Source organism: Coffea arabica, chromosome 3c, assembly GCF_036785885.1.
Source record: "Coffea arabica cultivar ET-39 chromosome 3c, Coffea Arabica ET-39 HiFi, whole genome shotgun sequence".
In the NCBI taxonomy this organism is placed as follows: Eukaryota; Viridiplantae; Streptophyta; class Magnoliopsida; order Gentianales; family Rubiaceae; genus Coffea; species Coffea arabica.
Window position 1 is genome coordinate 1,696,337 of NC_092314.1, and position 103,663 is coordinate 1,799,999.

Consider the following 103,663-nt stretch of genomic DNA (forward strand, 5'->3'; position numbering starts at 1 on the left):
CATGGCCACGGCCACGGGAAGTCTAAGATGGAGACATCAGCAGGCGCAAAGCACACTTTTCTGATTCATATTCCACAATTGTCAAACTTGTTATGGTCGTAACCCGGTAAAGGAAAAGGAAGGCAGCAGGGTAGGGCTAGCTAGCTTTTGAGGGCCACACCCTGCAGCAGGGAGGAGCCACAAGCATAGGTTGCAGCACTAGCACCCTTTGGAAAATGGTTCCCACCAGCCAAAGTTTTCTCAAATATGTCGGTCCAATGATAATCCTAAATAAGCATTTGAATATGACAGACAGACTGATCCAACTTCCAGACGATGGACACAAATAGAGAGAAGAACAAAGACTCCAAATTTGAGAACTCTCACCTCATTCAAACCCGTTGGAAGCACACAAGCAAATTTTATCTACACCAGTGACTGCTTAGCAAGAACTAAACAGCAGCACAAATCAAAAGCAAAAACTTCTATCAAAATTGCGTGCAAATGGAGGCTATGTTACATAGGACAGGATCACATAATCTCAGGGGACGTATTCATGACCAGTAGTCCAGTACTCGCTAAATTCTAACAACAATCGACCTAAGACAAATTATCACCCAGTAGTTCATGTATGCCATTATAATCGCATTGAACAGAAAGTAAAGGAGTAGAGCAGGTCAGGCAGAAAGGGGAAGTAAGTAGTGACCAGCGAATCAAACATGGCCAGGAGGTCAAGGGCCTAATCTCCTCGTTGTACCTCAACATTTGTTTTCAAGTTTTATTGCATATGCCACTGCTTAAAACCCATATATAAACCAACTTCCCCATATCCAGTGCAACAGTACTAAGCACTCAACAAGTATTGTAAGCTTTTATGATAAGCTTCAAAGCAAAGAGAGACAAGCACATCCATTTGTACCTGGGTTTACTTCCATCTCAATAAAAGCAGCAGAAGAAAAGTACAATTAGTTAAGTAACAAGTAACATCCATGATAAGAGAGACAACAAAAATAAAACAAACATCAATAATAAGAGAAAGACAATTAGTTCTAAGAAAGCAACAAAATTTTCACTCTTCACAGATTGACATGAAGATATATACTATGTTGTATTCATCAGCACCATTGAGCAGAGACTGCTAAAATTACAACTGTACCAGACAGCCTCCACAAAGACGGTCCTTGTATCACATTTAAAATCGAAAATATAGGCATAATGTCCATAATTAGACTGGACAGGACAGGTCATAGTTATATCTGTAAAAAGCCTCCGCATTTCACTAACTGTTCTCAATCTCTAAACAACTGCCTTCCTCTTACACATGTCAAAATTGCACTCTAGCTTTTCCTTGAAGCAACTACAAGTTATACATTTCTACTTCCCAACCCCACTAATTCAAGGGTGAGCATGCTTGTGCCCTTATCTTGTTGAAAATTTTTTTTAAAAAAATTAATAAAAAGAAAACTGAGAAGTCAAAATCTTATATCATGGAATAAACAAAATAATCCCACTTTTTACACATGTACAGGATGGTAAACAGGCTGACGATTCCGTCTCTTCACCAAAATGCAAGTGCAGGACGCTACACATGCTTCTCGTTCCCAAAGGCATGCCTGTGCGACACTGGAAGTGCCAAAATATGTCATGTACAATGTTTGACTCAATCTCTACTGCGAATGAAACCTTGCCGACTAATGGCCCGAATTGCTATCTGCACTAAGTGTAGAAGTTCCTCTACATCCTGGAAGCTGAAGTCAATAACCCTCTTAACAGCAGCAATGCCCTCCTTGTTTTGAGATTCTTCAAGTATCACACTTGCAGCTGAAAAGGCATTTTGGGATTTTCTGGTAGCTTCCATAGCAGAATTCACGTCTTTTGCCTGCACAAACAAAATGTTGTTAGCTGCTGACCACCTACAGCGTCCTCCAGTTGAACAACTACGGCATGGTCTAACCCCATAACAACAATTAAAGCCAATACCCTAAAAGCAAAAGCTTCTATACTTGCAGATATCTGAGAAATCAACCCTAAGTTCAAAATCATGTTCAATTCATCAGTCATTTTAAACCATCAAATCATATGCAATCCCAAAGACCTAACGAAGCATTAATTCATGTCAGAATGGTCACTGAAAATATCAGAATAAGCCTTTTTTCCAAATTTACTATGTTGGCTGCCCTGTCCAGAAAAGGAACTTTTCAGCTAAATTAAGTATTTCAAGTTCAATAAGTTAGATGTAACCTCGCAGATTGCAATCAATTAAACATTAATAAATGAGGCATTAAGATGGATGCACGAATGCAGAAGATAATATATGAGCATGAATAGACTTACGAAATCAAGCAGCCGGAAAAAGCCTGGGTGGTTTCGAGGAGCAATAACGTGATTCCCAGAATGAGAACCATTGCTTTTAGCCAAGGAAGCCTTTTCCACCAATGCTTGATTGTTCAAGTTGTCAATATCAGATGCAGAAGATGAAGGAGATTCACCTAAGCACAAGATCAGAAAATCACAAAATCAATTAGTAACATAAACCTGAGTATAACTGAGGCAAGTTTGCATGAAAGGATTAGTCCACATATATGATACTAGAATTATATGCAAAATATTGAGGATGGCAGTTTCTATGCAGTGAGAGGCCACAGAATGGCAGAGAAAATTACTTCTTAAGAATGCATCAAATGTTGCGAATGGCGAAACACAGAAACAGGCTCAGGTGTTCAAAGCTTTCCAGAAACCAGAAGATACAACAAGCTACAGAGTATATTTTAGGAAACCATGGAGTACAGAACTGCCCAACACAATCACACTTGGAAAGGGAAGAAGAAGAAAGGAAGATCCTAGTTGCTGAGGATGCATGGTCCACTCTAATTAGAGTGAAAGCACCAAACAAATTCTGCAAACAAGAGACTAGATGGAACATCCCACCTCGTGAATATCCAACATTGTTAAGCCAAGCAATAAGATACAACAAATGGCCACCGAATGCCAGAAGATCTCAGCAGGGTCTATATTTTCTAACATGCAGATGATACAAACATGGCAAAATGATTCAATGTTCACAGGAGGCCTATAACATGAGAGGTTTCAGAACAGTCACCGTACCTTGGGGAACAATCTGCAAACTAGCTTGTAAATCACGACACAGCCGATTCGTACTAGTATTTTTGCAGTAAACCACCCTCATATTAGCAACCTCCATGCATTTATAAGCTAAAGCAGCAGCAGCCATTTCCTGCTGTCTCTCATATTCATGGGCACAGGTTCTGTAGGTTTTGAGAAATTATATCAACTATCAAGCCACAAATGAGGGTAATGATCATGCATGACATGTTTAACAAAACAGTCCAAGATTCCTTCATATTAAAGATATCATGATTGCAGAATTCCTCCATCGAACACAAGTAATAGTCAGTAAACAAAATTCTGCATTTTACCAGGACAATTGTTCAATAACTAGTCATCTAAGCCCACTCATTGAGGGTAAATAGGTGCAAATCACTGAAAAAAATTATCAGTATTTAATAATTGGAGTAGATTATATACTGTTTAATAACATGATGTAAATTTTCTTCAATGTGTATGTACCAGGGTAACTATGTAGGTCAGTCTTCAGACTTGCACTCATTTTGGAGGGAAGAAAAAGGAAAAGGCATAACAAGACTACAAGGATTCTCACACATGACATGTAGCAAGATGATGTTGATTTGGGATAGAACAACATACCAGTCAATCAAACAACTCTAGAAGTATTAGTAGTACTACATCTACCCAAGAACAACCAGAGTAAAACAACATCATGAAAACACAAGACCCATGACACACTAGATCAGGGAGTAAACCATCAATCAGCTTGAACACTGACTTACTCGCAAAGTTTTGCAGCACTACCATAAATCTGCATTTGATTCATCTCTCCAGGTTTGCTATTCTCAAAGTTGCTCTCCAAAAGAGAAGCAGCATGAAGAAATTTTAAGGCTGCTTGGAAGTATAGCTCATTACATTCAAAACTAAATCCTGAGTCCTGCAATTATCAACCAATAAGACAAGTTGATGTGCTACTCATGAACTAGCAATACAGAGTTCCACAGAAATTTTACGAAATCATGCAGGTCACAAGGACCAGATATAAACCTTGATATTATCCGCATCATTTCTAAGGCCTTCGGCTTCTTTTAGCACATCTAAAGGTGCGGTCAACCTAGCGGCATCCTTTCTTTCCAGACTCGGGCCACTGAGATCCCATGCTACAGATCGACCAGAAGCAGTACTGCCCATGGCCTGATGAGGTTCATTATGGTGAATGATATTGCGATGATCTTTTGAAACCTCTGATGCATAAGTGCGGATGGAAACATCATGACCTGGTACTTGCAATAGACTTCCATTCTGGGTTCCCGGAGCAGGTTTGCTAGCAAAAGGTAGCACCTCATGTTCATCTTCAGGATGATGGTCAATCAGCGACTTCGCATCACTACGAGCTTTCAAAGCTGAATTGCTCCTCAATGCATCAGAACCCTTGATTAGGTCTTGTTGCATGAGGTTATTTGCATCCTTGCTGCAAGGATCACCTAAATTGACACCTGATCTCCTGTGCCCTTTAGGTTGCAATAGGTTCTCTAGACTGCCATCAAGCAATTTTCTTGACTCTCTCTTGCTAATACTCTTGTTACTTTTAACAGATTGAACTCCAGACTGATCAACAAAAGGTTGTTTCACATCACCCAGCAAGACACCTTCAGCTGCAACGTGATTTTGATCAATACCTGTGTCTACACTTGAACTTGTCTTTGGGTTTAAGTCTCCCCGATCATTTGGTAGATCAGAGACATTCTCTACTGCATCTTCAGAATCCAAACCAAAATTCCTGCCTTTGTCCTTGGGCAGCAGAGAGGAAGCCTTTCGAGATTTCTTTTGGGGTAAGACAGTATTATGCTGGTCCTTGCCAATCCTGTCTTTGACAGAAAAAGGTTCTGAAGCATGCCTATCAGTCAGATATGTGCTATGACTCTCCAAGATGTCAAGATGATCATTATCTAGATAACCATTTCCAAAAAGTGAAGGTGGTCTACCACCAAGTTCACATTCCTCACCCAATTTGCCTCTAGCATCAGTTTTCCGAAAGTCGAGCATATGGTTTTCAGCTAACTCAGGATTGAGAACATCAGGATTTTTCCGCTTCTTAGCTATCCCAGATCTCTTGGTCACATTATTAACATCCCCATCCACAGCTTTTCTGGGGCTTCCTTTTATGGGAAAACCACCTACTTTGACATCATCCAGCTCAAAACCATCCAATTTTTCTGGAGACAATTTGTTCAGACTGGACATCCTCATGGGAGATGAAGAAACTGATTCAACTGGTGAACCATTCACTCCTTGATAACTGTTTCTCTTTTTACGGGAATCAGAAACCTTTGATGAGCTTGATGTGGCAGCTGTTAACACTGGTTCACATCCCAAATCCTTTTTCAACGACTCCAAATCCTCCATGGTCAGTTGAGATGTAATTTTTACTCTGCATTTGTTTAACTGCTTTGGCTTATCAAAATTTCTGTCAATTGTATTATTACAAGCCGATGGAACCATTCTGGTGTTCATGTCTTTTCTTTTCAATTCAGCACTAGACTTACTTCTACTGGACTCCTTCCCATCAATCTGAGACACCCGAAGTTTCTTGTCCCTCCTGAATCCACTGTCACTGCTCTCCTCCTTCGCAGGCAAATTTCTGTCAGGGAGTTGACTTCCATCATTTTGAAGTGTCTCTGCATTATTTTGAGAACTTTGCCAATCCCTCAGTTTTCTCTTCTTTAAGGATATCTCCCCACTATTGGATTTCCCCATCATATCCACATATCCATTACCCAATAAACCTGATGCACGTTCACTTGGTTTCCTGAGAGAAGTTTGTAAACCATTCCTCTCCTCCTCTTTTGGATAATCACATTCACTGGGATTTCGGTTTTCTGTAGGTGCCAATGTTGGCAAAATAGTTTTTGACTTGATGCCTGACCTGCCGAGGCATGCAGCAGAAGCCTGGATGTTCTTCGCTGCAGAAGCAGTTTTACTCTTCTTTGAAGGCTCAATTTCATGCCTATCAGTCTCTCTTTTGCTTTTCTTCTTTAGCTTTACATCACCTACCGAATAAGTCTGATGAAAAAAACAAAAACATACTAAAGCACAGAAAACAACATTAAGATATAAGATGATGACAAACCTCCAGTTACATGCTTCTGTTTCTGTCTATTCGAATGCTTTTCCACTGCAATTTCTGACACAGTAATGGATCTATTAACTGGTTTAACTCCCAAAGAAGACTGCTTCATATCTTTTGAACTTCCCCTTTTCACCAGATCCTGTTCAAAGTTTTTTCCCTTGCTGCCAGTAAAAGATGTTTCTTTTATTTTATGAGCCTTCTTTCTTCCACTAGCCTTGTAATCAAAACCAACATTCTGGTGGCTCTGATTTAGGAGCTGTACGTCAACTGCATGTGCTCCAGTTGCAGGCCTATCAGCATGATTTTGAATCCAATGTTGGTTCTCTAAAACAGGAAACTGATATGAAGCATAGAGAGCCTTCGTTGTCTCCTCCTCACTAATGTCACAATGGTTCATTCCAGGCCTATATATTAATGAAAATAAACTGGTTAATATCAGGCCTAAAGATTAATTTAATTAGATTGTTACTCAGGCTTTAGTAGGTTCTTGTATATCTACCATATACACACACATTGCAGAATTTTGAAGCAAAACACATTATTTGCACATTCAGGAGAAAATTACAGAAAACAGACAAAAAATAGTGGTTTTTCTAATCCGTAGTTCCTCATGCGCAATATGTGACTTCAAGAAAAACTAAATTGATTTGACAATACAAACCGCAAAATGCAACAGAAAAGAACTTACAGCCAGTTCAGCATGCTGCACAGCCACTTCTCCGGCAGATCTTCAGGCTTTGTACCATAAGGCAGGAGACGCCAGGCCTGACATTGGTCACATTGGACCCAATTTTCCTCTATGAGAGCCATTGTAGCCTGTTCTGTGACCAGTGTCGGCCCATTATTTATAGGAAGACTGTCAATTGGAGGATCATTCAGTAATGTTTCAGATATCACCTGGTCATCAAATTTACTACCCCTTGGCTTCCCTTTTGGTCTATCACCATATGGCTGCTTTTCTTTCAGAGTCTCAACATTTGAGTCCTTCAATCTGTTGACAGATGAATTCTCCAACACATCCACTCGTGCTGAGTTTGTCTCAAACAAATCTTTATAGGTATCACGAACCTTATTTGCATCCCTCTTAGTAGCCTTTTGTCTCGCCACAGCAGAAATACCAGCCCTTGTACTTTCTTCTGCTGAATCCACAAACTGCTTTCCTCTAACTTGAGCTCCCTTTAACTTCTTTTTACTTTCTGATGAAAACTTCTTTGCAGATACAGGCATCCTTGATTGATCTTCTTCATGGGTAGTTCTAGCACTTAATTTCTGTATCGAGTGATCAATACCCCCTTTAGTATCTCTTTCACTTTGAGATGTATCAGAATCAGCTTTGAGTGAAGCAGGAACCTGGTTAGCTTTGTTCCCTATGCCTTCAAGTTTATCAACTGGAACATCCTTCTGGGAACTTTTTACGTGGTTTTTCGTAATCCAGTCCAATGAGCAGCTTTTATCTTCTTGATGCTCAATCTTACTATCACTTAGGCCAGACATTGATCCAAAGGACTCATCCTTGACCAGCTCAGTCACCGACAATCTGCCCTTGGCTTTGTCCTTGGTATCCTTCCTCTTCTTTAAGGTGGCACCATTTTCATGCTCCCCAAAAGCTTCAAGCGCCTTAGCTGAGTCCTTAAATGAGTCCTTGATTTGCGGCACCTCGGCTCCAGGGTTTTCCTTTAAGCGGGAGAGCATATGATCCTCAAAAGCCATTTGATTCCTGCATTTTGATTCATTATATTTTTTACTCTTCCCAACAGCTTTGCTTTGCTTCCTTGTCAGTAGAACCTCATTGCTTAACCTGGAGGTGGAATCATCCACAGATGTGGTAGAATGGTTATGCTTTAACTTGATCGTGGCCTCAGGCTTATTACTTTCCATTGGTATGTTACTTATTAAATTAATAAAAGTGGTATGAAGAGGTGAAAGAAGCAGGCCCCCAGCAATGGTCAAGGAAGTCAGCATCTGTCCATGTTATGCAAGCAAACAACCAATTGAAAGGACAGAAAATGAGATCGACACTGTAAGAACATACAAAATATACAAAAATTTAAAAAAAAAAATTGTGGCTTCTGGAAGTACCTTAAGAATGCAGGACGAAGATTCATCAGAAGTCTCTTGAGATTCCAATAGATTTCCTCCACTTCCTCCAGGACTGTTACCCGTCGAAGAAGATGGAGATGTTAAACCAAGACCACTGTAGATTGCAGCATTCTTTTGTGGGACTTTGATCCGAAATTTCAGTGGTTTTTGATCACTTGGATTAAGTGACTTATTTGTGGATGGTTGACGTCTTGTGGGAAATTTATCAGTAACTTGGACAGAAGACAAGCAGGAATCTTGTCTCGATCCGTCTCCTGACTGGACCACCTTTTCGTGTGACAAATGGACTCCACGGCTAGCAGCTGTTCCATTTCTCTGAGACAAAGGCAGATCAGGGGGAGCAGTTGCATTTTGTACAGCAACCTGTTTTGCAACACAATTCAAGGTGCTAAATGGAAAGAGAACTACCAAAAATTTAGTAATTCATATTTCAGCCATATGCCTCATTCCCCAGCAAATAATTAGAAAGGGAAAGAACAAAACTTGCCAATGTACCTCCCTACACATAGGAGATTTTGTTGTGGTGTGAATTTGAACTCTTTGAGGACTCTTTGGCTGTGACCAAATTGAAGGTGAGCGTTGGTATGTAGGCAGGAAAGAACCATAACCACCAAACTTCGCCCCTGATAAAGTAATTGAATCAATCTCATCACTTTTAGAACAGAAAGAAGAACCTTAAACTTCTTCTTTGTCATATAAAGTTCCAATTCTGCTATACTCACCTAAGTTTTCAGCAGAAACTCCTCCTTCAAAATATTTCTGAAAATGGCCTAGCACACTTTGGACCTTCTCATCCTTCAGAAAAAGGAATGAAAGGATCAGGACAGGAAATGCATTTTTGGGAAAAATATCAGAAGTGCAGCAGAAAGAACACAAAAAAACTGTGATAACACTCCTGACAAAAATAATCAATGCTCCATGACAACGAATGACACCCACACACACGAAAAAAAAGAGAAAAAAAAAAAAGACAATCTGAAACTTGTGAATTGTGTCCCGAAGGAAAAATATGCGACACGCATCATATATTAGATTTTGAAGACCAGTGATGACAAACAATAATGGTACCTAGGAGCAGGTAGAAGTTGGCATGGAGAGAATCACGAAATTAGATTGATTAATAACGTGGCAAACAATCAGTATGAAAGTTACAAACATGAACCTCACCCCAAAATTCTAATCAATTGTAAACTTTATAATTAGAAAGCAAAACAACACACATTAGAATATTAATGAAACCATAGCAGCACATCATAATGTCTGAAGCCCCAATGTAGAAACTAAAATTTCCTCAATCCATGGAACTTTGCACAATTTCCAATTAAAATGCTATAAAGCACATGCCTTGAGGTAAATGTGCAATGAAACTCCATCAAAATTTTGTCTTTTTTCAAAATTCCCCCTTATACTTGCTACATTTCATTTGGAAATAAATGATCAACCATACTTGCTGTACAGCAGAATCCATCTATGCTCTAAGACAAACAGATGTTACTTAATCTTCTAGCATTTTGTATCACAATTCTAGTTATCATTATCAATTACTCGTCCAATCCAATAACTAAATTGTTAATTGAGCTTCCAGCGATAAAACTCAATGCCACCATGTTGTTTTTCTCCTTGCTAGTCAAGTCTGCAAATGTTGAGTTATATATGTTTTTTATTTACCTATGAAGCTAAAAACAATAACTTCAGTACAAATTAATCCACAAAATCTGATTTACACAGAGTAAAGAACAGAACAGAGCTCTTACAAGGTAAGAAAAAGCTATCTCAGGATCGATGCTTGTATCATCATCATAAGCCTCCCCTTCTTCAAGCTCAGCCTCCATTTTTGGAGACCCACCTCCCCAAACCATCCCTTCTCCACACACCCTACCTCTACCCCCGACCTATGAGGAACCTACCTTTACAGCTTTACTCCCGTATTCCCAAAACCCTAACCCTAAATTCACCCGTTATCCTGAAGTCTAGCATAATCAGTAAACAATCCAAAATTAAAAAATACAACTCTAGCCCACAAAAATTCTCCAAAAACCCACAAAATCCCTCCAAGGAATTGCTCTATAGCTTCCGGGATTTGCCACCAGGACAAACCCCACCAAACCTACCTGATCATATTTATATAAATGTATATAAACTACTATGTATATTCCTGCGAAGAGCAAATGTATACAGAAAGTAACAGAAAATGCGTGAATTGAAATCACTGCTAATAATCAGAAGACTGAGTGCTTTGAAGCATCAATCGCTGCAGCGACGGAATTGATTCTGAATTTATAAATATTTTTCTTTTTCTTTTTTTTCCCCCCCTGCCTTGGTTATGTCTGATGTGTATATGTTGTGTGTATGGAGACACAGCACGGAGAGAGAAAGGAGGCCGTGTTGTTGTATTCTGTTTTCTTTTTCTTGTCTTCTCTTTTCTTTCTTTCTTCCGCATGTGTTATAATATGGGCTTTTATTTTCCTAACTCCCCTTTGTTTACTTTTCCATTTAGCAATATTGCTTATTTTACAAATATTCTTTTGCCTTTGGCCCAAAGTAATTAAACATGTTTTCCCTTTTTTTTTTATCTTTATTTTTCTTATTAGTTTCCGCGCTTATTTGTACTCAAAGTTTCCCAAAATTAGCAGCTACATCGTCACAAATTACGTAAAAAAGCTAAAAGCTCGTAAATTTGGATGAATATCTATAACAAAAAGAACTCGTTGATATACCTAAATACTTCTAGTATTAAGTTGTCCCTCAGAAATTATCAAAATTAGCAAACATGCAATCGCAAATTAAAATTTGAATGAGTTTTGAATCAGTAGTATCTCAAAATAAAAGAGCTCGTGAATATAGTTAAACATGAATTGTCATTGCGACAAAAAAAAAATGTTAGGTACAGTAATTATACTACATCAAAACCATGTTCATAACTATTTAACAAGATTGAGCAAATATTAGGGGGGATTGTAAAAATTTTATTGAACTTTAATCTCTTTATACATGATTTCTTGTGGAATATATGGTTCTGTCTGGTTCGTGGAGGGAGAATATGTTGGTTTTGACTGGTGAGCGTATAGTAGTGTATCATGCATATGATAGCTAAAATCCAATAAGAATGGGAATGGCAGGCATCTTCAGAGTCTCTCCTAGAAAAATAACAATACTGATCTGATGCTGATTTTTTTTTTTTACTCCACCAGGGTTAGGGTTGGATTCATTTTGAAACTGTAACACGACCAGTTACTGTTAGGCCCATAATTGAAAATCTACATTCAGCTCAAATATCCCACACCAAACCTCCATCAAAACCTCAATAAATCAAAGCCCAAGCAGTTAACTTGTTTGGAGCTCACAAGACTAAGTAGAGAGCAAAAGAAGCCTCTCTCGCCCTTCGCCAGAACTCTCAAGACAATTGTTTTAAAATTTTCTGCTAAATGTTGCATTTGGATTTTGTTTGTCTATTTGAAGAGAACAACATTTGGAGTAACTAAATTCCCATATTTGATTGTTTTCTTTTATAAAAAAAAAACCAAACATTTTCCCTCTCTCTCTATCTCTCCGAGCAGCAAAAAGAAAAACAAATATCAATATATTCTATTAACTACAAAAATATATTCCAAAAAACCAAAGAAATTAACCTTGAGCAAATAAATTATGATGTGACAAGGACGCCATAAATTAAGAAGAGTCCATTTACCATTTACGAAAAAATCACGAGATTTATAGGCGGGCGATAAATACAAATATAAAATTCTTAGAATCAAGAGCGTTGACTGTCCTTTTATTTTTTTTTTTGTCGTTAAGTTGTTTAGTACATAATTTTCCATAAATCAATACACTATTTTTTCATAATCAAACTAGCATGATCATTGACTGTAAGCTATCTTATAGTAGATTCCTACACTAATTGTTAGGCAAGTATTGATACCTAAAAATACTTGTACTTATAAGGCAACCACTAATTTCTACTGTAATTGCAAAAGTACGGCCTTAATTTTTTTTTTGTAAAAAAGTTTTTTAGGTTTCTATAAGAATTTTTTTGTTACACTGTTTCTAAGCATCTTTTCGTTTTCACGTATATCACATCTTAAAAAAGTGCTATATTATATTTTTTTTAATAGAAAAAAAAGAGCCGAAATATTACAATCTATTGCAGAATATTGCAGAAAAAAGAGTGTAACAAGGAAAAATACTTTATCAGCACCATCCAATTTGTTTTTTCTCACAACAACAAAAGCAATTAACAGAAACTATATATATAGTTTGATTATTCCTCTGACGTGTACTTTAAACACTTTCCTCAATTAAAACAAGTTTCCGGCTAAAACCAATGCTTAGTCTGACTTGAAGCTCGACTTGAAGCTCTTAAGATACAAGAGGACCAAATTCTGTCCCAATTTTTATTGCTGAGATTTTGCTACTTACCAAATTTGGACACTTTTGCCTACTCATTGTTGATCTCATATTAAGCAGTAGAATCGCAATACTACGTGACTTTACAGCAAAGTACTCAAAAATGGGTTTTATTTACAGAAACTCCATTGGTTGTATCCTATGGTACAACTTCCTCTTTCCTTTCCAAAAATAATCATCTTTCAAATCCCCTAAATTTCTAGGGTTAATTTAGTACTCAACTAAAACTTTCCATTTCCTCATCCTTCCCTCTCTCATTTAAAGAACCACTCCTCCTTACACCATATATTGTTTTTCCTCTTCAAAGTTTCAATCTTTTTTGGTCGGGTTTGGAATTCTGTGGAGATCCAAGTTTTAATTTTTTTTAGTATTAGTTTTTTTGCTTTGCAAAATTTAGTCTTTTTGGTTATTTGAGTTGTGGCTGAATTGTAGGTTTTTTTTTTTGAAGCAATGATTTTTCATTAATGTCAATATGTGAATTCAGTTTTCAAGTGTATAAGCCGGTAGGGGAATTGAATTGGGCTAATGGTGAAGTGGGTTGTGATTTAGGTGCTTAATTTTTGAGAGGGTTGTCTTTTTGGTGAAAGTTTCTGCTCTTTACGTTGGGAAAATTATTCAAACAATCGGAGGAAGTGGATGATGTACCATTCTTCTGGTATGGATTACTCGCGGGAACCTGGCATGCCCACGAGGTTTGTGTGGCCTTATGGTGGAAGAAGTGTGTATATCTGTGGTTCATTTACTGGGTGAGACTTCAAAATGTCCACCTTTTAGAATTTTATCATGTTTACATTATGGTTCAGTCCTCTTTGTTTTTTTTTTTCCAATTCTGGTTAGTTCTATTATAGTGGCAACTGGTTAGTTTCATTATATCCCTATTCAGCACTTGACATTAGCGTGTAATATTGTTATATTGATTCTAGTTAGTTGTAGCACTAATAATGGTGGCAACTGGTCATTTTGTTAAGGTGGGCACAACATCCGATGACTCCAGTGGAGGGATGCCCAACGGTCTTTCAGACAGTTTGCAACTTACCTCCAGGCTTCCACCAGGTTTCTGTTACATACGTTGTGCTTTTGGTGAAAAGTTATTGCCTTTTATTAATCTGTATACTTATTGTGTAACTTATCTGGGGCAAAATGGGATGCTTAAAATGATAACTTCACTTGTGAAATTTAGTCATACCATTCGTTTTCTGGTTTCATCGTCTGCATTATTATAATACTAGGAGATGCAAGTTTCCTTTTAAAAAGAAGGGATAAGAAAAAGAAAAAGAGGAGATAGTTACCATGTTATCATTTGATCTTTTGGTAAATGCTACATTAGGTCTTTAGAATGTTTGGTTTTGGTGGCAGCAGTAAATATAATGAGATCTAAGTTTGTGCTATGTTTGAGAGAAACTTTTTGCGTGAGCATGAAAGTTTTGCTCCTTTTTACATAGTTTATACAGTTTAATACAAAATAGATTTTCTTGAAATTTTTTGGTCCATTTAAAAGTTCCATCAGATATTGCTGTTTCTTGGATGAATCTTGAATTCTAATCTGTTGGCCTCTTCTGTGACCAGGTTCACTTTGGATTGTAACCTAGTCATAGCAACAAAGGCATACAAGAGTATGCACAAAATCTGGCAGATCTGTGAATTAACACTCTTATATCTTGTATCTGTAAATGCAGTACAAGTTTGTCGTTGATGGTGAATGGCGGCATGATGAGCACCAGCCACACGTCTCCAGTAACTATGGGACTGTCAACACTGTCCTTTTAGCAAGGGAATCTGACTACCTGCCGCCAATGCTTAATCCTCAATTTCCTGCTGGTTCTAATATGGATGTTGATAATGAGGCCTTTCAGCGTCTGGTATGAGAGTATTTTACTGCATCACACATTATAAATACTTTTGGTGATATTACAGTTTTTGCTTCTGTGATTTTTTCATAAATAGCTGGATGATTTGAGATTCTCAACCTAATTTCATCTCTCTAATTATTTGAATGCAAATTGGCTTTGAGTAGACAAAATAATGTGCATCAACTAGCCATAAGAAGTTGGATTTCCATCTGTGAGTTGGGAGCCTTGTAGACAAGCATCCAATAGAGTAATTTTGTATTGCTAATCTGTTCCTTTCTTGTTTCTTGCCTTGCATCACAACAGCATAAAAGGTTGTATCAAAAGTTTTGGTGGTCTCTACAAATGCATTGATGGAACTCCTGATTGTTGAATAGATAATTTGATTTCTGAATTTTATAATGACTTTATATAGTCTATTGATGATTTTCTTCTTGTCCTATATGATCTCCTTTTCGTGCCTATGTGTTAGAGTATTAATGTTTGCTGGTGCTTTACATCTGGTTATTAAGTTTCAGGTCAAAGTTTCAGATATTGGGTTATCAGAAGCAGACTTAGAGATCTCTCGCCACCGCATTTCTGTATTCTTGTCTGCACATACAGCTTATGAGTTGCTTCCTCGGTCAGGAAAGGTATGAGTTAGTTGACCTAGCAATAGTCACTAGGAATATATTGCAGCATATCTCTCTCTTGATTTAAATCAAATCTGGTGCCCAGGTTATTGCTTTAGATGTTGACTTACCTGTGAAGCAGGCTTTTCACATTCTTCACGAGCAGGTATGGTCAATTTCTTGCAGACTTGACTGGTTTCCTGTTCTTGAGAGGACTTCAAATTTGTAATACAAGTTGGGTTAAGTTTGGCTCTTGGTTGTTATAAGCCACCTAAATGTGAAAATACACTAGTGACATTATTCTATTGCAAGTATATTCACTTCTGGGGCTCTTGTGACCATTGAGTAGTTGACCATTGTACTGATCGGGATGTTGAGCAAATGTGATTTTTGTTCTTTTTTTTGGATGATATTTGTTCAGGTTTTGCAGATATGCATCTTATGTTTCCTATTGTCTGATCAACAAAAGAAGATCCCTTAGTTTGCTTCTCCTTTGTACAAATCAATACCATGTATTCAATAAGCAATGCACTTGGTTAATAATATTTGAGATAATGCAGTAAGTTCGTGATACCTTGTTAAATGCATCCAACTATCCAAGACCAAGATCTGATTAGTGATGCAGGGATCATATAACCTATTTGTTAATGGTCCCTTTATTCTTGGAAGATACTCTATCTTGTTTTCCATTTGTTCGTCTTCCAGTTGGGTATTTGAGTCTTTCTGATATTGCTGTATCCCTTTTCTAAGCCATGCTAATTACAGGGAATTCCTATGGCTCCTCTGTGGGATTTCTGCAAGGGCCAGTTTGTTGGAGTTCTGAGTGCACTGGATTTCATCTTGATTATGAAGGAGGTACCTGCTGTGATCTTTAATCTTAGGACAGAATTTCTATTTGCTTGTGATGGTTGTACTTTATATAAATTCAGGTTAGATTACATGGGCAGTGTTCGTCAGTAAGCTTAACCTGATATCCGCATTTGATATAACAGTCTTGTGATAATAGGCCTTTTTTTTTTACTTGAACTTGTGACTATCCCCAGCTCAAATAGTTGGGAGGTGGAATGACTTTGTATGTTCTGACAGAGTATTTTGTATTCCTCTATGATAACTTTCTGAAGTAATAGTTGTCCATTGACCAAATCTGATTGCACTAGCTCTTAGAAACTGGGATATTTGCAATTATGGTCTCAACTTTGCAGCTCAGAAATCATGGGTCCAATCTGACAGAGGAAGAGCTTGACTTGCACACTATATCTGCTTGGAAGGAAGCTAAGTCATTTATGAATAGACAAATCAATGATGGTGGAAGAACAGGTCCCAGGCAACTTGTCCATGTAAGTACTGATTTATTTTAATTGCAAACTAGTTGTGAGAAACTCTGTTGCCTTTTATAATAATGTTGATAGTTTGGGTCCTTAGATTCTAATGATAGACACACACCAAGTTTAGGCATAAGTTGTATTTAGTGTCTTCACTTTTTCTTTATTTTTTGTTTTACCTTGTTAATTCTGAACAAATTATTCAGTGTGCTTCTCTGGTTCCCTTTTGTCTGGAATGAATATTTGTGGGCATTGCCCTTCCAGAGGTTTTAATAGTTGATCAAGTCTCCTCTTGTTTCATGATATGTTAATTTACAATTATTCATGATCACATTTATTTTCATAGATACCATATAGAGGGAAGAGTGTTGTTATCAATGTTAGGGCAAAATGGTAAGATAAGCTTCCTTTTAATAAGGCTAATGGGGATGTCTATTTGACTATGACGAAATTTAAGGGGGTAGTTGTTATTGTCTTGTTATTTCACTCTACAAGTTCCGTTCATCTATTTCCTGCGACTATTGATGCTGTGGTTTTATGCAGTAAATTGGTTGACATAAAATATTGTTTTTTCTGAAGCTGTTCCTATTTTTTGGTTCCTAAATATTGGTCCATCCTGTGCTTAAGCATGTATTTTCTGCTTATTGCATTTTGTTTTTGCAGGCTGGGCCAGATGACAATTTGAAAGATGTTGCCTTGAAGATTCTACAAAATGGGGTGGCTACAGTTCCTATAATTCATTCCAGCACTGAGGAGGGATCATACCCACAGCTATTGCATCTTGCTTCACTTTCTGATATACTTCAAAGTACCGTGTTAATCAGTTCTGTAGACTTGTAATTTGTTTTCTTCCTTGTACTGATGCTTCTGCCAAATTCAGGCATTTGCAGATATTTCAGATATTCTTTAGGCTTATTGCCTGTACTCCAGCTCCCAGTTTGTGCAATCGGATTGGGAACTTGGGTTCCAAAAATTGGAGAGTCAAACCGGCAGCCGTTTGCAATGTTGAGACCAAGCGCTTCCCTTAGTGCAGCACTTAATTTATTAGTTCAAGGTATTTTTCCTACTCCTAAGGGATAGCTGTTGAATTGTTGTGCTGTTCAAGCTGTAGATCTCCTTTTTTTTGGCTTTAGTTATTTGCCCTTTTTGGAGAATGTTTGCTTCTGATCTTCTTTGTACCATGAGGATATTGGTAGATTAAGCGGGATGAAATAGAAATATTCACGAGTGTTAAGTGTATAAATCTATAACTCCTTGGAGAAGGTAACTAAAATCAAGTGCTTGCAAAGCATTTTGGACTTAACATGTGATGTCTCATCACTTGTAGAACTGGTGAGTTTTGAACCTGCAAAAGTTCCTTTTGCACCATGATTCTGGGTGGAAAGTCATGGTAGTTTCTCAGAAAAGTAAACTCAACTTGAGATTTTGCAGATAGATGTAAACAAATGTGATTTGGAGAAAGAATTATCTAATTCAGGCCTGAAATACCTCTGTACTTTTGTACTCAAGCATGTTGTCTGTTTCCTTTGCAGCTCAAGTTAGTTCAATTCCTATTGTTGATGACAACGACTCCTTACTGGATGTGTATTCTCGAAGGTAAGGATTTATTGTGTATATTATTGCATAATTTTAACAACAGACTTATATTATGTCGAATTGGACTCTACTTTCCCAACAGTTGAAGGCAAATGTTGATTGTGTCTTTGACAGCGATATTACTGCATTGGCCAAGGACAAATCTTATACAAATATTAATCTTGAGGAGATGACTGTTCATCGGGTAAGCATATTGCCTTAGTTTGGGAGTGTCCTTGCAAAGCCTAAGGCTTTGGCTACAAGTTCGAGTGTATGCATGACGTTAAATTTTCTGATGCACTGTCTTAGCTTCATTGTTCATCTCTTTTTCTTTTCTCCTTATGCTGGAATGCATCTTAGGCCTTGCAGCTAGGTGAAGAACCGTATTCCCCATATGGGATCAGCCAGCAAAGATGTCACATGTGTTTGCCAACTGATCCGCTACACAAGATTATGGAGAGATTGTCCAAACCAGGTTATTTATTGTGCCAAAATCTATCAGATTTTTTGTGCTAAAGTTCCAATGATTGGCAGTGTTTTCTTTGCTTGTGGAGGTTTAGGTTTTGTTTATTTTAATGGTAAGGTCATCACCCTATCACGAGATGCATGAAACTTGAAGTTATGATTGCAGGGGTGAGACGGCTTGTCATAGTGGAAGCTGGAAGCAAGCGGGTGGAAGGTATTGTAACATTAAGCGATATTTTCAGGTTCCTGCTTGGGTAGTAGACAAAAATGCATCAGATTGGGCGACGGCTTTTACAATCCGGTGGCTTTTAGTCTGTTTATGCTGACACCATTTCTGCACCAGCAAGGAGAAATCTTCTCTATGGTGATTTTATTTCAATTCTTTCATACATACAATTGGAATGGCCTGACATTTCAAGGCCTGGGTTTTAGGGTAGTAGGCTCAAAAATGTGGCTGCAAATTGTCGCAGTTGGGTTGTTCCATAAACTGCTAGCTCCCCTTTACAAAGTATTGTCCCCTAAGTTATGCGGCTAGGATGCTAGAGTTTTGTTGAAAGCATGGACCTGCAGTTTTCTGCTGCAGGGGACAGGAAAGTTGGGAAATAAAGTGTTATGATCATTAATGTCATTTTAGCATCCATCTTGATCTTGTGCTCTGGTTTTTATAGGCACAATGTCTTCTTATGATTGAACTTTCTGCTGGTTTGTTAATTTGTACTATCATTTTCATTTTCAAGTTAACGAGTTTTTATGTTATGATAAAATGCCGAGGACAAAGCCAGAAGAGAGGATAGAAAACTGATTGGTGTTATTCTCATGGTCGGAGGGAGACACTCTGTACACATCAAGTCTCTTACTTTGGTCGACACTTGATACACCCTAAAGTCAAACTGATTTTGATTGCATTGAATAAGAACCGAAAATTCCAAACCAAAAGAGCCTTGGATGATGCGGTCAAAGGTTTCAAACTGATTTTGATTGCACTTGATAAGAAACCAAAAATTCCAAACCAAAAGAACCTAGGATGATGCAGACAAAGGTTTTACATTTCCTTTTCGTCCTTACCATACATATGTACGTAAATACATACATATATATATATATATATTTATATATATATCCCCTCGAAATTGTGAGGCTAATACAAGAAATAACAACTATTTATATATAATCCACAACTATGATATACATGTATGTATATTTCCCCTCAAAATTGTGAGGCTAATACAAGAAATAACAATTGTTTATATAGCCCACAACTATAATATTAATACAAGAATCACAATTGGTTCAAACTTAGAAATTTTATTTTTACTTCGAATATTGACAAGAAGCCGTAAATTCGGCAACCGAATTTTCAACTTATTCATTTTTTGGACAAGTTTTCCACCAAAATACAAGAATTAGGACACTATTTCTAATACAAGAATTATTAGGTTCAGGACGTTGCTCTTGCACAGCCACTTGAATGCGAACTCCGTTTGAATTAACTGTTTTTTAGGGTGTTTTTGAAAAATTTTGCTGTAACAGAGTTTTTAGATTATATTTTAGAATATTTTCAAAACATATTTTGAGATATTTAAAAATAGAAGAATTTCTAGAATATATTTTGAGATATTTTTTAAAATTTTTAAAAAATTTAAATTAATTTTTAGATTACCTTTTAAATTACTTTTTAAAAATTTTTATTGTATTTGAAAAAATAGTTTTTCAAAAATACTCTCCCAATCCAAATTCCAAAAACAAATCAACAGTATAAGTGCAAGTTCAAAGTTCCCAACACCACCCTCCCCCGCCGTCCGCCGCCGAACGCAGCCATACGTAACTATACGTACATGGATAGATATACGCATAAAGATAGAGATATGGAAGGACTAACAGAAGAGGAGAAAAGGGCACTAAGAGGGAGTAAATTTGCACCGCTTCCATCTGCTCCTCAACCCCGCCATCAACCCAGGTAACCCACCCCACCCTACGGTGACCAAATTCTGTATATTTTATTAATTATGTACCAAAAAATGTGATTTTTTAATCTGGGTTGTGAGGCAAAAATGCAATTTATTAGTGATAACTGATGAATTTTGTCTGTGTGTGTGTGTGTGTGTGTTCGTGTTTTAGGCAAGCTCATCCAGGCGGGCCATTGAAGACTAATAAAGCAGCAGCATTAGCAAAATTCTTGCAGAGAAAATTGCAGGAACCAAATGGATTGGCCTCTGTTGATCCCAAACTTGTTGAATTGGCTGTTAAAAATGCCAAAGATGCCGTTAATCCAAGTAATCTTTCCTAGTCTATTCTTCATGTATATTAACTGTTTTGGGCCTTTTGACTACATGTTTATCAATCTTCTGGAGTTTTTCCGGCATATTTTGCTTGTTAGGTGTAATGATGCTAGTTTTTAGGATCTTGGGCATTGAGAATTATACCAAGCAAGTGGAAATATGTAGTATGTCTAGTAAGTTCTCAGTTGTTGAAAGCAAATTGCTGGTTGATAGGTTTTAATGGCCCGAGAAGTGGAACTGAAATCTGCAGTATATTCATTTATTTGGTTTTTAAAATATGGATGAGATTCGAACTTTTGGCTGACATTTTTCTGTTTGAATTAGTCGAGTTTTTCTGATTGTAATTGGATCTGGATGTGTTATTCTCGATCTTTTTATGAGATAAGATTGAAGGTCACAAATTTTTTTATCATCTTGGGAGATATGTTGATTTACAAGGTTGGGTTCTCCTGCTTATCCAGATTAAGGAATGTTTTTCAATCTTAACCATGAGTGAGATACAGGCTCTGACAAAGAATAGGACTTTTTGGCTCTCTTATTAGAATAAACTGTAAAGACTCCATGCTCTGCACATCTCATGAAAGTAATCCTTACATCTGAGCAAAATAGATCTTTAGAATGAGTAAGCTTGATGATTACTTGTCCAATATTTAACACTGACTACTTGGATCTTTGGCTGTGTTTCTTCATCACATATCAATATCCTGCTAACTTTAGAGTCATTTGGTTATCTTGGGTTGCTGCAGCTGGAATGTAACTCATAAAGCATAAGTTTTGTGTCAAACCTGAATCAGTATTTCTTGTTTCAAAATTGGTTTGTATTCTTCTTTACGGAAGTTGGGAAGATACTTGAGACTGGTTGTTACGTAGCATTTATCCTTTCACATCCTAATCAAATGGAATTTTCTTCAATCATCAAAAGAACAAAAGATAGCAAAATTTCTTGAAAGACAAAATTACTTTAGATTTTATTCGTGCTTAGAAAATGCATTGTTGTAAGTACATTCTTGGGCCTTGGTTTCCATCACTGGTTGGCTACTTTGGATTCTTTCTTGGATGTTCAGCTGCATATTCTATATATGGTATTTAAAGGGAAAAGCAGCAGTAGTAATAATTTTGTGACTATATAAGAACCATTTTTTGATGCATAAAACCTTGTAAGGATAGTTTTCTTGTATATTCTTGACATATTTTATGCTCATAATCTAGTGAAACTTTGTCATGTCAAAAATAAGATGAAAATGGGTTCTTTAATTGCCTAAAGTATTTGGTTGGGTCTAATTTTTCCTTTTTTGTTTGTGGATGAACATTGCAGGTGGGACCTCGAGTTATGGAAGAACAATTCATCATGTGGATTCTTTTGGTGATTCTGAGGTAATCCACAGTTGCATTCATACAAGCAATTTCCCATAAAGAACATACCAGGAAAGTTGAATTTTACTTTGGTCACTATGCTATAATCAGCTTCCTAACTTCTTGTACACACATGGGCAGGAGTCAGCTGAAGAGGAGGTTAAGATCTCTGTGTCAAAGAAGCGTAAGAAGAAGAGAAAGAAGTCAGATAGAAAGCAACAGAAAAAAATGAAGGTGGTGCCTCTGGGTGCTTAAATATTCAAGTTTCCCTATCATTTGTTAGTTCATTTTAACTTTGACTATTGTTATTCATACAGAACTTAAAGGACTCTACGGATGGAAAGAAGAAAAGACCTAAAAAAAAGATGAAACAATGACCTTGAGTGAATTCAGTGTTTGGTGATTCCTGGAGTCTATTAGAGGGGAACAATCAAGACTCGAGCCGCAGTACCGTCGCAAAGTGAGCTGATGCTTATGTTTCCCCTTTAAAAGTCATGCATAGATCGGGTGGCTGAGGAAGTCGGCCACCAAGCAGATGTTGTGTAGTTTCAGTGGCCTTGTTAACTGGGTTTTTAACCACGACGGGCTGCAGAAGAGAAATCTCCTAGCAAAATCTTTTCTCCTACAAATTGTCATTGTCAGCAAAATCACATTTCAACAACTTGTAACTTGTCTGTTGTCCTGCTAAGTTTTATTTTTTCCCCGTGGGATCCATTCTTTTTCATTTTGTGTTTAGTATTACATTCGGTTCAGTTTGTACTAACCTGTTGGTGACTGGAGTAAATACTTGCAATTGTGCTTTTGGGGTTTCAGATACAATCGAATCGACACCCTAATTTGAAAGGTCAAGTAGCTCGCTCATTTTAAGTATATAGACACTGATGAATAACTTGCGAATTCAATTTTGAAGTCATCTTTGTTTAACTTCTTTTGTCAAGAAGCAGAGGGTGATAGATGACGAGTATATTTGAAGCTTAACTGGAGCTTTATTCACAACATGGTGGTGAATCGGAACATTCTAAACTTTCCTTGTATGAGCTCAATTGCACGAGAGCTTCCTCCACCAACATTCTTCTGTCTATCTGGAGTTGGTGTGGGATCATCAACTAAACCGGAGGAGGTTTTATGGAGGGAATTGAATGAATACGAAATCGTTGGATTATGGGCAACACAGCTTTAGCTAGCCCATAGACGGCACAAATGCTCAAGAATTCCTACTGAACAGCCAAAACAAATAAGCCTCTTCAACCCTATGTTTCAGCATATACCGATAAGGACAGATGTGGAATAAACCTTTTATCTAATTTCCGTTCACTCGAGCAATATCTTGCAACATCAACAGCTTTTCTTACATGTGAATTTCTGTTGATGGCACATCAACTTTCAAACCAACCATGCCAAGGAGGGAAGAAATAGTCCAAATTGGTCTATGCGCACCCCGTTCTCGTCTTGCTTTAAGCATGAAGTATCATGTAGACAAGGACAGAAGTTACGGGCATAAGTTGACAAATCAAATGCCCTGTTACTCTCTCTTCTCGAATGCAACCAAAAAAAATGCCACAAGCAGCAACAAAGATGATATGTGAATATTCTGCGAAACAGTATGGGCAATGAATCGAGCAGATTGAGCAGTGCATATTGTATATGCTCTGTCATTCGACTGGTTTCAGCAAGTTCTCTTCAGTTCCTATTGGACAACAACATTAGCACTAGCAAAGACCAACAGGAAATCCACCCTCCTATAGAATCCAACAGGTCTAAGCCTGAAAAGAGCATTTCTAGCACATACTACATGAAGCCTTGCCAACTAGAGCAAAGCTCTTGCTACATTTTCATGGACATTATATGCATACAATACAGACATACATTTAAGCACGTATACACATGACACACCGACATCCTGACACAGACCAGTGAATAATATGTATCAGCCGTAATGAAACCTCCACGATTGTTATTGTTGTGCAAACATTTCACAATGCTGTCAAAACAAAGAAAGTGATATTAGACTCAGCATCCTGCCTTTGATTATCTTTGATGATATGTCTCACATGTGATTTGGGATTGATGAACCAATTACTAGGCAAAATATGCAGTGTCTAACTTGTCTTCCTCAAAGCAAACTATCCTTTTAGAATGTGAAAGATCGGATTATTTGTTTTATCAAGTTTCTGATCATTACATGCACAAAGTTGGGACTAATGACCAACTAAAGAAACCTATTGAGAATACCACTTCACTATCAGCAGAAGCATCTCCTCTGCATCACAAAAGTCAGGGGCCTTGGGGCTAAATCCCAAGGGGACAATGTTCTCAAAGTTTCAATTGGATTCATGCTCCATATCATTTGGCAGTACTTATCAACCCAGGAGAAAAAGTGATATACGGAGATTGAAAACCTAGCACATGAATTAGTGAAAAATCATCCAGCAGGAGCTACCATTTCATACCATCAGTTGATTCCAAATGAATACTGGGTGCAAGAGAGCAGCGAGAAATTAGAAAAAGAGAAAAGAAGAAAGGAAAAAGATTATCTGTAAGCAGTAAGCCAGGAACAGCCCAAGGAGGCAACAAGCTGACATTACAGGTGTTTCAGAAGCAGAAATAAACTGATATGAAAATCACTTAATATATCTCATTCATTTGTTGTCCCCTAGTGCCAGTCACTTTGAAAGTTGCATTTTTTCCTGATATAACTCTAAAAGCTCAGGAGCTTCCTCTTTGTATCGCTGAACAAACCTCTCCAGGAAAAACTTTTCTGGACAGGTCAGACACCTTGCCAAGCTAAGGTTCTTTCTAACCAAACCTTTCATGCGCAGAACATTGTAAACTGAACACCTTGGAGCAATTGTCTTGTTCAAGCTCAGCAAAATCAGTAGTGGGTTTTTGGCTAACTCTGAAATATGGCATCCCATTTTATGCACCAAAAGATCCACTACCCTAACAATCTTAGATTCGGAAGCCAGCATACAATGTGGCTGCCGCCTAAAAGCAGTCAGCACCTCTTCCTCAGACCAACCACACCTCTTATAAACGTCCATCTTGCGATCCCAACTCCTCGAAGCTGTTGCAGCCATCACTTTAACAGCCTGAAGAAACATTGTTGTTTGAGGATTGAAACCAATTTGCTTAACTCTTTCTACACTTTCTTTCAAATGTTCTGGAAGTCTAGCTAATAGCCTAGGCATATGTTTCAAACAATACCCAATTCCCGATTCAGTAACACCCGCCTCTCGCAAAATCTCAAGATTAGGTGCCACTTTATTCTCCAAATTTGTCACCAAAAGATCCGGGAATCGATTAACAGCAAATACAATATTTTCGTTCGAATGAAGTAAGTCTTGGAGTAGATTAAAAGCTGGGATAATTTGGTTTTTCAAGCTTCTACAAAGTATATTAGGTGATCTACATATTATCCTGGGAATGTCTAATCCTGAGACTCCTATAGATTGTAAAAATACAAGCTTTGGCAACAAAGTTTTCTCAGGACGGGATAAAAGGATAGATGGCCTTAGCCTAACGACAGTCGAGATCTGAGCATCAGTAAATGCATGATTCTTCAAAAACAGAAGCAGTGCATCAGCATTTCCCGGGATTTCGAAATGAACATACTTGGAAGCCGAAAGTGCTCTTTCTTGAGAGAACCCAAATGAATTCATGAAGTAAGACACTACCATGGGTTGCTGATTTGAGGAATTCGTAATAGATGACGTTGATGAGGAAAGGGGTCGATGCAATTCAAGAAAATGCAGTTTATGGTATAAAGAAGATGAAATAGCAGAGCACTCTCTGGCATGATGCACTGCCCTGCGGCATACACATTTGAACATAGCGGAGACAGCTGGATTTGATCAAAGGGCTGACCTGCTTATTTAGAATGCTCTTTGGGATGGCCAGAGAATCATCATTTGAACTCGAGAACTCAATGGCATGAAACCTTGCTGTTTTTTTTTTTTTTTTTTTTTTTTTTTTTTTGCCTGGTGCGCCTAAAACCCTACTGCTTTTGACTATTATTCTGACCTTCGAGGGATAAATCTCTTTTACTCGCGCATTGTTAATAATTCTCTTAATGGAGCTACGGTGTCAACTTCTTTTGTTATTATTATTATTTTTTTTTTGGTTTTCATTTTTTGCTTTATGTAGTACTAGACAGACTCGAAGCCTCAAAAGAACTACCCAAAAAAAAAAAAAAAAAAAGAGAGAGAGATAGAGATGAAGAAGAAGAAAGAAAGGAGGTGGTTGATAATTGACGGCCAGTGTGCAAAGGATTATTTTGTGTCTTACTTTACACTTTACTAATGTTCCTGGCAATTAAATTGAGTGCAAGGACAACCTCATTGTTGCTTCTAGCATATGGAACGATTTATTATTTTTTGGATTGTCCTCAAATCAATTTTCTCAAGTTTTGACGGTAGAAATTTTAATCTACAATTTTTCAATGAGGTCGAGTTCAAAGAAATTGAATTTTGGTCGAACTCGAGTTGAAACTTGATCAACGGGTAAATTCGATCTGATCTCAATGCAATGATTCGCTTGGTTAAGTTTGACAAGTTTATAAGCCTAGCACCAAAGCCAAATCGAGCTCAACTAGTTTGCCTAGCTCGATCGACTTGGGAGGACAAAGGTTGCGTTTTGATTGTATTTTTCATGGATTTTTCGTTGAAAAATTACTGTAGCGATTTGATGTATGTGAAGAAAAACGGTGATAGAGAAATGTGTTCACGAAAAATAATGCTATTTTTCGGTGAAAAATGGCTATCCAAACAAGCCCAAAGTCACCGGTTGTGATTGCAATTAGTAAACGGTCGGTTATCCCACTCTCGTCGGGAGCTGCAAAACAATAAACTGCCTTTCGACAGCTCTGGTTCGTTTACCTACCCGTTGAGGGCAAGGCATGAAATTTCTAGTTTTAGTACAAACGGATGCTTTTAAGTGCTTAATTCATTCTTACCCCTTGCTTATGATGAATTCATTTAGTCACCATTTGCAGAATGATGAGTTAATTTATCACCTTCTCTCCAGTTATATGGAGTTTGAAACACTTGGGAATTAGATCAGGAGCAACCTACTAAGTGCAGAAGCTTGAATGTGCTGTCATAACCCTCAACCTCCTCTTTTTAACAGTGCTTATAAAAAGATCAATCATCTCCCATAAAAGAAATATAACCAATTGTAAAAGCCAAAATTGTTATGAATACCCTTCTTCAAGTTGTTATGAAAGTACACTATAGATAATTTTCAAATAACTAACCAGTACATCTGATGCGAACTAACTATCAATCCATTTCAGGGATACAAAATGTAGCATATTCAAGAATGATCGATATAATGTAAAGAGAGAGTGGTGTAAACACATTGATTCGGATTTACTTGTATTTAAGCAATTATTTTAACCTAATTAGGTCAAACGAAATGCAACAAATTTCTCACTATCATTAAGTAGTTATTGAAAAATTGAGCAAATAAGAAGCAATTCTTTCCTCCCTTCTCTTTGAAAACAAAATTGATGCATTACAAGTGAAAAATGAATGAAATCCAACTTTTTCCTTGCTTTCTTTCCCTCTCTCTCATCCAAAACTGCAAGCAAGTAATAAGCATATGCAATTCTTTTTCCCATATTATCCATCTGTGTACATTTTCTTAATAACAACTGAGGGTATTTTTGCCATCAAAACCAAAAAAGTTAACAATAGTATGTGATTTTAGAAGAGGTACTTTTTGATACTTCGAAACTGAGGAGGGGGTAATGGTGACAATTTGGAAAGACAACAGGGATGCAAATGTAATTAATTCTCTTATATTCGTTGTGCTCAAACTCACGGTTTAAAGCGTTGTCTGTGTAGTAACTAGTTAGGGTTTATCGAGGAGGGAGGACCTTTTAGATGAGGAAATGGATTCAACCTACTGCGGAATCGGTTCAAGTAAAGGTAGGTAACTCGAAACCTCCATCAACTCCATTATGTTTAAGTTCGTAGGCAAAAGCAGCAAAATTCTTGCTTATGAGAAATATTGTAGTGGTATTAGAATTTCAACTACTCAGAAGTTCCATTTTATACAACTCAACCCATTATCATCCTCATCTACACAAGCTAGTAAAAATTCCATCTTGAATGGTAAAATTGACGTCCCACATTCATTTACTGTCGATTACCTTATAAAATTATGTGGGCTTTCTGAAAAAACAGCAATTTCAGCTGCCAAGAATGTGAATTTTAAAACCCCAGATAAACCAAATTCGGTTCTTGCAGTGTTTAAAAAGTACGGTTTTACTGATGCTCAAGTCTCAGATATCATCTCAAGCTATCCCAGTGTCCTTGTTTGCCGTCCCCAAAAGACCCTTTTGCCTAAGATTGAATTTTTTCAATCTGCGGGGTTCTCAACTGTTGACATCGCCAAGGTGCTAAGCTCCGGAGGAAGTTTACTAACTAGAAGTTTGGAAACCCAAATTGTTCCATCACTTAATGCCCTTCGAGATTTGTTTACCTCTTACCAAGATTTGGTATGCCCGATAAAGAGGTGTCCAGGTATTCTCACAAGAAGTTTTCAGAGTTTGATGTTAGCCAACATTGAGTTTTTGCGCAAGGTAGGAGTTCCTGAACCCAATATCCTAAATTTGCTGAAAAGTCAGCCAAGGTTATTAGTGAGACCTTCTGATGTGCTGAAAGAATCTGTGGAGGAGTTGGAGAAAATGGGGCTTAATCCTCAGGATGGATGTTTTGCAAGATGTTTATGGAGAATGGCATCAATTGATAAAAAAATTTGGAGGGAAAAGATGGCACTGTATGAGAGATGGGGTTGTTCCGAGAATGAGGTTCTAATTGCTTTTAAGAAGCACGCAAGCGTCATGGCCATATCAAGCGGTAAAATCGTGGATGTTATGGATTTTTTGGTCGTCAAAATGGGTTATGACCCTTCTGCTATACTGAAAGCACCATTCATAGTTACTCTGAGTTTGAAGAAAACTATTATTCCTAGGTGTTTGGTTCACCAAGCCCTTTTGAGTAAAGGTTTGTTGAAGAAGAATGTTAGGCTGGCAACTTTACTGGTATATCCGGAGAAGATCTTCCTTAAGAGGTTTGTGGAATGCTTCGAGAAGGAGGCTGCTGAGCTCCTAAAAGTGTATCAGGAAAAGCGTAAAGGTACAAAGTGATAAATGTTGGAGAGCTGACAAAACGAGGTTAAAATCCAAAAAATTGACAGTACATCCTCTTCTATCGATAGTTTATTTCTTCTTTTATCAGTTCAGGACAAAGTTGACTATTTAAGCCATTTTTCTGGTTGAGTACCAAGATTTGAACCATGTGTTCTGGTATGGTAACTGGGACTGCTTCTTGAGATTGTGTTGAATTGATTTACTTGTGATGTTTTTCAATGCCTATATGGCCTATTTGTCCAGAAGGTCGATGGATGCAGAATGTAATCAAGTTAGTGAAATTGATTTTCGCTGTTTTGAGGATACCTCCCAATTGCTGATGCTCTCTGTTGGTTGTGCTGTAATACATGCAGCGATGTCATATCATGATCACGTATTAGTTGGTTATTTGATCAACAGCTGAATCTTCTTAAAACGAATCACAGTCCTTGGTTTAGTTGGGATAAGGCCAAGATGAGTTGTGTCTGTCACTTGTGTTGCGATTGCGTGGTCCGATGTTGTTCTTTATGTTTCATTATCTTTTTTTCTGTTTCTTCTGTATAGAGAGGGCGACTCTGGAAGGGCAGAGGACCAAGAAGGAGTGGTGAAGTTGAAGCGCAGAATTTAGGTAGCTTTTGTAGAACCATTCTAACTGATAAATGATAAATCCTTTGAAAGCCTGAACAGGGCCTTGGGAGTCCATGATTCCACTATAAGTCTGGTGTCCTCTCTTCTCTTCTTTCAGCTTTCCCTGCTAAGCAGTTGAGGAGATCATCAATTCTTTCACAGCCGTGTCGAAACGTTTCTGTACCAACTTAAAAAACGGAAATACAGAGTGAAGAAAGGCAAAGCAAATTGTAATTTTGGACTTGGCTCCGGCAAAATAGACACTACCATCTGAAGGGTTTCCCGAAATTTATTGATGATCAACTCAACTGTAGGTGTGGTGGGCCAATCCTGCAGCGTCATGCAACATATTATAAACACATTTTCCAATCCACTTTTTTTACATTTTTAATTATTTTTTTATCACACATACATGACATCACAAAAAGTGTTACAGTAATTATTTCAAATAATACCCTATCCAAATAATAGTGTGTGAATTTACAGAAATGGTCCTTACTCCGTAGCATTAAATTTTGAAGTCATGTTTCATGGTTCAACCAACTTCCACACAGCATTTTGTAAGTGTGTTTGAATCGGAGTTTTGCTATTCAATCGGAATCCCGCAATTTGACTTCTCGATTTGGTTTGCTTCCTCCATAATTACTATAGAATTGAGGATGGATAGTAAAATTGTCGGATAATATAAAAAAGTTTTTCAGCTCAATCCAATTCCCTGTATTTTTCAATCAAATTTCCTCCTAGTCCTAGTCCTAGGATTGGAAGAGTATAATTGCAAAGCAAAACAGCCGACACAGGCCTGATAAGACTCTCATCACCGCTCACTCAAGTGCAGCCAAAAGACTTTTGCGATGCAGCAAATCTTAGAAACGAAAAAAGTTCCAATCCTGTGGCCCTCTGCCTGTCTCAGTCAACCTCCCAGGAATTCTCTATCCGCCTGCTCGTGGTGTTCTTATTTATTGCTGCTGCAAGCTTCAAACTCCCAAGAATAATTTCTGCTTGGCAGACCAAAATGCATTTGGATCTTGAGAGTGAAAAAAAAAAAAGTGTTGGTCCTGTGTATTTTCACTTTAGGGCATCAGATGTAATTTTCGTATTTCAACGACCTGAATTGAACTCGGTCGATTCGAATTGAGTTTCGATTTTGATCAAGTAAGCTCTTGAACCATTCAGACTGAATTCGACCCCGTCCGCACTCCCACTCCCTCCTAATTTAATTAAGTAGACAAAAAAATAACGTCAAGGCTGCTGATGACCGCTGCCAGCAAGACTGCAATCTCATGAATTGAATTGGGTTGGTCAGTTGAATTGTTCTTCAAAACTTAACAAATCAAATGTAACGAACGACTTTCCAAGTTCCAACGCGATGACTTCAGGGCTATAGTTTTTATCATCCATCCATCCATCTTGTCAAAACAAATTACTTCATAAAAAACAATCTAATAACACTAACCAAATCAAAATCAGTTCTTCTTTTTCTTTTCTTTTTTTTTTTTTGACAAGAACCAAATTGCAAGTTAAAAGAATTTTCCATATACTGACAATACACACACATTAGGTAATGTGTATAAAATGTTCCATATACTGACAATACACACACATTAGTAGCATCAGATGCATGTCGCGAGTACAAATTTTAGATTCAAATTATCATTAATTATCATACACCTGAATTCGATAATTGTCTTTTTTTATGCCCACATTTTTCAAACAATTGTCTTTTTGGCACGATGTCACTTTAAACACTTCTTCTTCTTCCTCACAACGAGACCTTATATATCTACACAAATCGAATCCCCTCAGGCCAATTCACCTTTCAGCGATATTCTTTGTCACATAAAGTTGTGCATTTATTTCCTGTGTACTTCCCAACTAAAAACTATAGCTCTGACATTTGGATCCTTCAAGAATCAAAACAGTCACAAGGGAAAGGGAAATATGAAGGAGAAAAACTCAAAAAGCCCCCCCAAAAAAAATGCAAGAGTCAATTTTCTTCTTCTTTTTTTTTTCCCCCAAGGGAATAGAATAGTCAATCTCGTCTTTCCAGTTTCCACTATGCAACAACTCTGACAGCAGACTAGATCCCAGCCATCCAATTTGGACTCCAAAATCCAGCCGCTAGATTCTCGCAAATTTACTACCACAGCACAACAGAACTGCAACTGAAACTAACCTCCACTTTCATATGATGTTTACATGTTTCATTGCGTTTAACTAACATATTAATCACCCCACTCTCTTTGTCAGAGTCTGTAAACACCCTCCAACTTCGTTAAAAGTGACCGTTAATTAACGCATGAACCTCGAGGACTCGAGAGGTTTGACATTTGAAAGCAGTTTTTTCATCAAAAAGTACAATCAATCCCATCTTAAACAAGCAGTGACTCACGCTCTTGAATAAGCGCGTGGGATGCGATTAATTTGCGTATAAGACAGCGTTGGTGAGCTAGGGTTTGGGAGGGTACGCGCCACTCTCTTATTGGTGGATGAATACTGTCACGCCTCCCGTGTCCGCATCGAACGTTGCCAGAATTTCGCACCTTCTTCCACGCTTTTATTTCTATTGATGATGAAGAATTATATGGAATTAAGAGGAGAACAGTGGCAAAAATGCAAATACCCAGAAGGCCCTCTTGTTACCGCATTATTTCTTCTTTTGACTTACATGACTTCTTTTAAATACTCCCTCCGTCCCACTTTGATAGTCCTGTTTTCCTTTTTCGTCTGTCCCAAATCGTAGTCCACTTTCCAATTGAAGAATGTAGTTGTATTTTAATTTTCCTAAAATACCTTTATTCAATGTAAGTTATTGTTACTATAAACCTATTCCATTTAATGAGAGTTGATTTTTTTTTACCATCAATTTAAGTTCCCATAAAGTTGTACTCTAATTAATGTGAGGGTATTTTAGGAAAATAGCTACCTAAATTGATTGTTCCAACAAAGTTAACTACTTTTTATTAAACTGTGTGAAAAAAGAACCAGGACTATCAAAGTGGGACGGAGGGAGTACTACGTTAGATTGCTTTCCTTTTTTTTTTTTTCCTCCATTATAATTGTACCCCATATGGTTGTAGTACCAATAAAAGGCAAAACAAACTTGTAAAAAAATCTGTTCTAACTTTCTAATACAATATGATGCCTAATTTGCACGCGTATTCAACTAAGAAATTTTTGCTTACGCATAATCTTTGGAACGGTTTAACAATCAAACACATGTTTGATTTTGAAATCCAAGGTTCAATCCTATGCAGAGTCACCCAATGAATAATAATAATGTCTCATAAAGTAGTCGAAGGAATTTTTATTATGACATGCTGCATAGGTTTATCCCTCCTCACATGCAGCATGCCTTTTGCTTTTCTGTATGCACAGTCACTAAATTATTAATAGGCATTCCAAACATTGATAGCGTCTCCATTATTATTATTATTATTTATTTATTACTATTTATGAAGTCATCATGGAAATTAATAAGTAAGTATGAAGCGTAATCATAGAAGAAACTATGAGTTCCAAAATTTGGAAGGCACGTCAATTTCAATGCTGTGTTGGTAGGAAATCTGTAGATATTCTATAAGCGATTTATGATTTTAAGGACACATCTTGATCATTGACGGTGATCCGAGCAGAAATCACCTGAACTCTTTTTCTACAAAAAATTGAGAAGGTTTTTTATTTCCTACCCAAAAAAAAAAAGAAAAAAATTTGGTTAAATAAAAAAATTTGATGTTCTTCGAAATCTACAAAAACTATTAAAACATAGCAATTCAAAGGGCCTCTAAAGTTTTGCCTTTTTGGAGAGTCAAATCGATATCGATCCTTCGATCAAGATGATAATTTCCAATATAATATGGAACATCTTTTTCGAATGGTACCAAACTTTTTATCTACAATGAGAAGTGACTTTCCTAGTATATGAAAGCATTCCTTGTACCAATTGATTGTACTTGAGAGGATAACCAATTTGACATCCTTGGATCTCGACACAGCTTTCATGGATGATAGTCCACCTAAGAAAAATCCAATTGCATAATCACTTAATTTAGTCAAACTGAAAACCATCCAGCTGAACGCACTAATTTTTATTTTTCTATTTAATCTTTTCAAAATGGTTGACCTCCATCATAGTAATCACTGCTTCTTTCTTGACAGGTTATCACTTTTCTAATTTCTAATATTGCAATTGTACATTCCATGTCATACCGTCAAAGTGTATTCACCATTTTAGTTTAGTCGGTAATTCAGCTTTTTTTTAAAAAAAAAAAAAATCAAACTTGTCAGCAACTAATATTTGTATCAGGCAATCATTTTTCTCAGATTCAGGGATCAGCAGGGCTTAGATGGGTATCAAGTTGTTAATACAACACATTTTGATAGAGACTTCATAAGCGTTACAAATGCAACAACTTTATACTAGTTGTGAGTACTATTACAATAATAAATTTCAACTCAACAATGAATGTAGATCAACAGCTTCTTTGAATCTGTTTGGATTTTTTTTTTTTTTTTGGAGAAATTGCACAAACATATATTTCAATCACTTATTAATATTTCATCGATCTTTATAATATATAAACATCAAATCTTGTAAGCAGAACAAAGATATCACTGGAGAGAACGACATTGAAGCAACCCTCTCCTAGAATCCATACTAGGGGTGCACTTGAGTCCAGCTCGAGCTCAAACGTGCCTGGGAGTCGAAGCTCGAGCTCGACTCAGGAGGTTTTTATTTGAGCTCGAACTTGGCTTGACACAGTTGTCTAGCTTAATTGAGTTCGAGCACTCGGCTTTGAGTTGGGTTAGCGATTCTAATTTTATTAGTAAATTTCACAAGCAACGTACCCAAAAGAGTAATTTTGTAATGTCAATAAGTTAATTAAAAAATGTAACTACTTGAACGAGCTCGTCGAACTTTCGAGGACTAAAAAGAGCTTTTGGAGATCGAACCCGACTCACAGTTTGATGGTTTGAGCTCGACTTGATTTCGGTCAGCACCGAACTCGTTCACATCTTCTGCACCCCTAATCCATGCCCATTTATGGCTCATCAACCAAAACTTCAAATAATTGAAGTTGCTAAAATCTACTTTTACATGGATTCGCATATGCCACATGTTCTTTTTTTTTTTCCCTCGTGATCACGCAGGCAACCAAAACCCAAACATAAAGATGGGGATAGTTTGGAGATTTCAAAGCATCGGCTTCTCGAACTGCATACTATTAAGTGCTGTGGAGTAACCAGATCAAGCGTGGGATCTCCCTCCGTTGCATGTTAGGTACACTCATTTGGCGCGTACTCAAACAAACTATCTGACCGAGAGAATTCAATAAATAAATACTCAACAAAATAAAAAATATATATACAAAAAAAAAAATATAGAAGGAAAAAAACCACCACCCGCACACACTGCACATTCCACATCCCTCCTCCCTCCACAAAGATCACAACTTCTCTCAGTCTCGGGGGAAAAAAAAAAGAAGAAAAATGTCCCCCAAAAGAAATTAATATTAAAAAAAGAAAAAAAAAAAGAAGAAGAAGAAGAAGAAAGCCCCACAGACTCCAAAACAAAGATCAAAACTCTCCTTTCATTTCACACGCATCACTCGACACAAACAGAGAATATATTTAGTTGATAGTGAAAAAAAATAAACAAGTGTGAGAGTTCACACACACACACACATCACACAAACACCTCATCAAAGAGAAGAGAAGATGGAGAGAGAGAGAGAGCAGCATCATAACACACACTACTACTTTTTTTTTTGGTAGCCTAAGGTGAGAGAGAAGCTTGAGCCAAAAAGCACTTAAAAACCTCCCAACCAAAACACACACACACACAGAGCACACACACACAGAGCACACGCACTCTCTCTCTCTCTCTCTCGCTCGAGCTCGTATGTGCGAGTGTGAGAAGTTAAAAGAAAGAAAGAACAAAATATAAACAAAAAAGCCACACTATATAAAACGCACACCCTTTTTCTTTGCCTTTCTTCCCTCTCCTCTGTCTAAAACCACCAAAAGCACCGCCCCCCCCCCAACCCTCCCTCGATCAAACCCACTCCTCAGCTTACTCCCCAAACACACACACACACACACACACACACACACACACTCACACTCACACACACACACACTAACACTACTCTCGCCTTCTTCCACTGTACTTTAGTACCTATATCTACATATACGAGAATATACTATCTATGTCTCTGTGTCTGTGTATATATTAGTGTATGTCTGTACATAAGTAGTTATCAAATAAAGGGAAAACTGTGAATAGGTGTAAAAATAAAGGGTACAATGGAGAGGTATAGTGGGACCCAGGCAATGGAGGGGGCGGCTACGGCGGATCCGGTGGCGGAATGGACGGCCCCGAGTGGGGAAACCGGCCTAGAAGGTGGAGTTACAGGAACAAATAAAGATGCTCCCTTTTTTTTTTTTCTTTCTTTTAATAAATTTTCATTTGATCATGCATTTTGTTAATTTCATGCGAATTTTGGCTGAATTTCGCGAGGATTAGTTAGTGAAATGTCTGGATTCTCAGTTTGGATGGTTATCAAATTTGTGATGAATTTTCTGTGGGAAATGCAGAGCCTATGTGGCAATTGGGCCTTGGGGGTGGGCCCGAACCGTACCCGGAAAGGCCCGACCAGGCCGATTGTATCTATTACTTGAGGACTGGTTTATGTGGTTATGGCGCTCGCTGTCGGTTCAATCATCCCCGTGATCGTACCGCGGTAAAATTTCCTCCCCCCCCTTTATTTTTAGGTCCAAATCGAGTTTTTCCTTGCCTTTGTTGTTGTGATCATTCAGTTGAAGCTGTTTAGTTTGTTTTCATAGTCTTGATTTCACGTGGTTTTTAGCGGGTTTTTCTTAGATTTGATCTTATTAAGCTTAGTCATTCAATCTTTGGATTTCATTGATTTTCGGGCTTTGTTTGAAAAAAGATTGTATTTTTTTTTGGATCGCATTGGATTTAGTTACGAGATTCAGATTTTTCACATGCATTGGTTTAACATGATGATGGTAATTAATGTTAGGCGATGGGAGCTAGGGCCACTGCAGGAGAGTATCCGGAGCGAGTGGGTCAGCCTGTGTGCCAGGTATTTCCATTTAAATGCTTCCTCTTTTTGTTCTTGTTGGGATACATTGACTGTTTGTTAAAGTTTGAAGTCAATGAACGTGAATTAGCGTAGTTATGCTTGGTTGTCTGCTCATTGAGGTTTGTACAACTTTCGGCTCCTTTTTCCGCGGACCACATTTCGTCACATTCTGTGTTTGGTGATGCACTTGTTGCAAACTTTCCACACGATCACTTTTAGAATGCATATTTGCTTGATTCTGTGATCTACTGATTCGTTTGTTTGCTGTCTGTTCTAGAGAGTGAGATCTTTAATGAGTTGTCATGATTTTATCTTTTGTTCCTTTTCATGCTTAGTTTAAATCAATGGGTTTTTAGTGATTCAAGGTTGATTGATTTGGAAAATGCACTTGCTGAATCTAATATGGTGAAGAATCTTTCTTAGTGTCCAAGTATAACTGATTGGACTTTAATTTAATGTATTCGTTTTTTTCCTCTTTTTGGTTGATCAGTATCTTTGGATAATATGTTAAGAGTTCTTGACTGCATCACCCGCGTGGTAGTGCTTCTCTTAGTTAAGTTGAGATAGCACACTTAATGTGTTGGTGCATGTATCATCAATATGGCAGGTTATTGGATTAAATACCTTGATGAGTTTTTGCTTGTGAAACTTTAAACTAGTCTTTTGGGAAGCGTACACCTTGTGCATTTTCTAGGTCATCTGCGCGTTGTCTGTCCTGGAGAAGAGAGCTACAAGGTTGGATTTCGTCTTTTTCAGTGTGTGGATATCATGAAGTTTCTTCTTCTTCTCTCTCTTCTTTTTTCTTTTTGACATATTTTGCACATTGCTATTCCCTTTCCTTTAAAATTTTGAATTCTAGTTATCAGTGCAGATCATCCTTCTTGCTCGTGTTAGTTTTGTTTTAGTGTTTTAGGTCAAGTCAGAAGTCAGAACTCAGTTCCAACCACAAACTCCATCCGATTTTCTTCACAAGTTCTTTAATCTACATACTGTATTACACATATATTGGCATGTTAGTTTTTGGATTCTGAGCTCCAGTGTTGTTGATTGCTGTGTGAATCTTGTACATAAGGGAATAGAAAGCTTTCCTGCTTTAAGCAAGGCTCTTTCACATTTCAGTGGAATCTGGCTAAACTAGTTTTTTTTTTTTTTTCGGTGTTTAACTGTTTTCTGTTTGTGAAAAAGCTATAAAATTTATTTAATGTTTAAAGATAGATTTTTGTACATTCTGCTAAATATTTATACATCCATACGCAATGTTTGTCATTTGATATTTCTAGTACCACATGTTGATCAGTCTTCTGGATTCTAATGTCTGTTATTGAAGGAAGGTGCTTTGCGCAAATAAATGAACTTTGAGCTTTTCCCTAGCTTTTTTGCTGCTGTGTTCCTTTGTAGTTGATTTTGCAGAGGCACGATCATGTGCTTTTGTTGTGAATTTCTATCTCACGTTGCTTCTGTTCTTCACTAAATCTTGTAGTTCTACATGAGGACTGGAAATTGCAAATTTGGTGCTTCCTGCAAGTATCACCATCCAAGGCAAGGAAGTGGATCTCAAACACCAGTGAATCTTAATTTTTTTGGGTACCCTTTGCGACCGGTCTGTACTTTGTGACTTTTCCTTCTTGACGTCTTATTCATTTTTAGCCTTTTGATTATCAATATTTTTCATGTATCCTTCTGAGCTAGCTCACAAAGTTCTTGTCACAGGGTGAAAAGGATTGCTCATATTATGTGAAAACAGGGCAGTGCAAGTATGGTGTCACCTGTAAATATCATCATCCACAGCCAGCTGGTGTTCAAATGCCAGCACCAGCGCCTGGACCTGGACCTGGACCTCTGCCTGCACCAGCAACTGTACCCGTGCCTGCTATTTATCCTCCTGTGCAATCTCCTTCTGTGCAATCATCTCAACAGTATGGTGTAATGACTGGGAACTGGCCAGTTCCAAGGCCTACTATACTTCCAGGTTCATACTTCCCTGGTACATATGGTCCTATGCTGCTTCCCCCAGGAATGGTTCCTCTTCCGGCTTGGACTTCTTACCCAGTATGTGCATTTGAGCCTGTTTGTTTTGTCAAAATCTTTTCATATTTGTCCTCATTAAAGTGTATTGACTAATGTAAACTTTTGTAGTCACCTGTAAGTCTTGCAGCCACTGCAAGTAATCAACCTGCTGTGGGAGCTGGCCATATTTATGGAATAACTCAGTTGTCTCCTTCAGCTCCAGCATATACAGGACAGTATCTATCCATTCCACCTGCTGCTGGTCCTTCAGGAAGCAGCCAGAGGGAACATGCTTTTCCAGAAAGACCTGGCCAACCTGAGTGCCAGTATTACATGAAATATGGTGACTGTAAGTTTGGGGCTTCTTGTAGATATCATCACCCGCCTGAATTGAGTGCACAGAAGTCAAATCCTGTCCTTAGCCCCATGGGTCTACCTCTACGTCCGGTATGCCTTCTCAAATTGACACTTAGCTGGGGTTATGTTTCTGTCATTTGAAATTGTGTGGAAGTTGCAATTCCTTGCCCAAAAATTTTTAGTTAGTTCATTTTATTTTTCTAATTAACATTAGCAATATATCTACATGTGCATATGTTGAAAGTCTCTTTTTTTTAGGCATGAAATGTTTCATTGATGTTTTCGTAATAATGCAAGCTCTATTCACTTAGATCGATGGAACACAGGAAGTTCCCTCTTCCTGTCATTCCTGCTCTTTCTTCTTGTGTATCGACTATTTTTCCATGCAAACATTCTTACTTTGAATCTTGTTAAGCTAAAATTACTTCTTATTCTCTCTGGGACACATCTTAGTTGTGAGGATACTGGTTTATCCATGGATGGTTGTACCCTTTTTTTTAACTTTTAACAATCAGTAAGTTGTCCATTTTATTTTCTCACTAGCTTGGGCATTTTGAAATGTTCAGCATGCATGAATCTGAGATTCATTTCAATTTGTTTGGTTGATACAGCTTTAGATGCACACTGGATTTTATGTAATTCCAGGTATGCATATTTGTGTCCATCTCCATATCCCCAGTGTCTTGGTTTTGCCCCCTTTCACTGTTTGATGTATCTGCATCCAGTGCTTTGTGCTAATTTTTTTCCCCTTGTCATGTCAAATTACCCTGAACTACAAAAAACTTATAAAGAAATTATTTATCAAAAAGGAGGAGAAATTACTTGTATAGTAAATCTGGCTTATCAGCATACACCCATAGAGTAGCACTAGGTGGTATATGGTTATTATGCTTCCTTTAATAAGTTTACTATATGATTAGTGGTGTATGATCAACAATCATAAATATAAAATTATCAGTTTATGGTCTGAGCTATAGCATTTCAAGGGACACCAGAAGCTGCAGATTGTTGTTGCAGCTGAAAACATTATCTGTTACCTTTTTTTTTAACTTCTGAAAACTGCTGGGTTTGAATTCACTGGTTATTTTTTTCACAGCACTGTTTATTGAAAGATTGTTAAACATTTGTAGGTGAAATCCATCCAGGACTTAACTGTCTTTTCTGCATGAGAGCGGAATAGACCAACCTGTGACCTTTGTTGCGAGAAGGATGTGGTAATTTGAAGTTGAATAAAAATTAACTATGTAGCAGTAAGTAACAATTAGGAGTTGAAGCAAAGTAGTCAATGCATTCATAAATTCTTGAGATTACATAGTGTAAAGCCCCAATAGAATCAGTCTGATAAAGCTTTCTAAGCTTACAATCTCATATGCAAGATCATTCATGTGAGTTGGAAAGAAAGTTGAGCTTTTTTTCCCCTAAAAATTGTTTATGTTAGGCTAAGTGTTTTTTCATGCCAAGGATGATGGTAAACTTTTTAGTTAGGATGCCAGTAGAGGATGGAAATTTTGCTTCGAGAGAGTATATCTGAAGTTGTTTGCATGCTTGATACTTTATGATATCTGAAGTTGTTTGCATGCTTGATACTTTATGATGTAATATTTGTTTCCATTTTCTTGGTTGAGAGTGTATGTAAAGCAGTCAATTTGTGTTTATCTTCACAGGTATAAGCTGCTACGGTAGGTGCTTGCAGCTTCCTAAATAATCGCCTAACATGTTTATTTTTGTAACAGTTTCTACCCGTAATTGCTGATTTATATCGCAACATCATACATGAGCTAGGTCCTTCTATGTGATCTTGTGGTTTGAAACTCATGCTTGACTAGTTGCTTGTCTGTGGAGAAGTCAAATGTGCTCATAAAGCTTTAATTTTCCATTTTATTTGATCTGCCAGTGCATATTGCTGATATTATTTAACACATTTTATCTGGAAAAGGAGTACACAAAAAGCTTCTTATTATGCATATATTTGGCAAGTGGGGTGTAGTCAGTTTAAATGCTGGGAACTCACTCTTATGAATTACATATAAGCACCAGAAAATCATGTGCAGTTCATGAATGATTACCTGTTTATGTGGTCTCCTTTTTCTTTCTTCTACAAAATTTTTATTGAGGGCTTGGCAGTCGGGAGGGTTGGAGCAATAAGAGGGTATAGGTTGGAGGGGTATTTTCATTGAGGGACAATCCGTGACAAAAGTTCTTGTCTTTGTTTTCCATTGGAACAAAGAATTTCTTTGGACATCTTTTTGCTGTTCAAATTGTTTTCATGGCAAAACTCTTCTTTTAGTTGCCAAGTTATCGTTGTTAATCTTTAATCTGTTCTTCTACTGTACATTATTGACCTGTGACTACAATATTCTGTTATTTTTCTTCTGATATACCTTGGTACTGCTCAGTTACTTCCCCTTCTGATTCTTAGATAAATGCATGAAGAGTAGATCAAAACATAGTAACTGAAACATAGAAGCACTTGGATTAGCAGTGATTCTTCTAAATTTGGGTATGCTGTATGAGGACTCTTGATGTTCTAGGGTCTTGAGATGCGAATAGACACTTGAAGAATCCACCCTCACGTTCATATTCTTTCTAGTTTTTTCCATAGACCTAGAAACTGTGAAAATTACAGTTCTCTTGCTTACTTTCCTTCAAGAAGCTTTCTTTTTTCTTAGGATAAGCTTCTTTTGACTGATTCTTATGTTCATTATAATTTCCACAGGGTGCGGCTGTCTGTTCTCACTATATACAAAATGGAGTATGCAAATTTGGGCCTTCGTGCAAGTTTGATCACCCAATGGGGACTCTAAGCTATAGTCCATCTGCATCTTCTCTTGCTGATATGCCTGTTGCTCCTTATCCAGTTGGATCTTCAATGGGTACTTTGGCTCCATCATCCTCCTCATCGGACTTGAGGCCTGAACTTATTTCTGGATCCAGCAAGGATGCCTTCTCCAGCCGAATGTCTTCTGTGAGCGCTTCCAGTGGTTCTGTTGGTTCATTGTTTTCAAAGAGCAGTATAGTCCCTCATTCAAGCACTCAGCAGCCTGGACAGGGAACCTCTACTTCAAGCGGCAGCAGTAGTACAGTACATGGAAGTGAGGTTCGCACGTCAAGCTGAGCAAAGTGAAGCTAAGCAATTACAATCTTTTTTTGTGGATAACTCTCATGGACCCAGTGATATATTTTTTATGCAAATCACTTCCTAGGGGGCTGTTTCTCATTAGTCATCATGGTTCCATCAATCAGGTCTAGGAGATTGTAGCTCTGTTAATCTGTGTTCATATATCATTACATGGCCACCATTTCCATTTTCAATAAGCCATGCCCACCTCAAATGATCCAGCAATCTTGGTATAGCTTCATGCTGGTTCTGAATAACAAGAAAATACCCACCTCACATTTAGAAATTCTACACCCCAGCCCAAATTTTGGAGCTTGTTGTCAGTTGTCCCCATTTATATTGGAATCTTTTTCGGAACGAAAAAGATCAGTTTCATATTATTCTTCTTTCAAATTTGACTGCCTTCATGGCCATCTTCAAATTTGGAAACAAGCTTCCAACTTGACTTAGGAATGAACACCAGTATCTCCTTGTTACCCCCTTTTTGTATGGGGCTTTGTTGTGCAAATTATCACATAAGGGAACTGCAAGAAGGCAATGTAAAACTGCCTTAATATGTATAAATTATATGGTTATGTTGTGATATGAACTGGCTGAACGCTTCTCGATAATTTATCTTCAATACATCTGATAAATGAAGATACATCTTTGACAATGTAAGAATTTCTATTTTCGTTCTTCCTTTGTTTATGGGGAGATGGTTGCCTCGGTTGTGCTTGTACTATAATTTATGGTCAACCCTCTGAAATAAAGCATCTGGGATTTGGTTCAGGTAATGGCATGTACATTTTTGCACATCGGAACTTGCAAGTATCACATCCATGGCTTCCTCGTTTAGCCTGATTTTATGTGCTTAACATAAGGTAATGTTGAACGGGCTTTGGGAGCCTTTTACTTCTTCAGTTGGAAGTTGAGTCCATGGATGCAATGAGTTATAAAACTGATTTATTTAGTTTTTATTTTTATATTACGTACAGAACTGCTTTCTTATTGGGGTGTTGTTGCACAAACCCACAGAGTCGCCATATAAGCTTGGTGTTCCTCCTCGTGGTTTTCATCGAGGATGTAGAAAAATTTCCAACTAATTTCCCTACCAAGCTATCCCTTGAAAGTAACATACGTATGTAAAGTTTCTAAAATTTTGGGTTAAACAAGGGTCTGCAACATAACATGCATGCTTAATACTGCACAAGCACTGGGAAACAAGGCACTCTAAACTGTACGCAGAAGATTTTGATAAGACGTAGGTAACTTGTGTAGAAGGTGATGGATTTGGGTTTTACTAATTCAACAAGACAAATAGGAGGGCACCTTTGGTCTGAAAGCAAAACTGGCACAGGAACTACATCGATCAATCTTTGCAAAGTATTGTCTGATTCTTGCTTGTTGCACCCCCCCAAAACCAGGGGAAAAAAAACCTTAAAAAGCGAGGCTAAAGTCTAAACAAGAAATGGCCCGGGATATGTTTGTGGTTGCAAGTGGAAGTAGCGACCAGCCTCCAAGGACCCTCTCTTTAAAGGGCATGGAAAAAAGGGACTATCACTTGGGAGGATGTCTTTTTCTTGTATATGCTTGCGGAGACACGTCTTTGTTTGGCACAGCGAATCTACCGCAGGGAATGTAGGTTGGGTCTTTTACTTGGATAGAGTTATGTATGTTCATATATATATTCAAGGAAATTGAGTGCAACCAAAACCCTTCCCGGAATTTTATCGTACTACTAGGGAATTACGTAAAATAAGAAGCTACACTTGTCGTGCGCAAGAATGGAATGCATGTAGCATGACTCGCGAACGTAAAATGCCTGCCCTAGCCCTAGCGGAAAGAAACACTTAACGCCCTTTTCGGTTTTTTGCCTATTTATGAGCGAATGAAGTTTGAACAACAAAACATCATCCGGCAATCGAAAACATTATATTAGTTTCTGATAAATATAGGAAGCTCTAGAGTAATTACATTTTTCATGCAAAGGTAAAAAGAAAAGAGCGAAGAAAACTGGAAAATCAAGAAAGAGACGCTGCATGCAAGTTAAAAAGAGTTGTAACTTGGAGAAGTTATAGTTCAACTCCAAGTTAGTAAGTTACTAGACAGAATTGGAACTTAGAATGGGGGATATCCCGAGTCAACAACATCACCAAATGCAAATGGAGGAAATACAGAGGAGAAGCCAGCTGATGAAGTGGCCGCAGCCATTGACTCGAGACTTGTATTGTCCACGGTTGGATCATACCCCTCCATGCATCCAGTTTCACCCATCAATGGGTTGTTGATCACTGCTGAAAGTTCACAAGAATTCATCTCCCATGACTGCTCGTTTTCCAAGAATCCAAAGTTAAGTCCTTCGTAGCACGAAAAGTTTCCAGGGTTTGTAGAATCCACAGGAAGAACATTCGTCACGTCAGCATCAGAATGTGATTGATTCTCTAAAACCCTCAAATTTGAGTAATTACTCTGGTCAACTGATGTTTGGTCAGCGTTGCTGTTATTTGAGTACTCTTTGTGATGAGATGGAGGCTTTAAGCAATTATCAGGAACTATGCAGTCCAAGTAGCCTGAGTTGGTTTCACTCCCGCTAGAGAAAAAGAAGTTCTCACTAGGGGATGAACCATAAGAGGACTGAGAACAAGCGTCATTGTCAGATGATATTGGATGCTCTCTGGCCTGAGATGAAGAACTAGTATGTTTAGTAGCATCATGTTGTTTATTTTGGTTCTTGGTCAGCAAGTGCGATGGCTGCAGTACGGATTGGAGATCAAAAGGGCTGATAAGAGAATGGAAATTTGTGTTATCTGAGTATACAAAATTGGTTCTTGCTTGAGTCCCCTTCATGGAAAGTGCTGCTCGATCATAAGCAAGGGCGGCTTCTTGAGCAGTATCGAATGTACCAAGCCAGTGCCTTTCTTTTGTGGTAGGATCTCTGATTTCAGCAGCGTATCGGCCCCAAGGCCGCCTTCTAACGCCTAGGAACCTCCCTGGTTCTGCTTGCTTTCTGCGACCTCTTTTCTCACTAGGTTGGGAAACAGAAGTGTTTCTTTGTAGTAAAGTAAATCCTGTTTGTGTAAGGATTGGTTCATAGAGATTGAAGGGTTTTTCTGGGGTTTTGGAGGTGGACATCGCAGCAAAGAATGAAGAAGATTAGGCCAGAGTTAGAGGCCTGGAGACTGTATGAGAACAAAGGTTGTGTTAAGAGCTACAGCAGAAATGCAGAGATGGAAGGCTGTGAGAATGTGTAGGATGCAGTCCTTAGGAGTGAGCTCTTTTAAAGACTCATCTGATCTCTCTTACAATCAAAGGGGGCAAAAGGACACTGCAACATGTCATTCATCTCAAGACCATCTAGCTCTTTTTCAAAATTTGTACTTTTCAGCATTTTTATGTTACTATTAACTTTTTGTTAGTATTCCATTAACATCAAAATCATTTGTTTTCGTAAATATAAAATTGAGTATTATTGTTAGGATGAAAATGAAGATTCTCTTAACTTTTGTCAAGCATGCACATGCTGACATGCCGTGGTAAAGGTTCGAGAATACTTCTATGGAGCCAAGTATTTCCAAATAACAATTGTTTTTTTTTTTTCTTCCTTGGCTTCCCTTCCTGGGGTACTCTCTCTAACTTCTAATGTCTTGATTTTGCTCATACGCTTCCCTAAACTAAGATTTATATTCCTTGTTCATTTGCCTCGTGTAATTTACAGTAATCCCTGTTTCCCTTTCACCGGCCTTTTGTTCATATGATCAATATGCATGCATGCATGACTATTAATTAAGTCACTGTGCCAACATAAGGTTAATTTAGTGATCCTACAGAAAATCAACCAACTCATGCATCTCAAAAAACATGTGGTGGATGGTCACTAGCTTGCTCATTTTTAAAAAAGAAACTCAAAAGCAAAACTAGTTTAGTTGAGGATGAAACAGAGATAAGAAACGATCAAAGAAGTTTTTGTCTCCATATCCTTGAGAGTCTCGAACTATTTGAATTTGAAGGTATCAAAAGTGGTAACTTCTATTTAGTGTAGGGTTGCACATGTTCATCCGCGTTATCTGCAGCAAGTTTCCTTCCACACTCTTTGTCTTCTCTATAAATTTTCAAAGGGAGCAGTTAAAGATTAAGTTTAACTAAAATGACTAGCATAAGTTTGAGTGAGATATCGCATTGGCCTGTGTAATGGAAATACTCTATCACCAACAAAATGTCAGTATTCAACGACAATAGAGGCAATTCACAAGACCATTAGGTCAAAATACTTAGCCTTATATGCATGTCATTTCCCTAGGCTCTTTCCGCGTTAAATCTTTCTACATTATTATTATTTGTCCGTATACTGATTGTGGTTTGCTTTGCCCAAGAATGGGTTTTGGTGGCAAGCCATTAGAGGTGGGCAGAAAATGATCTACTCATCAATATCTCTTCAGGGATCGTTTCTGATACTTTGAGAATGACCAGTATGGACTGAAATAATGTAAGAATTTTTGGGAATTTCTATCTTTTCTCAACCAAAGTCTTCTAATTAAGTACGTTTCTTCAACCATTAGTTTTTTTTCGTTTTTCCCCTTTGAACGGCTAATCTTGAGGGATTATAACCATTAATGTTGCATTACCCAAACTAGATTAATTGTTGGTTGAACTTCTTTAACTTGATTCTTTTCTTGAAGTAGATGCACACTGAATAATGAAGGCAAATAATATAGTCTGAGTCCCCATTCCAAGTTTTAATGCACTCCTCATGACGCTGTTTTTTGCAATATACTCAATATGATGGAATGGTCAAAGAATGAAATGCCTGCAAAAAGCAATGCAATTACTTATCCAGACCTTGGCGTGACAATCTGGGTGGATTTCTTCGTAATAATAATATAAACTGGAGAAGTTTGTAACGACGTCTGCTTAGGTTTTACTACAAGCTAACCAAGAGCAAAATTCCCACCCCCCCCCCCCTTTTTTTTTTTTTTTTTGTCTAAAGGGACTAAGGGAGTCGTGGATCTGCGTCCTTATCTAAAAGGAAGCATAAAAGGCTATAGTCAAAAGAGCAATCAAAAGGTTGAGGAAGACATAGGAAGCCACATGCCCTCAAATATAAACAATTAGTGGGACACAATCGCTCACTAAACCATTTCATCAGCAGTTCTAACAGGACACTCATAACTTTTTCCGTATTGATTAAAGTTTCACATGCCTAATTGGCATTGGGAACACCATAAGCTAATCATATAATCAAACGGGTCAACCCCTTTTTATGTCCCTATCATACCAGAATTCTATAGTGTTTGCCACTTGTTCCTGTTAATGGTCTGTCCCGAATTATGAAAAGCATAAATGGTGGTAACGAAAACAAATTGAAAAATTGAGGACAAAGAGAGCATATTCAATGCATAAGCAGTTGAGTTTTATTGAAAAACAGTCATCATCTTTTAGTCTTATGACCTAGACAAAATCTGGGACTATTGACTGATCCACTATAAAAATTATTCGAGAATTGAATAAAAACAGTACTGACTAGAAAGCGATCTTGAGGTCATTTCCCTAATAGACCAAAAAAGTGTCATATCAGAAGATAATTATGAAAAATGAGGGATTTTATTTGTTTATTTTCTTTTATTATGGTGATGGATGGAGCGGTCTTTGGAAAGTAGTAACAAGGTTTGAATTGAAAATGATGCTGGATTATGCCTTCCTTGTATTAAAGGTATGCCACAAGAAGTTTAGAATTTGAATTACATGAATAGTCGGTCAAGCCTCATATGAAAAGATGTGATCCACTTGGTATTTAAGTACTTCAAGTTTATTACTAACAAAGTGCTAAAACTTATTAGTACGTACTGCTAGTATTTGTTGGATGGCAGCTCCTTAACATGCATGAATTTATTTGGATCCCTTTTCTTGAAAAGCAAACACAAAAGTATGGAAAATGTCAAGTGAAGTGGGGGCCTCCTTCTTCCATCCCTAAGTTCCATCCTGACAAGAGAAACTTGTTTTGGTCAGATTGGAATTTTGCACATTCTCCCAAACATGAACATGCACACACTTTTGTTGTAAGATACTTAAGGTCACCCGGAATTTGGGGAAAAAGATTATGACATTCTAAGGACTAAGGACTCTCTGGGAGCCTTTGGACTTTGACGAGACTGAGGGGAAGGGATCAAGGGATTTTGTTTGTCTTTGACCGGCTCAGAATTGAATTCTTATTTCTTTCCAAAGGCAAACTGAGCCCTCAACAAGGCTCCTTGAAGGGTTTTTCTTGTTCCTTTTTCTACTGCTTAATCACAACATTACTACTGCAATCCTGCAGCTGCAAGTAGCCAGGGGAATATCAGGGATATTGTTGCTCAGTTGTTGGGATGGGTTGAGACATTTTGTCTCATATTTCAACGTGGTACAGATATACAGACAGTGGAGAAGCCTCATGTGACCATAAAGACTGTTAGATGAACGTAAACAGCTAATGACACTTCTATTATGAGAGCTATTGTGTAAATTTCACAGCAAGACACGGGTAAACTTGAAAGATTAGGACAGTGCATATTTCACCTCGGGCATTGTATGGTGACGCATGAAATTTGGCTATTTATCCTTCACCATTTATCTCCAAGAAGGGGGCAGCTCAATAGATCTAGCAAAACTTAATTGGATTGAATTTTGAACTAATCAATAAACTAGCCAGTTCGTATAACTCTCAAGTTTCGCCCCCTCAAGATGAAAATGTAGAATATGAAGGTGTCCAACGAGTAGCCAATAGCCACTTGCAAATTCAATGAGGCGTGTCGCTTCCCTCCCCTGCAACTTGTCCCAATTATTAGTTAAGACTTCAAGGCCTCGAGGCTTCAAGCATGTACGTTTCTCGTACCATTATCGTGGGGTGGGGATGGGAGGCAGGAATCTGCAAATTCACTCATCTGACTCTTATCAGATTTTGCGTGAGGAAGAGAAGATAGCTAGTCCATGAATAGCCAGCCCACTTGAGACTCCATGTCAATTGGTATTACTGTAGCATTTGCAGCCTGAGTTCTTTCTTTCCTGATTTCCAGTTTCCATCTTTTTGTCCCCTATTTAACTGGAGAAACTACGACTACAAGTTCTTTTTAAGAAAAAAAAAATTTTTCGAACAAAGAAAGAGTGAAATTTAAGAAGTTGGAGGAGAAAGAGGAATTTGAATCCCAAACATTTAATTTTTGGAATGCCTACTTCAGCCGCCATCAGACCAGCACCTCAATATTACAAGGTCTCGCATTATAAGTTATAAGTTGACAGACAGATAGTGCGATTTATCAATAATGGGTAGCTAAACATACATCCTCCAGGAGTAAGGCCTTGATTGAAAAAAATGATCAATGGTGGCAAGGAAAACTACTATGAACCACAATAGCTTTCCAGAATTTTTTGAAATGTTGAAGAGTTCCACCCCGACATTCCATTACTTCCTTATCCAATTAAAAATCACCCGATCATAAGGTAAAATTATGAGTTTCATATAAAACAAATGTGCATTTGAATGAAGGAAAGCACACTCAAGATCGAACGACGACTAAAGAATTTCCAACAAGTCTAATCAACATATACTAAGAAATCATAACATTTCCATAGGAACACCGTGAGAGCTCATCTGTTGGCCAATTGCAAGTCTGCAACAGGTGCAAATAGTTCCGCTCAATCCCTTCCAATTTTCTCTCTGGCAAGGAAGATAACAAAAAATATCTGCCCAAGATTTGAGGTACGGTGAAATCATGTACGGAAGATCAAAATAATTAAGTCCGAGGAAACACACATCCGGATTGTATTACCAACCGCTTTTGCCTATTCTTTCGTCGAACAGGAAGGAAGAAGCCAGCTAACTGTTGACTGCCACCCAAGAGATGGGCACGGTGACGTGACACTCGATACTGTTGCCAAGTAATCAAGGGGGCCCACCCAAGCAGACGTGTCGGCTCCTTGGGATTCCACGTCAGCACGGAAGGACCTGCAAAATACTGTACAGAGAGAGAAGGAAACGAAAAGAAAGATTGCGTTGCAGGGTTGACAGAGTTAAATGCATGTGTATTTGTCGAGGGTTTTTGTACTTGGCTACGTTCCCTTGACAACTGAATCAAGAGGGTTGAAGAAGCAGTAAAGATTTGTTGAGGGTTTTTGTTGTACTTGTACTTGGGTACGTGCCGAGAGAATTGAATCACAGAACTTAAAAAGAGGCTTGAAGAAGCAGTAAAGATTTTGTGATGGTGAATGAATCTTCATTCATTCTTTTTTCAAGTGTAGGTGAAAAGTCTTCATGGGAAACGAAGTGGTGCTGAAGGAATTGTTGTCAACTTTCTTCTTCTCTTCTGATCTTTTTGGATCAGATTGTCAATGAGCATTTTGCTTTTCAGAAATATGAAGGGGTTTTTTTTTTTTTTTTTTTTTTTTAATAATGCTAGGAGCATTTAGGATTTAACTTCATAGTTCTTAGTTTGCTAATTCATCAGAGGATAACAACACATTTCGGCGCTCACTCTAAACTTCAATGCTGATCCCTCCAATCCATGCATATTTAACAAAGAACTTTTATCAAATGCAATATATACTTGAAGAATGATATCTTAAATGAAAATTATTCATACCCTCTACATTCCTGTTTGGATAGAGTATTGTTCTTTGTATGACTTCAGGTCATTCTCGTTTTCCCGTGAATTAGTAGCCGCGTGAGCTGAACATAATAATAATTATATCAACTGTTTTGACCAAAAAAGAGTGGGATATGAAAGCAAGAATTAACACATTATCTGTCTTTAATTTCAAGGACCACATTATCTTATTTTAGATATTCAGGACTCATATAAAATTCTGGAAGTATTTCAAGGAGAATTTTGAACAATTTGAAGCATTTTCACTTTAGTAGGAAAGCTGAATTGCACCAAAATGCCTCCCACCAAAATGCTACATTTAAGTGGTTTGCTTAAAAAAAATTCAGGCGGGTGTGTTCTGCACCCGTTTGATCCGGTGGTGGTTCAGTCCTCTCCGGATTATCCCTGGCCTCCTTAGGTGCGCCCCCTCTCCCTTAGTGTAGCATAGATTAGGTTATACAACTGTTGTCGCCTTCGGAAAAAAAAAAAAAAAAAAAAAAAAGCTGAATTGCACACGACACTGTAGTTCTTGGGGTGGCTGGATTTCCATCCCTACCGAAACATGAAATTGTAGCTGCATAATTCTTGAGGCTGGGAACTTTCATAATTCATGCAGCCAATGCTTGTCGCTTCTCTTCTTTTATTTCATTGGGCCTGTTGTTTCTTTGCTCAAATGAAATTTAGATGCTTCCCCATTCTTTGGCATCTCCATTCCAAGTCTACTTCGATCACAAAGTCATTCAGCTCAAGAACACAAAACGAAAGGATAATATTCATCTCCTCTTTCTTATGCATCAATACTCCTTGTTACCCAAAAAAAAAAAAGGACAAAAATGATGACTGTCAGCCATAGATATATCACTAAATACTTGACAAAACAAAAGCTGAAATGAGAGGAAGAAGAGTGCTTAATTATCATTGTTACAACAGATTTCTAATTATCTAGCGCCAAGGTGGTGATCAAGTCAGAAAAGATGACTCGTTAAGTTCATTAGAGTAAGCTGGATAATATCCAGTTGAACACGACAAACAATACAAGGAGAGACCAGCAAATCGAAATCCAGACTGGATTTTAAGTGCCAAACACTACATTTACAACATTGACGACTTCTCAATCTGGCCAGACCTGAATGCGAAGCTCAGAAATGAACCAAGCAATCGAGCACGAAACATGATCCACTCTTACAATGGCTAAAAGGCGAGGTCATCAAGCTCCCTGGTAATAAAAGCATGTGCAGCAAAATCTGCCTCCGCATCAGCATAAACTCTTAAGGACATTGTAGGTTTGAATCTGCAATTTACAACTACATGATGATTCTGCATATCCAAAGATTCAACACATCAACCATCGAATACAACAATTTAAGGAACTCAAAAGCCAACTGCTTCATTGTCTACACCACTAATATGAATGTAATCCTGCTTCTATTCGTACATGGGCAGCCACAGAAAGCATCACCTCGAGTGAACTTTAGCTGTCTCACACAAATTGATAAAAGAATCAATGAGTACTGCTTTCATATTCCTCCAATCAACCATTAAAGGGAAAAGCATTACACAGCGTAAGCTTACTATTGCCCGAAGCTACAGATGATGGCACTATTTTACAAGTGCCCCAGATTTACCTGCGACTATTCCCAGCATTTCCTAGCAATGATACAGCTTGAGTGGACGATATCAACAAAGATCATTTAACTGAATCTTCCGCCCACCTCCTCACACTTGAGGGACCAGCATTGTCAGGAGCATCGTGCCATACCAACTCCATCTGGAAGGATAGAGGAAAATATATACTTGTAAATACTTTGTTATGAAATCAAGTATGAAGAACATTTACAGATGAGGTTTATCCTCTCAATGCACTTCAACTGAATCTTATAAAAATTGAAGAAGAAAACTATAGAAATAAAAAACATGCTAAAGATGAGAAGGAAAAAGAAAAAATAATTTCAACTTACATCCCCAACAAAAACAGTGTCACCTTCCTTCACACCAAGTCTGATGAGAGACTTATTCACACCACATGCCTCCAGAACATGTTGAAACCTTTTCGCAGAATCTATGTATCTGCAAAAGGAACAAATTCATTAATATCAAACAGCATTTTGAATGAAAACCATTATCTTGAATTATACATATCATGGCTAATGTGTATCGTAGATTCAAGATATAGCATGGGGACAGGAACTTTTGCATGCCAACACAGAAGCACGTACTTAAATCATTAGACAAAGACATATAAAGCATTATGACATGGTAGATGTAGGTTACTTCTATCTGACTATGTGTCCTGAGGGGAGGTGGTTGCCCTTGATCTGTCCAGCATAATAGTTCCAACAAAGGTTTTTTTTTTGGGGGGGGGGGGGGGGGGGGGGGGGGGGGGGGGGGGGGGGAGTTGGCAAACACAATGACTTCACGGTGATGACCAACAAGCTTGGTACCTCCAGTTTGTCATTTGGACAAAGCGTTGTAAACCTGATCCTGTAACATGCCATGCATTGCTATCACTGTCATGGGAGATCTCAAATTCATTTATTGGAGAAGTTTGCTGCTTTTGCACCATATCAGCCACATGGTTTAAATTTACCGAACCAGTTGCACCTGAATTAGAAGGTCTAGTGGTTAGAGCATATAAACTTGCAGTGACAATCAAAAGTGTAAATTTACACAACAGGGAAACAAGAGTTCAAGGGGCACGTTGGGTAAGCACCAATTAAGATTCTAGCAATTACTCAGAATGAGAACTTAACATGGATTTCTGACCTTCTTTACTGACTTCTCTTACTTCCTTAGCAAGTCTATGAGCAGCACATATCACTTCTTGCGTTCCTTCACTCTTCACTGCACTCATACAAAAAGGTTCAATCTCACAAGAACGTAATTTTTCTCTGAATGATATCCAATTTTCACATGCTTCTGGAAGATCCATCTTATTAAATGCAACTACATAAGGCTTTTCAGCAAGTTCAGGACTAAACATTTCCAACTCTAGACGAACTGCATCAAACTCATACTCTGGTTGCTCTGATGAGCCATCAACCATGTGCACCTAATCCACCAGAGTTATCCCAATCAGTAAATAAGAACATTTTCGTATGCACCAAAATTTAGTTAGACAAAGGTGGAGCTTTGATCTCATAGCATAATAGCAATTCAAAGAACCACCAAAGAAAAAATAGTCCAACAATCAATAACCACCTGGCAGGGAAACTGAAGATTCAAGCAGGAAGCAGACACCATACAACATTTTAATTGATGGGTAGGACAAGTGAAAGAATAAACATTTATGGCCGACAGTTTAATCTTTGGGCCTACCGGGATTATGTGGGTGTCACTGAAGCCACACAGCCAGGAAATCTTAAGACAGATTGATGGTGGGCCCAATAATACACAGCTTGGACCTACAAATGCTAAACCTAAGTGTGGTTTATAAACAGAGAACACAGAATATGCAATTCAATGCTCACAAAATAAGTTAAACGTGAAATATATAATGAAAACCAAATGAAGCTACACTCATCAGTTGCTCTTATTACACACAAAAAGTTGTAAGCAGCCTATCATGACTTGCTATTTTTACATGCAAAAGCATGTAAGCTACATAGCATCAGTTGCTATTATTATGTGCAAAGCTTGTAAATAATAATATTTGGGGGTCCCTCCAATCAATTACCAGAACGGAACATCTTTCAGTGTGCCGAAGAAATTCATGGCCTAATCCAAAACCTCGATGTGCACCCTCAAGCAGCCCTGGCAAATCAGCCACTACCATTGTTGCATCATAATCAAATGAAACCACACCCAGATTTGGAAGCAAAGTGGTAAAGGGGTAGTTTGCAACAGCTGGCTGAGCAGCACTAATAACACTGAGAAATGTACTTTTCCCCGCATTTGGAGCTCCTACAATTCCAACATCTGCAACCAACTTTAGCTCTAATTCCAACCACCTGGTCAGGAATATTATTACTTGGAGCAATTAGATAGGTCCACAATGTGTTATCGAAAATAGAGGAAACAAAAACTGTAGTTAACCACTGTGGCCTGTCATCCAATCAAGGACATGGTTCCTGAAAGATTTGCTTTTTTCTTGGTTATCTTTATGGGCATCAGACCAGCTGTGCGCACCGCGAGAGAGAGAGAGAGAAACAGACTTAGATCAAGTCCACCTGTATGAATCATTTTTTCATTTGATCGATGTCATGCACTCCATGGGCTTTTCATTTGCGGCAGTGAGTTTCTTGTAAGCAGTTTTGCTAGAATTTGCATAGAGGCTGACAATGCGTTTGGCTAGTATTCAAGGAGCTATATTCATTTGCTATCCAGATAATGCTTTTGAAAGAATATCTGTTTACATTTTTCTTTGATTTCTCAAATTCTTATATTTTTCCACCTTTTGAAGTTCGTGCACATCTAAAACAGCATAGTCATTGGCTAACACAACCTAGGTTAAACAACCATTCTGAACTCTCCATCAAAGAAACAGAGCAGACATCATATAAGATGCTGACTTAATAGATTAAAATCTTTAGAAATAGCAAAAGAACAATCATATTTTCAGCAGTAAAAGAAACAATTCAAAGAAGGAATCTGAAAGTAAGAAGCACTCACATTTCAGGACCTTTTTCGCCGTTCTCTGCAATCTTAGGCACCTTATTCATCCCAGTTTTAAATGATGCATTCCCTCTCCCACCTCTCCCTCCAGGTAACAACAATGCCCTCTGCCCTGGCTGCAATAGCTCCAATAGCACATCCCCTTGCACTCCACCTTTCCCAGCAGCCTCCTTAACAACTGTCCCAGGTGGGACCTTCACCACCACATCCTCACCCTTTGCTCCATTCTGCTTCCTCCCATGCCCATGCCCTCCCCTTCCTGCCCTAAAATGCACACTCTGCCTAAATGGCAATAAAGAATTCATCGAACCATCCACTTCTACATACACGTTCCCTCCCCTCCCACCATCCCCGCCAGAAGGACCCCCAAGTGGCACAAACTTCTCCCTCCTAAAAGCCACAACTCCATTCCCTCCATCCCCTGCTTTTACATATATTTTCGCCCTATCAAAACACCTCATTACTGCTGGCACCCCTTTTTCTTTCTCTGTCATTCCTTCAAACACATTTTCATCCCCACCATCTCCAAAAACCAATATTTCATCATCCTCATCATCAAAATCATCACCACTTTCGTAATCTGAATCAGAACCCCCCTCATAAAGCTCAAACTTCTCGTAATCAAACCCAAATTTCCCATTTTCATCCTCACTTTTATCATCAAAATCCAATCTTTCTCCAAAACCCTTCTGTTTTTTAGGGGGCTTTAAGTCAGATAACTTCACTTCTCTAATGGGATTGTTCTGAAGGGGAACAGAAAAGTCATCTTTAGGAGGAAGGGAAGTGTAGGTGGTGGCTTCACCGCCACCTTGGACTGCTGAAGACGGGGCCGGAGCATCTTTTATGTTCAGTTTTCTGTTTTGATTAGTTTTTTTCTTGGGGTTTATGGAAATATTTGTCTTGGGGGCAGGTCTGTTTCTTGCTAGTGATTGCGGGCAGAAGCAAAAAGCACTGCTAGAAGATATGGTGGGAGAAACCATTTTTAGTTATTTTAGGGTCAAGAAAATGGAGACAGAAGCCAGCTGCGGAGTTTTACTAAGAGAATGAAAATGAAAAATGTTTTTGGAGGGATATTTGATGGAGGAGGAGGAGTATATGTCCACGTGGCATTAAATTTTGGGCCCAGATATTTGATGAAAAAAGGCAGCTTCCCCGCCACTATGGGCTAGCCCAACAGATAGGGCAGTCTTGTTTTTTATTTTATTTTCTTGATTTGTTGGTCTGTTAACCACCAGCCCAAAGGCTGGTGACCACCACCTAGCTTGGAAGGTCCTCCCACCAAAATGCCACATTTAAGTGGTTTGCTTAAAAAAATTCAGGCGAGAGTGTTGTACACCCGTTTGATCCGGTGGTGATTTAGTCCTCTCCGGATTATTCCTGAACCTTCTTAGGTCCGTCCTTTCCCCTTAGTGTAAAATAGATTAGATTATACAACTGTTGTCGTCTCCGAAAAAAAAAAAATTTGTTGGTCTGTTATCCACTTTGTTGGAGGGAGGGGTGGCGTTGCTTGAATATTATTTTCAGTTTTTCACAACTATTATTCAAATAAATGCCAAAATTTGGCCTTCCAAGTCCAAGTGCAAATTAGTTTTATCATTTTAAAAAGATTTTTTTTTTTTTTGCAAAAATAAAAGAATTCTAACTGTGGCAACACCATTTGTAATTATGTGATTTGGTCAGGTTTTTTTTCCTCTTTCATAATGAAGAAATTGGAGTAGATTAACTATTGACGTTTCGAGAAATAGAAACCAAAAAAAAAAAAAAAAGGTTCTTACAAGCGATCAATTCTTATCATAATTTGGGAATTATTCTCCAATTCCAGGTTAATGTGATTGCATAGTTTCATAACCCCACTAAAACTGCAACTGCAACTGCAACTGCAACAAGGCCGGGGTTCGCTTGATTAATCCCATTTATGGGGTGGGAACGTGTAAGGAATAAAGATTGATGAATACTAGTTCTTAGTTTAATTACAACTTTTTGTTTTCCAGCATGCACAGATTTCTATTCTAGATAACATCAATCTTGTGACTAGACGTGAAGTCCTTCAAATTTGAGAACGGAATGTGAAAATTTGAATGCTGCTAAACAATAATATTGTGAATACGGAGGATGAAGAAGCAAATGACTTGCTGAAAATTTCAGAAAAATAAAGCGTGGTCGTAAAAGATGGTGAAAAGGATGAGTTTCAAGAACTTGAAAAGATCTTCCTAGCTTAGAAGAAGATTATTAATTAGGAAATAAATTAAGAACGGCGTGGTCCATTTCACAAGTTGCAGCTCAAGGAATTTCAACTGTTCCATCACTGATCACTGATAATGGGATTCTGAAGTTATTCTGCTCTTGATGGTGACAAAAACATGTTGAAGATTCAAGAGGCAAGAAAAGGAATGTTACTATTTTGGTGCCAAAGAGTAGAACACTGGCACAAAAGGCTGGCCAACCTATTTAATTATAAGTAACTTTCAGAAATATCAAATGGAGATTGTTGTGCTCATGCAATAACAATAATAATACTAACAAAAAAAATAAAAATTCTTGCACTAGCTGAACAAAACTGTGGCTTCAATGTGGCCACAGCTTCTCCATAGAACAATGGGCTTCCGGCCAATAACTTGACATCCAATGGCCAAGATCAAGGTAAAGGGGACCTTAGATGAAATGACGAGATCAAGAAATGGAAGATTAGATCATCTTAGAACATATTGTTAGCAAGTAAAAGAAAGCGTGGTCCGTTTACAACTCAAGTAGTGCTAATTTCAACTCCATCACTGAGCATGGGCTTCTGAAATTATTCTGCTGTTGCCGACAGCTAGCAACAAGATCATCTTGCACGTTCAAGAGACAAAAGGAAAAAAAAAAAGATATGTAATGTAAAGTGCTTCTTTTTCGACAAGAAAAGAATTTTCGATTCAAGGGACAAGAACATCTTGAAGATTCAAGAGACCAAAATTGTGCCTTTTTCGATTAAGTTAGCAGAATTTTAGCTCATATATACCACGGGAAAAAACAGTTAGTAGAATTTTATGCACTAGCTAGAAGAAAATGGACGAGAAAAACAATTAATTGCCTGATGGTATTCCCCGGCCGGCATGCAGTTCGTTCCATAGGTTAATTAGCCATGAGTTAAGTCTAGCTTGGGGGGCTAGTTGTTAGACTGAATTAAGTACTTTGGCATGCATCAATGTGGCCAGATTTTCTCCACGGACAAATGAGCTCCCGAATGTTATTTCTTTCTTTCTTTTTTGCCAAGATAGGTTGCTGGCCAGTGATTCCTTATTAGGGATGGCAACGGGGGCGGGTGCCCGCCCCGCGAGGGGCTCACGGGGCGGGGGTTGGAGGGGTGGGGCGGGGGGGAATTTTTTCCCCCCGCTTAGAAATGGGGCGGGGGGTGGGGGAGTATACCCCCGCCCCGCCACCCGCAAAAAAAAAAAAAAATATATATATATATATAAATGACTATATATTATATGTAAGTTAATTAGTTATAAACTTATGATAATGATATTATTAGTTAGATGTATTATATAATGTATATTAGTTTATGTAATATAATTGATATTACTAAATTTGCTAATAGAATTTATTAATTAGTTATACTAAATTTACTAATACATTTATACTAAATTTCTAATTACACTTAATAGAATAACACTTTTTTCTCAAAAAAAAAGCACAAACACAATGATGAATTAGTGATTGCATTTGTACTAAAAGTGAAAATTTGACTATTTTAGTTATATTTATTTCATCATATTGGATTGTATTCAAATAACTTCTGTTTGATTGTTTTTATGAGTTTCAATTGTAAAATTACAATGAATAATAATTTGGTGATGTGTTGATATTTTAGTATTTGATTATTTATTAAAATTTAATTATAATAAAATTATATAATAAAATTTTATTAACCCCGCGGGGGCACTCGCGGGGAAAGCGGGGCAAGGCGGAGCGGGGGCGGGGCGGGGCGGGGGGAGTGGGAGGCGGGGGACGGGGCGGGGGACGGGGGAGGGGTCCCCCGCCCCAACCCCGCCCCGTTGCCATCCCTATTCCTTATCCCATTCCCAACTAAGTTATAGAATCAACCAAAAAAAAAAGAAAGTAAGTTAAACAATCAATAACTTGATGCAGGGATGGGTTTGTTGTTTGAATTTGGACCTTTTTTTTCAAGTCACAAGCAAATTAATTGGGTGGTTTGGTTTTTTTTCAAGTCATAACTTGATATAATAATATTTGCAATGTGAAAAATGTACATAAAATCTGGTTGCGATGAGATACAATGTGTTAAAAAATTGTTATATTTGTTCAAGAATAGTTCCTGCCTCTCTTCCTAAAGCAGTATCCAAATGCACAAAAGCAGATTAGGACAAGGAATGAAAAATAGTGTGTAACGTTCTACTGATATAGAAACTGAACAATTCAAAGTATGGACTTTGCATGAGCAATGAGTGCTGGGGGATTTAGTTATCTATAAATAGAAGAGAAGCAGGCAGGCATTTTGCGCATCAGGAGGACAAAACAAACTAGTACTAGTCAATGAAGATGATGATGAATCCCCCAATGTTGTCCTTCCTGGGTCTCCTTGGCTTCATCGTGATGCTGTTGGTGACTCCTCCACTAGGCGTCTCCGGCAGCGGCATGCTGTACAAAGGCCTAACAATCTCAACTCTGAACATAACGGGCCGAGTAGCGTGCTCCACATCATCCAACCCTCCGGCCAGCACCCCAGGGATCGGCGGCGTGTTGAATCTTAACTTCACTTGCAATGGGGGTGCCACCAAACTCGGCAGCGTTCTGACTGATCCCGAAGGGTTCTTTGATTTCCTTGCAACCTTCATCGATGGCCTTGTCACTGACGATACAACGCTGCCTTGCGTGGTCACCGTGCCACTTCCTGCAAATTCCAGCTGTTCAGTTTTTCCTCCAAAAGCAGTCCTAAGAGCTACTCTTCGCATCGTTGGTGTGACTGTTAATGCTCTTCTCGGTTTGGTTTGTATTGTCAACATTGGCGAGTTAACTAGTGCTGCTGCTGTCAACATTTAGTCCAAAATGACCCCATGGACGTGCCTGATGATGAGTGATGACCACCATGTCTTCATTCTTCGATCAACTGATCTTGTTTTGCATCATGTCAGAAACAGTATTGTATACTTTAAAATTTCGAATGCTTATTTTATGTGCATCTCGTCCAGGATGATAAATAACGTGTAAATGTTGATTGAATGAAGTTTGTTGAACCAGTTTATATTTATGCGCTTCGTGCAGAATCATATATAATAGTAACATGCAGCTTCATTTCTTCAGTAAGTACCATATATATACCACCAAACACAAAACCAGTTCGCTCAAAACACTAAAACGCTATATATACAAATGCTGCTATTTTCCAGTCCAGAGTTCCTTTGTGTGCTGGATTTTTGGAAACTGTGGTTGATGATAGTATAAGATTTGTCACTAGCTCATGGTCTGGCTTTCTGAGAACTCAGGAAAATCGGGAACTGGTACTTGAATGGGGATTAGATTGGCATTATCATCTGGTGTAATAGTCTAGGAATTTCCGTATGTATGTAAGAATGCTACCTTTGTGTACAATATGCAATTTCTCAAATCACTAAAAAGTTCACACACAACACACACACACACGCACACACACACACACATATATGTATGTATGTATGTATGTATATATGCGCACTGTAATTTCACTTGAATTGCGGCGCAGTAGCTAGATCTGTGCATGAAAGTTGAAACCCTTTTATTGTAATTTATGAAACTGGTGATAGAGAATTAGAGTTTTAACTTTTAACTAGACCCAAAGTATCTCCACCATGTATCTAGAGTAGCTTCTTTAAGTATGCAAGTTATGCAACACTATACAGTTGCCTAGGGGACTAGAGTCTTGCCAAGAAAAAAGGGAACTTTCGTCATTAGTGTAGAGGATTGCCAATTAATTCCTCCCTCCCCACCAACAAACATGGAAGAAAAGTCCCATACAATGTGATTATAGAAGCCTAGATTTTGTGTAACTTATGTGTTTGATCTCTTCTAAAACTCTTCGAAGGAATAAAGGCCAAACACTATACTATTGCCTAGCTATCGCTCTTATATATCTACCTTCCTAATTTCTTGCATGCAGTATCGCTCTTATATGACGAGCATGAACGGAGAAACAAGTGATGTTAAAAATCGTGATGATACCAAAAGGATCCGTCGTCAAATCATCAAATGTTCAGAAGAGGCAGTAAGATATCTATGGCAATAAGATATATCATATCATAGAGTAAAAACACAAATTCGAAGGACTGGCAGGATATGTACATCAGCAAACTTGTTCCTCCCAAGCAAAATGAACACAAACTAGTTAGTTCCTAAACAATGTTAGCATCCAAACATAGCGCTAAACACAAAATTCCAGACACAAGCACTTAACAAGCCAAATTTTATCCAAAAATCCTTCCACAGGCCTGTCAACTGCATGGCTGCGAAAGAAGAGACTCCATATATGGCCCAGTGAGCCCAACTGTTTGAACATGTTCGAATGCCCGGTCAATACCTTACAATCCCCTGAAGATGCTGCTCCAGCTGCAGCCATCACACCATCACCATCTGTTTGTGATAACTCTACAACCATCGAGCAAACTGGATTTACGGACCCCAAGTCCCGGATATACTTCTTCCCCATTTTCTTCAGACCCAGATTACCCAAAAAATGAACAAGAGAATCCGGAAGACAACCCGGCTGTCACATCCTTCAGCACTGAAAGCGCCAACGCGTTATCAACAGCAATGGACACAGAGTCAAAAGTGGCATTCAGGAATTCTTGACGGCTCTCCCCTTGATGAAATACAGGAACGATGGTCACCCAAAGCGGGTTCTGGTGGAAATAAACAACCGTCACCAGATTAGTGTAGTCCAGGGCATGATTCTCAGACGGGTTTGCGATTTTCAATTTGATAACCCACACTGCTGTGATATTATAGGCTGTAGAGATAATGTCGGGGCTGGAAACCGAATCAAACTCGACGGAATCAGCACTGTCTGAGTAGATGGCGTACTAGGGGACGATAACAAAGCCTGGTACGATAATTGATGCCAATGCCAGAAAGGAGTGTCGCAGGCTCGCAGCACCAAGAATCCCACGCAGCCCAGAGAAACCAAGGTTGCAGACATGGAGACGGGGCTCAAGTTTCTTGGCATCAGCAAGAGCAGCAGTTTCTTGATCAGTTTTTTTAGTTCCGTCTTGGTTCGACTTGATGTGTACTGTTTCTTGTAATTATGCTTAAAATTTTGAGAGCTAAACTTCAGATATAAACTTTCTATTTAAGTGATTCTTCCCCCACCTTCTTGATGACTCAATTCGGTAAGCTTTTAAGTTAGACACGAAATATTTTATCAATCAAATTGTGCCATTTGTCAACATTTATCTAATGTTAACACATGTTGGACTTTATTTCTGTGCAGATACTGTTAATCGGATTGTCCATATATTCAATGTATAATCTAGTAATTGATTGTAAGCATTAGATCGGTGAAAGCATATGTGTCCACTCAAATTAAACAGCCCTGTGAAAATATTATTTTCATCATTCACATAACCAATCATTACAAAGTCTTCACAATGAATATATCCAACAGTTGTTTCCTCATAATTTGGTGGAAGATGCAGTAGCAGGACCTAGAGCTAGAGACTAATGAAACAACCTGAACATTTGGAATTGAAGTTTTCACTGATTCAACACTGTTATTTCTGTTGAACCAATTACTCACACAACTCTAGAGTGAAACAAAGGGGTTGATAACTCAATATACTTCTAGCCTATTGCAACAATATCAATTACAATTGATTTGAGCCTCTTTTCTGGCCCTGATTTCTGTCTCAGAATCTCCTCTGAAAGAGATATGTTGTAGAAAAATGATCCAAACTTTGCTTGCTGGCTTCTTTTTTGCTAATTCCAGAATGCCTGCTTCGAAGATGATCGACTTCACTGATACATATTTCTTTATTTCCTTTTCCACATTCTTCTTTCACATCTTTGCTTGTGACATTGTTTTAATTTGTGAATAGTTGGCTTCCCAGAGTAACTATTGTACCTTCACCTTCTACTGTTGTAAGCATGATCTCTTTCTCCAGTATCTGATCAAGCTCTATGGCTACCATCTCCATAGTTGGCCTCAATCTTCCCGGAAAGCTCATGCATCGCAACATCAGTCTGATCAAATCCCTCATGCCCTCCTCTGTAAAGCTCCCAACTAGCCGATGATCAACCATGTTGTTTGAATTCAGATGCCTTTCAACCTAGGTTTATACACAGGGAGTTTTTAACATTATAATGCAATTCTTATGCAAGTGTTTGGTGCAATTATTGTGGTACAGTTACGGTTTTCCTTATTTTAGCATCACATAAGTATGTGCAGAAGTCTGTACAAGTATTGTGTTTGGTGCCTTTTTTGTTTTTTTGGGCTTAGAAAGTATGTGCAAGAGAATTAGACCTGGGTAAAACTAAATAATCTGAATTGGCTGATAAAAATGCGTGAAGTTATATATCAACACTTCACTAGTTAAATAGTCAAGATCATCCAAGTTTAATTTATTATTAAGAATTCTACCCTATGCTTGGGATCTGCATCACAATTGCAATGGAAGAATTTCCTAAAGTTGCCCTAATCATAAATATTTGCCCGCTATTCCCTTTAGTGAAGAAGAAAATGGTCAAGAAATAACTTTCAGAGGGCTTTCCACTTTTTCCCTGTTGATTTATATGCATTTGTGAATATTGAGTTATAACGTCAATGAAGTCCTGCAGTCTCAAAACCCGAGAAACTTTTCAAGTTTTTTACCACAAAATCCTTAACCATCTAGAACAATCGCATCTCTTCTTTGCACTTGAATTAGTGAACATTGCTCTTACATACCCATGTCACTACGCTTTCACTGGATCCGAAGGCGCCCATATGAGAAGCATCCATTCCAGTTATGAGCTCCAATAGAAATACGCCAAAGCTGTACACATCACTTGTTTCAAAAAATCTACCCATTTTGACCATCCTAGACAACGGAATATGTATTGAATAAATCAGTATCAAAGACAATTTCATCATTGAAATATGCAGTTCTTCCCTGTAAGTGTTGAAACTAAATAAAAAGTTTGGCCAGAAGAGTTCGGTTTACTCTGGATCTCTGACAGCATTGGCACTTGTGGAAGATGGACCTGCATATTCAAATTTCCCCAGTAATATTGAGAGCCCTGCATCTGCAACTTTAGCAGTGAAGTTCTCATCAACCAAGACATTGGCTGTCTTGAAGTTTCCATGCACTAAGGGAGGGATTTGGCCATGCAAATAGCATACACCTGAAATGGAATACCGTTGTCATTTTCTATCTGCAGGTAACTTCTTGGAAAATGAAGGCGTCAGTACGAGAAAAGCTTAATGATGCTATAAGTTTCCAAAAAAGGATACCTTTTGCTGCCCCAAGAGCTATAGACAGCCTTTGCCTAAATTCCAGTTTTGGCATTCCTTCTTTTCCAGTGTCTGCCAAAACAAGTTCGGTTGACATACATAAATACATCTGAAAATCGAGATATATGCACCTTGAGTACAAAAATATTACCATATAAATGGTTACAGATGCTGCCATTTGGTAAATATTCAAAAATTAGCATTTGGTAGCTACCATCCTGGAAGTAGCCAAGAAGTGTAACAAGGTTCCTGTGATGAATTCTTGATAAGCCAATCACCTGTCATCATAATTTCAATCAGGCAAGAATAAAAAATAAATCAATTTCAAGGGTAAATTTTGACACTCCATGTTACAGGAATTGAGGAAACTTGTCCACATGGCACACAAGGAATCCATATTATTCTGTCAGATAATTATTAGGCACCAGATTCAGGCATTGCTTCGGAACTGAAAACTTGAAATGGTGTAGACAACAAGATGAAATTGAGGACCACTAGTTATATTCTTTATACACTCGAGATAAATTTATCCTAAAAATATGCACAGTTGATGAGGTGCATGCTGAAGAAATATTGGAGACAAATATTATCTTGGCTTTGAGTTTCATACTGTAACTTTGTTTTACCTCTTCAACAAATTCTCGTCTAGGAGCACCAGTCAGCCTCTTGACAGCCACAACAGTACCATCACAAAGCAATCCTTTATAGACCAGACCAAGGCTTCCACATCCAATGAGATTGCCCTCATCAAAATTTCTGGTAGCTTGTTCCAATTCTTCCAATCTGAATTGCCTTGCTTCCTGTGGTCCCGCTAGAGGTGGCGATGTGGACGACCTGGCTCCACCTCTTTTCAACTCCACTATATTGCTTTTGAGCAGCAAGTTAGAGGAAGAAGAATGGCAAGAGATTGAAAATTCCTCTATGTTTGACAATTACCTACTGCAGATGGATCTGAAGAACCCGTCTCTGAGTTCTTATTTGACGGCTTTTGACAATGTGAAATGCAGAACCAAAAAATTAAGCTGATTACCACCAAGAATGCTAGAATTCCTCCAACACCTCCAACTATGGCTGCAATTGAAGTTGCCATGCAGTAAAGAATCCACACCTTCCTCAGGAGATCTGCACATTGAACCTGTGATATGTAATGAATCTGTAAATAGATTTCCCAGGTCATGATCATGAACATGATTTAGTAACTGTCATCGTCTTAAAAATTAGCAACTTCTACCTCTAAACTAATGAAAGAAATCAGAACTGGCCCTAACTCTAAGGTAGAGAAGTTTCTTGACACTTGCTTCTCCTAAATTACCAAGTTCTTAAAGTACCTCGTTATGATAACAATCCCCAGAACTGCAAACTGGCTGATACAAGTCTATCAATTTGGGGAACAGCAGCTATGGAAAGGAGCAATGCTGCCATTTCTTTTTACCAGAGACAACTCATATGCATTTCAATGTACCCCACTTCAGTTGTCGTCCATGTCTTTGCATATTATCAACAGCATGGAAGCTAGGGAATCTAGTAAATAGGACGCATCATCCTTTCTTAGCAAAAGAATCCATTGATTGTGTTATATTCTCCAAGCTGACTGCAGCTTTTTCTTTTTTCTTATTCACTTTTTACCCTTGTTCCCACTTCCGAGTAGTTTTTTGGGGAAATTTCGATTGTGAAGGTAAAGGTGGTGAAAAGCGTAAGTGAAAAGAGAAGAAAAATTGAACATGATGTCAGTTCATTGCTCTTGCCCACCGACTCACTTGAACTAATCAATGTAGCATCATAGATTCCTTGCATACCTGACAAAAATATTTGTACTTAAAAGTTTCAGTACCTTTTAATCTGAGCAGAATGACCAGTGCTGCCGCAAAATACCGACTTCGCCACTTGGATTGTGTTTACAGCATATGATATTATTATTGATATCTGTCAAGTAATTCCACATAGTGCATTTTATTCGCAGAATACCACGTAGACAAAACAATTAGAATATACTTGTGTTAATATCCGTACAGGAAAGATGTGGCCAAAAGTTGGATGCCCATGTGAGGTGCTCCAACTCTAAGTGGGCTGTAAAGTTTGATTTTTACTAGGACGTGTACACTGACTGAGTCTGATTTTCTGTCGAACAGACAATGCAAGACATAATTATTGAATGGGATCGAGAGAAAGGTGGCTATCATTCCATGAAATCCCAATCTTTTCATTTCATTCACTATATCTGCCTTTTCGCCCCCCTCTTTTTTTCTTTTTTCTTTTTTTTTTTTGTCATCTGACCTGGAAAGATGAGGGTGATCGGTTATTACTCCCTGATACAGGACGAGTCCATTCCTAATAACAGATCATCACGACACAACAAGGCATCACAATAGCAAGACACGTAGGCTTTCAACTTCCGGGCAGGATGTCATTGTTCTGCTTTCCAGTGTATTAGTGACGGATGGAGATGAAGTATTTGTAGTTTACCCTGGTATGAATATGATGGCCTTTGTGGGATTTATATATTTTTTGAAAAATGTCGAAGACTTTGAGTTGTGATGTGTGAGATAATGAGGGGGAAGATTGTCTAGCTGTACAGTTCTGTTGTCACTCCCTCTCCTACTGTCTACTGTCCCATTTGTTTGTTTTGTATCTTTCCCTGAGTTTGTTTTCTTCAGAGTTGGGCTGTAAAGCAGATGGGGAATGGTGGAAGAGGGGTTGTCATGTTCTGAAGGACTCTAGGCTGAATGCAAGTGAGGCCTCTGTTCTTTCTTTCTCTCTCAAACACTGAAAGAGATTGATATTGTGGGGGAAGGGTCGATATCTCAAACAGGATATCATTTCGATCTGCTGTCTGTGTCCTTGGAAGCAAGTGGGGATGTTTGTTTTATAGGCTTTTTGTGGTACAAAGATTGTTCTTCCTCAACACCTCTCTTGTGTTTCATTAGCTTTTGTGCTTTTTGGTTGCTGTTGAATTAATGAAAGGAGTCTCCCCCTTCCCCCCCCCCCCCCCCCCCCAAATTTTCACTTTGTAAATCGCTTGATGATTTCCTCATCTGCAAGTTTGGTGTGGTAGATTACCTAAGTTAAAGTGGCGGGGTGGTAAGTGGCAAATGGCAATAATCTCATCATCAAGTGCTCTGGTCTTGTGATGGGGGACCATTTGATGTGAATGACTGCAACCACATACGTCCAACTAAATCCTACCAGTTAGGATTGTTGGATATAAGCTCCTTGACGCAACCCGGAAGTCAGCATATGCCTTTTGGGTTGGGTTGTGGGTTCAGTTTATATCCGGTGTGTGTGTGTTTCTTAACTAAGGTATGAGAGGAACAAAAAACAGGCGAGGTGTGTAGGTGTGTGGTGTGGGTTCTTCCTTAAGGCTCTAAGCCATCCCCGTCCCCTCTCCCTCAGTTCTATCCCACATCGATAGAGAGAGGTGTGCGTGTGTTGGATATAAGCTCCTTGACGCAACCCGGAAGTCAGCATATGCCTTTTGGGTTGGGTTGTGGGTTCAGTTTATATCCGGTGTGTGTGTGTTTCTTAACTAAGGTATGAGAGGATTGTAGCCTTGTTCTCTTTGTTGTACGACTTGGTGATGAAACGTGATTATAGAGAGCATTCGGAATCAGCAAAAGCCACTTCTTGATAGATTATGAATTTTAGCTTTTTTTTTTTTAACTATTGAAAAAACTATAGTTTAAATACACAAGCAAATAAGAACGTCAAAAAACTGATTATCCAAAATCAGATTCTATAATCAACCGAGAACAAGCCTTGTAATTCACTCTAGATCATCAAATCACCATTGTGCCATTCTCATGTACACTGCTTCTTCTTCTTTTTTTTTCTTTTTTTTTTTTTGTATTTTTGAAATTTAACACTTTAAATCATTCAATATGCATAGTCTTTACACCAGTGACTTGAGCCATGGTTCGCCATTGCAGGTCGCGGTAGCGTCGTGGTCTAGATTGTTTCACATCCGTCGCGACATATCGGGTGATACACACATTATAACACATGAAAGTTTTCAAAAATTTTGAAAAAAAATTACTAAGATTAGAAAATACCAAAAAATGTATAATTTTAAAAAATATCCGAGTTGACTCAGATATATCGATCGATATCATACATCACGGATTCGAATCGACCAATATCGACCGAATCAGAGCAAGTCATTGCGGATATGGTAATATCTGCGATTCGAGAATCAATACTGATTCCCACCGTTTCGGTTACGATTTAACCGATACGTATCGGTATCGGCGGATATTCCAAACCATGACTTGAGCGACCACAGAATATGATGGGGCCAGTCTATTTGGGGACTGAGAGACTTGGTGCCTCGGAAATCCACTTTCTCATGAGCCATAAAAGAAGTTCAGGTTCCATTCTGTGGGCAACATTGAATACAAAATTGACAGTTAGATGTCAGTTCTAGTTCTATGCTACTTTTTTACTCAGAGATGCTGATCGAACAAGGAGCAGCAGCAATCGTGAGGCAACTGCGTAAATGTGTTTCCTCCGGCAACCCGTTTTAGATCACTTTCACCATGAACTGTTGACGACGTGCATTGTCGAATTTTGAACTAGTGATCTGCTCTGCATGGTTGGTTTCAAGTCTTACAACATACATCCGAATGCATAGATGTATAGCACCCGCAATTCAAACCCAAACATCATATTGCAATAATGTAGCACCCAGAAAAAAAAAAAAAAAAAAAGAGTACTACCCTTTTAAAAGAGTATATTTTCATTTCCCCAACTTTTCCACCCTTTGCTTACGCAGGTTAGATCACATTTCCTCTTCTCTGATTGTACGAACTGCAATTGAATGTACTGTGGGAATCAAAGAAGTGGAAGCGTCACAAACTTAGCCCTGTATGGCAAGGTCCTTCTTCTGGAATCTTGTTATGGTTCAGAAATTATCAGTTTGGCTTTTGCTTGCAAGTGCAGCCTCTTTACTTTTTTTGGTTTTGTTTTTACTTCTTGATGTGTCACATCCTGCTCAAGTACTTTTCCTCTTCATCTGCATCTCTGTGTAACCAAATCAGACATGATTTCAATTTTCAAGCAACCACCAATAAAGTTGCCTTGCCAAAAACACTAAAGGCTGAAACTGTAGTGAATGATGGAAGATAATTAAAACAATAGGAGGTAAGCTGCGTCCCTCTAAAGATCATAGTGAAATCTCGAAAGGTTCTTTGCAAAGAAGACAGCTTTTCTGATGCTAAGCCTACCCTTCGCAAAAGGAAATCTTTACGAGTTAAAGGCCCCCCCAAAAAAAAAAAAGAGTTTGGAGTAAACTTACAGTAACATAATCCTGTCCGAGTAAATTGGCAGCTAAAGACTTGGGATCCATCCTATTTTCTAGAAAAGAAGAAAAAGGGCACCCCAACCAAGAGTATCTGGAGACAACAGAGTCCTCTACTCAATTCTAAAGATGAAGACTGGATCCTTTATGGCTTCTCATGTACATTTTTTAGGTAGTTTTCGTCGTCTTCTTGCAGGCTATTAGCCACCATTGGACAAAAGTGCCTCAAATAATTCCAAATTCTACGAAGAATATGTGCCAGTCTCTGAATATCCATTTAATCAACCCAAACAGGGTATCATGCCATCCATCCCTTTGTATTCCCTCAACGAGAGTAGGCGTAAGAATTTATACTCATTAAAAAAAAAAATCATTCAACTGAAACTCTACAACGTGAGAGCCTTATGTAGAAAAAAAAAATTCTGGAACTTTATCACCCTCAGATTCAATTATTCTTAAGGGCCATTTAGAGTCAAAATAAGAACGCATAAATTCTACTTTATACACTTACATGAAAACAGTCTCTCAGACAAGTCAAAGTTAAATTCAATACCCACTGTGGGTGAAAACTCCTGACAAGTAAAACATACATTCATCAACCATTGTAGATATGGGGACCCTTAAAACAAAGGAGAGGTCAACAAAAACAGATCTTTCATCCTGGCATATTTACAAGTCTACACGAGCTGCATCTGTTAACCTAACATCAAATAACATAGGAAAATTAGCAGTTTCTTTGGTATCTCTACAGTTACCAAGCCAAGTTACTACCACATTTATGCACTAAATTACCAGCCGCACTCTCTATTCTTGTTAGAACTGACAAGAAAGCACACAATTGGCCGAAGCTAAAAGTCTGGATCTTTATGCTTTCCCTTTTTGGGGACTTCAACCCCATTACCCTTCTTCTTCTGGTTCTTCCTCTTCCTGAAGAAGATTCTCTCTGTTGTCATGAGCCCAGAAACCACGCACATCTATAAGCATGCTCGCAACAGTCCCACCCTGTTTGCAAGCTAGTAGATCAGCCAATGTTATCCTCAAGGGGTCCGCTGGCTTCACCATATCCCAAATTTCATCCCTCACATCCTCAATGCACAATTCATAATTCCCTCCCTCAATCCATTTCTGATGTACATCCCTGTTTCATATATCCAGAAAAAACCTTAATTTCAACTGATGAAACTATAGTCACATGTGAAAGACATTCAGCAACTAGAGAGTTGAATTTATTCTCCATGTAGTGAATGGATAACGTCATTTAGCTTGAGACCTGTAGAACTTGCTCAAGAACCACAAGCAGGAAATCACACAGATTTTTTTGTAGGAAGACTATATCAGGAAACATCTTAACTTTTTGATGCTCCCCTTCTTTGCTTCCTTAGCAAGTTGGCTTTTAATTTTTTTCAAAGTTGACTTGACAGAAGATACGTTTACAATGACACAATGTCTCTTTCACCCAACAAGAGAAATCACTTGATGGTAATAAGGAAGACCTCCATAGAGCTACCCAATCAATTACAGGAAAGTATGTTTACCTGAATAATGTGTGAATATCAGCTGTTGTGAGACACCCCTTCCCATGAAGGTCAAGACACCGAAACAAATACGTTAGTCCTTCTGGAGTGTCTTTGTTCTCTAGTGCCAGAACAAAATCAAGAAAACTCTCAAAATCCATCTCCCGGGAATTACCACCCCCAGTCTTCCCTCGTCGGACATGCTCATCAAAAACTAGGTGAAGCCAATGGACAATAAAAGTGAACATCAACATTAGGACTTTAAATGTGACTATTTTCCAAATCACAAAAATAGCTCTTTGCCTCTTCTTTTCGTTGTATGCCTAAGCAGGATATTTATAATGCAAAAATCTCATTGTATTCCTAAGCAGTATATGTATCATCCATCTTATCATGATCCGAAGTGAAGGGACCTTGAGATCTTTACAAAAAGGACATCAGGGTCCTGTGTCAAGACATATTAAAAAGCCTAGTGAGCTGTCACTAAGAAGACAAAAGAACACAAGGTCGAGTTCACCAGCAGTCTACTGTAAACCAAATTAACAAGTGAAGAAATTGGGTGAACTTGGTATGCTTGTCGTAGCAAAGATAGGTAGAAACTTGTACTGACTACAAAGCAGTGTACCACATTCCAACTCATAAGTTGCTTTGAGTAATTTTTTGAGCAATAACATGAAGAGAGTGCTTCCAGCATTACTATTCAAGTTAATTTCTGTTTTGAACTGCATTTAAACTGAATTAGTATGTATAAGCTGTGGCAACATAGGCGTGAAAAAGATTAATTTGCCTTGGAAAGCAAATCTAAAGGGGCCTTGTAGAAGTTGAAAAATGATGATGTATTTCAAGAGTTTTAATCAGCAAACACAGACAATACATACAAAATTTCCAAGCTAGTGCCCATGCATTATAACTGCAGTACGGTAGGGGAATTTAGTTGTAATACCTAACATGGGAAAGAAGGATTGTCTAGCTTACTGTCTTACCTCTCTCGATGAAAATATCTGTTAATGTACCATCCGCATATTCTCGAAGCTCTTGTTTGCTTAAGGTTCCATTCATGTCCTTGTCAAGTGCAAGGAACATATCTATAAAATGAACGATAGAAACCCATGTCAGATAAACTACAAAAAGGGTTAGTATGGGAAACAACAAAATTAGAAAACAATTATGACCTTAAATACTTGGTAACTTAAACAGGAAATGTACCCAGAATGTTTCAAGATATAGACATTATTGATGATAGTGCAGTAAGAATAAATATTTCAGTATTATAGTGCAGTAAAGAGGTTCTCAACTATCCCCTCCATTTTCAAAATTCAAAGCTAGAAATCTAAGAAGTGTTAAACGCTACTCCAGATAGCACTAGAGTTACACATCTTAAAACTTGAGGACCCCAAAAAGAGCTTAATAGGTGGCAGAACAAGAATAGGGTATTGCACATGTAAAATATTTTGAAGGCAGGAAAATTCTTAGGTACTCACCACAAATGCGCTGAGCAGAAGTCAATGAGAACCAATTTTCGGCTTGTTCAGTATCAGTAACTTCTTCCTCGCTTTCCTAATAGATCATAAGAATACATGCTTATCAACACCTACCTCAAAAGCAAATCCCAGTAGACCATAGCTAGACTTAGTAACAGTGGAGATGAATGAAAGGATCAAAATTTGACGTTTTGTATTGTTGAGGGGCCATTTTGAGACTTGAAATAAATGAGGGGCAAAAGTTGACCATTGAAATAGTTTTGGAGCTCCCTCGTTAGTTTACCCTTTTCAGTTGTAGAAAAATAAAACTAAGTGTAATTACGTTTACAATATAATTTACTTCTGATTCGATTTTGGTTGTAGGAAATTGCAGCATGCCAATAAGTGAATTTTGGGTGCAAAGTTCGCGTATCATTTGATGTTACAAAAAGTGCAAAATAAAGAGAATGCACAAAAGGGCCCGTCATAGCATAAATCTCACTCCTCAAAAATTGTTGCATATTTTCAACAGAATAATTCTTTTCAGTACGTGCAGTCCCAAATTTATGTTAAGATCAAGAACAAGTTCTTTTAAAGAAATCTAGAATATCCAAGTACTTACCTGGTGTAGTTCCATTAGCTCCTGGAGACAGTTACTAAGAAGCACCTTCTTTATGCATGCCTTTCCTATTAAACACAATACAGTCATTAAAGCAATTCTTCTCCCATCCTAAAATGCAAAGCAACATATCTGGAGAAGCAAGCAAGTGTAAAAAGTTAAATCAAGTAGTTAGCTCCAGAAATCACAAGCCAGAAATAGAAGTGCAACATGATGTAAGAGCAAAAATTCATTCTTGTAGACAAATAATGATTGGGCCATTGAAAAGGAGAGCTACTAAAGCAACAATACATTGAATGATAGAATTTGAGTCACAGCCACAAGATTATCATGGCAAACCTCGTCTATTGGGGTCACAGAAGAAGAAAAACTTGTGTGCAGCTATACGGCAGTACATTTGAACAAAAGCAGCAGGCATGTCCCGGAGCTGTGCCAAATTTGGAATAAGACCTCGTATATAGGCTTCCATTTCCTATTATGTAAACAGTAGGTCAGTGACGCTTGAAAATTGATATGCTTGCAGTAAATGACAGCTATACTGTGAAAAAGAGCTGCATTTTGATGTTGGCCAAGAACTTTGAGAACCCTACATGAGGTTGAAGGAAGCCATCAGAATCCTCATCAAGCTCACTCATATCAATCCTGGCCTGAGTAAGTGATACCTGGAAAGTACATTGTGCAAAATAATTTTATGCCTCTGCATATAAAGGGGAGCAAGAGAATGCACTGCTATCAAAAAGGACAAACAAGAAAATCATGATTAAAGTTGAACGTCCAGGATTTTGTTTCCCTTCATAACCTTTAATCCAGGAATTTGTTTTCTTCAACTTTTATACTAGCGCCCATGCTTATATCACATGGAGCGCGTCTTGCACTCAAATAAATGGACGCCTTGAAATCAAGATTAAAAAAGAATTTTATAATGTTGAGAAAAACTTTTAATCGAAATATTTTTAATGGGTAAAAAGAGGAAAAGAATGAGAGGCAAAACTCATCAATGAGCACCACGGGATACAACTTACTGTGCGCATCACATAAAGGTAAAAAGGCAGAATAGCAATTCTCCCAGATTCATCCTTCTCAAACTTCATGAAATTTGAAGGACTGAAAAATCGCCGACACTTGGAGCCTATTTGTTCTGTACATACAGAAGCAATGTGGCAAAAGTCTTCATAATTCATCTAAAAGATGACAAACAAAACAGTATCAGCATATTTACAAGGATGTCAAGGAATTGCAGGTAGAAAATAAGTAATTCACAAAATCAGCCATGCTAATCAAGGAACTACTACTTAATAGTACATTTTCACACGAGAAAAAATATCACTAGGAGGATAATATCCCAATATAACCAGCTGAACATATTCTAAACATTAGCAAAGAGACAAGAGTGTTCAATAAGAAAGACCTTAATTTGAAAGCTAACGCCAGAAGTTTTGACTGCTGTTTTTTTTACTTTTCCCTTATGTTACTTGTACAAACAATCTAAACATAAAAGGCCACGTTCTTCTCTGCGTAAAAGCAGTACCAGTTAGAGTTACAACCTAAGCATATATAATTGAACTGAGATGGTTAAGTAATCATGCAGAGACAGAAAGGAATAACAAGAACAAAAGAGGGTGGCATTGCAGCAACTTATTCATGTAACAAGCAGATAATCGGACAGTTAATTGTATTACAGACCTTTTCAGCTCCAGTTGCATCATCGATCACACAATTCTCACGTAGACAAACCCACATTGCATCCAGATCATCAGCATTTAGCAAATTATCAGATTGTTTCTGTACAACACAAACAGCAAGGTTATTCGACCTTTGGAATCTAATCTCATGCATGTCTAGTAGCCCAACTGACGGATTGATGTACTAAAAGACATAAAGACATTCATAAAACAAGGTCCCATGGTCCAAGGTTTTGATCCTTCAAAAAATCTATTAAAGAAGAATCATATGTTTTTTAACGTCTAGGAAATGATAAAATATCTTAAGCGGCAGAAAAGAAAATGTTACCTTCAGAAATCGATATTTTGCTAGGCGCTCCACCCTATGACTGATAGATCCTTCTTCAGGTTTCTGAATATCGAGAACACATACATATGAGGTAGAAGATAAAGAACAAATCATCCAAAAAGAAATCAATGCTGCAACATGAACATGAAGAGTAATAAAACTAGACTAGAAAAGCTTCTCTGTCCAGAAATTTTGCTCCTTGCCTAGTAAGATATACACATGTCTCTCAACAAATTGAACCAAAAGATAGACTATAGATTCAAAACTAATACTTTAGTTCCATTCCTACATCAGAATAGTTATAAAATGTGATCTTACGAAATGGGACCACTTTATAGAAACAATTTTAGTAGACACCTTCTTATAGAAGCTTGGAATTGTCCCAGCTTCAGCACTCTTTTGTTGCTTCTCCTTAAAAATATCCAGCAAAATTCTCTTTGTTTCAAGCTCTGTAAGTAGAACAATATAAATGAGAGAATGTCCAGATGCAAATCAATTAGCTCAAGAGAGACTACAGACTGGGAAAAAAAAAAAGAGAAAGAAAGAAAGAAAAAAATTCATTTCTTAGATCATTTCCACTAAGAATAATCGCAACCGAAAATAAAAAATAGAATTGCACAAACACCGATTTATTGGAAAATATATGTGATCAGACGAGTTATTCAGAAAAATTTACGAACCCATGACGGCTTCGGAGCCTAGCCCAGAGTCGGATCCGACGTAGCGGCGGAGGTTACGGACCCATAGCATGGACGAGGCTGGTGGGATCTTCCTAGCAGGCCCACCGGAGGCGGCGGCGTCGTGGCCTTCTCCATCGATTGACCCGCAGTACATCGCCGGTGACTAAGCCTCAAAGCTCAGAGACTCGGCTACTCAGCTCCGAATCAAAAACCAAATCCTCAGCGGGTTCACTTCAAACAAGATGGAGAGCAAATGACGACTTTAGAGAAAACTTCAGATAGGGCGGAGGATACGTCTCTCTACGTAGCGCACGCTTTTACCGAGCTAGAGAAACTCTCATATTTTCTTGACTCACTCCTTTACTGAGCTAATTATACTTTTGCCCAGAAAAGTTCCAAATATTGCTATTTTATCCCTTGAAAGATCCATAAAGAAAATGGAAAAGAAAAGAGTACACTCAAACGTTGTTTCGTTACTTTCGTAGGAGGGGAGGATTCTTTTTTTCCTTTTATTAGAGCTCAAGAAAATATAGTCATGGACAATCGAATTATTTGCTATATATTAATGAAATTCACCTGCATCTCTTTTTTTTTTTTTTGTCCTGTCGATACGATAGAATTCCTATAACCTAAACTAGCCTATTCTAAGGAGAGGGGAAGGGGACTCGATGTGAGTAGAAATTTCATCGAAACTAGTACCGTTACATATTACAACAAATTTTGTGAAATTCCTATAATCTAAACTAGCCTATTCTAAGGGGAGGAGAAGGGAACTTGATGTGAGTAGAGACTTCATCGAAATTAATACCGTCACATATTATAACAAATTTTGTGAAAGACAAATTTTGTGAAAGGCATGGCTCGTACCTTGACCTCCGCACCATCATGCCTAAGAAGGCTTAGGATGACCACTGCATCTCAAAGGAGCTGAAAACAAACTACTACTTAGCCACTGCACCTAAATTCCTGAACTGCAGCTAGACAAAGGCCCCACATCAAAATTTCTAGACAGAAACGCTCGAAAAACTAGCCCTGCTGAATGCCCAGTCGCCAAAAAAAAAAAAGAATGCCCAGTCGCCTGTCTTGTGCGTAAATTCATTAAGCTGCATATGTAAGAAACGCGTGCAGGCACATTTTACTCTCTTAAAATTTCTAAGATTCACTCTCTTAAAATTTGTAAGAAGTACATCCAAAACTATGGAGTATAGGGCCACATTTTACCTCAATTCTTTACAAGTTCTAAATGTTCCAAGATACATTAAGCACACAGTTTCTTGTGTGCTCAATTCATATAACCAGAGCAAAAATGATACATTCCCATGGCCTTCCGACTTAAGGCGGAGCGAAGAATTTAAAGACTTTCTTTCTTTCTTCCAGGGATAATTTCCCCACTGAACTTTTTGGGATATATATATATATATTGGGGAACTTCAAGAGCCAGTGTGCATCATTTTTTGCTAGGAGGTTTCTGGTTGAAATGGCAGACTTCAGATGCAGCTAACATATGGCATGCAGACCGGCCACTTGAAAACCTTGTAAGCCATTCTGTATCATTTTTCCCCAAGAGATTTCTGGTTGAAGTTGCAGATATACAGTACGCAGATTTGGTCAATCAACAGCTTGACAAAAAATATTGCCAGCTTTCCTGTGCATCTTTGACAGACCTTTACAGGATCAACACTGTTGACCACCTCAACTTTGTTGGGCATGTCTAAACAAAGAAAACTTTTCGAAAATCTGATATATCTTACCTTCTCAGTCAGCAGCTCTGAATCCCCAAGAAATCAATGCCTGTAGCCGAAACTGCCAGCATCTTTTGGACAACTTTCACTGAAAATAGGATGTCCACTGCTGAGGAATTTAACTGGAGATCCGCCCACAATGACCATCACCATGCAGTTCTTCACAAAACTTGTCTTAAATTCCTAGAGGGCATGCATTTCTCTTTGCTGTCAACCTAGCCAGCACACAGCTCTAGAGAAGCAAATCAGCCACTCCAATGATGTTATTCAACCAACCTTTTGTACTTCACTATACAATCATAAGCATCCATACAGAATGAGCTTTCTGCAAAGCATCTGGAGAAGCATAGACAGGGCAGGCAAACACATTAGTTTGAGGCAACTTACAGTCAGCAGGCAACAGCACAAGCTCAATATTGAAAACATAAGAGTGCGTTTCTAAACAAAGCTTGCGCTTAGCGGTTACAATATAGCTGTAAAAATATTATACCTGAGTTCATGCCAAAACATCTCTGTTCTTTCATGCAGGAAAGGTCGCAGAGGTGCAAGAAAATCATTATGAACTCCAAGTTGTCCCAAAGAACAATGTTGCTCTTGTTGATATGTAGAAATAAAAAGTGAGGTTACAACATGGACAATCACAGAAGGATCCGGATCTTCAAGAATAGCATGCAGCTCCCTCCTTATCCAGGGTTCTATTCTCTGTAGTAATACTCTTTTCGCATCATAGCTTCCCATTAATTGCTGATATCAGAATGCATATGAAAATTTTGCTTGAAGTCAGTTTCATGACATGTGCATCAGTAAGAACATAGTTCAACAACACAGTTAGTCTAGTTCCAATCATTTCAACTATTAGCAATGCCAATGAATTGAATTAACAAGATTGCAGCAAGACTGTTGTACTCAAACTATAACATGAACAAGACATGCCAATTACCAATACATTACCAACCACATTACCGTTGCAAAGAAGATAAAAAGACATTCACAGTTGATCAATTTCCATGTTGTAATTAATGTTTGAAATTGAAACCTTAGACCTCAGTTTGGTTGGATTAGGAGATACAAAAGAAACCCAATCAGAAGTTTTATTGATCTCTTGCTGACACAAGCAGTTGTCGGACTTTGATATATGAGACAATTCCTGTTTCAGGCCTGGAGTTCAACTTTTTTCTTCCCACCCAAATTTCCCTCATTTACGAAACAAAGGACAGGAGATATTGGTAGCATGCTCTAAAAACATACCGCCGTGAGACAATTGTTGGAAGAAAATGGAACAGCTTGCAACTGCTGTCTGTATATGCTGCAATCAGAATAATATTAAACCTCAAGTTAGTCTACTGGGAAATGCTTGATGTTTCATGTAGTACATATAAGAACCAATATCCACACATTCCAATTAGAGGTCCAGCAGAAAACAAGCATGGTAGAGGGCATTCTCTGAAAATTAAGCAAAGCACAAACCTATGTCTGGGCATATTAAACTCATTATCTATTAATACCTCTAATAAGCATAACAAATAGTTGCATAAGTGGAACAATTGCGGTGGAAATGAATGTCCCAAAAGAAGAAAATTTGTTGGGCGTGCACAGATATATGAGACTACAAGGACATAAAAATAAAAGTTAAAAGAAAGAAAAAATCAACACTAATTGACACCCAACGAGACTGTCCAATTCACCTTGATGCCAGAACTTGCAATCCAACCAATCAGCAAAAGCATAGATAAGACTCCAGATTGTTACCAGAGAAGATCAACTCCTCATTTATATGTAAATAGCTGAACAGTCCAGAACATCCTAACACTTAAAAAGCTAAAGGACTAGGCTTAAATGCTGTAAGACACTCCAAAGTTATCAATTCCATGATCTAGAGCGAATGAGTACAATGCCATTATTATTGCTGTCCTCATCTCTCCTAAAGTTATACCTTAAAATCCGTTACATTGTTCTTCAACCAGGTAAAGTTTTCCGCTTTTCAATGCTAATGGAATACAGTTTTGAACCCTATAAACTTCAACATGAATGTCATACAGCATATAAACTATCATTTGGATACATTAAGCTAAAGAAGCATTAATACAGAACAAGACCTGGCACGCCACCGGAGAACTCTTTCAGAAATGACATCAGGATGCTCATCCTGTCGTTGCCCAAATGATCGCAGCCTTGGCAATGGCCTTGTTCTCAAGCTTAAAGCATTAAACTCTTCTCTGGATCTTCTAATTAATCTAATAACAATATGTAGCGACACAATCAAAACAAAATTGACGATGGAAAATAAAATCAGCCACATTATAAAAGTAAAGATTCGCAAACTTTGAGCTTGACTAAAACTTCTCATACCAAGAAGATTCCAATTTTATTCAAAATCACATTTTTCACAAATTAAACTAAAATGAAAATTCTAACGAAATTAGCTGTCCAAAATCAACACAGCCAAGTTAAATAACAGAAAAACACAATTCACAGTTTATTCTATCGTTTTCTCCGACGTTAATTAAACAATAAAAAACTAGAGGCAGCAATCAACTACACAAATTCACAAATTGATAGAATTTTCCAATATTTTTTCTTATCACTTCCTAAAAAAAGAAAATATTAATCAAGGAGAAACAAAGAAACAGAATGAATTAAAGTAAAAAACTGAGACCTTTGGCGTTCAAGTAAACGGTGTCGTCGTCTGGCGTAAATTTCCTGCAGAATGAAGCCTTTTTCGTCTGTTGGAGCTGACAATTTTTCTTTCTGGAATGCTTGAGAAGAGGGACTGAAGTTACAGTACCAGGAATCGAAGTCGGCGTTGCAAAGAGGGCACTTGCGCTTGAAATTACTCCATTTGCGGATGCAGCCGACGCAGTAGGAGTGCGTGCAGGGTATCACCACCGCTGCTCGGCGGTGCTCCATGGCGGAGAGGCATATGGAGCAAGATTTTCCGGCGATCGATTTCTCTAATGATCTTGGGGTCAAAGTTCTGGGCTGATGCTTATAGGATTTGCCTATGCGTGAAGGGGACGGTGAATCCATGGGAACGTGAGACGAAGAGAGAGGGAGAGAGATTGAATTCATTACTTTGTGGTGCGGAGTCGGTGATGTTTCAGAGTCTAAACAGTAAAGAAGGCGTGGTTTTTTCCATATGCTTTTTACCAGCGCCTTTAGTTAAACAAGACAAGAGCAGGTTTTTAAAAGAGGAGGGGAGGGCGGTTTCGATCCAATTTTCCTTCATTTCCTCCAATTCAAAATCCATTCCCCAGTCCCCATCTCTCTCTCTCTCCCTCACTCACTGAGTCACTCATCAAACACTTGAGCGATGGACCACTACGTCCCCAAGGACCAAGTCACCACCCTCCTCGATCACGGCCTCTTCACCTCTGCACAATTACTCGTGATTTCTCTGTCTCCGGAACCCATTTCGAAAATATCTTTAGGGTTTTTTCTCTTTGCTACTATTTGCCTGCACTTAATCAATCTTCATTTTCAGCTCAGAAGTTGTGATTTTAATTTTATGCTGACGTAGTAAAAATGTGATCTTTTTTCCTTTTTGTTAAATTGAATTAGGGTGGTTTCCTTGTTTCATCGTCTACTGGGAATTCTGAAGCCTCCCCACAATTGAAAGCAGAAAGTTTGGTTAGTATTTTGCATTCATTTACAGCCTTTTCTTTTCTAATTGTTCTGCTTCTTTCTTTTCTTCTTTTCCCCTCAATGCCACTTGGGATTCTATTTTTGCCGTAGGTGCTACTTGGTGATTCATTTTTTAAAGAGAAAGAGTACAGGAGAGCAATTGTAAGTTGAACTTCTGGGAGAGAATTTTAATCTTGCACTTACATAAAAATGTTTTTTTTTTTTTATAAGAGAAAGAAATGAAGGGTTGGGAAGGAAGAAGCGGCATGGTAATGGGTTGTTGAGTTTTGAAACCTATGAGCAACGAAGACCCTTGACTGGGCTGTGCTCTGTTCTCAAATACTTATATAAGTATCTATGTTTGTTCTAGTTATTGTGAAAATTAACATGGTGCTAATCTAGAGATGGCTATTTTGATTTAATTTATGTAGCACACTTATAAACAAGCATTGCTTCACCTGAAAACAATTCTGAAACCAACCGCAACAACGAGTAGGAGTTCACTTTCTGCTTCAAATAGGTCCTCTTCTCCGAGTTCTTTTAACAACTCAGCCATTAACGAAAATGAGGTATCTTGAAGGATTACTTGCGTTTGGAATTAATTGTGTTATATGGTTATACATATTTTTTTAAAAAAAAAAATTTGTTTTCTTCAACATTTGAACAGGTCAAGTTCAGAATTGCTTCGTCATATTGTGCCCTGAATGAGAACAGGGCTGCTCTGATTGAGGTTTATACATAATACTTTTCTTTGTTATCATGTCTATCAGTTTCATTACAGTCCATTACAATTTCGTTGAGATTCTACTTAGTCTGTGTGTGTTTATGTATTGAGTTCAGCCGCTGCAGAAACTTTCATTTTTATCTCTATAGTCAAAAGTTTTATCTTTGTAAAGAAGTTTTTGCTGCTTACTAATTTTACAGATGGAGGGAATTCCAAGTAAAGCAAAAACTTTGCAGATGAGTCTGATGATGGGAAAACTTTATCGATATACTAGGCACACTCGTGCAGCAGCTGCCTGTTATAAAGAGTGTTTAAGGTCTTTGCTGTTTAATAGTTTTTCTTCCCATTTAGTCACAACATTTTTTTGTCCATCAGCATTTTGATTTTTTAAATTTATTCCTTTTACAATTTTTCATTCTGACATCTTAATTGTCTTTGCTCTGAAATTAGTAAGGTGGAAGTTTCAATTTTTTCCCTCCCTCTTCTGTGCTTGTTTGACGTATCATTTTTTTTTAACTGTTTGCTACAGAGGAAAAGTAGTGATGACTACGTTGACATGAGAGAGATGACAATTATATTGCACAAATTGTAGATTTGTACCTCTTTTGTTTCACACATAGAACATATCTTGCTGAGATGAATGCTTGTGGGAATAATCACTCATGCATGAGATTCTCTTTCCATGTCTTGCAGTATGATGATTGTTACCATACAAACTTCTGTTGTCATTAATCTTACTGTAGCATCTTGCAGGCAATGCCCTTATATCATTGAAGCTATTATAGCTTTGGCTGAATTGGGTCTTCCAGCAAAAGATATTATTTCATTGTTTCCTCAGGTTTGTTCTAATATAGTATCGCGCTCTGTTATCTGAGGCTCCATCCCAAATTACAAATGTAGAAATATGTTCGTTTTTCTAGAGCATGTAATTGAATTTTATCTTGACCATTCCAATGACAGCCTATACCCTGTCCGACAATGTGTGTACTGTATCTGGGCCAAAATGTGTCAACTATTTGCACGAACATTCGGAACTGACTTTGTGCAAATCTGAATTTACTGTCTTTTTTTCATGAAGTGCTAATTTTAGCATTAGTTGTGTGTACTTGTTTTTAATCTGAAAATGCATTGCTAATGTGTTTGAGGAGTGGTTAATATCTAAATTTCTTTTTAAGGCCATGCCATGGAAACTTGCTTCTCATATGATGCCTTTAAACAAAGGAATGCCGGATTCATACCTACTTGCCTTGGTGTATTACCAGTTATTTTCGACCTTCCAATGTGACTTGGATCCCTGCCATTTGATGATCTGCACTTCATAAACCACTAGTAATTTGGGATGTAGATGTCCAGATTTTTATTGCAATTTGCTGGTTACTCAGGAAACATATGACAGATGGATATGTGTTCTGAAACTGTAATGGATATGTGTTCTGAAACTGTATTTAAAATTTGGAATTAGCTTCTACGTAAATGCAGAAATGCGCAATAGAGCTTGTTTCTGCTTCATCTCCTTCCTAAATTTTCGGGCCTTGTGTTCCTATACCTTGCTTTGTATAAATCATTTCTCAAGTTATGAGATGATGATACTCATTTTCAGTTAGTTGGAAATGAGGGCAAATCTTGTTTTTAGTAGATAACGTCATAATGAATAACTAGTCACACCATTTCTACATGCCATCTTTTTGAACTCATTTGTTGCATGCCCCATTGTTATTTCCTAGTTGATGGTGCTATTAGTTCTAATTCTTACTCAATAACCATATCCAAATTGAGTTGAACCTGCATTATTTTAACATCAAATTCCAATATTCTTCCTGTCATCTTATAATTTCTTATTTATATACATAGACGCCAAGTAGAAGTGCAAGAGCTCCTTTTGATCATCTTGAGTCAAGTCGGTGGTTGCAGCATTATGTTGAAGCCCAATGTTGCATTGCCTCAAATGATTATAAAGGTTGATCGCTTTTTATTGCTTAATGTTGGGACATGCTTTTCCCTTCTTGACATCTTGAAGACTAGTTGTCAATGTCACAAACCAAATAAATTATTCGTTGATAAAAATTAAGTGATGGGGACTAATTATAGGAGTTTATGCGGATAAATGCATCTCTTTGCTGGGACAGGGGAGTCTTTCTACTGGTATTGGTTTTTTAGATGCTTGGTGACTCTTTAGCCCATTAATTGTGGTGCAACTTTGGTTTTTCCAGAGTAGCTTCTTGTAGAGGTAATGGACATTCTGCGATATTAGTTTATAGGTTGTTAAATTTAGCATCAACTTTGATCATTTAAAAACTATGTTTAAGGGGTGTTCACTGCGTGTAAGTGAATGTGTTTGTTGGAAAGCTTTAGTCATTGGGCATAACCGTATGTTGTCATAAATTAGAAGCGCATGCTTATGCTTAGTCCATCCATTATTACACCCTGGTTTGATGAGACTAAAAGCCTCATGATTTCAATGTGAATGCTCTACTTTTGTACATCCTGGTTAATACCTTGAACTTACTTTTCAGGTGGTTTAGAGCTCTTTTCAGAACTCCTGCAACGATTTCCAAACAACATACACATATTGCTGGAAATGGCTAAGGTAATCAACAATTTAGACATTAGAATTACATAAAGAATAATTCGCATCTTCATTTAGAGAGTGATGTCAAGCAAAACCACTCATTTACTTGTATGAAATAGTTGAGATTTCCAAATGTGTGTGTTTTGCTCATAGACAAATGCTTTTTTGAGAAGGTAGAAGCCATTATTGGGAAAATTGATGAAGCCATTATGAACTTTGAGAAGGTAAGTAAAGATGCCACTGGTGCTAATATAATTAGGTCATTTTTGAGAACACAATTTTCAAGTTATATGATTTTTACAGGTCCGATCCATCGATCCATATGTTGTTGCATATATGGATGAGTATGCCTTGCTTTTAAAGACTAAGTCTGATCAATCGAAGTTAAACAAGCTGGTGCATGATCTGTTGAATATTGATCCCACAAGGCCTGAAGTTTTTGTTGCGTTGTCTGTCTTATGGGAAAGGAAGGATGATAGAGGAGCTCTCTCTTATGCTGAAAAGGTCAAGTTTCTTTCATTTTTCTCCACCCAATAATTCCTTTATACTTTTCCATATAGTGTATGCTGAAGCAGTCCCATTTTATGCAACCAGAGCATTCGAATTGATGAGAGGCATGTACCAGGTTATATAGTGAAGGTAGTGATGCATCTTCCTTACATTGAAACTTTTATTAAAGAACCAGCACTTTTAAAAGCTTTGATGCGTTCTCATCCTCAGTAACTCTTTTGCCATCAAGTTTATTGGTGAATAGATATGAACTGATCATATTGTCCCTAATATATAGGGAAACTTATTGTTGTCAATGAATCGGCCAGATGCAGCTGCTATTGCCTTCAGGGGAGCTCAGGATTTAAGAGCTGATCTTCGTTCCTATCAAGGTCTCTTAATCATGTTGTGAGTTGTCAATTAGCATGCACTTTATATTTACTGATAGCCATGCTTTTGATTTTGACATTAGATGAGAAACATTAGATTTGACATTAGATTTGAAATTCAATTTCAGGATTAGTTCGTTCATATTTGGCACTTTCGAAGATTAAAGAGGCTTTGCATGCTGCAAGGGAAGCAATGAAAGCCATGCCCCAATCCGCAAAAGCCCTAAAGTTAGTTGGTGATGTGCATGCTAGTAGTACTACTGGAAGAGAAAAAGTGAGCTTCTTCAACATTTGCTGCTTTTCATTGCAAGATTGGCAATAATTGGCTTACACGTTCTCTTTTCTCCTTTTTGACAGGCAAAGAAGTTCTATGAATCAGCTCTCAGGCTGGAACCGGGTTACCTTGGAGCTGCCTTAGCTTTGGCTGAGCTGCATGTCATGGAAGGCCGAAATGGAGATGCTGTATCTCTCCTCGAGCGATATCTTAAAGATTGGGCGGATGACTCTTTGCATGTTAAGCTGGCTCAAGTGTTTGCAGCCACAAACATGCTGCAAGATGCTCTGTTGCATTATCAAGCAGCATTGAGGTTAGCTTTCGGTTTAAATTTTGTCTCTCTATCTAGGAGGCTAAGGGAGGACAAGCGAACATAGTTTTATGCATTGTGATGGAGAAAGGAAAAACTCAGTCTTAATAATGGAAGTTTTTTATGTGTGGTAGGATCAATCCTCAAAATGAAGCTGCAAAGAAAGGATTGGAGCGTTTGGAGAAACAAATGAAGGTTCGTTTTCATTCTCCTGTTCTGTCGATTAACCTGACCTCTTCATATCTGTGCATATGCATGACAAGCTTGATAGCTGCCAAATTCCAGCAGTATTTCTCTGACACTCAGGTGTTTCCACTCCAAATCCTTTGTGCCTATTCTAATGATTATAGAACAGAAATGTATGGATTAAGGATTATTTTGACCCAAAATCCGCGACTAGATTATGCATCTTTCTTTATGGTGGCTATTCTGCAATGTCCACCTTTTCATATAGCAAGTTATAAGTTGTTTGGCAAGATTACCACTTCAGAGCAAATTAGAGAGAATGAGCTATTTTCTGTATCTTTTGTCTACTTGACTGCCATTATATGCAGGGAGTGGATCCTGATGCCCCTGAAGAAGATGAGGAAAATGATGTAGAGGATGTTGATGGGGATGTGGAGGAGAATGAGCTTCTATGATGGGTGTCTAAAGGTTGTCCAGTTTGTCTAACCTTGGTGGGCATCTTATGACGAGCATGATTGTGGCCTATGTGCATGCAGTGACGTTGCTTAATGGAATTTGTGGTGGTAAAGAGTGAAGAAGCAGAAATCTTGTCTAGCAACACAGGTTGCCTGCCTGCCTCGGAGTAGCTTCTATATTATTCAACAAGCCCAATGCTGCAATTGTAACAGATATTAGGGTATATCTATATAATACTGAAGTTATCTTACATTTCAATCGGAACGGCAACGGGCCAAGCACCCATGGAATTTGCTTACCGGATGTAGAGGTTTGCTTACCAAACCTGATAGCCATCACCATTCTAGGCAAAACTTGTATAGGTGCTGCAGCTACAATTCATGAAGGGAAAGAGAACTGAATTGATGTCGCATTATTCTCTAGATGGTTTTTGGGGATGTTTTGACAGAATGACTGTGACCGAATATTTTAATGCATTCTCGGTTTTTCAAAGGTTGAACAATTTCTGTCATCTTAGTACTGTCGAGTCATTTCTGCTGCTTATCTGTGTTTAGCCAGATTATTGCAGTTCCAAGAATCCATTGCTCCGATGCTCAGTTGAGGAGACATTTTGTAGAAGACCTAAGTATTTGCATCATCTCCTTTAGTGATGGCCAAGCCCTTTCTACACGTTTAATCATTTCATTATTTAAGGAATCATTTGGGTTTATGAATCACTAATATGTCTGGAAAGCATTTGGGTTTATGAATGCAAGTCTCAATGAGGCTCGAGAACAATAGGTTCACATAGCAAATGTGACAATATGAGAACGATTAATAGACTAAATACTAGGTAAAGACAGCGTCTTTCTGACTCACCTTTTTGTTTTTTTCTTCTCGCTTCATTCTTCAGTGAAGTTCAGGGAGAGACTTAAAAGAGTAAATCCAGGTACTTGCAAGCTACAATCAAACGTAACCTGCCGCAATCTATCTATGATATGTGGTGTGATAACATTTGATTCTGCAAAAGGCAGCTTCGGTAAGCTTTTTGCAGCTAGTACTACTTGCTGAACTTTTATGCTAGTTAATCGGCTCGAGTTGCGAGTCTGGTTTATCCTGATTATCATTACAATCCTTTTGCCCACAGTTACCATACAGCAGATAGCCACGAATAGGTAAGAACAGCGATTGTGTTTTGGTAGGCAAGGTAATTACATTCTGGAAAGTTGATAAACTATGTACACCAACAATACTACAGCAAATGTACATATAATAGACCGAGCCCCTATGTACTAAACATGAAAAGGTTTTCTGGGAGTTGGTGCTCGATTCTCCAGTGACTGTAATCTCTGTTTTAAGTGAAAAACTTCTACCTGCAAGAAAAATATACAGAGACAGAATAGACAACCAGAGCCTAAGTGAACATCGAAGCACTGTCACTAGAGTGAAAATGTAAACTGAAGCTCATGAAAATTACTAAGACACCCAAAGTGTTCAAGCGTTCCATCCCTATTCAGTTTTTATGGTTGGGAAACTCAAACAGTAATTAACAATTCGGAAGGTAACTTCAATGAAGGCTGTACCTGTAACTGGAATGCTCTTGCTCTTTCTCCAGCAAGGACACCTCTAGTTGAATGTAGTTCCTGTCGGATACATGGAAAAGGATGTCACATTCTAAAAGGAGAAGTCCCGACTTGGATGATTAGAATGTACAATAGCATTTGTGCCAAATCATACTACTTTGTCACTGCCCACAAACAACAGTTCAGGTGCTATGCCCGCTCCCCCCCCCCCCAAAAAAAACAAAAAAAAACCCACACCAACAAAATAATAATAATAATAGTAATAATAATAATAAATAAATAAACCACTCACCTTTTGGGTATCATCCAAGACTGCCTTAAGGAAAGCCACATCATGCTCAAGCCTGACATTGTCTGAATGGACAATATTGGATAGGCTATTGGCCTCTTCCTGTGCCAATTCCACACCAGCTAACTTCTCTTTAAGCAACTCCATCTCCTTCATGGCATCGGCTAATTTTTTTTCCATTTCCTGTCTACTTTTTACAGCAGTGGATAAGTTCTTCTCTGCTGATTCACGACTGGAGATTGCAGCAGCCAACTGCCCTTCTAGAATTCCATTCTTTCTTATAAGGGCACCCAATTTTAATTCATACGATTGATGGAATTGATGGACATTGGAAGGCACTGATACCCCTGCTTTGCCATCACTTTCTTGAAACAGAAGGTCATCGCTATCAAGTGAAAAGCTTCCACTTCCTTGTCTCCTGTGAGTTTCCAGGTTTCCAGATTCCGATGCAGATGATATTTCTTTAGCATTATAATTATCTACATTTGTGTATGCCTGAGATCCAGTATCATGAATTCTAGGTTTCTGCTCGACACCCTGAAATCAACAGCATATGTGATTTTAGAAGAAAATCCAGGATACATAAATATATCCTTCTGTTGAGCATTGTGTAACAAGTTTCTTAATTCAACGGAAAATTGAAGTCACCTCTAATAAGAAAAGGACAAACATAATATAAAGAAAAGCAGCAAAGAATACATGTGGGTTTGAAAATTGGGATGTATCCACACTTGCATATGAGGGGTTAAACAACCACTGAGTATCTAATTTCAGGACAGATCAAAAGCTCAGCTGATGAAATAAGAAGCCATACAAATGGGAGATATATGCCCACAGGTTATGCTGTCAACAACAAAAGTCTTTCATGAAAGACAAAAATAGAAAACAGAGTAACAGATGGAGACATTTGTAGAAAACCTTTGAAAAATTTGGCACATTGTTGGTGGGGTCTTCCTTGTCATGGAATTGCTTTCGAAGCGACACATTGCCAGCACTAGAATTTGGATCAATGAGTAAGGACTCTGACAACGATCTTCGACCAGAACCATGCTCAACTGCAGATGCAATATTTTGTCGTGCAACAGATTCCACAGTCCCATTAAGAACAGTGCTACTTGGTTGGGCAGCCAAGCCAGTAGACTTTAACAGGTTCTCAGATATCATGTTTCCTGCACCCTTACTTAAAGTTGATCTCCTACCAAGTGATGATTCACTCTTTTCCATAATCAGCACTTCAACCTGTTAATGTATCATTTAAAAACCAATTATGACTGTTTTCATTACCAATATATCATCCAAAACTAAAACTCCAAGGCTTTTCCTCACCTGATCTGATGCATCCTTCTTGGAACCACCAAATGCAACAAGAAAGTCTCTTTCCTTGTGCTGCACAAGCACGAGGCTGAATCCCTGTATTTGATTAGGTATAATGTTATATATTATCACTTCCCTCTCCTAAGGAACCATATGGACTCCCCATAGACCTTAATATTACTATGCCTTTTGTCATTATTATGCTTAATAATCATAAAGATCAAGTTAGACTTTACGGTTTTTGATTAGATAATTGTGATTTGACTAGATTGAGAAGTTAACATTTTTCATACACTCTGTGGATCTCAAAATGTGATTCATAAGCTCAGCAACCAAATCACAAGAACTATTCCGATGTAATGTCCAACACAATCAAATATAATCTTTAGAGCATAAGTCAAAAACACTAAACCTAAAAATCCCAGAGATATTATTTTGACAAGAAATCTGACCTTATTTGTAGTAATAGAAGATGGAGGAGATGCAACTGCCACAGACCATTCAAGCTTTAGAATGTCAAGTATCACAGTTTCTGCATGCCCTAAAAATGATAAAAGGCAAGGGGAACAAGACTTCAGGAATATTAAGATTTTGTAGCCCACCAAATAAATCACCTTAGGCATGATTCAAGACCATACATATGCATAATCAACAACTGAAAATCTCAAATTTAGAAGTATTTTGTTTACTTCGGAAACTTAACTTTCAGAGTTGGTGAATCCCAAGAGATGAAAAACAGATGAACATAAACCAGCTTTTCAGTAAGCTCATAAAGTTCTCCTTGTTAAGATTCAAAGTTCTATTCATGGCATGATTTAGATAATGTCAAATCATTGGAAATTATTGGACACAATAGACAAATAAATGTCTTTAAAATAACAGGTAAACCATGATTTATCTGAGACATTTCCTTCTGTAAATAATGAGCAGAATTCTTGACAAAGGAGTAGCATCAGTCTGAAGAACTGGAGGGACCTCTATGTCTAAGTGAGGAGCCAGAGCATGAAAATGAGAGGGATGAAGCCTCCCCTAGTATGTTTGAATCTCCCCAGACACCTCAAGCCACACATACCATACACATACACAGGCTCGGGGAAGGATCATGAGGTCAGACAGAGTAAAAATTACTGTTCAAGAATGAAAAGCCTGACATAGAAACTAGAAAGATGCATATGTTAGGTCCTTCAAACATTTTTATACGTCACACAAATAGTGACAAAAACTTGCAGTAAGTTGCTAACATACTTTTCTTCTTGCTTCCACCACCAGCAATGTACCATTTACTTCCACAAAGTACTCCGCAACAGCCAGCTCTAGGTGATGGGTGAAAACCTCTTATCTTGATTCTCATCCATATCATCTGAGGATAGAGTCCCAATAACTTGTATTAGAATAAAGTAGCATCAGGCCATTTGCACATTTTTTTGAGGACATGCTCTACTCAGATTGAATTTAGTAGGGAAAATCATTGGAAAGACAAACCGTCTCAAAGTCCAGAGAGTACAGGTCATTTAATGTCTTAGATTTTGATGCTCCACCAAAAACCAGAAGCAATCTGTCATCATAGAGGGTGGCCACATGGTTTGATCTAGGTGATGGTCCTGGTCCTCTGAATGCATACAGAAGCAATATGCATTCTAAGCATCTTTTTTTTTTAATGAAAAAAATGATAAAAACATAAAAAGAAACAAAATGACAATAGGTAGGCTACTCACGTGCAATGAAGTGGGAGCCAATGAAAAGATTTCAAATCAAACATGTGGAGATCATTTAACTTCCTCCTTTTAGCGTCTTCACCACCAAACAAAATCAGAACAGAGCTTGCTCTGACCACAGTATGACCACTTCGAGCAACCTGTTAATCATGTAACACAAGTCAGTATTCCTCATCTGGGTGCTTCATTAGAAAATGGGCACAGTAATGACATGCAGCTATAACAAGCAAACATAAACCTGCAACCTACCCCAAAAAATATATATATATCTAGCTGCATATTTGGCTAATGACAACATCCATAAAATTGCCAGACCAGAAGAGATGCATAGCCCAGCTGGAATTTGTATGCAAAGTGTATGCAGAAGAACAATAACAGAATGAAAATATGCCCAAATTTGTCAATAAGATGGAGATATTACTGGAATATCTCCCTTTGCCTCAACTGGTGCCCAGCACTCTGTTTCTGTGTCAAATGCCCAAACTACAAAAGCCAAAATTCATAAATTTGCATTAGGTCAGATAAGGAAGGTAAAGCCAAAGATATAGAACAACTACTGATAAGTAGAACAGAAACCTGAAACTTTGTCACTAGCAGGGTCAGTTCTGCCTCCGACTAGAAGTACCTTTTTTCCCCAAGAAACCTAGGGATTAGGGTGAAAAAAGAAAAAATTTAAGCTGACCTTGAATCATTAGAGTTCTGAAGCACATACAAAGTATTACAAGTACAACTAGTTCTTCCTTGGATGAAAATTTCATCAAGACATAAGAAAATTAATATCGTGGAACAACAACATGACAAAGCACGTGAATTTTTAACCAAAAAGAATTATCCCAGAACATAAACATGTGGTATACACCATACAGAACTCAGTTATATTTTTTTGGACAGTCTTCTTTGTCAATAGCCTGCCCAACGACAATTCTAAGACTTCAGTTAATTATGCTTCATAATCAAGATAAATTAGCTTCAGACGATTAAGCGAAAAACCCAAGATCTGCTTCATTCAGCCAGGAACTTTGATTACATCAAGGACACTTGGACTTAACCTCCTTTCCACTACCAAATTCTATCCAAGCTTTATATCCTTTTCATGAGTAACAAAGAAATGTAACCATTAAAATGTTACTCATGGTTGAGCTATGTACATGTGATGCATACGATCAATCTACCCCACCCAAGTACAAATAGTTTCCAAAATCTTCACAAAAATGTGCATGGTTGCATGTTTGAAATATATACTCTACAGAACTTTTACAAAACTTAGCATAAAGCAAGTGAAGTAGCATAATTCAACTAAAAAAGGCAACAGATTTCAGTAGAGTGAAGCAGTGGAAGATAGGAAAATCACTATAATCTTGCCAAACTGTGTAATAATACCAGACAATGACCCTTGCATGCTGGAATTTTGAGTGGGAGACTGTTAGGCGAAAGGTAGAGTTTTGATGAAGCTGTAGACCAGGAAAATCTATCAAAATGTAGCACCTGTGAAGATAAATCAAAGGCATTACAACCCCTGACACAAATTATTTTACAGAAATATGTACAGTAACAAAAGCGAGAACTTCTCTTTGAACAAGTCACCAATCTACACCACAAGATGGCCTATTTACACCCCAGCAGATGATAGATTTTCATTGCAACTTTCCTATGTATTCATATCAACGTGAAAATCAAATTTTTAGTACTCTACCATTGCCTGGCTTAAGTGCTCTATGCCTTTGGTTTACATTAATCAAGATGGCCTATTTACACCCCAGCAGATGATAGATTTTCATTGCAACTTTCCTATGTATTCATATCAACGTGAAAATCAAATTTTTAGTACTCTACCATTGCCTGGCTTAAGTGCTCTATGCCTTTGGTTTACATTAATATTCATCAATAACAATTATATTTTCATGAGGTACGACCAGTTATACTAAAACTGAAAGAACCGAGAAAGAAATAGGAGTACACCTGCACGTCATCCAATAATTTATTTCCTGATTCACCACCAACTACCACCATCTTGTTCCCAACCACAGCCGCTGCATGCTGCATAAAGAAGATAATATTTTCAGCTTCATTGCAAAGGAACATGATGATTTGTTTGAATAAAACAAAATGTGCACTGAATAGTGATCAAAATGCAGAATCTTTTACGCTGGAGCGAGGTGCCGGCTTGTCTCCAGTAACTGAAAGCACCATCCAATTCTCTGAGCTTCCTGATGTACAGTTGTTAAATTCTGGTGCACCAGATGAAGTTTGACAATTTGACTCATGAGAAGCATTAAGTGCAGGTGCAAGCCCTTGGCCCTGTCAGAATTAAGAGCTTAGTGCAACTTAATGCATACTTGCCTTATCTTCTCAAGTATACACCGCATATCAAAATTCTTACGCTGTAACTGCTGACACGTTTCGGGTGTCTGATGGGACTTCTAGTTCCCTGAGCTGAGTCTGAAAGTTGAACTTTCAATCTGCAGAAGGGAGTTCATTGTATGAGAATGAATGGACAGAAAAATTAATTCTCCACTAAGCATGTAATTGCCCAAACTGATTAGTTGTTGATGATGCTTATGGTACTCCTCAAACAGAGAAATTACTGACTTCGAAAAACAGAGTGCAACCAACTGCAGGGTCGAAATAAATTCTCCTGTTGCAATTATAGTGAAAAACACAAAAAAGATTTACTGTACATTACTGAAGGCAACTATTAAATCCCTCATGTCTAACTGACCAAGGAGCTAATCAAATGTACCAAACAGAATGCTCCAGCCTCCTGATTTGCTCTACATAGACTATGTAACCTTTGTTTACCTCCAAGCTGGCAACCCATTTTTTCTTATTAGAAAAAGCCATTATATTTTATCCGTCTACTACATATTTTCTCTTCTCCTTCTAATAGTGTTAAAGTTAGTGCTATTCATCGTGTGTTGTGCGCAATACCAAACAAGAAAAGAAAAGAGGAAATACAATAAGAGCCTTGTTATAGCAGCAATAATTGGCATTGCACCAAATCCATCACAACATTTATCACCAGCTGAACTGGCAATGTATCAACAACAAAATTCTTAAGAAACCAGTCAAATGTAAACATCAACCACTTAGAAGGCTCTAAATAATCACATGAAAATTAAGTTTCAGTCAAATTTCAGGCATTTAAAGAATTAAAACTATGGTCCCGAAGTAGCAAATTCAATACAAACCCTACATTGTCCTACTTTAAGAATCTGGCTTTCTTCACTAGCTAATGCCTATTTGAAATGTTAATCTTGATAACTCAAGTACCTTCTTTAATTCGAATAATCACAAATGTAGCAGTCTTGACAACTTAGTAAATTAAAACAAGGCACTTTTGCAATTAGATAACAGCACAAAGCCCACCGTTCCCGTACTTCAACAGCCAACCGACTTCACACCTAGAACTAATTCTTCCACTACAACTAAAGAATTCCTAAAATACATTATCCTCCAACAACTAATTTAAAATGGACATACATAATTTTTTTTTTCCAACTGCAATCATAAAAGCACATCCGTCCATGTGCTATACCATTAACATCACATAAATACCATCTTCTTTTAAATACATACGCAAATGTACCATATGTTTTCGTAAAGACCAATACAGGTAAGTTTATCTGAAAGTCAATGTGGACTAGTTGTTCCTCATCTTAAAGTAAAATTTAGAAGTAACTGTCCGATCTTCACAATCTTCTTTCCTACGTAGAAGGAGAAAAACAGAAGCAGAAACACTCTAGAGTACCTTCCAAGCTTCATTCTTCTCCTTGAAAATCCAAACATTTTGCTATCACCTTAAATTTCTCCACAAATACAAACTTCAAATTTACCTAACCAAAAAAAAGAAAAAGAAAGAAAACATTAAAACTCCACAAGAATCATCAAACCATCTCCATTTCCATAAAAGAGCAAAACCCACTAGTAAATACACAAGTGCTTTAAAAAAAGCATTTAAGCATTACCTGTTAGCTGAAAGAACATTAAAGTTAGGGTTTTTAGCAAAAGGCAGATTGAAGGGAAAGAAGAAAACTATCCACATTGCCCGAAACTACACGCAATCAATCAATGCTGCTGCTGCCTCTTGATGCATTTCAAGATTAGCTTTTTGGAAGTTTCTATGGATATATACTTACACTGAGGTAAATGGGGTCAATGTATAGAAGAGCATAGTAGTCCTAAATACAGACGGAGATAGAGAGAAATTATGAAAGTGTTAATGAAGTTTATTGACAGTGACAACTGTGTGACTGTGTGCCGTGGGAATGGGACTGTGCAGAAAGTTACTGTGTGTGAAGTTTATAGATGCGCTAAGCATAGGACTTCAAACAGGAAGTGCGCACGTTAGCATTCTGTCCTTTTCGGATCGTAATCTTTTGTCTGCTCAATAGTAACCAATTGATTGGGACACAAAGAATTACCCACTAACAAAAATAGTTTCGATTGGAGTTTTTCTTTAGTTTTTTGTCATTTCTTTATTAAATCTAACCGCTTTTTCAAATTTATATGTTAGATTTGAAATTTTTATATAATTTCAACAGATTTCAACGTCAATTTTATTTTTGAATTAATTGGATAACAGGCCCAATATTATTTTGGTTAACACGCGCAAATCTTTGTCGACCTTGTGATTTATTTGAATTCCGAATCTATTGAAATTTTACTATTCTCTACATCTATTAATTTTTCAGATTATTATATTGATGATATGTTTGATGTATTTTCTATTATTAGTGCATTGCAGATTTTATAAAATAAAAATATATCCTTTATAAAAAAAAATTTTTTGAACTCAATTATATGTTTGTTAGAATCTCCCTCCGTCCCACTTTGATAGTCCTGTTTTTCTTTTTCGTCTGTCCCAAACTGTAGTCCACTTTCTAATTGAAAAATGTTGTAGTTATATTTTAATTTTACTAAAATATTTTTATTTAATGTAAGTTGTTGTTACTATAAACCTACCCCATTTAATAAAAGTTGATTCTTTTTTTATCATTAATTTAATTTTTATAAAATTGTACTCTATTTAATGTGAGGGTATTTTAGAAAAATAACAATTTAAATTTATTTTTTTAATAAAATTAATTACTTTTTTTAAAACTGTGTAAAAAAAGAAACAGCACCGTCAAAGTGGGACGGAGGGAGTATATAATTAGGTTCGCTTCTCGTCTTCTCCTGTGAGTTTTCTGAATTTATTGTGATTTAACCCGATTTGGATATTTCATGGATTCACGTGTCACATAAAGATGCTAAAATGCGCCGACGAAGTTCTGACCGTTTGTGAATGATCTGGGTGTGGTTGGCGGACTCGAGGTAGCAGAAAGGGTACATTTATTGTCTGCTACATTCAGATGGGCCCTGTTGGGCCCACATGTCTCTTGGGAATTGTGATTTGGTCTTTTGGCCGGATTCGAATCTCCCTTGTGTTACTTAGTCTACTCTTTTTAGTCTTTTACCAGAAACCACACGTGTTTCTGGTAAAACATAATTGGGCTACTCTTGTCCAGTTGATTAGTTTGGGTTGGGTTACTTGCAATACGTCTTGCATTTTGGGCTTCCAGCTTTGTAATCAGCGAAGCGGGTTTGCTTTTGCACTTGCGGAGGAGGGCCCAGTATTTGCTTGGACTTAAGGGTGAGAATTGGGACCTCGCCAAACTTTTTTCCTTCAAAATGGATAAAATACCGAAAATATTTGGATTAAATCTTGTGTACATAATCAATGTATGCACTATCACCATTAGATATGTGACATGTGTCAAGTTTGAATTTGAAATTCAAATTTTGTTATATGTCATTCACCCAAATATGACAGTGTATACACTGACATTGCATATAAGATTTCCTAAAAATATTTTGGACAAGTAGAACATCATATTAGCATTATTTCAGAGACTCAAGAATGGAGCAAAAATTAGGGAGATTTAATGATCTTTCAATCCATCGTCTGTGGTAGGGTTGTAATCGAACCAAGCTGCTCACAAACAACTCAATCAAAAACTTGACTCGGACTCGAGTTGACTGAGTTCGAGTGCTTCGATAAGTCGAGAAAGTCAAGTTCGAGTATTCAGAAGTAGTGCTCGAAAACTCGTCGAGCCTTATCGAGTTTTTTAATTTTAATTCTTTAATATATTATTATTATAAAATTACCCTTATGCCCAAAAGAGTGGTTGAATTTACAAAATATTTCAGGTCATATGAAAATTTTAAAAAGGCAATAATGTCTTTTTGCTCAAAAATTGTCAAAAAAATGAAATTTTCTAACTTGAACTCGATCAAGTTTGATAAGGCTCGCATTGACTCGAGTTCATGCGAGTCGAACTCGAGTTTTATGGGCAATGCATCGAGTTTGAGCTCAAGTTCCAATAATACTATTCGCTCTAACTCGAGTATCTTTCTTATATATCGAGTCGAGCTTGAATATGGTGATATTCGAGTTCGACTCGACTCGATTACACTCCTAGTCTGTGGCATCTACCTGTTATACGATTTCAACCAACCCACTTATTGAGTATAAAATTACTGTTTTATTTTCCATGTTATCATTTCTTTGACCGATATACAAAATTTTCTGCCCATTTTAACTTTTTGGTCTTATTTAAGATGAAATGGGAATCTATTCGTGATTTTTTAATTTAAATATTGAATAATGCGATAGAAATCTAATATTTGTTGAGGGCCAATTAATCAAATTGAATCAACCATTAACAAATAAACTCCAATATGGGTAGATTTGATTAGGGAGATGCAGAAATAGTACCCTTTTTGCTCCGCCTAACTTTATGCCCCTCTAAGGTTATTTTAGTAATAGGTTTTATAGGAAGTGGACAATACTATTTCGTTGTAATCCCATTTTAAGAATCATATTCCTACTGTCATTTTAATTGTTGGATTTTTTTGACGAGTGCCCATAGAGTATTCATTAACACACCTAATATTCATCTAATCTGCTATATATATATATATATATATATATATATACATATATATATATTAACAATTACTATCCTCTCTTATATTTCTATATTTTTCCTATTTAATCTTGTCTACTCTCGCTTGTATTTATTTACTTTACCTAATTAAACTTACATTTTCAAAAATATAACATTTGAATTATGTCTTGACGAGTGCCTTATGGACATCAGTTAAACAAACAATTAATTTTATAATTTTTATTTATTATAATATGTGATAAAACAAATAGTAGGAGTGGAAATAATAAAAAATGAAGTGTAAATAACATTGTTCTTTATTTTTTAAATTTATGGAAAATCGAGTTTAACCTTCAATGAAATCAGCCATTGACAATGACATAACAAAGTGTGGTGGATCCCTCTACCAATGGCATCTTTATTTTAATTTCTTATGCGAAGTCATAGAAGATTTGCAACCAAGCCACTTTGAAACACCTCTGTGGAATTAAATTGCAAGTTAATCCAAAACATTATTATTTCAAGTGCTATGTGTAGTTCACACTTTAGGGATTGAAGTTGGTACTGTTAATCAAGGTAAGTAATCGGGCAGTGGCACTTTTCGGCCGCAGAGGGAATTAATTAAAGGACTCTCTTGACTCATATCGCCTTCCATTCAATCATATACTGCCATTAGTTACTCAATACTTACTGGTTGACTGATACACATAATTAAGTCTTTTGTACTCTAAACAAGTCTTTTGTGATAAAGGCAATCTTTATCTACTGCTTTCGTTTTTTTGTTCATTTTCTTTTCTTCGTGTCAAATTGCGAAACCATTCTTTCCATGACTACCTATAGATTCTGATTACGAATCTAACAATATTTGGATGACTTAGAAGGAGAGATAAAGTATGATATATGCCATTGACCAGCTCCCTTGCGCCAATCTCCTGGCTTCTTTCTAACCTGAGCGTGTGACGAACTCTTATTCCAACTGGCATGGAGATGCTTGATGACAACTAAGTACGCAATTGCTTGAATGCTACTGATGTCCTGGTGTTTATCTTCTTAAGCATAAGCGACAGTGCCAGGAGCAAGCACAAAAATGGGGAATAATACAACTTTGTTACTGGTTTCCAAATGAAGCATATTGCAAGATTCTCATTTGTACGTACTCGTCAGAACCAACTAGCAGTATATAATAACAAGACGTCATCCCAATTTCCTGGCTAATCTTATCTTAAGATGAACCCATTTAACACGTGCCAAGGCTATGCAACCATTAGTACAGTGAGCATCCACTATATAAAAATCAGTGGGCAGAATCTTGTTTTCAATTTTGTCAAGACATGCACTTGTCGATGTATTTTGTTTATGATAAGATTAGATGACAATTCCATTTTGCCAATAAAGTTTTGCATTAGTATGTATGAGCTTAATTAATTAATTGAGAACTGAGCATTGACGGTGATCAGTTGCTAATTACTTTCATCGTTTCGGTTTTGCATGAAGGAAGAAAATCAGGAGTATCATGCATTAATATGGCTATTTATTAGAAGGGTTTAATGTGTTTCAGATGTAGCTTCTGAGCCGAGAATATTTTATTTGATCATCGTTTCGCTGCCTTGGGACTTTGATTGTCAACCAGCAGGCATAAATGCTTGTCCATTACCAACTCGCAGAACCTTTTACGTGACAATGAGCTCGATGGAGCGAAGAAGAGAACCAAACAAATAATTAATGGAGTTGTAGACGATACTATGTGCTTGCAGTGACAGCGATCGAGCTTAAAAAGATGATGGAGACTAACATTATCACATATGCAAACTCAAATCATTAGCCAAAAGCACATACTGTATTACAGTATAGGGTACATGGTGCATAATGAGTATGTATTGTTATTGATCATCAGTCTCAAAAAGCTCGAGTACACATTTATTTAAGTAAGAGTTTTAAGTTCCCACTCGAAAATCGCCTATTCAACCTATATATATATATATATATATATATATCACGTACGTCTAAACTGGATAATCCGACCTCTATTATGATTATCGATCGACCTTTTGCAACAAAAATGCATTATTCTTATATTAGTGCCGGACATATATATATATATGAAAACTATATATATTGTATTATGTACTTGGTAACACATCAAACCCATAAAGCTCCTGCCCTTTTGAGCATTGGCTTTAAGGATCTACTGAGATGAAGATTCATGACCTCGTTAGCTCCACCAACCAGCTCGCCACCGATGAACACAGCCGGCACGGTCGGGTTACACCCACTCCTCAAAAGGGCTTGCTCGATCTCTCGGCCTCTTGGGATTTCATCTAGCTCATAGACAGTAGGGTTGACTCCGAAGTCAACAAAGAGAGACCTAATGCTGTGGCACATTGCGCAAGTGGTCCTGCCGAAGATCACCAGCGGCTTCTCGGACACCATCTTGCCGATTCTGTCCATCGATACAATCAAACGATTATTAATTCGAAAGCTCGTGCTTGTATAATCAGTAATGTAGAGAGATCGAGAGCAGCGAGATGAGGTGATGCGGTATGAGTTTGTAAGATGACTTAATTAGGACCAGGTAGATGTTGGTGTGGGGGGAAGTTGAGAGTCCAGTGGGAGATTTATATAGAGTTTGGGAGGTGGCCATGGGGATGGAGGTGGAGGATTAATTAATTATGTGCTGTTTTCACGTGGAAAAAGAGATGAATATTTTCTTTTCTTGGAGGAATTAGAAGAGTCATTCATGATCAGATATTTGGGATTGGTTCCACATTTTAGCTACGATCATTTGTTGATGGCGATTGACGTGTGGAATGTGGCACTGCACAATAAAAGTTGTGCGATAACGAATCTCTGCATACGGAAATTGAGACGTGTCTGCGGTACGGTCTCATTGCAAATTTGAAGATGAATTGATGACGATAAGTGCGAAAGACTTGTTGCAATTTCATTTAATCCTGATTCGATATGATAGTTCAGTAGATATGATAGTTCAGTAAAGCAACTCTGCTTACAAATTCGGCGACTCGATGACTGATCTATCCATGTTCGCTATGCAACTTGAGAATAAGCAGGCGATCATCATACAGCACATTGGTTAAGCAAGCACAGCCGTGGTCCATTTTTTCATCTACCAACTTTTGCTGTATCTTTCTGGGAGGCATCTTCTGAGTTGGAGAAAGAAGTTGGATTTATCCAATTGGGACCCTTTTTTTCTCCCCTCTTTTTCCATAGCAAGATTCGCATCTTATTCACGAAAGAAAAATAGAAGGCAGAAGAAACGCAGAAGAGAAGAATAGGGGATAGAGTTCTTGAATGACATTGATAGCACATGCTATAACACCATTGTTCTTGAACCATCTGCAAGGCTATATGTGTTCGAGCACAGTCTTCTTCAATCCACTGTTTAAGAATCCATCATGTGTCCAAACGAAAAATGTTTGTCACTAATAAGTCGATAAAACATATGGCAGATTCATATGGTGAAAGCCTCGTGCCTTTAATTAAATGAATGAACAAGTATTTGACATTTGAAAGCGTTGTTATGATCATCTTGTCTGCGAGTGATCATCTTGTCTACCTCGATCGGGTAACTAAAACATGATTAAGATTACTTTTTTTTCTTTTTTTTTTTTTTTGCATAGGTAATTAATCATTGGGTTATTTTACAGTCCCCATGAGATTCTTAAATTACCATCCACCCCTGGATAAACATTGATGGAGCAAATTACAGTTAAAAAATGACATTGGCTTTTTGAGAATACCTCCACATGAGGGGGACCCTAAACACTAACTGTGATTTCTTGATTACGTACGTAAGTTTAGCAGCTAAACTAATCCGTTGTCGGGCAAGGTAATCAATTATTCTCCACGACGCTAGCCTACCTCTTCCACTTGGACCCAACTATACTGATCCCACGTGGCTCTCTTATGGCATCGGGCCTCCACACGCCACAGACGAAATGGCCAAACATCAAATCTACTTTTGGATAAAGCAAGCAATTCTCTCTTTAACAAGGTCAAATAATTAATTTAATCTTTGACCGACCATGAAAAAAGAGATTATTATAATGGGGTATTTCTCCGATTTAATAATGTATTAGATTTTTTTCTTATACATATCTGGCAGTATTCATTTTGTGACAGTGGCCTGCAGCCTCCATTAAGCACGTAGAAGGGCAGCTACGATACAAGTAAAGTGAAATTTCATGTTTGTAACTTTAGAATTTAGAAGTATACATATTTCTAAATGTTAGTAAATTAATGTACAATTATTAAAAGAAATAGTCAATTGAAATTAGTTAATTTTACTTCTCCTTGGAACATATTAGTGATCATAAATACTCCGCTCTAGAACTATACA

At 37.8% G+C, this 103,663-nt stretch overlaps 14 protein-coding genes and 1 non-coding gene across 37 annotated transcripts; 5 read left to right on the forward strand and 10 right to left on the reverse strand.

The window, feature by feature from the left end:
• Positions 1 to 1,432: 1,432 nt before the first annotated feature.
• On the reverse strand, positions 1,433 to 10,730 carry LOC113733987 (cysteine-tryptophan domain-containing zinc finger protein 3-like). 4 transcript variants are annotated; one of them, XM_027260247.2, is made up of 11 exons: positions 10,051 to 10,730; positions 9,019 to 9,091; positions 8,792 to 8,919; positions 8,276 to 8,659; positions 6,885 to 8,158; positions 6,197 to 6,600; positions 4,114 to 6,116; positions 3,849 to 4,003; positions 3,085 to 3,245; positions 2,314 to 2,468; positions 1,433 to 1,858 (listed from the first exon to the last, which is right to left on the reverse strand). In XM_027260247.2, the coding sequence occupies exons 1-11, from the start codon at positions 10,153 to 10,155 to the stop codon at positions 1,640 to 1,642; spliced, it is 5,061 nt and encodes a 1,686-aa protein (XP_027116048.1). In that variant the 5' UTR covers positions 10,156 to 10,730; the 3' UTR covers positions 1,433 to 1,639. The 4 variants fall into 4 exon arrangements, with proteins under 4 accessions (XP_027116048.1, XP_027116047.1, XP_027116049.1 ...); XM_027260246.2 differs by having other exon boundaries at positions 8,780 to 8,919; positions 10,051 to 10,714; XM_027260248.2 differs by having other exon boundaries at positions 8,784 to 8,919; positions 10,051 to 10,712.
• A 1,866-nt stretch (positions 10,731 to 12,596) lies between these two features.
• On the forward strand, positions 12,597 to 19,148 carry LOC113733988 (sucrose nonfermenting 4-like protein). 6 transcript variants are annotated; one of them, XM_027260252.2, is made up of 13 exons: positions 12,598 to 13,446; positions 13,669 to 13,753; positions 14,377 to 14,559; positions 15,060 to 15,179; positions 15,265 to 15,324; positions 15,924 to 16,013; positions 16,361 to 16,495; positions 17,144 to 17,288; positions 17,361 to 17,534; positions 18,013 to 18,076; positions 18,191 to 18,260; positions 18,425 to 18,530; positions 18,687 to 19,148. In XM_027260252.2, the coding sequence occupies exons 1-13, from the start codon at positions 13,337 to 13,339 to the stop codon at positions 18,776 to 18,778; spliced, it is 1,434 nt and encodes a 477-aa protein (XP_027116053.1). In that variant the 5' UTR covers positions 12,598 to 13,336; the 3' UTR covers positions 18,779 to 19,148. The 6 variants fall into 6 exon arrangements, 4 of the variants coding, with proteins under 4 accessions (XP_027116053.1, XP_071937803.1, XP_027116050.1 ...); XM_072081702.1 differs by having other exon boundaries at positions 12,599 to 13,446; positions 14,267 to 14,559; positions 18,416 to 18,530; XM_027260249.2 differs by having other exon boundaries at positions 12,600 to 13,446; positions 18,416 to 18,530.
• Positions 19,149 to 20,268: 1,120 nt separating this feature from the next.
• LOC113734020 (uncharacterized) lies at positions 20,269 to 23,001 on the forward strand. The gene is made up of 5 exons (XM_027260310.2): positions 20,269 to 20,477; positions 20,639 to 20,793; positions 22,115 to 22,173; positions 22,294 to 22,386; positions 22,470 to 23,001. Exons 1-5 carry the CDS (start codon positions 20,356 to 20,358, stop codon positions 22,527 to 22,529), a joined length of 489 nt encoding a protein of 162 aa, XP_027116111.1. The 5' UTR covers positions 20,269 to 20,355; the 3' UTR covers positions 22,530 to 23,001.
• A 1,562-nt stretch (positions 23,002 to 24,563) lies between these two features.
• On the reverse strand, positions 24,564 to 26,129 carry LOC113734898 (uncharacterized). The gene has a single exon (XM_027261668.2). It carries the CDS (start codon positions 25,980 to 25,982, stop codon positions 24,816 to 24,818), a length of 1,167 nt encoding a protein of 388 aa, XP_027117469.1. The 5' UTR covers positions 25,983 to 26,129; the 3' UTR covers positions 24,564 to 24,815.
• A 1,839-nt stretch (positions 26,130 to 27,968) lies between these two features.
• Positions 27,969 to 30,000, forward strand: LOC113733989 (uncharacterized). The gene is made up of 2 exons (XM_027260253.2): positions 27,969 to 28,079; positions 28,401 to 30,000. Exons 1-2 carry the CDS (start codon positions 28,043 to 28,045, stop codon positions 29,300 to 29,302), a joined length of 939 nt encoding a protein of 312 aa, XP_027116054.1. The 5' UTR covers positions 27,969 to 28,042; the 3' UTR covers positions 29,303 to 30,000.
• A 6,048-nt stretch (positions 30,001 to 36,048) lies between these two features.
• On the forward strand, positions 36,049 to 43,154 carry LOC113733990 (zinc finger CCCH domain-containing protein 32-like). 2 transcript variants are annotated; one of them, XM_027260254.2, is made up of 7 exons: positions 36,049 to 36,311; positions 36,506 to 36,651; positions 36,955 to 37,017; positions 38,498 to 38,617; positions 38,728 to 39,066; positions 39,154 to 39,471; positions 42,098 to 43,154. In XM_027260254.2, the coding sequence occupies exons 1-7, from the start codon at positions 36,215 to 36,217 to the stop codon at positions 42,494 to 42,496; spliced, it is 1,482 nt and encodes a 493-aa protein (XP_027116055.1). In that variant the 5' UTR covers positions 36,049 to 36,214; the 3' UTR covers positions 42,497 to 43,154. The 2 variants fall into 2 exon arrangements, with proteins under 2 accessions (XP_027116055.1, XP_071937804.1); XM_072081703.1 differs by lacking the exons at positions 36,049 to 36,311; positions 36,506 to 36,651; positions 36,955 to 37,017 and adding an exon at positions 37,649 to 37,752 and having other exon boundaries at positions 42,098 to 42,713.
• Positions 43,155 to 44,491: 1,337 nt separating this feature from the next.
• Positions 44,492 to 45,687, reverse strand: LOC113735334 (ethylene-responsive transcription factor ERF086-like). The gene has a single exon (XM_027262353.2). It carries the CDS (start codon positions 45,611 to 45,613, stop codon positions 44,600 to 44,602), a length of 1,014 nt encoding a protein of 337 aa, XP_027118154.2. The 5' UTR covers positions 45,614 to 45,687; the 3' UTR covers positions 44,492 to 44,599.
• A 6,296-nt stretch (positions 45,688 to 51,983) lies between these two features.
• On the reverse strand, positions 51,984 to 56,754 carry LOC113734873 (GTP-binding protein OBGC, chloroplastic-like). Of its 6 annotated transcripts, XR_011841384.1 has the most exons (8): positions 55,702 to 56,754; positions 54,767 to 55,040; positions 53,857 to 54,142; positions 53,535 to 53,694; positions 53,052 to 53,160; positions 52,719 to 52,861; positions 52,529 to 52,568; positions 51,984 to 52,410 (listed from the first exon to the last, which is right to left on the reverse strand). XR_011841384.1 is itself a non-coding variant. In XM_072081705.1 (6 exons), the coding sequence occupies exons 1-6, from the start codon at positions 56,682 to 56,684 to the stop codon at positions 52,781 to 52,783; spliced, it is 1,893 nt and encodes a 630-aa protein (XP_071937806.1). In that variant the 5' UTR covers positions 56,685 to 56,754; the 3' UTR covers positions 51,984 to 52,780. The 6 variants fall into 6 exon arrangements, 1 of the variants encoding a protein (XP_071937806.1); XR_011841385.1 differs by lacking the exon at positions 52,529 to 52,568 and having other exon boundaries at positions 51,984 to 52,384; XR_011841382.1 differs by lacking the exon at positions 52,529 to 52,568.
• Positions 56,755 to 63,258: 6,504 nt separating this feature from the next.
• LOC140003654 (probable serine/threonine-protein kinase PBL21) lies at positions 63,259 to 67,094 on the reverse strand. Of its 3 annotated transcripts, none has more exons than XM_072081707.1 (8): positions 66,996 to 67,094; positions 66,101 to 66,299; positions 65,791 to 66,023; positions 65,316 to 65,442; positions 65,165 to 65,236; positions 64,875 to 65,055; positions 64,619 to 64,751; positions 63,259 to 64,001 (listed from the first exon to the last, which is right to left on the reverse strand). In XM_072081707.1, exons 2-8 carry the CDS (start codon positions 66,252 to 66,254, stop codon positions 63,756 to 63,758), a joined length of 1,146 nt encoding a protein of 381 aa, XP_071937808.1. In that variant the 5' UTR covers positions 66,255 to 66,299; positions 66,996 to 67,094; the 3' UTR covers positions 63,259 to 63,755. The 3 variants fall into 3 exon arrangements, with proteins under 3 accessions (XP_071937808.1, XP_071937809.1, XP_071937807.1); XM_072081708.1 differs by lacking the exon at positions 66,996 to 67,094 and adding an exon at positions 66,493 to 66,882 and having other exon boundaries at positions 66,101 to 66,286; XM_072081706.1 differs by lacking the exon at positions 66,996 to 67,094 and adding an exon at positions 66,493 to 66,879.
• Positions 67,095 to 70,979: 3,885 nt separating this feature from the next.
• On the reverse strand, positions 70,980 to 77,063 carry LOC113738128 (probable serine/threonine-protein phosphatase 2A regulatory subunit B'' subunit TON2). Its single transcript, XM_027265317.2, has 12 exons — positions 76,738 to 77,063; positions 76,415 to 76,506; positions 76,058 to 76,120; positions 75,731 to 75,829; positions 75,070 to 75,228; positions 74,638 to 74,709; positions 74,387 to 74,519; positions 74,051 to 74,115; positions 73,450 to 73,525; positions 72,952 to 73,053; positions 71,990 to 72,182; positions 70,980 to 71,592 (listed from the first exon to the last, which is right to left on the reverse strand). Exons 1-12 carry the CDS (start codon positions 76,889 to 76,891, stop codon positions 71,352 to 71,354), a joined length of 1,449 nt encoding a protein of 482 aa, XP_027121118.2. The 5' UTR covers positions 76,892 to 77,063; the 3' UTR covers positions 70,980 to 71,351.
• On the reverse strand, positions 71,704 to 71,820 carry LOC140038198 (small nucleolar RNA snoR104). Its single transcript, XR_011841993.1, has one exon. It is a non-coding gene; the product is annotated as a small nucleolar RNA snoR104 (small nucleolar RNA).
• An 807-nt stretch (positions 77,064 to 77,870) lies between the features above and the next one.
• LOC140037498 (uncharacterized) lies at positions 77,871 to 81,573 on the reverse strand. Of its 2 annotated transcripts, XR_011841386.1 has the most exons (6): positions 81,136 to 81,573; positions 80,576 to 80,713; positions 79,728 to 79,785; positions 78,970 to 79,223; positions 78,489 to 78,815; positions 77,871 to 78,401 (listed from the first exon to the last, which is right to left on the reverse strand). XR_011841386.1 is itself a non-coding variant. In XM_072081715.1 (5 exons), exons 1-5 carry the CDS (start codon positions 81,546 to 81,548, stop codon positions 78,743 to 78,745), a joined length of 936 nt encoding a protein of 311 aa, XP_071937816.1. In that variant the 5' UTR covers positions 81,549 to 81,573; the 3' UTR covers positions 77,871 to 78,742. The 2 variants fall into 2 exon arrangements, 1 of the variants encoding a protein (XP_071937816.1); XM_072081715.1 differs by having other exon boundaries at positions 77,871 to 78,815.
• Positions 81,574 to 81,685: 112 nt separating this feature from the next.
• LOC140037497 (anaphase-promoting complex subunit 7-like) lies at positions 81,686 to 87,989 on the forward strand. 5 transcript variants are annotated; one of them, XM_072081710.1, is made up of 17 exons: positions 81,686 to 81,864; positions 82,038 to 82,106; positions 82,212 to 82,262; positions 82,532 to 82,669; positions 82,768 to 82,830; positions 83,025 to 83,140; positions 83,578 to 83,662; positions 84,676 to 84,781; positions 85,338 to 85,411; positions 85,567 to 85,617; positions 85,697 to 85,897; positions 85,988 to 86,032; positions 86,181 to 86,274; positions 86,400 to 86,545; positions 86,629 to 86,858; positions 86,990 to 87,050; positions 87,410 to 87,989. In XM_072081710.1, exons 1-17 carry the CDS (start codon positions 81,790 to 81,792, stop codon positions 87,494 to 87,496), a joined length of 1,692 nt encoding a protein of 563 aa, XP_071937811.1. In that variant the 5' UTR covers positions 81,686 to 81,789; the 3' UTR covers positions 87,497 to 87,989. The 5 variants fall into 5 exon arrangements, with proteins under 5 accessions (XP_071937811.1, XP_071937813.1, XP_071937812.1 ...); XM_072081712.1 differs by lacking the exon at positions 82,768 to 82,830; XM_072081711.1 differs by lacking the exon at positions 82,212 to 82,262.
• A 501-nt stretch (positions 87,990 to 88,490) lies between these two features.
• Positions 88,491 to 96,650, reverse strand: LOC113738129 (uncharacterized). 2 transcript variants are annotated; one of them, XM_027265318.2, is made up of 17 exons: positions 96,343 to 96,649; positions 96,126 to 96,210; positions 94,758 to 94,836; positions 94,523 to 94,675; positions 94,337 to 94,414; positions 93,758 to 93,862; positions 92,954 to 93,020; positions 92,799 to 92,860; positions 92,378 to 92,517; positions 92,145 to 92,271; positions 91,908 to 92,022; positions 91,115 to 91,203; positions 90,675 to 90,758; positions 90,267 to 90,587; positions 89,352 to 89,885; positions 89,060 to 89,119; positions 88,491 to 88,849 (listed from the first exon to the last, which is right to left on the reverse strand). In XM_027265318.2, the coding sequence occupies exons 2-17, from the start codon at positions 96,161 to 96,163 to the stop codon at positions 88,769 to 88,771; spliced, it is 2,133 nt and encodes a 710-aa protein (XP_027121119.2). In that variant the 5' UTR covers positions 96,164 to 96,210; positions 96,343 to 96,649; the 3' UTR covers positions 88,491 to 88,768. The 2 variants fall into 2 exon arrangements, with proteins under 2 accessions (XP_027121119.2, XP_071937810.1); XM_072081709.1 differs by lacking the exon at positions 96,126 to 96,210 and having other exon boundaries at positions 96,343 to 96,650.
• Positions 96,651 to 101,124: 4,474 nt separating this feature from the next.
• Positions 101,125 to 101,900, reverse strand: LOC113733742 (monothiol glutaredoxin-S4-like). Its single transcript, XM_027259928.2, has one exon. It carries the CDS (start codon positions 101,752 to 101,754, stop codon positions 101,446 to 101,448), a length of 309 nt encoding a protein of 102 aa, XP_027115729.1. The 5' UTR covers positions 101,755 to 101,900; the 3' UTR covers positions 101,125 to 101,445.
• Positions 101,901 to 103,663: the final 1,763 nt, after the last annotated feature.

Coding starts and splice junctions, on each gene's coding strand:
- LOC113733742 (XM_027259928.2), bottom strand. CDS start 101,754: ATGGACAGAATCGGCAAGATGGTGTCCGAGAAGCCGCTGGTGATCTTC.
- LOC113734898 (XM_027261668.2), bottom strand. CDS start 25,982: ATGTTCAAATGTGTATGCCGCAGGGCAGTGCATCATGCCAGAGAGTGC.
- LOC113735334 (XM_027262353.2), bottom strand. CDS start 45,613: ATGTCCACCTCCAAAACCCCAGAAAAACCCTTCAATCTCTATGAACCA.
- LOC113734873 (XM_072081705.1), bottom strand. CDS start 56,684: ATGGTTTCTCCCACCATATCTTCTAGCAGTGCTTTTTGCTTCTGCCCG. Junction 54,143..54,766: donor CTGAAAGATGTTCCGTTCTG/GTAATTGATTGG, acceptor CTGGTGGATTAG/GTGCACATGGTTGATGGCTC. Junction 53,161..53,534: donor GTCCAAATGACAAACTGGAG/GTACCAAGCTTG, acceptor TTCCTTTTGCAG/ATACATAGATTCTGCGAAAA.
- LOC140037497 (XM_072081710.1), top strand. CDS start 81,790: ATGGACCACTACGTCCCCAAGGACCAAGTCACCACCCTCCTCGATCAC. Junction 81,865..82,037: donor TCACCTCTGCACAATTACTC/GTGATTTCTCTG, acceptor AAATTGAATTAG/GGTGGTTTCCTTGTTTCATC. Junction 86,275..86,399: donor TGATCTTCGTTCCTATCAAG/GTCTCTTAATCA, acceptor ATTCAATTTCAG/GATTAGTTCGTTCATATTTG.
- LOC113733990 (XM_027260254.2), top strand. CDS start 36,215: ATGGAGAGGTATAGTGGGACCCAGGCAATGGAGGGGGCGGCTACGGCG. Junction 37,018..38,497: donor TGGGTCAGCCTGTGTGCCAG/GTATTTCCATTT, acceptor TAAATCTTGTAG/TTCTACATGAGGACTGGAAA. Junction 38,618..38,727: donor TTGGGTACCCTTTGCGACCG/GTCTGTACTTTG, acceptor TTCTTGTCACAG/GGTGAAAAGGATTGCTCATA.
- LOC113738129 (XM_072081709.1), bottom strand. CDS start 96,419: ATGTGGATAGTTTTCTTCTTTCCCTTCAATCTGCCTTTTGCTAAAAAC. Junction 94,676..94,757: donor AACGTGTCAGCAGTTACAGC/GTAAGAATTTTG, acceptor TAATTCTGACAG/GGCCAAGGGCTTGCACCTGC. Junction 92,861..92,953: donor TGCTAGTGACAAAGTTTCAG/GTTTCTGTTCTA, acceptor TGGCTTTTGTAG/TTTGGGCATTTGACACAGAA.
- LOC113738128 (XM_027265317.2), bottom strand. CDS start 76,891: ATGTACTGCGGGTCAATCGATGGAGAAGGCCACGACGCCGCCGCCTCC. Junction 74,116..74,386: donor CTGTGACCCCAATAGACGAG/GTTTGCCATGAT, acceptor TGTGTTTAATAG/GAAAGGCATGCATAAAGAAG. Junction 71,593..71,989: donor GATATTCACACATTATTCAG/GTAAACATACTT, acceptor TATATGAAACAG/GGATGTACATCAGAAATGGA.
- LOC140003654 (XM_072081707.1), bottom strand. CDS start 66,254: ATGGCAACTTCAATTGCAGCCATAGTTGGAGGTGTTGGAGGAATTCTA. Junction 65,237..65,315: donor CATCTGTAACCATTTATATG/GTAATATTTTTG, acceptor TTGTTTTGGCAG/ACACTGGAAAAGAAGGAATG. Junction 65,056..65,164: donor AGCTCTTGGGGCAGCAAAAG/GTATCCTTTTTT, acceptor ATTCCATTTCAG/GTGTATGCTATTTGCATGGC.
- LOC113734020 (XM_027260310.2), top strand. CDS start 20,356: ATGGATAGATATACGCATAAAGATAGAGATATGGAAGGACTAACAGAA. Junction 20,478..20,638: donor CAACCCCGCCATCAACCCAG/GTAACCCACCCC, acceptor TTCGTGTTTTAG/GCAAGCTCATCCAGGCGGGC. Junction 22,387..22,469: donor AGCAACAGAAAAAAATGAAG/GTGGTGCCTCTG, acceptor TTATTCATACAG/AACTTAAAGGACTCTACGGA.
- LOC113733989 (XM_027260253.2), top strand. CDS start 28,043: ATGGATTCAACCTACTGCGGAATCGGTTCAAGTAAAG. Junction 28,080..28,400: donor CGGAATCGGTTCAAGTAAAG/GTAGGTAACTCG, acceptor CGGTTCTTGCAG/TGTTTAAAAAGTACGGTTTT.
- LOC140037498 (XM_072081715.1), bottom strand. CDS start 81,548: ATGAATTCAATCTCTCTCCCTCTCTCTTCGTCTCACGTTCCCATGGAT. Junction 80,714..81,135: donor CGTTTACTTGAACGCCAAAG/GTCTCAGTTTTT, acceptor TATTGTTATTAG/ATTAATTAGAAGATCCAGAG. Junction 79,786..80,575: donor GTTCTCCGGTGGCGTGCCAG/GTCTTGTTCTGT, acceptor TTCTGATTGCAG/CATATACAGACAGCAGTTGC.
- LOC113733988 (XM_027260249.2), top strand. CDS start 13,337: ATGATGTACCATTCTTCTGGTATGGATTACTCGCGGGAACCTGGCATG. Junction 15,325..15,923: donor TTCACATTCTTCACGAGCAG/GTATGGTCAATT, acceptor TGCTAATTACAG/GGAATTCCTATGGCTCCTCT. Junction 18,077..18,190: donor CTGGATGTGTATTCTCGAAG/GTAAGGATTTAT, acceptor TGTCTTTGACAG/CGATATTACTGCATTGGCCA.
- LOC113733987 (XM_027260246.2), bottom strand. CDS start 10,155: ATGGTTTGGGGAGGTGGGTCTCCAAAAATGGAGGCTGAGCTTGAAGAA. Junction 8,159..8,275: donor CTTCGTCCTGCATTCTTAAG/GTACTTCCAGAA, acceptor TAACATGGACAG/ATGCTGACTTCCTTGACCAT. Junction 1,859..2,313: donor TTTTCCGGCTGCTTGATTTC/GTAAGTCTATTC, acceptor TTGTTTGTGCAG/GCAAAAGACGTGAATTCTGC.